This window comes from Diadema antillarum, unplaced genomic scaffold (genome assembly GCF_040938485.1).
Source record: "Diadema antillarum isolate AM-2024a unplaced genomic scaffold, OU_Dant_1.0 seq00001813_RagTag, whole genome shotgun sequence".
In the NCBI taxonomy this organism is placed as follows: Eukaryota; Metazoa; Echinodermata; class Echinoidea; order Diadematoida; family Diadematidae; genus Diadema; species Diadema antillarum.
Window position 1 is genome coordinate 411,002 of NW_027272488.1, and position 144,179 is coordinate 555,180.

The 144,179-nt window shown below is 38.4% G+C and overlaps 3 protein-coding genes across 3 annotated transcripts in view; all 3 read right to left on the reverse strand.

The window, feature by feature from the left end:
* Window positions 1-7,515: 7,515 nt before the first annotated feature.
* Window positions 7,516-78,114, reverse strand: LOC139712502 (cGMP-specific 3',5'-cyclic phosphodiesterase-like). The gene is made up of 14 exons (XM_071624318.1): window positions 78,097-78,114; window positions 76,517-76,708; window positions 64,194-64,337; window positions 58,967-59,113; window positions 56,432-56,539; window positions 47,145-47,254; window positions 44,730-44,817; window positions 33,437-33,537; window positions 25,200-25,277; window positions 24,745-24,883; window positions 23,892-23,975; window positions 18,189-18,318; window positions 13,505-13,567; window positions 7,516-7,809 (listed from the first exon to the last, which is right to left on the reverse strand). The coding sequence occupies exons 1-13, from the start codon at window positions 78,112-78,114 to the stop codon at window positions 13,563-13,565; spliced, it is 1,344 nt and encodes a 447-aa protein (XP_071480419.1). The 3' UTR covers window positions 7,516-7,809; window positions 13,505-13,562.
* A 34,584-nt stretch (window positions 78,115-112,698) lies between these two features.
* On the reverse strand, window positions 112,699-118,509 carry LOC139712495 (uncharacterized). The gene is made up of 4 exons (XM_071624311.1): window positions 115,898-118,509; window positions 114,983-115,132; window positions 114,107-114,322; window positions 112,699-113,202 (listed from the first exon to the last, which is right to left on the reverse strand). Exons 1-4 carry the CDS (start codon window positions 118,467-118,469, stop codon window positions 112,895-112,897), a joined length of 3,246 nt encoding a protein of 1,081 aa, XP_071480412.1. The 5' UTR covers window positions 118,470-118,509; the 3' UTR covers window positions 112,699-112,894.
* A 16,772-nt stretch (window positions 118,510-135,281) lies between these two features.
* LOC139712504 (coiled-coil and C2 domain-containing protein 2A-like) overlaps window positions 135,282-144,179 on the reverse strand; it is a 45,841-nt gene continuing 36,943 nt past the window's right edge. The window contains 10 exon segments of the mRNA XM_071624319.1: window positions 135,282-135,470; window positions 136,021-136,192; window positions 136,930-136,988; window positions 137,762-137,884; window positions 138,685-138,936; window positions 139,582-139,671; window positions 140,459-140,656; window positions 142,034-142,189; window positions 142,800-142,995; window positions 143,405-143,508. Of these exon segments, the coding sequence (XP_071480420.1) occupies window positions 135,282-135,470; window positions 136,021-136,192; window positions 136,930-136,988; window positions 137,762-137,884; window positions 138,685-138,936; window positions 139,582-139,671; window positions 140,459-140,656; window positions 142,034-142,189; window positions 142,800-142,995; window positions 143,405-143,508 (1,539 nt within the window).

Below are 144,179 nucleotides of genomic sequence, written 5' to 3' on the forward strand. Positions count from 1 at the left end.
TTTCTTTTATGATTGCATTCTTCGGGTTACACCACAGACATGCTTGGTTGTGTAAACAGGTGGGGATGTCTAATAACTTCCATACAGTGTATCATCTCAGTGCCAAGTTAGTGAGTTATTGATGTAAAGGTTTGGTGATGGTCAAGTAACGTGGCATTCTGTGGCTTCCCAGTGGTTGAAGGTCACCTTAGTAAAGTCTCAACCATCGAGATTGCTAAATTTTGGTAGAATATATCTTTATGTATTTCTGTTAGAGACAGTATTTATTTATCCTTTTGAATGGGGGAGGGGGGTGGATGGTTTGGGATATGCGGAACTTTTTTTTTCTTTATGGCCAATTGCTTCAATTCTTTTTGTCGAAAGATGTAACTCTATCCTCTATATGGAGCCCGCCCAAATCTCCGTTGAAATTTGTGTGAAGGTGGTTTCGCTGTATGAAATGGACAGTTACATTGCTCTGATGATAATAGTGATAAGATCACTTTTAAGATTAAGCCATCAAACATCATTAGCCACCTGTGCAGTCATGAACAGTACAGTCAACTCTAGCTCTGTGTATTATGGGTCCCAGGGGTAACCTTTATTCCGGCTTGATTGTCAATTATACACTTGTGTGTGTGTTTTCCAAAGTTAACTGAAAGTACCAAATAATCTCCCATTTCCCTTCCCCACCTCCACCAAACCCCCATATTTTCACTCCATACTTACAGGTATCCTCCAACAGTTATTAGTCGTGGGGTACCTTAGTAAAAAAATGTCACATTGCCACTGTCGAGTGAATGCCATGATATTTTGTACCAGTCAGTGTTCTCTTACGGGAGGCTACATCAAACCAGTGTTTTCCGTGCTGCCCAACGATGGTGCGGAGCGAATGTCATGGACCAGTAGACCACGTCTATTTCAGATAAGGGTGATGAGTGCTGCATGTAAAAACCGATACACACTGTGGGTTGGAAGTTACCAAATACCATCTCCAGTGGCCTGGTGGACAACGGCACTGATAGGCAAGCAGGGAATGGACCCATTGAAGTGCATTACAGAGAAATGGAATATCAAAATGTATGAAGACTCAGAATATCTTACCTCGGGAGTTTTCCCCCATTCCTGTGTTTTGTTTTGGTTTCATTGAAATGTCTCACCTCCAGTAATACTGGAATCACATTGTTATTTTGTTCTCCTTCAACAAGTCTCCTCTGTTTGTGGTCCAAGCTGGTATTCTGTGAGACTAGTGATATCAAAGAATGGATGAGATAATCCTTGATTGTACAATGAACATATATGGGTGAATATACTGCCTGAATGGGATTGTCTTTAAAAAGTGCATGTAGAAACCCAAAAACAGTTGTTTGTATTGAAGAGCAGTTCAGTGGGTGCTTTTTCTGTGCCGACTTCACACATTACTGCTCTTGAAGTACTCGACAGGGCTATTCCAAGGCTGTAAGAGACATGGCATATCCTGTTGCAATAGAGTAGTTTTCATGTTTCAAGCTAAAACTTTTTTTTCAGGAAAAAAACAAGAGACAAGTATGGGTGAGCATGTGATTCAGGTATCTACAATTGTAGGATTTAACTAGTTTTTTCTTTTCTTTTCTTTTCGGTAGTAGCAATGTCCTGTTTTTATGGACATTTCTATCAGAGACACTTCATGCCTACCCAAGCATGTGTACACATTATGTCGTACTTGTGACATACACTTCCAAGGTCATATGAAAATAAATATGTATGTATGAGCCTGCTGTTACGTGATATTTAAATTTGACTTCTTTTGTATTTTTTTTTCCTCCTTCTGTTACATTCTAAGTATCTTGAAGAGCATGTTATAATTTATCTGATTCAATCAAATGTCATTTTGTATTATCAAAAATTGTTCTCTCTCTCTCCGTTATTCTCCATGTGCCCAAACCCTTGTGGGAAGACATAAATCAATTCTCTCTCATTTATCAGAGAGTCCAGTGTAAGACCTATGTTTGAATGCAGTGCTCATCTGCCTATCTCGTAAAGAAAATAAAACCATCAAAATTCTTATAAAATGCTGTAGCCTTCGTTGATGATTACTTGTGTTTCGATTTTACAGTTGATAGATTTTTTTTTCTTCATGCTGTTCTGCTTGAAGACACCATGAAGCATGTTAGGGCTAATTTCGACCCGGCGATCTGTGCTGTGCCAGCGACCCGACTGTTTAGCATAATCCAATTCAGGTTGCAAAATTATCTATATATCTTCATACCCTTAACTGTTTGGCTATATAACAAAATTTTGATCAAATGAATAGAATATGACCGCCGGTCCCGAGGACTTCGTTGTTACAGGAGAGCACTGTTCTCACTTCAAGACCATGCACATGCACATATACACACACAAATCAACACAAAACAGGCAGACGGGTTTCTTACGTGATGATCCCTAACAAAGACTAATGCCTCTTGTTTTGTCTTCTAAAATGACCACTTCATTCAGTATTCCTCAATGATCACCCATCTACACTGATTGCTTTAGTTAGCACACAGTATCAACCACACATATCGTGCCATACAGAGAAGAAGAAGAATATGACAAATAAGAGAAGAAGTGATCGCTCTGACCTCATGAATCAGATACTCTTTCATGATAATTCATATCAACATCCCCCTCTCCTTCTCTGGTTGCCTCCCATAATTTCCCCAAATTTTACAACTACAAGGTGTATACCAATACAGCATAGTGTAGGACCAAGGAGGTTTGAGAGATGGAATTACAACTGACTATAATTATCCAATCAGCTTTCAGTTTTCTATGGATGGACAAAAGAATTCCACAGGTGCATTTGTGCCTTTGATGTTCGATGCTTGAAGCCGCCATCTTTCTGAGCAATCTAAAGATTCATTTTTAACGCTAACATAATATCGGGTATATGCTGCTCGTTTATATATCAAATGCAATGAAATTTCACCTGATAAAGCATATAAAACAAGTCAATTCCGTTCGAAAATATGTGCAAAAGTGTAAATCTGAGCTGTATTTTGTGAAAGTATTTGAAATTTTACCCTCATGGAAAGCCGGTTTTATCACTTTTCTCCTTATTTCCGCCAAATGAAGCTAATATGGTATCATCTTCAAGTATAGTTCTTTATAAATTAATATGTCAGATTAGCATACAGACACGTACAGTCAAGTAATTTTGATATCTATTTCAGCAATATTTGAGCAATTTTTATTTGCGCACACACGTGCCTTTACCATTGTCTACCACCCATCGTTTGTAAATAGGGTTAGCGAAAAGTAATTACCATCACAAAGACATATCTTCCTTGGAAAGTGGCTGGTGATTATGCAATGAGACACGAGTCAATTGTCTTCGCATCTGAGCGGCAGATCCAGTTTGACACATACTTCAAATATTTTTGAGTGGCGGCTTCGAGCATGGGATCAAAGCAAATAAGACTTTTGTGACTCCATTTCTCGAACCTCCTTGGTAGGACCATATCAGTGTCAACACCCATGCATACAGGCACCCATCAGAAGCTGAGAACATAAGGACACAATAAAGAAGTTTGTCAAATGGAAACACAAACATTTGTATTGTCTGAACCATATGCTAAATCCAACATTCATAACATTCCGTTACAAATACAAGGGAATAGTGATTTTGTCAATCAAAACTCAGTCTGGTGTGTCAGACTTTTTTTTTAAATTCATTTTTATTTCAATGTGAACGATAGAACGAGATAACCATACAAAAACTCATCCATGTCTTGTGAGCTTAGCTCCAACCCTTAACAGCATGGCTGCCTTCTTCTTCTAGCATTAAATTATTGCAAAATAAAAATTACCTCACAAAGGATATTTTAAAAAAACCAACAAAATAAATTTAGTTTTCAAACAGCATTAACTTGGGATGAATTCCAGTCTCATATCTTGTTGACACAATGACAGAATAATAAATTTACCTTGCATTGCAACTACACCATGTGAGAATCATTTTACTCTTTAAACAACTTGATATGCTCTTAGATTTTACAGGCAATATGCTATGCTGAGAAAAGTATTATTAATGTACCGGTCATTAGATATGTATTGGGGTAGTAATAAAGATGTCACGGTATACTGCACATAGTAGACATGTACACATAATGATGACAAAATCAATCACACGGAATATCAGATACCTCCTACCTCCAAGGCAGAAAGATATAATGTTACGAGAGATTGCCACTATTTCCCAAATTCCTGCAAATGTGCATTATCACTAAAATGATTTATTCTAGAGGGGTGATTGTAATTCCTATATGGGTATCTGCTTTTGATGTTATTGTTTCTAAGTGCTGTAAAACAATGGTAGTACCATCAAAAGAAAATGAAAGCTTTCATGTTTTTTTTTTCTTTTAGTAGGAAAGACAGCCGTAAAAAGGAGTTCACTCTCAAAAGTACATACAAGCAGCCATGAAATATATGACATGGTAGAGTAAAGCAAACAAATCATATTAGAGTTTGTTACGCACTTCATCCTCTAAAGAGTTGGAAACCATTATACTGGCAGTATATTCAAAGCGACCAATAGTCAGTAAATCTACCTACAAATATACACTCTTTGAATTCTGGTTAGGCTGTAGTTTCAACTGTAGATATATACCAACCGTATTGCTATTGTATGATGTTCAAAAGATCATTCTAGATTTCTTGAAATTATTGCCATGCATAGCATTTTTCTGAATATTTCATCAGTGTTTCTTACAAAACAAAATATGCAATAAATCAAACATGAATTTCTTTTTTAAGTCATTGTCTATCTACAAAACCAAGATATGTACAGATATGGCTTTTACATGTACATATTCAGTAAATTACCAAGCAATTATATTGCATAAGAACTGAATCTTTCATAAATACAATTTTTTGTTAAAATTAAATAAGATAAACATCTGCATTCAAAATCAAGAAAGAAATATAACTTACAATTAAAGCTAACGAGTTGCATAAACATGAAAGTAACAATGTTGTCCTGGCATTTTTCTAATATATTGTATAACACAAATGCATGTAATAACAATACACATATAATATATTTTATAGATGTCCATATCTTATTTACACATAAAATATTATTTGATGTCACACATTTCTTTTAACTGCTAGACATGAATCCACCCTGATGAAAATGTAAATATTCTGAGGTTTAATGTCACAGCTCATAGCAGTTAGAAATAACAGCAAAAAGAATGGTAGTAGTAAGCAATAATGTCGTAACTCACACGTGCAATGTTAAAAAAGATTGCATTGTATTTGAGTGAAGTATGGATGTGTATACCAAAACGTAGCAATGCCAGCTTAAACATGGATAATGATATTTTTCAATCCCACACCAAAGGGAACAGAAACAAAAATTTTTTTAAGCTACGTCTGATACATGCTTAAATCTACAGCTAAAAGGAACTCTTTAGCAATATCCACAACGTAATTTTGCAATTTTACAAGCTCATTTCCTTTCCATCTTTTGAATAGATTTCCACTACGATCTGTTTTAGATAATCAGTAAAGTGTCTTAGCATCTGAAGTGACATAGAAATTAAAACATATATCCTTCTGTGTGTTCCAAGAAATGTCCATTAGTGGCCATCATTATCTTGTGAGCTAAAGCACTCGAAGATGTAGCAGTGCAATGGTGTATTATTAAAAGATTGTGAGATTGCATTGTATCAAGGTCCTTTTCCCTTAGTAGCTCACTCCCACAATTTCTTTTGTTTATTTTTTGTTCGGGCAGTTTTCATAAAACACTAGAAAACAAATCATAAAAACTCAAGTACGCTTGAGCCTTGCCTCAGAAAAAGCATGCCCATCAACACAACAAATAAACACAAAAGAAAAACTGAACTGTGTATGTCAGAGTACTGAATGCCTTACTGCTTACTATTAAGTAAATGAAAGAATATTCAGAAAGAGCATGCATCCTGTCAGATTGAAAGTACTTTAAATAGATGCCCCAGTGGCAAGCTTTTGGCATGAAATTAGGTGCTACACATATCCTCTTAAGCTGGCTGCAATAATTGAAGCACACACGCATCACAAGTACAACAAAATACGTACATATGGTAGTGTACGAAAAGCGTCGCAGTGACAAATGATCAGGTGCAAATGAGCAAGTGTACGCATTCACACACTACACTCAACTTACGAGTAAAATTCTCTGTAACATACCATAAACAAGATATACAACTCACAGTAAGAAGTAACCAAATTTGAAGAGACATATCACAGATGTAGTAAAAGCAAGGAACCCAGTAATTGCACATTTGCACAACAATACTTTGAATAAGATTTTTGTTTCGTTTTGCTTTTTCATCTGCTTTGGCATCAAACATTGTCTACTCTTCTCTAAAATACATACCTTACTTCACCCTCAAAACAAGCAAGTAAGAAAAAATGGCACGGATTAACTTCAAGGGCACAGGAAAAAATGCCTTCTGTCAATTTAGATCCCAAATATCCCTACACTCCACTGAGTTGACGACATCTTTTGAAGTACTGAAGGAGAAAGTCTTACATTAAAAAAAAACGGCATCAGTCATTTGAGTTGCAAACACGTGGGCATTGGATTTATGACAGTTGTAACCAACTATCAGCATTTGACTAGTAGCACATACTTTGGTTTTCATTCATCCAACTGTTTGCATGTGACCAATAGAACAGGGAGTCAAGTCCCCAAGAGGTAAAACCAGCAGGAATGTTTTGTGCACCTGTGTACCATACCTGAAAGTGTATTGTTGGAGATGTTTGCCTGTTTTGTACAAAAAAAAAAAATATCCTTCTAATCTCATATGTTAATTGCATAACAAGGCTTGGATTACAACACTACTTCAACTGTTTACTTTGGTCTTGTATCTGAAAGCAAAGGAACTTTATTACAATGCTCAGAAGGTATCGGAATTACTGGACCCTTTCTTTTTCTTGTATCTTGTGTTCAGAAATAGAATAACACACAAGACAGGGAAAAGAGCAGCAGTGGATTGGTATATTAATTATGAACATGAAATTACTGTTACATAACCGATTGTTTCAAAATACATGTTTTGTGTTTGCTGAGCTAGGAATTAAAGAAAAAAAAAAAAAAAAAAGACAACCAAAAAAAATCTGTGACTTGCTTGACATATTTGTCTCTTCTGAAGAGCATTCTCTTTGGTGTTAAAAATTCACAAATATGTTTTCATTACGATTAAATTCATTTGGAATACTTAGGAACATATCTCTGGAGAACATTTCATAATCAAGAAACAACAAAATACTCAAGTTATGGATCAGACAATATTTGAAAAACGGCATTGATCCAACATCACCAAAATCAGAATAAAGTTGTGTCTGTCTCGTAGGTTGTAGGAAGATCATTGTATGAACATAAAACTTATGCAAAAGGTATTACCCTGAATAAGGGAAGGATCTTGGAAACTTAACCTCTGCTGGTTGATTAATCTAGCATTGTAGTCATAATGGTTATATCAACCACCCTCCCCCCCCCCCCCCCCCAACTGGTCAGAGGTGGCTGGAAGTCAGATTAAGTTGTCGGTCAAATGACAGAGCAGAGGGAGCTTTTATTTTTGTTGGCTGCCAGGGCCTCTTTGTACTGCTGGCTCATCCGTGAGGCACGCTTCTTCAGGTCGGCACTTCCGAGATTGCTGCCCGACCCGCTCTTGCCCGTTAGTGACGCCCTGGAAGACCCCTCTGGTGGTGGTGGGAGATTGGCAGTGGTCTTTGTTTCCGTCCCTGGTGAGCTGTCCGCCATTTTTGTGTTGTTGTTGCTGCTGCTTGTTTCGAGGGGGAGATCAGTGAGGCTACGCCAATCTAAAAAGGAAATGAACATCCTATGTAAGAGTTGTGTAATAAAATGGGGGACATGAATATTGGGGAGAAAGGGTAGCAAAATCATGTGGGACTGGGTGGGAAATTGCAGCAAATGACTCAACAAATCATTCCACACAGATTTTATAACTTCCCCATTCAGTTCCAGTACATACACACCTTTAGAGAAACTTAAAGATTATACATTTCAGCAGGACTTACTCTTGTTTATGACTACACTGTAGTTTAATTGACAATTTACGACTGCTTCATATCACATTATCATTTTATGTCTCTTTAACAGCCCTTCAAATTTATGATTTCACTGGCTGAATCTCCCTTCCACAAAATCTACAGAAATTTAAACAAAGAATAAAATATAAACATTTCAATCGCATATGCTTCATGTCTAGAGACTACTGATTATTCAACACATTATTTTTTGTACCATTTATCGCAACCACAATATATATTTTTTAGAACATTTCATTACATTCCGAGACCGAAGACACTCTTTATCTTCAATAATAATAATAATACTCATAATAATAATAATAATAATACTACTACTACTACTAATAATAACAAAAATGATAATTATAATAATGATGATAAAAAAAACAATGATGATAATGATAATAATAATAATAATAATAATAATAATAATAATAATAATAATGATAATAATAATAATAATAATAATGATAATAATAATAATAATAATAATGATAATAATAATAATAATAATAATAGAGTGTTATTAATATGAATGCATGCATACTACACAAACACTTTTTGATAAAATGCATTTACAAAAATAATGCTGTGAAACATGAAGCTCAGACTTTTCAGCACGACGTCAAGCCATGCCAAATAAGGAAAGAATGGGGAAATTGCAAAGAGTGACTTCAATCTAATCACAAATAGCACTGTCTCCAGTTTGTTAATACATGTACCTGAGATGAGCATGATGCGAGACTCATGGCAGTGCAGTGCAGTGTCATACTCAACACAGGTATAAAGCTAATGATAACATTTAATTTTGCGAATAAAAAAAAAAAATAGAAGAAAAAAAATCAGTATTCAGATGCCTACTACCAACCAATATAACTTGTAGCTGAAGTTAGTGTCATGCAATGACATCCATCAGAAAGAAAATTGCCAGTAAAGAAGTGCCTGTGATACATTGCATTCAGAATGTTTGGAATGAAATATGAATTATAATGTTGGGGAGGGACATCACAAATAAAGATGCAAACTTCAATATCCTTCATGTTACCACACATTTCAGCATATTTCCCCCCCCCCCCCCCCCCGCCATATCATTTGTTTCTTTCAACGATCAGCAGCATTGCTGGTACTATGCTGTCCAAAAGCACACAAACACACATAAACAAACAAGAAAAAAACAAGCACTTATCAGCTCTAATAAACCATCAAGTTAATTTAAAATTAATCCATGCATTTGCCATTGCATACAGTGTAATTGCTTAAATGACATGATTATGTCATATGAAAATAGAAATCAAAATGAAAACATGAAAATAGTTTTTTTTTTTTCCCTCTCTCTCTCTCTCTCTCTCACAAGTTCTCTGTCACCAGTTCCACTATGAAAACACTTCAGAGGGTCAAATCTGCCATAGTGGGACTGTCAAATTTCATAGGCTGAAATGGAATCAGTGATGCATCCAAGAGTTGTTGCAGTGTCAAGGGCCAAGGCGTGCATGAAATAGTGGGTAATTCCTCGTCCACTGAAAGACTGGATGCACATTATCCACTGACTCGTGCTTTATAACCCCCACAAAATAGATTAACATTGATGGCAGAGTCACTGGGTGTTTGTGCTGACGACCGCACATCACTGGAGCTCATCGATAAAGATATTTATGAAATGTGTCTGATCGACTGAAAGAATGACAAGAAACAAAGAGACATCACTTTTCAAATCTTCTCAGGACTTGAAGGCCACTCGACTGAGCACTACAACCTGGACATCTAACATCACGGTCCAAATTTCATGAAGGTAGTTTAAATCAAATCCCATCAATTAAATTCAGTCCATGGATGAAAACGGGTGTGGAAACGGGCATACCGTGGTACCCTGTTAATGTGTCTGTCTTTGCATATTCATTATAACATATCTCTTGGCATATGCAATGTGTCATGCATATTTGTGTATAGGAAATTTGTGTCATCCACAGACTAAATTTGAACCATCTTTGTGAATTCTGGTAGTCAGGATATGTTATGCCCTGTTCAGACTTCCTTGCTGCTATATCAGAATTTCACCCTCATCTTTCTATTGTATTGTCTTTGTCTGTCTGTCTGTCTGTCTGTCTGTCTGCTGTCAGTGCATTTGTCTGTTTGTCTCCGTCTCTAGCCCACCTAATGCACTGTTCTTCAGTGATCTTATGAGGCAAAATTGCTTCAGTGCATACCATTTTGTGATACAGAAACAAACTGATTGATTTTTCACACCTGTACATATGATTAAATTCACCTTCACCTAATTCGCACAAATGACATAGAGTCACATCAGCCTGAAGGAGAACTTCTCTTAGCTTCACCATTTAACATCTTAAGCTTTGTGCTGTCATAATAAATGGGAATGAGTATGAGTCCCCTTGAACCACTTTTCTATGAAATCTCAGCTCAGATCTTTAATTTGGCTTGAGATGAGCAAGAGCAATATTCCACAAGCATTATTTCCTCGTAGATTTAGGCCACAAATTTACACAAACGAAAGCCAGGAAACCTTGGTCGTTATAGCTTGCAATGATACACACACTGAATGGAAAATGTATTGAATGTTTCTGAATTGAAAGGATAATTCAAGGGACAAATGATATCACTTTAAAACTGAATGTTACCAAAGCCTCCCCTGGATCCATATAACATATATGGTATATATATCAAAGCTCATGGCATAAGCATGGATATCAATTAGCACATGAATAATATTGACCTGATTTTTTTTTTTTTCACAAACATACTAAATGAACACAGATCTAATCACAACAGTTACAACATTGCAACAAATTATCTCATTTCCACTATCTGTCAATGGCATTTATGTCTAATCACCTTTTCTCTTTTTTTCTTCTTTTTTTTTTTGGGGGGGGGGGGGGGGTTTGCATTCTCTTTTTGTTCTAAATAAAGAACAAATCGGCAAAGATTTTCTCAGGGACACTGGATAAAGTTGTGTGCAATGTGTGCAAAGTTTAAGGGATGCTTGTGACTACAGTGTGACTACAGGGATAATTATGAATACTAGCTGTTGTACGGCAGCTGTTTGTATGGGGGGGGGGGAGGGTTACTGGTTCTTTTGCCTTTGATAAATAGGTTATGGGGTGTGGCATACTTGCAGTACTTGTTTTAGCAGTCCCTTGACAGCTGTCTCAAAATTCATCTGGACCACAAAATCTAAGAGATGCAACCAAGTATGTATCACTGTTTCAGAGGTCTACGGAGCATGGAACAAAATATACACACTCAAGTGCTGCTCTGTTTTATACAAGCAGTCCGGGCTAGGTATCAAAGCCCGCTGCAATAGTGCTCTGAGTCTGCTCAGTGCATGGTTAACATATGAAAGGTAAGACAGTCTTTACAGTAAATCACTAATCTTGAATACTGAGCCCAGATCTCACCTAAACAAGGCATTTATTAGGTTATCATGGCAAAATAGAGAAAGACAGGGAGGGAAGGATAGATAGATGGATAGATAGATGGATAGATATACTAGATAGATATACTAGATAGATAGATAGATAGATAGATAGATAGATAGATACAGATATAGATAGATTGATAGATAGATAGATAGACAGATAGACAGATAGATAGATAGAAAGATAAATAGATAGATAGATAGATAGATAGATAGATAGATAGAAAGATAGATAGACAGATAGATAGATAGACTAGACAGAAATCAATAGATAGACAGATATAGAGATGGATGGATCAATATATAAATTAGATGGATTAAAAAACAGATATAAAGATAGATAAATCAATACGAAGATAATAAGATAAAGAGATAAACGGATAGACAGAAAATATATCCCGTATATCTTTATATCCTTTATAGCCTTATATTTCATGTAGCTAAGATACTCAAAGAATTGCATATACATGTAGGTCCTTTTTTTTTTTATCAGGCAAACATTATATTGTGATCCAAAATTGATTACTGAAGTTTCATGCCCCAATTCCTGCTTAAGATCTCTGAAGCTTCTCAGATGAGGGGTTTTCCACTTCAGTGTGGCAGGCCAGTGGTGTAATATAGTAGCAAAAAGTCAATATAACACTGACAATTCAAATATGCATATATGTGCAGCACGAGATGCGGGTGTGGTATGGGGGGGGGGGGGGGGGGGGAGGGTGGGGATTTACTTGAGTAAAGAGGTAACATGAGGTATCACAATGGTGTGCCATTACAGCAGTGTCACTTCACCGTTCATTCAACAATATGACCACAAGAGGGAAGTGGTAACACCGAACATCAGTCTTGAGTGTGCTTCTGGGAGAAACTGTAACTGACTAAATGAGAATGCACTACGCTCAGTTCTTCTCTCTCTGTCAGTGAATTACAGGATAACGACAAAACTACGCCTTCTCCTCACGCCTCTTTTTTATCTAGCTCTACTTACCTGGAAGCTCTTAAAGTGAAAACATATCAGCTTAGAATTCATTCACATTCGATAAAAATATAGGATTATGTTTGGATGAGTAGAAGTGTGAACACACAGCAATGCTTCACATAAGTTTTCCTGTGGCTATTTGATACAAAAATGAATAGAGTGCAAATAGGTAAACAGGGGTGGGGGTGCATGAATAATGCAAGAGCATTATTAAGTTACTAGAGGACATTTGTGAGAGAAATGGACAGAGAGAGAGAGAGAGAGAAACCAACAGACAGATACAGATTGAGAAGGTGAGAGAAAAGAAAAGAGTAGGAAAGAGATGAAATGACAAAAGAGAACAGAAGAGGTATTATTGTAGATGCCTCTGTGAGTAAGCAAGAACTATGGGTCAATTCACTTAAACAAGCATTCTCATGAACGTCACTTAGCAAAAAAAAAAAAAAAAAAAAAAAAACCTCACTGTGATAAAAGAATGGCTAAACAAATTTGCTACTTCGCGACTTCCTGCTACTCTCGTACCTTACACTCACATGTAACAAGATTTACTTCGGTATGCTCGAATGAAAGCGTATGAATTGTGTGGGAAGGGGAAACAAGCACTTCATTCCGTGTAGTTGTCACTATTTTTCTTTTTTCAAGATGACACTGGAACCAGTCAAAACATCAGGTATTGTACAGAAAGCAACTACAATGGAATTCTATGAGTGAGTGTACATAACAGCAAACAAACCAACCAAAAACAAACAAATGAGGAAGAAATTAAAAGAAGGCAAATAAAAGTTCAAGAGAGAGGAGCAAACACTCATTTGGGGAGGGGAATGTATTTGGCTCCGGACATTTCTGCTATTCAGGTGGGTTTGTCAGACTTTGCAGACACAAGCTCAGTGTTTTTGATATTGCAAGAAATCAGGTTATGTTTTTCTGTCTTTCTTCTTAATGCAATCAAGGGAAGCATATTGGGAGGGTGGGGTGGGGGAAGAATACAGAGTGGGCAGGCGTGGAAGGGGGCTGCACAAACTTCAAACCGAGAACACGTTCTGCCTGACACTTACGGAAATTATCTGCGTCTGTGGGTGCACGTGTAAGCAGATTCCGGCGCGGATGGGAAAGCTAGTCTGCTCCGAGTGAAGGGATGTGTGAGGACGCCAGAAGTATGGGGACGGGTGTGTATGGGATGGTTGTTAGAATGAACAGAACACAAATATATATATATATAAATATAGTTACCAAAATAGTTTGTTTGTTTATTTTTGAAGTGAGAGGAAAGAGCAGTTGAAGACTGAGATAAAAGAAAAATGACTATGGAACCATTCACACTCAAGAGATAAGAGTTGTTTCAGAGATATGTCGAGGCCCCACTGAAAGATATACTCTGTTTGTCACTGCGCAGGTGCATTTTGATTTGTGATTCTGTTTCTGCCCCTGCACTCTGGTCTGTTACAGCAGCTTTGTATACAGACTGCCCAGTCTGTGGCTAGTTCTTGACTGGATTGAGTCCCCATTCTCCATGGAGGAATTATGAAATGTGACCTTCAAATACGATTCTGCCAATTCACATTAGAATACTCTCATTTGAGCAAAGCTCGTTCTTATTTCTCAAGTGTGAATGGGGTCAGAGACAAGACTGATGTACAAGTATGTGAAATTCAAAAAGATGAGCAGTAGTTTCAGGTTCAGAAATTAAAGAATAGTTTTGTACATGAAGATGGATGAAAGATGTTCTTGCACTAGGAAAACATTTGACTGGTGACGTCTCTGTTTATAAATGAATGAAACCGTACCTGAGATAGTGACAGACAGAGTAGTGGAGATTGGACAGATGTGAAATGAATGCAATGCCATAAAATGGAACACTAAGACTTGAGAGCATAGGCATGATGAGGTCAGTGAAATAAATTGCATTTTTGGAATCAATTATGGTTAAGACCTTTTGTCTTTCCTCTGAATGATCTTGTTTGGTTCCACACTAGTCCATGGAACAAAACGAGTTGCACTCTTTCGGCCACTGAATTCTACTTTGGTAAGTGCCTATAAGACCTGAAGTTATGCTTTGATCAGCCAAGGGGTACTACACACCAGGGATCATATGACTAAAGCTGTTGAACTATACATGTACCAGGGGTCTGGTGCCATAAAATACCCAGTGTGATAGCACCCTACTATAACACCATGGAAATTGGCAGATACCCTCAAGGTTTATCAGCTGCTGTTGTAGAAATTGCTACTTTAATCATTATTGTCACGACATCAAAAAATTGCATGCAGCATACCACTATCTAATTTTTTTTTCCTACTGTAAAAGTAGACATTTTTGTTATGTGGAAAATTTTGCACATTTCGTGTGACATCAAACTAGCACAAAAATAAAAGCACACAATTTGTTTTGCTTGTTACACGTGATAACATCTTATATTCTGATTCCACAAATTGAACAATATGTGAACTTCATCTTAGCGCAAAAAAGAAGAAGAAATTACTTGCAAGAAAATTTCCACTTGTACAGTTATTGTCTTTCTATCTACCAAGCACCAAATTGATACACGAGGGCTAATTCACACAACAAACATAGTTAGCATTAATGAGCCATGTTTGAACTCAATGAAAGAGGAGAATTGTACTTTAAAAACCCATATCCAGGTATGTGAATGCAAATGAAGAATGAAGACAACTAAGAGATCAAAACTCACTCCCGTGTTCACCATATTATTTGATGTTGTTAAAATTTTCTCCAACAAAATTATGATAAAATTTGGCATTCATGATTTGAAAATCAAAATCTCAGTCTGTAGGCTGTGTCTGTAATGGAACATGAAGCCCTAGAATGTTAGTCTATGTATGGTACCATGTCAACACTAATTTCTACAAACTAACACTTACTTTTCACTCCCACACTGTTTGAAGAAATAGAGAGGTCATAACATTATGATATCTCCTACATGTAGAAGACACACATCATTAAATGCAAGCACAGCAAAGCATCTACCTAGCACAATGATTTGTGAAATACACTTACTGTTGTTTGCAAAGTATTTCCAGTTATATCAAGAAGGCAAACTAAGGCGGTATGGTTATATTACTAGTAGACATACATTGTAACACCACCAACATGTTTATTTGTACAATGTACATAGGGAAAAAAAAAAAAACTTTCATCAAATAAAGCTAGAACAAACATGAAGACAATACTTCCAGGGCTGCCAACGATCAAACATAAAAAAAACACAGAGGTTTCAACAAGCTATTACTATCAGGGAGATTCTCAAAATATACATGCATCTTCATAGGAATTAACAATTCTTGAATCTGGGTAGCTTCTATATCTTTTTGTTTTTTGTTTTTTTTTGAGTGTTTAGAATTAGTTTATTTTTGTCAGAGAGCCTACAGGAACTTGACAGCGCTGTATTTTTTATTCACGTTCTCTTATGTTATATTGATAGTGTATTTTAATACACAACACAACTGAATGCTGTTGTGTGTGTTTTTTTTTTTTTAATAGAGGTTTCAAGTTGAGGTCCTCCATTAAAGTAACTAATTCCCAACACCATTCTGATATTCCTACAGATTTTACACATGACCTGGAGATCACCTTATAACAGGAGCTCTCATGACACTTAGACAGCATATTTTTAGACTCTGCAACTGGTTTGCAAATTTGGAAGAACAAATATTTGCTCACAGGTGCAGTATGGCATGAAGACTTTATTAGATTCATTGTTTGTTTGCTTTTTTGTTTTGTTGGAACTGGATTCTTTATGCTCTTCATGTTTGTACAACAGCCTAATTTCAAGTCGTGAGAAAAAAAAATGCCTTAATCTTTAATCGTGAAATCCTGGCATATACATCTCCACATCATAATTGCGCAATTTACTCTGCAAACTAATGTAATTTCAAGGAAATCTGCAAAAACAGAAGTTATTATTGTTCCTATAAAAAAAAATATGGCGGGGAAAAGTCATTAAGTTCCTATTTTCAGTATAGCCTTGTCTTTGACTAAGAATAAACAAGAACACATGAAGAACACAGCACAGAAAACGTGATTACACGTACACACAGACATTACCAACAAATCAAGAACAAATGCAAGGATCACGCTTGTTATGGTTTTCCATGAGATTAGGGAAAAAATGAAATAAGTATGTGTGAAATGAGAACAAAGAGAAAGAGTTCATCAAAATTCAGAAAACAATCTTAAAGAATTCCAAACATGGCTGTGTATGCATGTCTGTATAATGTGGATGACCGTGTATGGCTTTATGCTGAAATTCATCTGGACGGAATGTGAATACCCATGAAGGTGTATATTTAACATGGAGTGAAACAATATAAACAACTGTAAAAACCTTGATAAAGCTCTAGGTTATTGTGCTAAATAAAGGGGATAATCAGTACTGAAAAAGCAAGCAAAGTCACATTTCTCTATTAAAGTTTCTAAGATTCATTTTTTAAGAGGAGTTTTGTATCTTCTATGCATGGATTTTGTCTCGACCATTTCTCCACATTAAACACTTTTGAAAGATTTCCTTCAGCATCTACCTTTCTACTTCCTTGTTTAAAAAAACAAACAAAAAGAAACATTACAATATATTTTCCCTCTAAAGTCTCTTGTAAGCCTACTTCCTATAAATGTTGTATATGCTCCTGCCTCCCAAGTTTCCCTTTCTGCAATGTCTAGATTTCTCAATGCATCTCTTTTGCATGTGCTTACATTCCCACAATCCACTGATCCTACATTACAATGAAATATGATTTGAAGGGTAATGCCATTCTATCCATCCATGACCAATAAGTACAACCATAAATCATATGTTTCAGTCCTACCAGCAAGGCCATTTACCCACACTCTCATCTTATTTCTTCTTGTGTGTGTGTGTGTGTGTGTGTGTGTGTGTGTTTTAAGTGCATTATCATCAGAATTCATGCCAATTTCTATAATAAACTTACCAGTAGTATCTTATAACTTTTGTTGTTTTTTTCTTTGTAGCACTGACCACACAACTACTTTTATCAAATGTACCACTGCCCTACGGTTTCAGCACATACATTTAGTGATGGGTGATTATACACATCAGTATAGCACACTACGACATTACTACATACTGCATTGTGTGGGTATATATATTATGCATAATATCTCAAGTGATAAATGATATTCACAGCACATATTATGGAATAAAGTGAACGGATGGATATGTTCATATCTACAGCAGAAGTGGAATCACTGATCTAATGAAGCACGACAAAAATTTGCCGCTGCTGCTCCCGACATGAAATACGTGCACCGCACTGGATATTAGTGTTTTTGGCACACAGGTATGGAGGTCAGTGATGACTTGTGCAAGATAGCACAGTGGGTTTTTGTTGTCTACACTGGGGTTGATCTGCCACCGCTGGATGCTACTGGAAATGGAAATTATGGCATGGGTCATTTACTCCTTGCTGTGCTTGTACTCTACAATTTAACAGGGCACTGGGATCTACAAAGTTACTCGCTGCATTCAGTTTCAAACTATACTAGCTATCTTTTGGAAGAACTGAACTGACATAGACCAGTACTCACTTTATGTATCTAAAGAAAGTAATTAATGTGGCAAGCGAGTGCAGGTTTCAGTTATTTCGTCGAATGTGAAGCATTTCACTACGGCCAGCTTAGTTTGTGTGTGTGGGCAGTTGTGGGTGTGTTCATGTTTGTTCGTTTATTTGCAAAGACTGTGTCACATTTCATACTCCACCTCTAACCTTTATCAACCTGTTGCTGCCGATGCAATTTGGCCTGCTCGTAGCGGTCCGCCAGACTCTTCCATTCCTGACGGTTATGTTCGACCCTGTCCAGCAACGGCCCGAGGGCCGGCTCAAATGCGGCAAAGTTCTGGGAGGACGGTTTTCATATGAGCACATAGCCGCAGTGGTACAAGACAGGCAAAATTCAACTCATATCATGTCAGGATTTGGTTTATCTTTTAAATGTTGAATTTCCTTCCTTTTGTTCACCTTTTTTTTTTCTTCTTCTTTTTTTTTTTTTCTAATAACTGAGACTGCATTTCACAATACAAATAGACTTTTTTTGGTAAAATTACTTTAAGAATGCATGAGAAAGAAACATGCCATCAATGCACAATGAAATGCCATTGAAAATTTTCTGTACCAAGTCATTCATTTAGAGGAGTATGTCAAACGCAGAAGTCAGTGAACAATGTTTTCCTGCAGGGTGCAAGAAAGGTATTCTGTTTCCCCTGACTCTCTGTCTCTACCTCTTTCTTTTCCCAAGACTTGGCATAATACCAGGGTCTGCCTAAAATGATTCTTATGATATTTGATACTTAATTGTCCTCACCACAGAGAATATAACATTCCTACTTAGGAACAGAGTCACACTACCAAGCTTCATACTAGATGAAAATGGTGTATTTCTTGGAAATTGATGGGGTTCCCTATTCACGGTCACTGTCAAAATCCTTTCATTCTTAAATGCTTTGGGCCAATGGTCAACTCATTCCACTGCATCTTAATGAACCATTCTTTGTATAGCGTGTTTTCAGATTAACAAGAAGACAATATGTTTAAGCACACAAAGTATAGATGCTTAAACCACATCAGAGCCAAACCCACTGTGACAGATGAGATACAATCACATGGAAATCACAGAAAACAAGAAAGCGATCCACATGCTCGTTCTTCTTGCCTTTGTTTCAATGATAGGAAGACTACAGAAAGCTCCCAAAGTGCACGAGCCTGCAAAGCATTCCGTTAGTACAGCAGACAAGATCAGTTTTGAAGTGGAGTAATGAATGCAAACAGAGGACAACACACAAGAGACAGGACAGGACAGGACACTTGAAGACATAACACGGATACCCTCACAGGACATCAGACGCGTTATGCATCACATGAAATGTGTCGTCCTGTGCCGACTTGGGTATATTTGCTGTTGGGACTGGCCCCTACGTATGTATGAGCTTTGTGAAGTGTTTTATCTACACTCAAACATCTGAGGCATATCAGAGAAATAAAAAGAAAGAGATGAGACATATGAAACATATCAGCTTTTAGCATGTTTTCACATTTTTGCCTGGATGTGATGAATAGAGAAAAGTCAAATTAAGGACCACGACAGTTAAATGGTTGTAATGACTGCTTTACCTAAAAACACACAAACAAAACAAATGAGCAAACAAACTTCAACCACAATGGAAACAATGACATTTCAAGATGAAATGATTTTACATTAAAAAAAGAAAAGTAAAAGTAGAAAAACAAACTCAACTTAATAACAGATAAAGTACACGACAGAACAGTCACATCATAAATAGTGGAACAACAAGAAAAATGATAAGCAATGATGTTTGCTGTGAACAAAATTAACAAAAAAGATAAGATTTAGTTGCATTTTATTATATATATTTTTGGCTAACCATCTGGATCTTTTCCCTCGGACAAAGCTTTCCAGTTTTCACGGTTGCGCTGCGTTCCTGCTTCAAGTGGTTTGAGCTCTGGCCACAGATCAGCAAACATCTGGGATTTTTTTATTTTTAAAATTTTGAAGGGAAGGGTAAAGGTGAGGGTATAGGATTGGAAAGAGCAAAGCCAGAGCAAGCAAAGGAAAGGGGCAGGAAAAGTGTGACAGAAAGAAGCGGAAAGAGAAAGCATACACATTTGGTGTGAAAACAATTGACAGAGCAACAGAAAAATCAAAAGTGCAAATGCATTCGGGGTATTTCAGAATACAGTTATATATTTAGGCAGAGGGTCACAGCAGTTAATTATCACAGCAAGAATAAGGGGAGCAAACACGACATGCAGAGAAAAATAAGCATTGATTCCAGAATATTACCAAAATGTATTTGTATGTGATCAGTCATTAGTATAATAAGTATAGCATTTTGACAAAAGTATGTATTCAGTGTAATACACCATTTGAAAGTAATAGTAGCACAATTTCATCGCAGATTTGGTAAGTTTTGTGGTGTTAATACACATGTGAGAAAAGTGTTAGACATAACATAAAAGGTAAAAGGGTACACATATTAAAAACAATATACCAAAGGATTGAGAAGGGGCTGACATTGAAGGTGAAATTTTGTACAAAATGTTGATTGTCATCGTATCAACATATCATTTTTATATCATTGAGGTGCATGCATTTAAAATCACAATTACAATGAATTTGTACAGAATTTTTTGAACAGTTAGTATGTGTTATTAGAGTTTAAGTGTAGGTGATTGTATGGCCAGATCGTCACATTGAAAATGATGTTACATTGCACATCAATACATACAGGACAATCACTCAACATCACATTCACAAGCACATCAAAACATGCATTCATGAAATTTGACAATAGTTAGGCCACGCAACAGATTTGACCCCACAGCACGAGAAGACGTTAACAATGAGAGTAAAATGGAAACAGTTAGTCATGAAGTGACCGGTGAAAGGATTTGACGGACATCAAACCAAAGAGCAGAGAGGATGGGGAATGGAGGTAGTAGCAGAAATCACAGGTGACAAATATGGTGACCGGTGCCGTGAATGATCGATGGAAGCAGGGGATAGAATGAAAACAAAAACATTGAGGTGGATTTAACAACAACACAATAATACTTGTTAGAATTAAGTACAGAATCCTCACTGAGCACCTCTGCCTAAACACAAAAAGTTATAAATAAACAATATATAAAATGTATTTAAAAGCATATATAATGGCTAAATATTGTACCAGCTACAAGCAGCAATACATGTCTCAGAATCATATCTTCTCTCACATCATATATGTAATTTATATCATGCTATATACAATGGACTTTCATGGAAGTGATAAGGTGTCCAAATCAACAAGAGTGTGGTGGTGGGAAACATGAATGGCATACCACAATATTTGATTTTAAAAAGATATACTGTAAAGCACAAAATAATTGCGGCATGGAATTTTCGCTAATAGGAGCCGACGGCCTTTTTCGAGGCATAAAATTTTCACAAATTGTCACCGGCATTCAATGCATATAGTGCAAACAAGAACTTTCATGTGCATCTTAATTTCACGAATCTTGGTTCTCACGAAATTCACAAAATTAAAATGCACATGAACATTTCTGGTTTTGCAGTAATGTAAATAAATACTATTGTGAGAAAACATTGCTGCATTGCACAGAGTAACAAGTCAGCTACTTTCAAACTACCTGTATACAGTTAATACTGTGATTACAGCAGGGGCTAAGCCATTCTATTGTTATTCTAAAAATCAAATTTTTACTATAAAATCAATTGACACAAGCATTGACATGAGAGGAGAGATTTCTTCACACTCACATTTTCAAATTCATGGTTTTTCACTTTTTATGAAGTTTGATATATTTTGGGTCTCTCCACACATTACATATTTCATTTTAAATTCTACGGTACACTAGCATTTAGCAAGGTAACGTCAACACATTATATTCTCTACTGAACTGCTGCAACACAAATATAAGGTTATGAAACATATCAATGACTTATGGTAAATTAACTTAACATTCATATTAAGTATTTTCTTGAGAGCAAAGTGTGAGATTGGCATTGTGAGGTTGATAAACATCTGACAATTTAACAAATATTACTTGTTTCATGATACAATTTATTCTGTCTCTATATAGCTTTGACCACTCTCATGTTCACAAGAAATCGGTGAGATTATCACTATGTAACATAAATTGCCAAGTACTTATCACAATCTTCTCAATAATATACATGTGGATGGGACAACTCACAAGATGAATGCATGCACAATGCAGTGGAGCAACGATGCCAAATATGACACATGGTGCAGCCTTATACAATGGTCTCAAAATAATTTGTCACTTTTGTTTTGTTTTCTTCTTTTTTTGAACGTGCAGGTGCCAGCAACTAAACATTGCACCCCATCCAGACCCCCCTCACAATTTTCATGCTTTCATGCATATTGAACACTTTTCATGATGTACATTTTCTCAAATAAAGTCTTCAAAAAATCATATTGACGTATTGGCTCTGATGGGATATAAAGGTTTTTTTTAAAAAACATGTCTGTTTGCTCCCCTTCTGGTTGACATAAAACACATATCTTGGCTCAAATGCGGCCACCAAGTTTGGAATTTGTATCAGACGTACTTCACTGACAAACTGACCATGGTTCATTAAGCGCTTTTCATACATAATAATTAATTACTTAAACAGTACAGGCACGTCTCTTACGGACAAGTTTTCTCAGCATTCAAAGAAAAGAAAAGATAAATGCACAATATTAGACGTTGCTGACATTTCCATTAATCCACAATTTTGACTCCAAGATATAGGGTTTAATCGATAAAAGCACTGCCATTCTTTAATATACAGCTTAATGGCTAGATATATGTATCCCGTTGACAGATGTAATCACTCATAAATGTATTACACTTTTGACAGGTTTTGTGGTCTGTTGGCTGCCAGTATGACATCGAGTCATATCAATGGAAATACATGTAACCATGCAGTAACGCTCTCCAAATATTTGACGATGTCCACGGTTTGGTTGTTAAGTTATTCCAAGCCAAAACCCATGCCTGTAAATGGGAATTTGTACATATAGCAATATCTATAATAACAAGGAGTTCTACTATCTAAGTTTCTTTCAATTCTTTACATCAGTTTCTTTGTAGTTTTGAGCATTGTCAGCAAACTTATACTCAAGCTGAGGAGACTTGTCCATAAAGCATTACCTTAGGAATCAGTTCGTAATTAAAAATGTATGTGGACACAAACCTGCTTCAATTATCAAAATCAAGTTGGGCATGTTAAAAAAGTTCAGAATGCGGGAAATCATGAACTTGTTACATATGAAATGCAGTTGAAACAATACATGTATCACATGATACGCTTCAAGAATGGCGATAGAGACGGATCACATCTAGAGACATGTGAGAGTTAATAAGATTGATACTGGAAAAGGTTGGCTGGAGTAATCAATGTGTAATGAAGAAAGACGAAACAACAGATCGATCGTTAACAAGAAGGTATGGGTGGACAACCACCCTAGGTCCAACCTGCTTCATTACTGGGGCCATAGAGAGCAGGTCAATAAAAGAACATCAGCTACATGTCATGGAAACATTGATCTGTTTTGAAGGCATAGCTCGTCTTGGCCACTGCTTCAAATAAAACATAATGTATAAATATCTTCAATATAAAAGCACTCTGCCATAAATGTTATTTACAGTGTAGTTGTTGTGTTTTAATTTTGCAGCAATTGATTTGCATTCATCAGGCTGCAGAGCATGGCAGTATCATCATGCTTATATTCACCTGGCAATGTACACTTTCTTATTTGCTGGAAAATGGTTGTCAACTTTTGACAAGCCCATGGAAAGGCGAGATGGGTTGTGGGTATTCAAAAGAAGAAGAAAAAAAAGGGGGAATGAGATTTGGGAGAGGAAAAGGAACGAAGCTCTCACCTTGTAGACCGGCATACAGATGCCATCGATAAAGCCCACCTGCATCTTGGGGAGCTCGTCTTTCTTCTTGCGGTCCATCATTGCCTGGGGACAGGTCAATCAGATGGGGTACATTTTATGCCATTTGCCTCGTCTATGCTCCTTGGCGGCTCTCTACCGCAGACGTGTCCCTCACTGAGAAAACACCTTTTAAAGATCATCCCACGTATCTGGATCATACCCTGACATTTTCAAGACAAACATATTTCCTTCCGAGTCTTCTAGCCGTACATGTATAGTTTATCAAATAGCACATGCTATTCATGCAGTACACACCTAGCTCTCAGAAACAATAGTTTCAAAGTGGATTATATGCCCCAATATATGCTTTACATAAATATCACAAAATGATGCTTGCATTTGGTTAGAATTGTCTAATTAATGATTATGTTTTCCACTTGCCTGTACTAGAAGTTTCAAATGTTTAGTGAAATACTCAAAAGGAATACAGACTCTGTCACTGAGATCTATCTGAGGTTTACCATACATGACTCCCTTCTTGTACAGATAAATGTCCTGCTGACTAGACTGAACCACTTATCTAAAATCATTTTCCATATGCAGGAATTCAGAATGCCACTCGTTGGCACCAATAGACCAGTAATGAGATCAAATTCACTCCCCCCCCCCCCCCCCCCATATATCCCCTCTCTCCCTCTCCCTCACTTCCCCATCTACATGTACCAACACTCTCTAGCTCCCTCACCCCCCCCCATCTACCCCCCTCTCTCTCCCTGTCCCTCACCCCCCTCCCCCCCCCCCCCCCCACCCCTCCCAGCAATGCCCTTTCTCTGCCACCCCATCCCCTCCTCACCATCGGCTCCTCTTTGAGCTGCTCTCGCTCCATGTCGCCCTGCTCAAAGAACTCGCTGAAGACCAGCTCAGCCACTCTCTGCTGGATGCTCCAGGGCTTGGCAATCGCCGACACATCGCAGGCTGTCATCAGCATACCCCTGGAGGGGATGAAGGGGGGATGGGTGGGGAGAAATGCACAGACATGACTCTCTGCATTCATGGACACGATGAAAATTCCACTGAATGTGATATCAAATGAGGCAGGTGAATCCATAGGGTGCAGAATGAGCATTAGCACTAGCTGTGTGATGACGGAGAATCAGAGAGCTGACATTTTCAAACTGGGCTTAATTTTTTTTCTCTCATTTTTCCTGGCTCTTCACACATGCACACTGTGTTTACTGCCCACCAAAACATCTGGACAGACACCCAAACAAAAGCTTCTACAAGCCAATACATCCTCTCCGAGGTTACCTCAACAAATCTCTCTTCTCCTCAGCCTCCCATGTATTCTCCCCTTTCTCCACAAGCTTGAAGAAGTCACTCCTCTTCCTGCAAATAAAAAGGGAAGGAAATAATTCAACCTGAAACAAAGAAGCATCCACGAGAAAAAGAGAGAGAGATAGAACAGGAAGCAATGCTTGCCTCCCAATTGATCCATCAACACTTTCAGTCATTCTCAATATCTTTGAATAGCATCAATGAATATATTGAATTCTGTTCAGATTCAAATAAGAATGGCACAAATTTAATGAAAAAGGTAAACATGTTAATGTATTTAAATTATTTACAGGGCATTCAGCAGATGCATTAGTCTGTGTCCAACAAGAAGAGGCATCTCATACATCATTTAAGGCTACTTCATTCAATAGGCTCCAAAAATTCTAATCAGATTTTAACGAAGCTACATTATAAAGTCTTTGATAGGAGTGACAATTTATAAGGACCATTGCTGTATTCTGTGAGGTTTAGCATAGAATTAGTCCTCATTAGTAACTTTAGATTGGAATGTAACTTAAACATGACTTTATTCATTTTGCTTGCTACTGTTTTTCAAAGAATGCCACCAAATACAAGAACAGCCTGTATTCATGTGGGTTTCACCACAAATGTGTATGTGTACAGTAGCTATAGATAATACATCAGCTGGCTTTTAATACCAAAGTAGGAGATAGAAAATACAGCATTTCAGACTGGACACTGCAAACATTATCTGCAGCTCACATGAATTGCCTCCATTATGGGCATGAATGATTTGAACATTCTTTCAACAAATTGTAACTACTGAAAAACGAGGAATGTTCAAGTGCATTTTAATTTCACGAATTTTGCGAGCGCCAAGATTCGCGAAATTAAAATGCACGTGAAATTTCTTGTCTACACTATATGCATTGAACGCCAGTGGCAATTTGCGAAAATTTCATGCCACGAAAAAGGCCGTCGGCTCCAATTCGCGAAAATTTCATGCCGAGAATATATCATGTTTTACAGTATTCTGCAGCAACATTCATTCGCTCCCTAGTGTCATCACATGTGAAAATACTGCACATTTCAGTGAAAAACAAATCTGAGAAGGTTGTGCATATACTCAGAAATTAATTGAGATACAAGGACAAACAAAAATACTGCAACAACAGATATTTCTATCGCAGAGTATAATTTGTTATGGTAACTAAAAGATACTCATTTTCTACATACAAGTACCAAGTACTTGCAGAGCATTGGAATGATATATTAACAAACATTTGTCTCTTTTTAAATGTATGTATTGTACAAAAAGTAGACTCACTAAAAGGATATGTGCAGAGATTCTGATCTGTAAGGGTGAAGGGTTCTTTCGTTTTTTTTTTAAATCTTTCTTATGTATATGTGTGTATGTTGTTTGTGTGTGTCTATGTCACTGTAATGTGTGTGTAAATGTGTATAATTCATGCTATCAACACATACATTATGCAAATCATGCTCTTGTCACAGCGTCTTTCATCCCATAAATTGTCAAATGAAATTGTTCAAACTAAATCTCACACTTTTGCTTTTAAACAATTCTGGTACTTTCCTATCCAAAAAATAAAAGAGCACAAAACTTCAAAATGATGTAAATTATTAATCAAGTAAAAGTGACAGTAAAAGAAATGAGAGCTGGGGCAAACAGATGGATGGAGGACCTGAGGTGATAACACTTTTGGAAGTAAAATTTGTTCAAGTGTGACAGTAGACTGAGAGGGTTCTGTGCACTATATCTTGCTGCAAAGCATTACCGGTACATGGGAGGGGTGATTGTTCCTTCAAGGAGGTATAATTGTAAAAGTAAGACGGTTCAGACTCATCAGAAATGCACAGCAATTTCATCAGAATTCAGTACTTCCTATTTCTTGTCCCTTGGGCAATGAACAAAGGAATTCTTTTGCACTGCACTAAGAAAGGATTTTTCTCTTCTTTTTTAATTTCACTCTCTCCTTGACACACTGAAAGGCACCATAATACCCCTAAATCCCTTAGGACTCTGTGGGAATGCAGGGATTGCTGCAGAGGACTGCAAGTAGCGATAACTCCTCCACTTCTTCCTGTAAAGTCACAGGCATGTGGTTTTATGCAGACACTGGCTCAAGTTACAAAAACCCTCTGCTGCTCTCACTTGCATGTCCCCCGCACGGGACGCAGTGATGTCAGCATCATCCACCCATCTCACTCAATTGTACGCACCACTAGACACGCCAACTAGCCAGCCACAGATAAATCAGGGACGGCCGGCGTGACTCCCTTCAGAGTCAAAGGAAGTTGATCCATCGGGTGAGCATGAATATCGAAGGCAGACAAGCTGCAGCTACAAACTTGAAAAAAAAAAAAAAAACTCTGACTTTCTCCTTTTACCTTAATGCAAAAAGTCCCTATCTACTAATTGATTAGGTCAGCCCTTTCTCTTCTCAAACAGTGGCTGGTCTTTGTTCTTCATATTTGTTATGTGCTTGTAAAAATATCTGTAAATAAACTGTATTATACTGTAAATAACACAGTCTGCAAGAATCTTCAGCGTACTGAAGGAGGCAGACATAAACAGAAGAAGAACAGATCTGAGAGGGATTTTGAAATGGCAGCATTTTGTAGGCAGGGGTTATCCTACACGCCGGAAAACTTGAAAAGAAGGTGCACAACACTCACAGTTAACAAGAACTCTGTTAGCAGATATCCCCTATAGTGGCATAGCAAGGTGCTCTCAGGCAGAGAAGAAACAGACCGGTAACATGACATATAACATTGACGGTTTTGAAGTTGTGTAGACTTGCGACAGGCATACATACATGTATGCAAATTCACCGAGAGAAACTAAACCATACCACAACATCATAAAACCTCCACAACCTCATGTCTGGATTGAAAAGGCTGCTAAGCTTTGGTTGAGGAAGATTACTGGGAGTAAGACAACTCCAAGAGTAATTGTGCCCTATCATCATTGCCCCCATCTGAAAATGACCCTGACCCTTGGCCAAAATATTCAGTATGGCTGTTTGATTATAGTTTGATTACACCTACTTGGTACATATGGCATTGATTAGATACAGTGCCACATTAAGAGGCATGGAGGTTCTTGCTATCATTAAACTTGTCACACATCTTGATTAGTCCATGGAAGAAGTGGGATAGAGGCTGAACAAAAGGAGATTCAAACATTCAATGGACAAATGTAGTCATCATCTTTTGACACAATAATGTTGAAATCAAATAATATATTTTGTATTTGTATCTATTTACTCACACTCGGGGGATGGATAGCCCTATGACATATTTTTTTGTTCTGAAAACTCTAATCACTTCTAAGCGACTAGTTGGATTATGCAATTAGTTCAATATCGTCGCTGGGGTGACAAGACCTTGTATCTGCAATTTTGGTGAAAATGACTTTTTTGGATTAATGGTCAGATAATCACTTCAGTGATGTCCTGTCCAAATCCTAGATGTCTTACCCCAAAAATGAAGCCACCACGGCATGTCAAAGGAATGTCTATCCCATCGGATACAGTACTTTGGCTGCCATGTTTTTTTGCTCTCCCGAACATTTGACATTTTGTAGATACGAGGTCTTGTCGCCCCAGCGACGATATGTAAATGTTTGTAGTAGAAAGGGATACTCTCCAGTGTGCAAAATAACTATTATTTTCCAACAGCCTGTCCTGCAAATAGCACCCCAAAGTCGGACTTGGAAAGGAAAACAGGCCTAAACAAAACAAACCAAATTCTGGTGACACAATAATGTCAGGCAGGGCCTCACACTGGCATACTTCAAGATCTGGACAGAATGTAAACAAGACACACCATTACACAGTATCAGCAACGAACTGTGTAGAAGCTAGCCTCGAGCAAAGAGTTCTGGGTATTATAACAAATGTCCAAATACACATTTTTTTTCTTTCTTTGCAATTTGGGTTACGAGAAAAATGCCAATTAAGGGATTCATATATGTGTTCAAAAATTATTTAACCTTTTGAAAAGCTTTATATTATTTCATGGCGGAAAATATTCTTGTTTTGCTTGCCCTAGTACATTATCCTCTCATTGGCTGAACATCGATGTACCAGCACATGCACACACGACACTCACCTCAGTGTGAAGTATATGGTGCCCTTCAGAGGAAGTACGTTTTTCCATTTTGGCAGACTTTAGGATTTTAGTACCGAGACCAGAGTGATGGGGTACATTTTAGATTATTTAGAATCCACAATAAATGATGATGCCATATATCTCAGAATATTTCAGCAAGAGAAATACATGACAGTGCATATTAACTCTTTATGTGTCACGTTCGCACGTCCGACTCAGTCAACGGCGTGTCAACTTCGCATATTCTGCTCAACAAACAAAGCCGCCAAAACCGATCGATACATCGCTAATCACTGCTAATCCCGAGGCGCAATGATAGCGTTTCTCGTGCTTTTGTTCCTCTCATATACGGCTTGCATTCTATGTGGTGATTGACTATCAAGCGGTATTCCCAACTAGATTTGCTCGTACATTCTAAGTTTCTGTCACGGTCTTATGTGCAAAATTCGTGCCTTTACAGTAATGTAGCAACTGGTCATTCAAAAGAAAAATTGAAAATAGATTCGTCATACAATTTATATCAAAACAAAGCTTGGCATTCCTCTTTAACTTTGCCTGCTATTATGCCCATCTTAACAGAAATTTGTAGAAGTTATACAAATTGGACAAACAGAATTCTTATTCAAAGCATGACTATTTTCCCGTCTCAGAATAAAGTGGCACATAGGGGGTTTCCATCATGGCACATAAAGAGTTAAACCACAAAGTTGTAAATCAGCGCATAAAAACACAATATGCCAAACATCAGTATGTCTGTGTATTGCATGGAAAATTCCACATCCACTCTGTTTTGTGCTTTCGACAGGATTTGGAACATGTGACAATAAACACTAATGGAAAATGAATTTGAGGAAAAAATGCATACGTGTAAAAAGTACAGCAGGAAGTGAACAGACTTAAATTATTTGTTATCATATTACCATCATATAATATGTCTTCCCACTTCGAAATACAGAAACTCAAATGATATGAAGGAGGTTGATTTGTGATGCTGTCAGAAATATTTCCAGCCTTAAAGAGTGGATAGCCACATGGTATTACTTGTAGCTTGTGGCGAGCTGTGGAAGGTGACATATGAGCATCTTGATAGAAGGGTAAACAAAATAATCAACAGAACCGGCAAGCAGAAATACATCTGAGTGTCACATGCAGACACGGTGCGGAGCGCCAGGTTTTTGCTACGACACACACAGCCAAAACGATCGCCGCGGCATGCTGTGACTTGTGTTTGCTTCTTCTTGCAGATTGTCTATTTGGCAACCATCTATCCAGGAACTGGTGTAATTTTGTTGATTTAGTTACCACATTTGCATTGCGGAAAAATGATGGTTGCCTGTGTGTCCTTTGAATACTTGCCTGACCGATATCTGGTTGCCCAAGGCAATTGGGCAAGTGGGTTTATAGTGCCCTGCTATTAGTCATAGACCTGACTGGAACAGAAATTATACAACAGCAAAGCCACCAGGACTTACAGTCAATACCTTCTCTCTCTCTCTCTCTCTCTCTTGTTTAGTCTCGTTTGTCTATCAACCAGCTGTCCTGATATTTAAGAGAACCTCTAAAACACTGATGTAAAAAAAGGAATTACATACTGTATAGAAAGTATATTATTTTCTTATTTGCCTATCATTTTCTTTAGCTCATTTCGCACATTTCTATTCTTTTCCTCACTTCTATAGGCAAATTCAATCTGTAGGCTTCACAGTTTAATCCTCATTTCTCCTTGAAAGTCACCTTCCCCATACTCCACTCCACTCTACTGCCAGATCTTCCTCCGGCAAGGACATGATATGTTGCTTATAACACCATCTCATCTGATGTAGACATTTCCCACATTAGAAACAAATCTCGGTGTCAGCCGCAACTGATCCTGGCGAAGTTGCCATTCAGCTCCATGGCAACCGCATCTCCCCGCACACCTCTCTTCCGCCGAAAAATCCCCACAAAGGCACATTGTAAAATTAATGAATAACTAACTAGAGCTGCGTGCGACAAGATCATCTCAGCATCTGCTGGAGTTTGTCATTACACACATGCTGACTGGATCAGTGGGGGGGGGGGGGGGGGGGTAATGGCATCTTGCTCAGACTCCATAAAGTCCAAGTGGATGTGCCCTTCAGCTTCCTCTATTCAGCCATAAAACAGCCTTCTTACTGCATCAGATGCTAACTACTCCTGCTTTGAATCATTTACACCTTGTGGCACAGCAAGAGTGAAGCAGTAAACACAAAAGATGCAGAGCAAGCACGCTGAGACGCGAACAAAGGATCTTTAAATATGGTATATTTTCCACGACTGTTTTTTTTTTCTCTTGAAAGCACAGATCTGACATGCATGCACAAACACAAAAAAAAACTACAATACAGACAGACAGACAGACACACACACACACACACACACACACACACACACACTATCACTCATAACACATGGCTTAAAAACTTTCTCTTGCATTCACCGTGAAGAAAGAATACTTTACCCTGCCCACTTCCAAAAACACTTTACAAAGGAATAGGGCAAAGCTGAAGGAAAATGTTTGTTTGGTTGGTTTTTTTTTGCTCTCACTCTCATTTTCTCGATGAACGACTAAGAGTTGTAATAACTCCCACTTGGAAAATGCATGGTCATTCCAAAATTATTGCCACTAGAAGGGATACAAAATAATGTGGGGCTGTGCATACTCCAAAGCAATTAGAGAGAAAGATATGCTTGAACGTACGTTTTCCTCAGTAAAACACTCCTGAGAAAATATCAAATGTCTTCAAATGCTTTGCTGTTCAGACGATCTTCACTCGAACGAAATGAGGAAACAAGAGACATGAGTTGGCCCACGGTAAGATTATGTTTTTTTGTTTTGTTTTTGATGTGGTGATTGCTGAATGAGATGATGGGCCCTTGAAATCGAGAGGATTTGGCTCATGTTGGATGAATGAAGCATCCATCATCTTCTGGTCAGGTGTCTGACGAGAAGAGATAATTAGATTTGCCTTCTGAGATGTTGAGTGTCTTCACAGTTGTGAGAATGAATGGGAAAAGGACATGTTGGAAGTTGTGAAGCGCTTTCCCAGAACCACCTTGGAGATGCTAAAAGTACACATGTCCTACAGCAGTGCTCAATATCAATCAAACCGTGAGCATAGGTCTCTCATTTGACATCCTCAAAAGGAGATGAGCAAAGTATGCCAATGTGTGGACATATGTTACACACTACAGTAACAGACTTCTGGCAAAACATGTGCCATCAAACTTGGGCTTTATCACTATCAACAGTCATGACGACAAAAACAAACTAAAAAACAAACAAACAAACAAACAAACAAACAAACAAACAAACAAACAAACAAAGCCTGAAAGAGCCTCAAACTGCAGCACATAATTATCTCAGTACCAGTAATCATACAGCATATGATAATGAACATACAACCCAACTGATATAACCTTCATACATAGCAGTCTCAAATGCAAGTAAAAGTAAAAACTATGTTTTGATTATTCTTCTATTGTTCTAGGACTCTTTGATCACAAACCATTTTCACATTCTTTATGCAATAAGCAAACAAAGAATGAATTTAAGGAAAAAAATCTAAAAGGACATGTAGTATTGGTGTTACCATCTACCTATTGGTATGAATTATTATCTGATTTTGGTATGAGAAGTAAATACCTCTAGGGATTTTGACATGTGGTTAGGTCTTTTCCCTCCTGTGGAATATGGCAAGGTTTGAAATGATTGTTTCTCCTTCCAATGTTTTAATCTTTTCAAAGCATTGAGACAGAAGAAGTTATGGATCATCTTTTCAGATGAAATATGGGAGTAAACAACTCCAATTATCCAAAATTTCATGAGTTTCCCACCTAACTGCATGAGGATGCTACAAAAATTTGAAACACATACTACAGTTGTACACATTACTTGCAGAAAACATACAGTATCTACCGTATCAGCACTGTCAAAATCCTCCTGCCTCACATATTTGTTTTCAAAGGTTGCCCTCCTACAGCAAAGTTTTTCTGTTCTTTCAACACCCAAGCAGCATGCCATAACTGCCCCCCCCCCCCCCATCCCCTTCCCAAACCATAAGAAGGATGGAAGTAGTATTGGAAAGCCAACTCACTTGAAGTAGATGGCTAAATCTGTTGACAGGATGGCGCTCTCAAGGATCCTGATGGCCTCGCGATAGTCCTCCGGCGACAGAAACTCAAAGATGTTGTTGCCCTGGACAGATTTTATCAATGGAGAGAAGGACATACTGACATCAATACAAAATAAGGAAACTAGAAACAAAAACATACAAATACATTGCATTCAAGCCCATACATTACAATGTAAGGCCAAGCGATTTCAAATGACAGCTTCTCGAAGAGACGACATTGCCCTGGGCAGATTTTATCATGGCAGAGAAGAGGAGGGACGCATACATCAATTTCACCAAGACACACAAACAGACCCAAATGAGAATGAAAAATTAGAACAAGTATGAATGTAACTTGTCAAGTCCTGTTCATTCAAATATAAGGCTAAATTATTTCTGGGGCAAATAGCTACATAAATCTTGATATGACCATTCTTGCTCATTTGATTTCAAGACACTCATTAATCAAAAAAGATGCTCCTTTTTTTTTTTTTTTGCATTTGGTACCAGAAACCTAGCATGCAGACAAATCTGCTGAAGATGTTAACAGAGTCAGCATATCAAATGAAAGAGAAGGGTTTGGAACACAAATAGGCTGCTACAGGGTATCTTCCATAATGTGACAACCATGTTTAATGAGAATGTGTGAAAGAAACATCTGTGGGTCTTGTGGGATTCATTTCAGTACACATATTACTTCATTTAGGCTTATAGGGCTCCAATGTAATACATCCTCAACTGGACAGTCATACATTCCAGCATAAAGCTAATGAGTGTGTGTTTGCTTGATTTACCATGACTTACATGTACGTATACAAATCACTATTAGCTCTAATATGCCTACACACATTATATCAACCAAAATATGCTATAGCAGCATCCCTACATTTTCCATTTTGGGTTTTTTCCCTTCAACATTGTAATTTAAAGTTGTCCGTCCGTCCGTCCGTCCTATCACACATTGTCAAGATTGTTAGGTCAACTATCTCAATCAAAACATCAATGTTTCAAAATAATTATAGCATTTTTAATTCCTTGATTAGCTACATCCTAATATCATAGCATAGGTGTTGAGATCACCACTCCTCGTTACTTTCAGTAATATCTATTCATCTCCACGCTATGTGGTTTCCAAGTATGCACGATTTCAGACTTTGACCTTGGCCTCTCTGCCTCATCAGTTTTTACCACATCTAATTAGGACTTTTCCATTCATGGAGGTGTTGCATTTGGTACAATAGAGCCCCATACTTTGGAAGTTGTTAATAATTAGTGAAATACCAAATGAGACCTTGCCATTGACATCCAGCCTTCATCACAGTCCTTCCACACTGATTACTTCATTAATTTGTTACACTTCAAGCTGGCATTGCATCTGACACATATCTGCCAAATCACTGCATATTTAAGATAATACAGACGGACAAACTGCTAAACAAACAACATAGGAATATAGTAAATCAAAAAGATTTTCAAAGTACTTGGAAAAATGTCATAAAATATAAAACAAAAATGATAACTCAATATATTTCTCTCCACATATTGCTCATTGTACTACTATAAATGCAAATTGATGATCAACTCTTTGGAAGAATTTGTTAGGAAGATATACTGTAAAACATGATATTTTCGCAGAATGAAATTTTTGCGAATTGGAGCCGACGGCCTTCTCTGCGGCATTAAATTTTTGCAAGTTGCCTCTCACATTCAGTGCGTATAGTATACACAAGAACTTTTACGGCATTTTAATTTTGCGAATCTTGGCCCTCACAAACTTCGCGAAACTAAAATGCACGCGAACATTCCTCGTTTTACAGTATTCTGTGTTATTGATTTTCTTTTTGGGGGTTCTCCTACTATAACACAAGCCTACCTAACCCACACACACACACACACACATTCATTCATACATACCCACATGTACAATCTTACACACATTGATCTCTTGGGTATACCATTCTTTGCTCATTCTATCTCGTGTATCCCACATGTTGATATCCTGTGTAGCCCCCCCCCCCCCCCCCCCCCCACACAGCTTGATGGAATAAAACCATTGATTGTGCAATATGATACCTTGCACCCTACAAAGCAGCCTGTGTAATGAGATGCATGTATGTGCACACACACACAAAACACACACACACACACACACACATATTATCCTCCTAGGAGAGATCAGAGTGGGAGAAAGCACTTAAAGCATGGTTGACTCCATCAGACACGATATAAAGAAGATACAAAATGAAATGAAGGAAGACCCTCATGGAACAGATCCAGTTTTAGATGAGAGATTAATTCAGTTCACATCATGCTTAGATACTCAGGCATGAGCAAGAGCAAATAGCATTTACACAGGAAACATGCATCCAACACTTTCTTTTATTTGGTTTTCACAAACTGCGAAATTGGGAAGCTGGAAGGAAGTACTCTTACAGTATAATTATTCATCAGTGCTGTCATGAAGAGTTAATTTTGAGACCATTTACCATTATATCAGCGCACTCAAGTTTTGCTTCAAGGAACAGATTTTGTTTCTCTCAACATGGTTTCTAACAAAAACAAGAAGGATTTTGTAAGATCTCGATCTCTCTCTCATAAGAAAAAAAAAAATGGGTAAACGCAGCACGAAATCTTGAAGCCCATATTACAAAGAACAGGTGAAATGACTGAGTGCCATCAAGAAGATGGGGCACAGCTATCAAAGGTCAGCATGGGGAAGGAACGAGGACTTGAGCACAAACAACAGACTGAAGAGGAATCGGTGACCCACAGAATGGTGTCAATTGAGCTCCCGACTGTTGAGTTAGGTTGCAACTGAAGGGCTCCCAAGACAGCACCAATTCTGCAGAAAACACACACTTACGACACCCTCCTTCCATGAAATCAGTCAATGTGTCACAAACACCAAGTGGGGGGATGATGAGTGGAGGAGAAAGTAAGGGAAGAGAGGAGCGGAAGAAAATGAGAGAGAAAAGTAGAGCACACACCACACACGCATGGCTTTTAGAGACAGACATGGCGGCAGGTGGTTATGATGACGATGACGATGACAATGATGATAATGATAGTAACTAGAAATGTCGCTACTGCAGAGACTGGTTATACCCCCGCCAAACAACATTTCATAAGCTTTGGTCAAAACAACATTTCATAAGCTTTGGTCAAAAAACTGAGGAAGTAGTTAAATCCGCAAGATCTTTCCTTGATCTTCTGCCATTAATATGCCGTTACCATGGCAACGTACTTTCGGGTACTGTCGAAAAATGCGTCTTGCACATCTACAACCAAAGGCACACATCTGTACCAAGTTTCATTGAAATTGGGCAAAAACTGAGGAAGTAGTTTGCAACACAAAATTTTCCATCATTTTGGCTCATAATATGTGAGCTGTTACCATGGCAACATACTTTTTGTCACTGTCAAGAAATGTGTCATGCTGACCTAAATCCTAAGACAAACATTCAATATGAATTCCATGAGAATTGGAAAAACACTGATGAAGCAGTTTTGCCATGAAGCATTTGCCCTATATTTTACCAATAACATGCCGTTACCATGGCAACGCACTTTTTGCCACTGCGGAAATATGTGTCTTGCACATTAACATATTCAGATGAACATCTGTACCTAATTTCATAAAAATTGATCAAAAACTGTGGGAGGAGTTCGTGACGCAAGATTTGTACCCATTTTTGCCCATAATATGCCGTTACCATGGCAACGTACTTTTGGGTACTGTCAAAAAACACGTCTTGCACATCTACAACCCAAGGCACACATCTGTGCCAAGTTTTATGGGAATCGGTTGAAAACTGAGGAAGTAGTTCGCGACGCAAGATTTGCAACGGACCGACCGCCCGACCGACCGCCCCACCGCCCCACCGACCGCCCCATCGCCCGACCGTCCGCTGATTCCTATATACCCCCTTCAAACTTCGTTTGGCGGGGGTATAATAACAAAAATAATAATAACAATAAGAATTATAATTACTATAACAATAATAACAATGATAATAATAAAAGTAATAATAATAATAACAATAATGATACTAATAATTATAAGAGGAAGAGGAAGAAGAAGAAGACGACGAAGAAGAAAGCAAGGAACAATAACAACAACAACAACAATGCTGGCGTCTCTTAAATCAGTACAGCTTCTTCATCACTGGCACCTCACTTCAAGAGGGCCCTGTCACTTTTGATATCTTGCTGGGTATAGCAAGCAATATGACACAAAACACATGACAACAGACATCTTAGTGACAGAGAGTGGGAAAGAGTGTGAGACACAATGTAACTGCAGTATCTAAAATCAAACAAACAAGTAGACGTATTGCCATAATGGATTAATCTAACATATATGTAGCAATAACAGTATCTCGAAAGACTTTTAGAAACTCAATTAATCAATCTGAGAGTAGAATTGTTTAAAAGCACAAAAGAGAAACGCACTGACACATCTCAATCATGGGAAGACACACACGTATAAATCAATACAAATGCGATAGGTGAGCGTACATGCAATGTGGTAGCGTCTTAATGTTTGGTAGGATGGGATGGTAGGATGGGGAGATGTCACAAATTGATGGGGGGGGGGGGGGAATAGTGAGAAATCTGAGCAGAACGGAGCTGCAGACAGATGGGACGGATGAATATATACATCCGGCAACTCTATCGAGAACAGGGGATTACCGCGATGACGATAGAGGGGATAAGACTTTGCTGCCTATGGATGATTTCAGCATCAGCGGCAGTCTCCCTCATCCACAAGAACTCGCAGACTGAAATCTGCCGATGGCACCACTTCTGTCATCAGCAAGACCTCAGAGACGTCGCCATTACATAAACAATCATCATTACACCTCATCTTTCTAACCCAGGATAATCTCTGTCTCTCTCTGTCTCTCTCTCTCTTTCTTAGTCCCATTCCTTTTTTCCTCTCTCCCTCTTATGATTGCTTTTCACAAGCACAGGTCATGGCTTCCACATCATTTATTTATAATGCTTAAATGAGAATTAACTTCCCTATTACATTGCTTGGCTTAAATCTATAGTTCTCTACTTTTTTTTTTTTTTAGATTTAACCCTAATCTCCAGAGAGCTTTCCCCTTAAGCAGTTATCAAAGCAAAACTATACAGACAATAATTGAGAATGTTGTCAATGGGGATGATGATGCAGATGGCGATGCAGATGGTAAGATAAAGAGAAATCAAATATTATATACATTTTTAAGATAAAAGCACAGCAACTATGGAACTCTAGCTCATCAACACATCGTAGCATTGAAGTAAAAGTTTGGTAATCTTTCACAAATGGGATAACTGTTTGCAAGTCAAGCAGTTATACATGCCACAGTGATTTTCACTACTTCCTGATGTAATTTAAAAAAAAATGCAATAACTACATTCATTTTTAATAATTACTATCAAACAGCACAAAATGCTTGTGATTCTTTAATGGCACATCCATACATCACATGGTCAAAGACTGGATACAGTCCATACTTTTCTGATATGAAATGTGACTTCAAAACTTCACAATGGTGAATGTAGAGGCATCTCTGTGAGCAAATCGTTTCTCAAGTTAATGAGAATGAGCAGTCCTGAGTGATCCGATGGGGAGGGCTTCAGGGAAACAGAAAGAGGCAGAGGAGCCGCAGGGGAGGGGGAGGGGGGATGTATAGGAGGAGGGGTCACGAAAAGGAAACATAGAGATGGGGGCGGGATGAGAGCAAGAGAAGACTACTTGGGCGCTCATGGATGACCTTATTGAATTATTGCACGACAATTTGGGGCTAAATTGAATTTGCGCAAATTTACACTTTTAAAGCCCAGGGGTAACACGGAGTCCACTGGCAATCAGGAGTGCATGGGATGGACTGCGTAAAGCGACATCAGCTGCGTGACCAGATCACCCTGGCTTTGATGTCTTACTCTGCACACTCAGCGTAGGAGCATGCTCAGTATACGGATCGTGCATGAAGACCAGATAGGAGGAATTCCATGTACCAGAAATGATATTGGCTTTACTGACTTTATACTATGGGATTTGCAGAGTAACAAAAGATTGTCATAGAAACAAGCTAACTCAATGATGGATAATTCATGGTAACAACAAATTTACCTCACATGGTGGCCATAAACCTGTCAGGCTAATTACACAAGTGGTTAAGTTTCAGGACCACAAGCACTGTAATTATCAAAATGAAATCCTCAGATGATAGAGGAGGGCAATTCACAGGTAGTTCAACCCTTGGCAGATAGCCAAATCAAATAGCCAAAGATACATGTAGCATGTTACTTTTCTTCCTGCATGTGGGTACGACGGGCTAAAACAAGAACATTTAAATACCGGAACTAACATCATTAAAAAAATACTGTACAATATTACTGATGATTTTTTTTTTTTTAAAGCACACAGTATCATGATCTGCTTGATGAAATTCCTAAATATGACAGCAGAGCTACTAATAAGACAAACACACATCCATCATGAGCCACAAAGCGTGAATAAAGTCAACTAGCCTTACTTAATTCAAGAATGGTATTTGTGTTATAAGGTGACAAAACTGACGAATCTATAGACAGACTTGAAAAAAAAAAAAAAGTCTGCATTTTCTCTTAATGGCCAAGAAATCAATCTTGAAGCACCAGTTTGGTGCTGTTCTTTGCAGATTTGAACCGACAGTTTGGTGTCAAAGCAAAGCCATTAGAATCTGCCTCAAGTCCTGAACCACAAACACCTTTGGTGTGGAATATTGATAACAGTCGAGGCAAATGTGCAAATGAGGCAAGGGGCCCAAATCAGGCCTCTATCAACCATGGTCTGCTGGGAAGTTAATGCGGCTTGACATTCACTCAAAACAGCCGGAAGGCAAAGAAAATATGAAGGGTTATAATCCTCAGAGTGAGTTTGCGGGGATATGTCGGGAATCCAATAGCCCTCTGGCAGGCATAACCCTTTACATTGCGATCAATGAAACTTTTTGTGTATTTACAATGCCAATGGAATGTAAATACTTACTTCTTTCTCTCTGCTGTAAATGTGTCATGGGGGGAGGGTGACCTGAGAAAGGTATACATGCTGTAAACTTTTACACTTATAAGGGGTTTATATATATGCTCCTACAACTGTTCAATCATTTCTGAAAAAGGGTGACTATGAATTATGCTTTTAATAGCATGAGTCATTTCAGCTTTGGAGTATGTGAGTTTTTAATAACTGCACACACGCATGAAAACATCATGTCTAGATCTATATGCACTTCTGTTTTAACCACATAACATTTCAACTACGATCAAGGACACATGCTATCTCAGGTTTGCTTTCATTTGCTCTCTCTATCCCTCTGTCTCCCCCTCTCCATGAACTCTTAAACAGATTATTGTTTCTTCTTTTCAAACAAAACTGGCTGATAAATGTATGTGTCCCCAAAAACAACAACAACAACAACAACAACAACAACAACAAACAAACAAACAAACAAACAAACAAAAACTGAACTACAACAAACAAAAAAAACCAGGCCAGAAACAAATGATCCTCCTGACTGGTTCCCATCTTTTGGAAGAGTGTAAACCATGACAAAGCATCACTGCTACTTTTTTTATACCATTTTGACAAAAGACACGTTCTTTTGTCATAGTCCAAACTCTTTCATTAATTTTTTACTTTGCGAGATGAGAAAGTTCTGGCAGATCATTATGAAGTAGCACATGTTTATACACAAATTCACCAAAATAAAAGGGAAAAAGGGGGGGGGGGGTTTGATCCAATAGCCATCGAATTGCATTTTGGGTCTTGCCATCAGGCTCTCCGAATCTATCATTAGCAATTCCACACTCTACTTCGTTTCCCTCTCTTCCTCCTTCCCTCTACCTCTCTCTCACTTTCTACCCAGAGCTTGACAGCAGGCACCAAATGAAGTAATGGCTATACACGTTACTTTTTGTGTACTCTTACTGATCATAACCTTGTGATAGTTTTAATGCATAACAACAGTTTATAGCGTATACACCTAAGTAGGCTTTATATGCAAATCATGTTCTTCTCCGGAAACCAAAGATAGCTCGGTCACAGTAATGGTTCACATTTTTGTATATATATATATTTTTTTTTTAATCACATAGGCATACCCAGCTTTTCTTATTTGGTACCATTACATCACCTGGTCTTATCTTCTGTCCATTCTCCGTTTCTTTTTCACAAACGCTGATTACTTGGGGCTTACAGCCAAACAAGCTAGCTTTCATGTAGGTCCCGTCATACTTCTCTTTGTTCAACCCCATTTTGATTTTGACAAGTTATCATTACAGTTGCTGTGTTATCAACATGTATATTGTTAGTTTTCTACATATTGTTTACAACGTAAAGGAACTTGTATTATTATTTCTGTTGTAATGTTCATAAATGAGAAGTATGAAAATTTTTAAAAAATGAATTGAATTGAATAAATTCATACGGCTAAAAAAAAAAAAGAAAGAAAGAATTTGGATGATAATCAGCACAGGCATGGACAGGACAGCAGGACACTATCTGCCACCTAAAGAAGCACAAGTGATGCACGTACTTTGATGTGGAGTTATTGGCATGCTGGGTGATAGGATAGAATGTATGATCATCATCAATGCTGAATGAGGACCATTACAGAAAAATCACTCCCTCAGGCATAATTTGCCTATTTTCAAACCATTTCAGGTGATTACTATAGCCATAATGTGAAGTATTCTTCTCACCAGAGGATGATCGAAGTAAATTATCTTAAGCACCACAATAGCTTGCTATAAGCACTTTCACATAATCGTACCTCAGCTAAGAAGACATTCCATGAGACAAAAATAATATCATATCTTAGCTGAATTCTCTCAACTTCCTTTCAAATTCCTCACAGCAAAGTACCCCTGAAGAATTCAAGTTTCAATAGCCACCCAAAAAAAGACAAAAAAGGAGGGGAAAAAAAACACGCAAGAAGTATTAAAACAAACAAGCACATGAAAAAACAAAACAAAAAACAAAAAACTCTTGCCATTTGTAGAAGAAATAATCAGCAGGGCATATTCCAACATCAATTTATCTACCTACAAAATACTTTATAAAATAATACATATTGACATCAGAATCTCTGCCATGTGTTACTCAGACTTTCCTCTGGTTAAGGAGGCAGTCATCCTACAGAGATGAAGCATAATCAGCGATTTTCTGCACAAACTGTTCACAAGGCTTTGCTTCCTTCCTATGGTTAATCAACCTGATTACCTTCTAGACACAGAATCTGGAGAGAAAAACAATGACGGGCAATCAAAGACAGACAGACAGACAGACAGACACAGATATAAACTCAAATACACACAAACGCACACATACACATATGCACACACATATACACACACACACACACACACATACACGTACACACACACACACACACACACACACACACACACACACACACACACACACACACACACACACACACACACACACACATGGCCTTGGAAACACAAACAGGCATTGCAGAGTGACTGAGACCTTGGCATACATTCATCAGTTTACTGCTGAATTCCACGCACCGATAGACAGGGGGATGGTACAAGTGGAATGGAATGCTTTCCCTCCAAGCATGATGCAGTGCAGCCGAGATGAAGGTGAGGCTACACATTTTTAGTCATGCTTTCAGTATCGTAATGAGGTAAATGAACCCTGAAATCATGCACTCAGTAGCTCCTTCCCACAAGGTTGTACTGCCTTATGCTTCACTGGCTCTTGAAGGCAGGCACAATGACATGGAAAAAGAAAATCAATATCCTAACTTTCCACCTGCGTTAGATATGCAAAAGGGTGTAAATCATTTGTAAATTGATTAAAAAGAGGTAACTTTATACATTTATTCAGGACTGCATTTTTTTTTCTTACTACTTCAGGATGTTCCCACACAAGGAGAAAAAAAAAAGCCCTTGATGAGAAATGGTAATCCTTCTCACAGGATCTGAATCTATTTGGGATTGGGGTGAAACCAGGCGGCAAATCTCAGAAATGGGCTAATCATCAGAGGGATGCAAATCTAGGGTGGCGCTGAGGGGCATTGCTTCGTGGGTTTGAAAAGTTGACCCTGATTACAAACCCCCAGGAGTAAGTTGCTGCAACATACATTTTTGACAGCACAGTCTCTACAGACAGGCCAGACTCTTAAACATTTACCATTTCCCCCAAAAAGATACGACCAGCATACAATTTAACAAAAGCATAGTTAAACTTGATCGTGTAGAATGTTATTCAAATCTTTCTTCCCCTATTCTTATAAGCTCACTCCCTGCAAACGGAGCAAAACATCAGCATGATGACATTGTCGCAATTTTCTACACATAAATCCCAACAAAACAGCTCTGGGCACACTTTGTAGAGGTCTCCAGCTTACAACACAATAAATACTATGTGAAAACTCCTCCACCTCCTTTTTCCACACTCCCTTTCCGTAAGTAAACAGGTAGCGAAATTGCAATTTCCTTTGACTTTTGGCGATGAAAACGGGAATACTGCTGGCAGAGACATGTGAGACATCATGTGACTGCCATGCCGGTGGCAAAATTCTTGATATCACTACTGCAATACACTAAAAAAAAAGGACAAAAAAGAAAAGAAAGATTGTTGAGAAAGTGATTAGCTTTTCATAGTTTTTTTTCTTGATGTACTACCAGCAGGTGGAATGTTTGTTTTTGTTTCCTATGGAAGTCCACTCAAAGTTCATTTCAAACGTTTGTTCTCTCATGAGACAAAAAAACAAACAGTCAGAGCACACACGTTCTTTACATATCTGCCAGTTTCCTTTCACCAGATTAGTGACAGCAATTGCAAAGATATCTTTTAAAATGGTTTGAAGGGGCCAGTAACACTATACTGCCAAAAGAGGGGGAGGGGGAGGGGTGATGGAATGACGTATTTGACAAGAAAGCCATTCTCTTCAGATGGTCACAAGCATGCTACTATACCTTAACATTTTGAGATGGAGAAAAGGAGCCTGGGAATTATGAATATTTCTTGGCATTTTTTTCATGCCACTCACTTGACAATATACAATATACAACAAAGATTATGCTTACTGAATCCAAAAAATAAAACAGTCTACAAAAGACACAGCAAAAACCACACACTTCAAGATACATGTAGCAACAGGATATCGTCTATGTGCAATAGCACTTTTTTCTCTCATTCTCCACATCATAGAACATTTGAAAACACAGACATATAGCATTACACAAGGCAACTTTCCAAACTCACCTCACTGTTCAAGATCATGATGCAGTGATCAAAGTGATGGTGCTCCATGGTTGAGGTGCCATACAACAGGGACAATGGGGAAGACGTCCTGTGAAAGAATGCAGCATATTATAAGTCTCTTGCTGAGAAGGAAGGACAATTCATCAACATGGGGAAAATTTCCATAGCAAAAATATCATATCATATGATTACACATACTGATGACATTCCTACTAAGAATCAATTCTGAAGGCTGGTTCAGATTACATCACATTACATAAACTCCACACAATGTGGAAAAAGGTACACTAAAATTTAAATGTCTAATTTTCTCATAAATCTTTTTTTTTTTTTTTAAAGCACATACTGAGAATACTTTGACTCTTATGTTAAAGGGATGGTATTGTATTGGTGGAGATGAGGATTGGGCTTTTAACTTTTTGCAAGATCCCAAGAAACCACTTATGAAATGGTACAGAGCATACCATTCTAAGAGGAATTCAAAGTTTATTTGATGAAAATCGGTTTTGCAATGGCTGAGATGTCCCAAAACAAAGTAAAACCAAGTGAGCCTCATAAAAGGTGGGTCCCACCTTTTATTAGGATTGCTGTTTTGGATATTTCATCCATTTCAAAACCAATTTTCATCAAATAAAAGTTGAATTCCTCTTGGAATTACATGCTCTTTTATATTTCATAGGTTTCTCATCATTTCACCCAAAAATGTTGGAAACCTAAAGTTAGGTCTCAACCAAAACTATACGATCCCTTTAATGAGAGAAATATTGAAACAAAATTTCTTAATTCAAAAGAAGCTCAGTGTACTGATATCTTTGGACAACGTTTCCTCAAGATTTCTCTCTTCAATTTCCAATGAAGACAGGTTCTACTTCTGCTTTGCAGAACCAGACAAGCTTGATAAAAAGGGATACACACATGTGGCAAAGTCATGATGCAGGAACCAATCTAAAGGGCCATTCATCAAGGTGGCTGGATATTGCCCGGACATTATGGCTCAATTTGTGATGATTGAAATGTTCATACAGACAGAAAAGGGTTCACGACGTTTGAGATCACTGTGTGTCTGTGTGTGTATCCGTGTGTGCATGTGTGTGCACAAATTCATCTTTCTTTTTACAGTTTTTGTTACTTCGATATGTATGCTGTCAATATGTATTTAGTATATTTCATTTCATTTCCTTTCATATATTTTCATATATTTTCATATTCAACAAAGAGTATCAGTGTGGACAAAACATAGAATGATAAAAGCAATACATAAATTTTACATGTACATTGAAATATAATATAAACATGATAAATTGAGAAGGCTACAGATTCATGATATTTACTGCATAATGTTTGAGTTGTTTTTTAATTTAATATTATTGCACGTGTGTAATTGGGTATAGTGTGTGTACACGCATGTTTAAGGTCAATTTTGCAGATGTCCCGTATTTAAGGTGAACTGCCTTGGTACAATTGTGCAACACAAGAGACATATAGGATGCACCTTGTACTTGCAAGGCAACTGCTTTGAACTTTTTTTCATGCTCTATCTGAAAGATGATGAGTTTTCTTACGATTCCATGCATAAATGGAAACAGTCTGCTTCCGTTACAATTCAACATAAACATGCCAATTAAGCCAACAAGTGCAAGAGTATTTGAAAAATCATGCATTCTGTAAAAATTTATTTTAAGCACAAACACTCTGGTTGAAATAAATAGAAATGTTAGAAGACTAAGTTCATTGTGCAACAAAAGGATTCGATAGTTCTGCATGAAATATCATACAAATACTTTCAAAAGGAAAATAATACTGCACAGTGCACAAATAGAAGACTTCAACAACTTTCTGTTTCCATTCATTGGCACAATTATCAACAACACTCACTTCAAGACACTTTGACATATTCAAGAAAATATTGGCTGCATTCATCTTGTCATATAAGAGAGTGTATAAATTGTGGGGGCTCCGTTTTATAATGCTCTTTCTTTCGACAATCTGCCACTTACACTAATTGCAGCCACCATGGCAAAAGGTATACATATTGGGATACCAATCAGCATAAAGCGCCTTTCTTGTTGGCCCGGCAGCTGCTATTATTGTATTGTAGAACAAATGAACATGTGCTGCAGGGGCTTCAGAAGCTGGGAACAATTCCTGTATTCTTGTTACACTTGAGAATTGGTATTGATCGGCATTTACATCTTCATTTAGTTGAATATTTTGCAACTTGCTTGTTTAACTACTTATTTTCACTGTGTGTAACTGTACTCATCTGCTTTTATTTTTTCCTTTTCTTTTTTGTCGGGGGGTGGAGGGGATAAGGAGAGTGAGGAATAGAAATAAACTGCACATTAATGTGAACCAGCTGTTTCTCTGTCTACATGTGAGAATGCACATCTCATGAATGTGAAATGGGAGACTCACTTGACTTGGAATGTGTTGTTGGTGCCTCGGTGATCCAGGTCATGACAGAGGCAGGCAACGATGAGGGCAAATATTTCCAGCTCTGTCATGACAGATCTCAGCTTCCCCGTCTAAAACATACAAACATACATGCAAACAAACAAACAAATTTAAAAATGCAAGTGGAACAACCCATCAGTTGCTGTTCATTACTCACAACGAGTAACTTTCATCTTATATAGGTATCAGCAAGTTGTAGTAGTAAGTTTCTGTCTACTACAACAAAGAATATATATTTTAAAGCTGCTGGACAAACACAGTTGATTGTATAAACAGGACACAGCTTGTCTCCTTAGACAAGATTCATACACTTAAGAGGCCGTCTGAAACAAACACACAAACAACAAAGTATTGATCAATAATTTATGGATAGATCAATACGATGCTGAGTTATTGTGAAAAATAACTGCCAAGACGGAGGCGTCGAAGATGTTTTGGGGCTTGGAGCTGACTGCTAACACGTCAGAGAGCTGGAATTGCAAATTGCAAAACCTGTGCAGTCTACAGATTCGCCAATACATTCCCCTCACTTTCATGCAAGACTGGTAAGATAACACAGTAACCTTTACTTGCTACTTGCACATGCAGAATTATTCATTGAACATGATAGCTTGTTTGCCTTCAAAATGCAGCTACTTCTCAGCCTGCATGTCTTTACATGTCACGTAGAACAGACTGCCTCAAAGTGTGGAGTCTTGAATCTATCCAAATATTTGTGTGCTGGTCCCTGTCAGAATGTACCAAACCATGTGACTCATAATACATCTATTCCTAGATCCTTTAAAATGGAGGATAAAGACATGTTACTGCCATGGCATGATTCACTAACGTGGAACCGCTTGTTCAAAAAATTGATCTCTTTTTTTTTTTCTTCTTCTTCTTCTTTTTTTTTTTTTTTTTTGGGGGGGGGGGGGGGAGGGATTCTTCTTATCTCCTTACCACTCTATCAAGCCCAGTGCAGCTTCATTAATAGTAAGGTAAACAGCAGTCAACAGTGTTCCCTTTATCTAGATATGGAACATAAGTTCAATGAGTAAGCCTACACAATGTTGATGCTACCTATCCAAGCTATCCAAGTCTGTAAACATGCCATCACCAATATGGGAGCAGTAGATGCGAGTTGTCCTACTCAGCTGATCAATACCTTTCACTGTTTAAAAATCAATTAATTGCTATATCATCCACTATGTGCATTCCACTTGACACGCTTCACGTTTGAGAAAGGGATGTTCTACTTTTACCAGTGCTTTTTAGCCATTAGTGGCTTTTCCTTGCACTTTTTCACCACTTGAAAAAGCAATGCAAACATTTGAATGAAAAAAAAAAACAGAAGTTAAAAACCCCTGTTTATCCCTAAATTGGACAAAAATATGAAATGAGAACACCTACAATGGTTTCATTTGCAAAAAGCTATTTGAAACTAAATGCATTATGCATACTCACACAGCGACATCACAGTCCTTTCAGTAGAAGGCTCACCTTAACTCTTGCTAAATTAACTCTTACTTTTGCACACCTCAAAGACCATAGATCCTGTGCATCATATGTAATTTCATTCCAAATGTCCACAGTCACGACGTGAGTCTCATGTGATACTTTCATAGAATTTTAATAACTGGTCTCATGTGATACTTTCATAGAATTTTGATAACTGGAGATGAATACCCATCAAATGTCATTAAATTATTTCTCCTCGATGTGAATGACTCAATGAACAAATCAAGGACAATACAACACAGCGTCAAAATTACATAGCTTTGATGTCTCAAAGACCTCATAGAGTATACCACGTCTCATGCATTTAAATGAAATCATGTGCAGAACATTCTGCGAACCAAGAAGAAAGAGCGGCAGTAAGAGGAAATCTTCATTTTCTGCACACCAAGAACGCCGGCAGCCGGCAAAGTCATCACATGCAGTGCTCAGGAAATAACTCAGACGTGATTTGCATAATGCATCATTACTCTTCCAATGCTAATCACAGTGCCTCATGAACAGTAATCTGTGTTTCAAACATGAGCTCCAACATTCTCCTTACAGCACTGAATCAATTGTTCATCACAAGTCTATGACTTTGGAGCTTAATATCAGTACATATCAAAAGTATTTCCATATATTGTATTTGAATTATTACTATATACCCATTTAATTCCTAGCAATTACGAGTAGTCTTTATTAACCCGCTGAGGACAGTTTGATTTTGCTACAACACGCATTTCCCATAGACGCTTGCCCGAGTATACTTGGGACTCATCCTCAACGGGTTAATGGACCTGTGCATATACATATTACATGAATATTGTCAAGTTGGACTGTCGCAATCAGGGAAGTAGCAGATTTCCCAGGTATTGCAGATCACATGCCAAGCTGTATCTGGAGCTGTGATCATTGTATTCATATTTGATAGTACACACGTCCCTTTTAATAAAAACTGTATCTGATTAAACTGCAAATCAATTACATTACTGCCATTAATCAGGGCATATCAGATCAGGTACAATGCTACACGACAAGCACCACCCTGGTACGACTCATTTATGGTGTCATTCTAAATTGACACATTCATTCTGTCCCACATGTCCCACATTTACATTGTATATTCATTTACATGTGCATGACAATCATCTTTTTTGTTGGAATAAAAAAGACGAATAAAGAATATCCATATCTGTAGAGTGTATTTGAATCGGTATCCGTCAAAGCTGCCCCTCCATAAACATATTGGCACTAATGGATAGTGTCGACTTCCAAGAAGCACAGACCTAGTAGTATGTGTGCATTAAAAACGCACGAGGACAGTAAGAGACTCCTATACCTGAACTTGCACAATGAAATGCTGTGGTTTACTATGTCATGTTTGGACTTTGGTAGATGTCATATGTTTTTTTCATGGGACGGAAAGATCAAAAGCTTTTGTCACTTCTCATCCCTGGGGATTTATATGTGAGTTGTGCCCTTGAGTTGGAAATTGCTGCCTGCCTCTCAAGTCACCTGTGCACTGACCAAAAGTTGAAACATGTCATGACATTTTCAACTTATTCGAAATGCACAAAATTAATTGTACTATTGCTGCATTCGGCAGTCTGTGCGTATTGATTCTACAGACGAGGTTCTGTGACGTCACACATCATTGACACTCACCCGCCTGAGTGGCAAAACCAAAAAACACTACACGACGCTGCAGACACGATATGTGTGCACTGTCACACGTACAAATTACTATGACACTGCAGTCCCACTCCTGTGTATATCTGTTGCGATCTGCACGATATTCTCGACATTTTTGGTGTGCTTTTAGTTCTGAGTCTTGATGCAGCGAGTCAATAGAGAATTTCAAACGCCGTGTTAGTTGGCACTAGTCTGAGCTGAGGATGCGCGCCATGACTTTGTTTGTATTTCCTTTTCATTTGGATGTATATGTGACCCGCTACAACAAAAGGATCCTAAAGTCGCTGACGGGTGAGCCGAGAAAATCGAGTTTTAAGTCAGATCACCAAAATTTGTCAAAACGTTCGGATTTCTGTTTTTACATCATTTTGTAGTCTAATTTATCTTCTATCATCTGCCGAAATTTCGAAGCTAAATGATCAAAGGAAGGGCCTGAAAACAGCATTTTTCTGGGCCATGCTTGGCTCGCCCGTCAGCGACTTTAGGATCCTTTTGTTGCAGCGGGTCACATATCTAGATAGATCTATACAGGTCTGAGGACAATTACCTTATAAACACCCCGTGTTTGTTTTTCTTCATCATTTGGATCACTGATATTCTGAGTCGTAACTTTGTCAACTGATGGCCCACAATGTAGTTTTGTATCCACGTAGATATCTTAAATCATATTTAACCAATCACACCAAAATCACAGGAAACACTTAGTGGCTTATTTCCAATCACGTAACTTTGAACCAAATCAGTAGTCAGGAAACATTGATATGGTCATTGACTTTCATGTTGTAGCTCAGAACAACTCGCTTTTGCAACTGATCACTGCCTACACAATCTTACACTGAAGTTACATCCATCTGATATAATGCAAAACTATAAATCAATGTACATGTACAATGATTAGGACAAGTTAAAAGAAGTCTGCTGAGAGATATGTGTGAGTGTGTGTGTGTGTATGTTTGTGTCTCCCTTTGTCTGTCAGTACTCTGTGTGTGTCCATGTGCACTATACCCTCCAGGAACTGTATTTCTCAACAAATTTCACCCAACGTGCCAAAACCATTAGTACATTGATTTCTGGTTTGCTCCCAGTTACTTGAAAGGTATGTTGCATGATATGTTAGCAGACTTCAGATTCCGATTGTGCAGGCAGCATACGCTGCAATCGCTTGCAAAGAATGACGTTTTATGGGCGACAAAATAGACGTTGACGTCGGAGTCAATACTCCCTATAAACCGATTTGTTACAAATTTATATGAATGGTAGGAAATATTTAAAGCTATTAACATTTCTTGTGATTTTGGTGCAATTCAAGATATCTACATGGATACAAAAGAACATTGATAGGCACTGCTGCTCACTTCCCTGGGAATTATCTGTTGCAACCTGGTATAAAAATCTGACTTTCTTGCCACTAACACACACTCACCATCTATTTGTGCAGCCATGAGCAACACACAATGCTTCACCATTTATATACTTTAAACTTTCAAAATACCGATGACAAGTCGATATCTGGCACATCTGCTTCACAGTTTCCAGGCTTCTCACAAGATCTAGGGTAAGCGATTGCACTATCTAGGTAGCTAGCAATACTCATACCGCGCACCCGCCTGCCTGGCTGGCCTGATAAATCGCACACAATGGGAAGTGGGACGTAATGCTTTACGTGCTTGCCCGCATACAGCAGTTTTTGCTTCATGGGTTAGTGATGTCATTGGAGCTTCTTATATATTAAAGATTCACTTTCACACCCTCTTACATAATATAATCTGAGGATCAAATGCTGATAAGATACAACTCTCTATTTAAATTGCTCTGGTGCACCTGGTATATTTCGTATAGAAATCTCCATCACATGCCTTCTGCATTTCCTGATATCCGAGATGTCCCACAGCAAGTACAGTTAAACTCGCCTAAGTCGACGTTGCATATGTCGAATAATTGCGCAAGTCGATGATTTTAAAAAGTCCCGATTTTTCCCCATTGACTTACGTGTATTAATTCACTCACAAGTCGAATTTTGTAAGTCGAATACTCGCCTAAGTCGATGAAATTCCAAGAACACTTTCACGGAAAAACCATTGAATTTACTGTGCCTAAGTCGAATAAGATTTTATTGTGTAATAAATCACTGTCAAATTCACGAGACGCCAGTTTTTGTTTACATAAGACCCATACTTCATGACGCTTCTCTCCCTATCTTTCCCCCCTCTCCTCTTTTGACTCTTGCTAACTTTGGATGGAATGTGATGTGGGAAAGTTGAGAGATTATGCAACCATTCCCTACCCGTCTAAATGTTGCAAATTCGCACAAATATTTTGGGTCTTTTGTTTTCTCACGCAGCCTCGCTGAAGGATCACTTTTCTCACTTGCTCCATGCTTGCCCCACTCGCAGTAAGGTATTCGCGATGATTTCACTAGTTATTTCTGCTTTAAACATACACACTCATATATTTAAATTATCATTTGCTAAATGATAATGAACAAATCCAGTTCTACTAAAACTAATGAATGTGTTTGTTTCTTTTTCTTAACAACGATTAAGTGAGGTTCAACATGCATTATTCAACTATTCTTATACTGTAAACGTGGAAATTTTCGCGGTACATTAATTTTCGCGGATTTCGCGCTACGCTCGGCTAGCGCGAATTCAAAAACGCGCGAATATATCTTCACAATTTTCTACGCACATTTTGAACGGGGTGAATTGTGTGTGCTTCATCGATGATACTGCTACGTAGTACAATGTACAGGCATGTTTACGCTACTAGTATGGTTGGGTGTTCATAATACCGGACACCTAACGTTTTTCTATCAATAGAAACGTGAAAAATCTCACAATTTGCCTGAAATTTTACTCACGTGTGGAGAAAATACTCCGGATTCACAAGCGCGCACTGAAAATGCAATCTGAGGTACGCGCTCTTAGATGGCGGCTTCGAACGCGTGGGGTGTCATTTTTTCCACACTCAGTTGCCCTGCTCATTTCAGCCGACCACCCTGATAATACGTATAAAGGGCACTTAAATGCGTTTTTTCGACAGGCCGCTGTTTTTTTTCTAGCCGTCATTTTTCCCCCAATAATATTTGAATATATTTTGAATCCTTCGATATTACTTTTGAAGGACTGTTTGATGAATTTGACTTGATTTTCATTAGGAAACTTTTCATCGTAATTGAAATAAATTAGATGAGTCGGTTTGTTTTTTCACATTCATTTCTCGTTTCTGCATCAACTCGTACGGTCGTAGCGCGCGGGCGACAAAATGTTTATGTCATGTGTATACATGTGCAACGTGTGTGCACGATCGTACAAGCGGCGGTGACAATTTTGCGGTCAAAATCGTCAAATTTATTACGGAAGGATACTCTACATCTAACAACGAGTCAGCAAAGGTAGGCCTAGTTATATGTAGTTACACGATAAACCTTATTCGATTTTGCTAAATTTCGGTAATTTAGAGGGAATACTTAGTTGTTTTCGCCACATTTTACTCGGTAGCGTAGCCCAGTGAAGAATCGAACACCGTTGCGCATAGTCCCATGCGTACATTTTCTTTCTGTATGCGCAATGCCATTATAATGCGCGGTCGGTCGTTATGGACCCGGTCGGTGGGTTGAACACCTACCATACTGTGCGAAGAGACGATACCCTAGATTGCTGTGTACTGTAGCAGGCATGTGTGCACCGCACGCATCGATGCTACAGTCCCCCGTGACTACGGTACTAGAGTCACAGCTGTACTACATATTTGAGTGCTTGTACTCGCAGTCGAGCCGCTCGCTACGTCGCTTGTCGTACGCTGGCATAGCAAGCTATGTAGCAGAGGCTTTGGATGAAAGCAGTGAATGTGTACTACAGTAAAGTAACCTGCTGCGGAGCGCAAATTTAAGAACCCGCGAATACGTTTTCGAGCCGCTCAGCGCGAAAAATTAATCGCGCGAAAATATTGACGTTTACAGTACGCTACTGTCACCCGGCGGGATCGTGATGATTTCATTAATTATTTCGGCTGTAATCATACACACTCATATTCAAATCATCATTTGCTAAATGATAATGAACAAATCCAGTTCTACTAAAACTAATAAATGCTTTTGTTTCTTTTTCTGAACACCGATTAAGTAGGTTCAACATGCATTATTCAACTCTTTTTACGCTACTGTCACCCGGCGGGATCGCGATGATTTCATTAATTATTTCGGCTTTAATCATACACACTCATATTTAAATCATCATTTGCTTAATGATAATATGAACAAATCCAGTTCTACTAAAACTAATAAATGCGTTTGTTTCTTTTTCTGAACACCGATTAAGCAGGTTAACATGCATTATTCAACTACTTTTACGATCTGTCACCCAGCGGGATCGCGATGATTTCATTAATTATTTCGGCTTTAATCATCCACACTCAGCTAACCAGCAAAAGAACTGGAAGTCGGAACTAAAATTGGAAAGTATATAATGATGAGTTGCACACGCATTTCAATTGTCCATTTTTGGTCACAAGTGTTGCTACATGAAAAGTTTTTGAATGTGCTATGTTTGTTTTTTTTTTTCGTTGCGCTCTGGTCTGACCTAATATCTTGCACGCGTATCTCGCGAAAAAGACAGACTTGCGGAAAACAACCATGAGATAGGCCGGTCGCACAGCAGCAAAGTAGCGCAAGAGAGAGCTCGCATGCGCAGCCTAAATGCGGACTTGCGATAATTGCGCCTTTGGAAATAAGCAACCACGAGGTTGCGATATCTTCCGTTGAGTAAGCTAAGTAGACACGATTTTTTGAGAGGTTCTTAAGAACACATGAGTGGCATATGATGCAAAATTATTTACATTGAAATGATTGTGTTGTCTATATTCTGTGGTAAAATGCTTCAATTCAAATTTTATATCAAAATCAAAGCACTATCTCGATCTAAAAGTAATCATACATTCGGGTTATTAGATGACTGACACTTCGATCATGCACGCAATTAATGCCAATCACATCACCAGCAGCGCTCGTGTCACACCTATAGTACATGTATGTGTACACAAAGTCACCGAGGCACCTTACACCACTGCAAGTCGATAGCCATACACACAAGTACACGTGCACCGCACATGAAGGATGCAATAGACACAATATCTGCGTGGAGTCTATTACAAAAACAGTCTTAATACGCGAAACCACAAATCTGACAAACTATTTTTCCTTTGTTGATAAGAGAAATCAAATACCATTTTAACAAACACCTTGAAAAAATGATTTTCCCTGACTTTCCAGAAGAAATAGATGGATTCCCTGACTTTCCCTGACTTTTTGCTTCTGGAAAAAGTATTTTTAAATTCCCTGACTTTCAAGAAATTCCCTGATGCGTACGAGCCCTGGGTATGGATGAAGCTGCTGAGTTTTCAAAGCGGAAAGTAGGGGGAAAGTTACGGGCACAGGTAAATCAGAATTAAACCTCTACACGCATTTCAAGCCACGGTATGGTAAACTGGAATCAATCACTGCTCAAATATCGTTCATATTCACTTCCCCAAGGTTTAACAAGGGTGTAAAGTAATCGGACCTGTGCCAATACTAATGCACTGTCCATGCAAAGTTAGCCGCGGCCCTGCCAGGTGACCCGTGCTGTGGCACACCGCTCCAGCTCTCGGTTCCAGAGTAGACAACATACATGTACATTATACATATGTACGTGTGGTGAAACTGTAAGTCAATTTTTTTCGACTAACGCACAAGTCGAAAATCGCCTAAGTCGGTGTGTTTTGCTCAGTCCCGAGAAGATCAACTTGTGCGAGTTTAACTGTATCACAAAAGACTCATAGTCTGACATCACAATTCAAATTCATGTGCATCTGCCTGTTCTTTTGCATTTCAGCTTCCTCAATATGAGCTGAATGTTATACCTGCATATTTTGTCAACTTCAAATATTAACCCATTCATCAGTGAATAAGAACTGCAATAAAAAAAAAAAAAAAACCTCTGAACATTGACCTATGACATTTGATACACAAATCCTAAAGCTACAGTGCATTAGATTACTGGATGGTAAGGTGTATAAAGCAAGCAGGGTTGACATAGACTCACCATGATGATAGAAAACATAGTCTGAGCCACATTGAACGCATGTCGCCAATTGTGATAGATCACTGGTCTGTAGTTCTTGCGGACACTCAGAGTCCACCTGCAGAGTACCTGTATGGAGGAAAAGACATGGAAATTAAATCACTTAACTGTAAAAGCTGGGGGGGGGGTTTGTGCACAGGTATTTTTGAAAATACTACAGTCACACAAATTATTGTAAGATGTTGCTTTCATGATTTGACACCGAGGATATCATGAGAGCACTAATGCCTGTCCGCTTGCAATATTTTAGCGTGTTGTTTAATTTATGGCCCAACAGTGATTCATGATATTCAAGAAAGTTATACTCTCATGAAAATAACAGCTTTTACAGAAATCCTTTGTGGTTGCCAGCGCACGTGTCACACATGGAATGAAATCTAGTGTGATTCATGTTAAACCTCAAAATATACTGTAAAGCAAGAAATATTTGCGGCATGAACTTTTGGGGAAATGGAGCTGAAGGCCAATTTCTTGCCATGAAAGTTTTGCAAATTACTACTAGCATCCAATGCATAATGTGGACAAGAACTTTGGTGTACTTTTAAATTTTGTGAATTTTGGTTCTCGCAAAATTGCAAAATTAAAATGCATGTGAACATTTCTGTTTTGACAGTAGTCAGAATGAGATCAGATAGAGAAGAAACAGCCTGGCTAAAATGTTAGTGTGAAGAATGTGTGTGTGTGCTATATGAAGAGTAGCACACAGTCACGCACACAGGCTTTCAAGCGGGATAACGTAAAAAAGTAGGAATAAAGTAGGAACAAAATCTCTAAAAAAGTAGAAAAAGTAGGACATGAGAGGGGAAAAAGTAGGGCATTAAAGAAAAAAAAGTAGGAATAAGTCAGGACATGTACAGGCTTTTTGGCGTAGTTTTCGTCGATACTCACCAGAATTCTTGATGTTACATGTAAATCTTAATTTGTACTCATGGATCACAACCCTGCTGCCTCAGCCTCACTTTTGCTCCTGGGAGAGCCTGGTAATTTTGAGCGATGATCAGAGCTGGTTGAGCACTGCTCCAAGTCCTAGGCTGCAATATCAGTGGGATCAATCACATCTGCACAGGAGCAAAAGCTGAGGCTGGCAGCAGTCTTGTGGTTGATTGGTGTGTGATATCCCTCTTTCATGCTGAAGAGGCTCTCCCCACCAGTAAGAATCTGCAACTAGAGTCTACTCATCATTTCTGAATATAAATTATTCAAGTAGCCTTGCACATTTTTTTTTGCGGGGTTTTTCACCAAAAAAGTAGGAAAAAGTAGGAAAAAGCAGGATTTTGAGCAAAAAAGTAGGAAAAGTAGGGACAGCAGTAAAAAAGTAGGAAAAAGTAGGAAAAGTAGGGCCACTTGAAAGCCTGCCGGCACATACACACACACATTCTTTGTATGTCATGTCAACTGAATTACTGGGCATTTAAAAAAATCTAGTTAAAAAAACAATACTAAATGGCAAAATAATACAATACCTGACAATAAAATATATATATTTTTTTAAAGATTATTTATGAAATACACTATCCATAATTTATTCATTGCCATCGAATACTCAAGAATACAGCATGGAAGTCTGGACAGCACCTATTTTTGTTTTTGTTTTTGGTCTTTTTTTGTAAATTCAGTATTATTGTGGGGTATACCCTGCATGGGTATTAAATGATGAATGACTCCACATCCTGACATCTACAGTGTTCACTTAGTTAATGAAAACATGCAACTACTGTAATTTGATGAAACAAGTGCCTCTTATAGTAAATGTGTGCTGTAATTACATTTGAAAACAATGTTGATGAAGTACTTACGGGCTTGAGTGGTTGTTTAACAAATAAATTGTCTTAACTAGGTCTCCTATATGCTGTCATTAACCTACATCAATGAGAAATGGTTTTCTACTTAAGTGCATCTAAAGTAATAAGTGACTTCTTTGAAAGAAAAATTTTCCTCAGCACCGTAACAGGCTAACTTTCTTCCAGAAATTTAATTTGTGCATTTGATAGTGGAGTATATAGAAATTCAAAGGTCTAAAAGTCTGAAGCTGAGCAATACCTATGCATGTTACAAAATTCACATGATTGTAGCAAATACAGACAAATCTAAGCACTATAAATTTCCTTACATTTTGCTATGCACAGAAAAGTGAAAAAGGAAGAATGAGAACTACAACGTGTATTATACAAAATGTATTGAATATATTTCCAAGGGGTTTAAGACTGGTACATAAATGATCACACATAGAATTCACAGATGGCTTCACTACTCGTATATGAAAAAATGTATGATATGAAATCACTCATCACATCATCGTGCAAAATCCCTGTGTGTGTGTGTGTGTGTGTGTGTATGGTGTGCACGTGCAAACTGTGTCCATGTGAATGGCTGTCAGGCTTCGCATTTGTGAAGTATCTGATAACGTGCTAATGAGGTGTCTACGCTTATAAAACTGGGAGGAGCTATTGATGGCGGCACGTTGTGTGTGTTCATCTGTTGAGTAAGGACTCTCACCTCATATGGGATGTGGAACCGCTCAATGAGGTCACACTCGATGAACATCCTCAGCGTGGCCTGGACTGTCTGGTCCTCAGACAGGTCAAAATCGTTGAAGCTGAACTCGTAAAGCTTCAGATTCCTTGCCGACGGCACTCGCAATTTCTGTGGAAAAGCAAACCCGTTTGCATCAGCTATCAACACCTTTTAAGCAGTCCCCACTCGAGATGAAAACTGAAGATTTAATGATGCATGGTACATCTTCGCCTTGACTGCCTCGTACATGATGTAATATAAGTCTAAGTTCATGAAGTTTCCCCACGAATCCGCAGTTTGATGTTAGCACATTTACATGCTTATGACAATTATGGCTTTTGGTTAACTGCACACTGCATTAACCCAAGAAAACTCGCTCAGTAAATGCAGGTAGAGCAAAGTGTAGTTGTTCTCCAATCATGCACGAAATAAAACTAGAAATACAATGGAAGAGCAGGTGTGTCCTCCTCTTTCCCAAGTTTACACTCCATGGGTACAGACAGTGCCATTCCACATGCACTGCCCTGATGCATCAAACTTAATGACAAATGTTTGAATACGTAATTCAACTTTTCATTTGTACCTGGTGACCTCTAAAATGGTGGAGAATTAATTTAGAATATTTATATCATTCAATAATAAATCCCTCTCCCAACATTTACCTTCTATCAACAGGTAGGATATTAACACATCTAAGGCTGGAATAGGAAAGCCTGGCAAATTTACCTAATTTTGGGGGTTAGTTTTGTTTTGTTTTTTACAGTTGTGAATATCAGATTAACCATCTTTATCATACTTAGAGCAAACATACAGGATATGGTTTGATATAAATCATGTAATCCAAGTCAAAAGATTTGTTCAAAAATCAGAAGAGTCATCTGACTTTATAAGAAGGGGCAAAAGAACATTTGCAAAGACAGCTTTAAGTCTTAATAAAAAGGGCAATGTTATTACAACAGATATCTTCTATTCCCCCAGAAAATAGAAAGAACATCATGTCCTATTTCCAAAGCAGGATTATAGTTTAATACACAGAGCCATTTCATCACAATATATCAGAAATAAGCACAATGACTACTCCAGAAGAAAACATAATATAATACAGTATGTCATACTATCTCTTTTGTCCTTCTTCTTTTGAAAGGAATGAGGCTTATGTAGCAGTGGTCATGTTCAGATAAATTCCATGTTTTATAACAATAACTGTGTGCAACATCTTAAAGAACAGAGAGAATACAACATAACATGAAACATCTATCAATATACGAGAAGAATACAATCTCTTCTTAGTCACATCACACTGACATTCCAAACAGATTTCTCTCTGCCTCTTCCTTTCAGACTCCAAACTACATCTGTGAGACATCTAGGACCCCTGGTGATACATGGCTCAAAAAAACCGCAAAAATTCCCTTGCGTGCAGTTTGTGTCTGCGGCCGCTGAAGAGCAGGCGTGTTTGTGCATGCGGTGGCCATGCACGTCTGTCAAATAAGAGGGGATTAATCAACAGGATCTCTCACTGTCAGTGCCAATACTCTGAACTGACAAGACATACAGTCAATCTAGCCGTGGCTTGTTCCTCCCATCTTGCATGGAGCTAGCTATGCTCTGCCGGAAATATAGCACCATGGTTATCTCTAGGCTTTGCGCTTTTCTGGGGAGGTTTTTTTTTTTTCCTACTCTTTCCCGCAAATTGTCATTCTTCATCTCCAGCTATCGCTCCTCCTCTGTGTCCTCTGTGGCAAAAGAAATCTTAATCCAGGAGGGGGGGGGGGGGGTCCCACAGGGAATATTGCTTTGTCAATAACAGAGAAAAGGTCAGTACTCATAGACAATGTACATGGACTGGGGCTTAATAAGGATATACCAGAGGCAAACCCGATCAGGCACATAGATAGTTGTCCTAATGCAGCCAGGGCTCAGGAGCTATGCACCCCCAGGAAATGATTGATTCCACAATTGAATTCAATTCCTCTGGATTAATTTGGCAGAGCCAACCGCAGTGGGTTAGGGTTCCATAAAAATTACACAAGGAGGGGGGGGGGGGGGGAAATTGACTGGGACTGAGGTTGGTAAGTTTCCAAAACAACCAAAGGATATCTGCACCAGCAACATGCTAGATACATGTATGAAAGCTGTATGAAAGAAGATCTGAGAATACTACTGTATTCCTTTGGATCTTGCACATTACATCTGGTAAGCATCTGTACACATTTTTTTAACCTCAAATTTATCTGAATTGTATCAGTTCTGTGAAATTTGGCATATACTTAGCTCTGTAAACTATAGGTAAAATACATAGTTTCAAAATTCTTACAAGGAGCCTATCAAAATAAACACACTTCTTCTTTTCTGTTCATGTGAAACAGAAAGAACCTGTCACGAATTTTGTTTTCAAAATGTTTGTAAATATTTGGTAATGTGACACCATATTTTAAGAGAACAGTAAGAAAACCAGGGAAACTTACAAGTGATTGTGCCAATTTATGCGAGCAGCAAATCATCAAGCCCAGAGAAACAGCATACAATTACCGAAACATGCTGAGATAATGTACACTGATAGATATCACCTTACATCAGAGTATCTTGATAAGATTCTTGGAGCATTTTTTCCAAGGACAAAAGAACAAAAGGGTAATGTTGGTGTTACATAATAATAATAATACATTACATTTGTGATGCGCTTAACACAATGTTTCCAACATGGTAGTATTTGTTTTTAAATCCTACTGACTATCAACTGCACTCACTTGGCAAGATGTACATTGTACAAAGTATCTTTCTAATTATAAAACGGAAGGCAATATTGAATAATACGAAAGGGAAAAACAAGACTTGTATGAAAATGGACAATCTGACAACAAGAAATTTGTTGTAACAAGGGACACACATTCTACACCCAATATCCTTGTTTTTTTCCATTGTTTGTCTGAGTGGGTAGATGTGCTGAACAAATAATGCAATAGGCAAATATATCGTAAGCTTTCCTGTTCAAATTGGTTGAGAAGGGTGCATGCATGTCCATTTTCATCACACCTCTTTCAGCTGCCTATTCACAAAATGCAATCTATCTCATACATGCGATACGACAGATTTAGTGCCTCGGAAGATTAATTGAGAGTTATTGCTCTGTTTGGGTGGAGGAGCCTTCTCTTGGGAGTAATTTTCAGTGGATCTGGGCACTAACTCAACACACTTGCATCACCAAAACAGTACTCTTCCACACAAACATGTCATACGAGAATGCACTCGAGAATCATGAATATCACTGATATCCTAAAAAAGGGTTACAGTATTTTGCTCATGGTTAGAGGTCAAAAATAAGAACATTCCAAGGTTTCTTGGTTTTATATTTCATACGTTTGTTGAAGGTGCCTATAGACTCAGGTGCCACAGCTTTATTCTTGCAACATAACTTTCTTTGTCTTTCTTTCTTTTTTTGATGGACTTTAAATCCTCTTCTGAAACTTGCAGTCTTCATGTTGAGTGCTTGTGCTTTTTCTTTCTTTTTCTTTTTTGCAAATACCAAAAGAAAACAAGTTTTGCAAAACTGAATAGCAGGATTTGTGATGTGAAATTACCCTAAGTGAACATTCCATTTGAATTGCATCCCTGAAAGTGAAGATGGAGCCTGAAAAGCAATACTGGGTATATTCTTTCGAAACCAGAGTTGAATCAATAGCATGAAATTCCCTACTCTGGGTTTGGGGGCAAAAATTTATGAGTGTCATGCAGTCTCCCAAAATGCCAGCCAAGTGACAACTTTGGATCAATATGTGTCAATCAGTTTCCCCCAAACTTTGGGCACACAGGGGATCTTGTGTCACAGATGGGGTCTTGTTATTGATCAGCACAAACAGACAAGCAACTGTCACCCCTATCATAGTTTTTCCTCATTTGCAGAAAAGATGTAGAAAACTAGAAGATGGATCTGCATTTGTATAGATGGTATGTTTCCTTGATATTGTAGTATTTTACTTCTCCGTTTCTTCAAAAAAAAATTCATATTCTAAAGTTTAAAAAAAAACAATGATATTTACATATATATATATATCTTTTTGCTTCATTTCAATAAATGTCAGTGAAAGTGATTATGTTTTATAAAGAGAAGTGTGATTATTAACCAGGAAAGAGTATAAAGTTGAGTGATTCAAATACATGTACACTTGCAGATCAGAGTGTATTGCCTACGTCACACCAAGGAGGTTCAAGAGATTGAGTCACCAGCAACAACCTTATTTCCTTTGAACTCACGTTTGATGCCGCCACTTTAAAATATTTGAGGTACGTGCCTAACAGGAGCTGCTCTTCAGACAGGAAGAAAATTGATTCATGTCTCACTGCATAATGACCTGCTACTCTTTAAGGAAGATACATCTTTAGGATTATGATTACTTTTCGCAATCCCTGCTCATAAAAGATGAGTGGTAGATGTTTGGTACATTTTAGTATAGACACAGGAATGCAGGAACAAAAATTGAACAAAGAATGATGAAATACTAAATAACTCAACCTGACATGTCTTGATACTAATCTGATATTTATTATTATTATTATTTTATTATCATTATTATTATTATTATTATTATCATTATTATTATTATTATTATTATGATGATGATGATGATTATTATTATTATTATTATCATAATCTTATTATCATTATCATTGTTATCATTATTATTATTATTATTATCATTTTATTATCAGTAGTAGTAGTAGTAGTAGTAGTAGTAGCAGTAGCAGTACTGGTATTATCATTATCATTAACCCTGTATGCAATGAAATGTCAATAGAGAGAAAGTCATACCACTTGATTTCATCTGTCTTGGGTCACTGACAATATCATGCTTCCTTCAATGGTGATTCAAAAGCCTTTCAGAGTTAAATATCTGTTTCTCATCTGAACACTTATTGAAGGCAATCATCTTCTCCCCTATTAGCCTCATGCATGCATCCTTCAATCTTGGGTTTCTGAGCTATGATCAGCACCGATGCAAAGGAGAAAGCTGTATTTCATAACTAAACAGCTGCAAAGCCAATAATTATGCCCTACCTATATCATACTCTTTCCTACACTTGGCTTAAGTGTCTTCTTGCACATTAGAAAGGCATGTAATAAGACCTTGCCCTGTATTGAATATGATTGCCATTATTCATATCGCATGTCATCAAGGATGATAGAGAAAGTGATGAATCAAAAACCAACCTTGAGCTTCGTGACTTCTTCAGGCTGTGCGGTGGCATGGTACGAGAGGACATCCAGCGCAACCTGCTGTTTGGCCATCAGCCGCATGGCGTTCTCGTACATCTGTGTGTTGTGGATCCCCAGGCCACAGAAGATGGCAAAGGCCTGTTGGGAAGGAGCAGACAGAGCATTCATGCGCCTTTGGCAGATTGGATCCTGGTAGCAAAGCATAGCACCAACTGTCTTCCCGACTGATATGTGTAAATGTTTATCAGGAGGGAGGTGTAGGCATGTGCCCTATCAATAGACATTCACCATAACATGATTTGATTTGACATGTCAACATCACCTGGCTTCTATACAGTATAAATCAAAGCACCTTGAGCATTCATAACAATGAGAGAATGCACAACCCATAGTATCACTTTCTATATCATAGTACATTTGTCAATAGTTGACGATAATAACAAAGATGATGGTGATGATGAAGATAATAGCTATGATAAGATAAGAAAAATAACAGTAAGAATAATGATAATGATAAAATTGATAACAATATAAATAAGAATAATGATAATAAAACAGTAATTATAAAGATCTCGTCCCATGTTGTATTCGATCGCCAAGAATTGACAAACAATTAAATCAAATTCCTTTGCTACACAAAAGGTATACATCAAATATATTATGCCTTGCTCAAATTTGTGCAAACATAAAGGCCTATGCTTTTCCAAAGACCACTATGTAAATCCACTAATAGTGATTTGGCAGTTAAATGTCTTTTTTTTTCACTATTTTGAACACGCAGAAAAAAAAAAGAAACCCAAAATATGGCTCCACCACCAGTTGAGGGAAGGAAACAAATTAGTTAAAAACAAGAGACACACACAGCGATAGAGAAAAAAGAATGAACATATAAAAGAGAGAGTATGAGTCCATCAGAAATCCTAGAAGTGCCATTCTTATTGCAAACTTTTAAATTTGGGTTGCACTCAGGGTCGCATCTTTTTGATTCACCATTCTCAATATAGAAACTAGAAATGTCGCTACAGCGACTGGTTATACCCCCGCCAAACAACATTTCATAAGCTTTGGTCAAAACAACATTTCATAAGCTTTGGTCAAAAAACTGAGGAAGTAGTTAAATCCGCAAGATCCTTCCTTGATCTTCTGCCATTAATATGCCGTTATCATGGCAACGTACCTTTGGGTACTGTCAAAAAATGCGTCTTGCACATCTACAACCAAAGGCACACATCTGTACCAAGTTTCATGGAAATTGGGCAAAAATTGAGGAAGTAGTTTGCAACACAAAATTTTCCATCATTTTGGCTCATAATATGTGAGCTGTTACCATGGCAACATACTTTTTGTCACTGTCAAGAAATGTGTCATGCTGACCTATATCCTAAGACAAACATTCAATATGAATTCCATGAGAATTGGAAGAACACTGATGAAGCAGTTTTGCCATTAAGCATTTTGCCCTATATTTTACCAATAACATGCCGTTACCATGGCAACGCACTTTTTGCCACTGCGGAAATATGTGTCTTGCACATTAACATATTCAGATGAACATCTGTACCTAATTTCATAAAAATTGATCAAAAACTGTGGGAGGAGTTCGCGACGCAAGATTTGTACCCATTTTTGCCCATAATATGCCGTTACCATGGCAACGTACTTTTGGGTACTGTCAAAAAATACGTCTTGCACATCTACAACCCAAGGCACACATCTGTGCCAAGTTTTATGGGAATCGGTTGAAAACTGAGGAAGTAGTTCGCGACGCAAGATTTGCAACGGACCGACAGCCCGCCCGACCGCCCGACCGTCCGCTGATTCCTATATACCCCCTTCAAACTTCGTTTGGCGGGGGTATAAAAAAAACCTTTTGGGGTTGCAATTATTTGCAAAAAACTGACCCACTCATGTTATAAATGGCATGCTTACTAATCTATGTTTCAAGGCCAATTCAATATACCTCAGCGCGCCACAACATGGTAAAAAGAGCAAGGACCAACATGCGCAGTGCAGTGTGAGATATAAAATCTCGAAATTTTTTACAGTCACCGTTCTCACTGCACAATCTAAAACAAAAAACAAAAAAAAAATCAGCAAAATTGTGCAATTTGGAGCACAGCCTAAATTGAGTGAAAAATCAGGGTATTTCTGTTCTCACTGTAAAAATTTCAATATTTGGGTGGTGACCTGAAAAAAACAAAAACACATTATTCTGAGTGCAATGACAACAGCACTAGATGTTCAATTTCTGTACGTTCGTGTGACCTTTTCCTGTGGATAAAGCTTTTAAATTTCCTCTTGTCCAATTCTTTCTCAGTCCTATAGTCCTTAAATCTGTAGGGAAAATGTAAACATTTATATTGGCATCATTCAAAACCTGGGCCTCATTTCATAAAAAGTTACTATGAGAGCAACTCTAGTGGGAATAGAAAGTGTCATGGTAACGACAAGATACCTGCTTCCTGATTGGATGCTGCCACCCAAAGTTGCTATTCTAGCAAAAGTGGTTATCCAATCATCTTTTATGAAAAAAGGTTTTGATACATTTTCCTGTACAAGTGTTGTTTCTTGCTTTTCTAGAGCCCAATAAAAATAAGAACCGTCATAGATACCACTAAAGACATAGATGTGTTCCATTATAACAACAGGAAGAGAAGTTTCTGATTTACAAGAAATTGAATTGCTTCCATTATGGAGCTTTAATCATCAGATCTATTCTGGTGCAATTGTGTTGATGATGTCATAATACCATAGTGATGATATTTGCAGCTTAGGTAAATACCCATGTGTGCAATGGTTAAATGTCATACGAGGAATAATGATAAGATAATATGGGGGGGGGGGGAGAGAAGGGAGATTCATATATGGGGAAAACCAATACAGACAGAAAGTATTTGTGATGAAAACCAGTGATGCAACAGTATTATCCAAGTGGGGATAGCAATAATAGTGATAATAATACTTAGATTTATATAGTGCACAATAATCTAGAAGATTCTCTTACGCACTTTGAATAACTTGGGCTCCTACATCAGGAAACAAGAAAGTTATCAAAGATTTTACAAATTGCTTAAAGTGAAAACTAAGTTTCGGTAAGTGCTCGAGAACCCGTCTAGCACCATTCCATTTTTGCTTGCAATATACCGAAAGAGTCCACTAAGAAACTTACCAGGCTGACGCGGTTTGCCGGAATGATGAGTCGTTTTGGAGTATTTTGAGAAAAATAATAATAGTAGGAAAACCGACTTTTATTCCAGAAGGCTCCAGACTAACTCGGTCTCGGGAAAAATTCGACCCTACTTCAGACAATTCACACGCAGTAAGTGATCGCCACATTATACTGGCCACTGCATAATACCAAATGAGGCCTAACTGAATGGACAGGAAAGTGCGTGCTAACCAAGTGCTAACGTAGTCCTGTACAAAACAAAACAAAAATGACAGCGCGCGGTCCTCAGTTGCTGAGACGCGCGGTCTTTGGAGTTTTTGTTGTTGTTTATCAAGCGCCTTTCGGCGCACACTAATTTTGCATGCGCGCAAAAGAGGTTTTTGATGCGCGCGTTGTAACAACTCGGACCATTACTGCGAGTAGCCAGAACACGAAGCGCTAGTTTATGCAGGCCGCTCCCATAGGACAATCAGAGGGACAACCATTATAACTCATCCCGCCGTCAAAGCGAAGCCGAGTTATCCCCGAGTCCGAGTTTAGCCTGACCCCGTTCGGGTAAGTTCTGAGACTGAACCTTTTTGGTTAATATTTCGCATTTTCGTCGTTACCCATCGAATATCTTGTAATAACATCGTTATCCTGCACATTTCCTAAGCATACGTTCACATTTAGGAGCGAAATTTGACAACTTTTGCAGGCGTACCAGAACTTTGTTTGGGCTTTAATGTCTGCCTCAGCTGTAAGTCTGGCTGGCACACCGATTCCCAAATATAGGCATTGCAACAGCAAAAGAATGATCTCCATACGAACAGGAGGATGAAAGGGGCATCAAATGCTCATCAGAAGAGCTGAGCTGAGATTTCTTGTAGGTGTGTGTGGAAACGCGAGTATGGGGGAGGGCAGGGAAAAGGGAGAGAAAGTAAAGGGTTTTACAGAGGTAAAGTTTGAGAGAGTCTGAGTGAGTTCAAGAAACCTATTACTTTCATTCTGCATGATACATAACGGACATGGTGCACGCACAGACATACAACATTACAGGATGTATCTGTCGGAGACAAAGTTAACAAGGAAAAGGATGGAATGGAAGTAAAGTGTGGCAGCACTGCAGAGTAACTAAGTAGCCAGAAGAAGTATTGCAGGTGATTTGATTAGCTGAAGGTAATAGGGAGAGGGGAGGGAGTACAGACAGACAGATAAACAGACAGATGGATAGGCAAGATGCCACAGACATAACATATACAGACAAGGAAAAAGAAACGGTGACACTACCATGTAGAGGTGTGCCTCCGCGACTCCTTTACACAAGGAAATTTGAAGCATGAGACAGCCCGCCGGGGTTGATTGATTCCCTCTGCTTTGGAAAATTGGTTCCCGAATTTAATCACGGCCTGCCCATTCAATGAGTTACATCATTTCTGCTGTGCATGCTTCTGTCCTTATCGCCACGGCCTGGCCCATCGACAGGTTACAGCCGTTATCACAAGGGAAGTGTCCTCTGACAACCCTCATCCAAACAAAGATTTCATAAAGAGTATGAAAGATGCTATCAGGTCTGCAAATGCTCCTTTCGTAACTCTCAGAATGCGCAAAAAAAAATTGACCGCGTTTCTGATGACCGTGATACACTATCACCTGAAAAGATGCCTGACAATTTGTTTCATGTCATCTCAGGACATAAACACCTGGTACCACGAATCATATTCTCGACTCAATGAACAGCACTATATGAGGGACATACCAGTATCAATGGTGTGAAATTCTGCATGGTCCTGTCAATTCATTCCATGTAGCCTTCCCAATAACACATATTTGCCTTGTCTGGGAATAAAAAGTAAGCATTACAGTTGCAAAGAGCAGCCATTAATAATCAAAAACCCAGGGGAACTTGACGCTTACCACAAGTTCTTCATTAGACAAACTCAATTTTGGAATTCTTCAAGTGTGTCTAAGTAACCAAATTGCAATAAGCACCTCACAGAGGGTCCTCATCAACAATATTCTTTCTTCATCTATGAGGGTATGTACTCACAGTAAAATTCACCTAAAACCACTTCTGGCTAAGGAAAACAGAATGGAGAAATCAACAATAATTAGGCCTCAAAGGCTCTACCCAGGGGCCCCTAAAAAAGCCACATGTTACAGCACAACATCTTGCATTCCCCTCCCCCAAGGACAAATTCTGGCAAATCTGGCCAAACTTAAAGACAATTGACTTTTACGACAATGAAGAAGAAATCCTTTTCCATGGTATGACCAGCAGGGAATGCAATGCAGCCACTGATAAGACTATAATTCACAACTCTTATCCTGAGCCTGTCTACGTATTTTCATACAGCACCAGTAAGGAACACTACTTCTACATCTACCAAAGATGTCTGAACACAATGGATCGCATATAAATGTACACAATCAGTCGCTAGCATTCGGGTCTGTGCGCTATGTGCAGATGAATGAGGTGATCTCACACACATGCACGCAACACGCAAGTCACATTTTCGCAGTTTACTTGTGCACTTCCTGTAATGCAAATTTACTGTGGGCATGGGCACAGCACATGTGGTAAATCATATTTAATTTTCCCCTTTTATCATGATTAAAGTATTCTCACTTCACAATAGAAATGCATTTTCAGCACTTACAATCGATATTTCTTTTCCCAACATGTAGCTGTTACTAAGAAAACCTACAACACTATTGTAGTTTTGAGATAGATACAGTTTTCTGTGTTTTTCGTATATGTGATCAAATAGAGCTTATACTGTGCACTGGCACAGCGTTGTCAACTCTTTGTTAAGGAAATTAAATAGTGCTGCCGCTGTTTGAGTATTTATAGTTAAGATGTAATAGCAAGAATTACCAGTGTCTTGCCCACTGGGGCTCTGGTAATGGGCCTCTTTATTCCCATTTGCAACAGAACATAATCTGATTAACTTTGTAGTTCCCTATCTTTGAGATGACACCTGCAATGTATTTTAAAAGTAAAATCTAGGCTTGTCTTTAAATAAAATGAGTGTTCACCATTACTACTGAATACCTCCCCCACCATGCTGTCAAAAAGGGACTGGATGCTACCAAAACTGCCACTGCCATGCATGAAAAACATTTTTTCTCTCTGAGATATTTGTAATGTAACTTGGAGGTAACCTACTTGTTAATCTGGAAAAGATAGTATAAAACGACTCAGTTTTGTTCCTTGGGTCTTGTGTCACACACATACTGACTAAAAAAAACTTTGTATCCCTTGCCCTATTAGACAGTTTCAGGCAAGTTGGTTACAATCTGCCCAAAATTCTCACAGAAATGTAAGAACATGTACAGACTATGGGGAGCAAAAACCAGAGAAAGGTCAAACAACTATCTCACTTCAGCCTTTGGCTTGGGGGATTTCATATCAGGGTCAGAAGGTAGACATCCATACACTTGGGTTAAAAATGATGAATGCAGGTGGATCAATGTCAGAATGCAGGTGGATCAACGTCTTGAAGTATACAGTCATATTCCAGGACAAGGATCCTTATCCCTCTGTCTAATGGTCCAAAGATGTTTTGACTGTAACAATCATGGCATTCCAAGAATGGATGCACTGTATTCCTGTTAAACCCTATGAATATACCAGTAATCAAAATCTACCACACTGGGTACATATATTAAAACAACAGAATGAATGTCATGCAAAGGAAATGAAAGGGAAAGAGAGCCACGAGGAAAGAAATGAAATATATTCGCTCATTAAGAGAGATTGCAACTGTTATTCACAAGTTTGTATCAAGCCATAGATATTTGCTAATCATGTACATACAACTCTTATTTGTGCACCAGCACTTACAATGGTAAAGAAGTAAGAAAATATACTAGAAGAAGTTAAACAGACAATATGCAAGGACTCATAACCTGGCAACTTATCTTGGAGAAAATCAGAAGCAAAGGGAAGATAATTCTAACGTAAAGATATGAAAGACAAGGAGATAGAGAAAAAAAATTAAAACACAAAAAAGAAAAAGGATAAAAATGAGGAATACACAGATACATAACAGAAGTTGGTACACAACTTTGAGCTCTGAATAAGAATTTGTGCTTCTAATTTAAGAATTTCATATCACTGCTATGACAGCATGACTACCATGGCAGAATAAATAATGTACATAAAACCTTAGTTTCAATGTCGAAGTTGTTCCACTTAAAACAAAAATAGCTCCTCTCTCTCTCTCCTAAAACTTTCCTAAAATGGAATTATTGTACATTGAAAGCTCCTTTATACACAGGCTGCAGGCAGAGTTGCCATGTTCATAGCTAGCAGAGTGCCGTCACATATGGCAGTTATTGTCTTCAAAATATCGCACACTGAGATCCTACAGCAAGGGAATGATATACGACACAAGGAGTAAAGACAATATCACGACTGGTACTTCATCTCATCTTATATGATACACCAAGCCTCCTCCTTTTCTATAATCTTATCTCCTCATATCTCTGTATCATTGGCAATATCCCACAGTGTCAATAGATCTACAACAACATGATTGTTTCGGGCCAAATACCAACAACAACAAAAAAAAGAAAAAAAGAGTTGAATCACATGCAGCAATGGTAGAATAATGAAAATGTCTCTTCCACCATATTTCTTTTAACAAAATTAGGTAAGTAGGCCTACATTATCAGACTTGATATGATCATCATAATGTATTATGAGTCAACAATCCCATGACTTTGGGGGGGGGGGGGTCAAAGGAGATGGGGAATTTGTTGTGCTTCTTTCAACTCTCTTCAATATCACATTTAACCATGCTGAAGTGGCTACGAGCAAGTACAAATTTTCCCAGTAAATGATAAAAAAAATAACATAATGTCCAAATACATGTCAAAATTCCTTAATTGCACCTTTATATCTATAATAGCAATTATTCAAGTCTTCCCTGTATTATCAAAAGGCCTTAGATTAGTATCATGTCAAATCACATACAGGTCTGATTTTTAATGACAAAACAAACACGCACTTTAAAGGTGCATGGTCCCCGTGTTTTAGTCAAATGCATACGCGTGCGCACGGCGCAAGTTTCCTACAGAGACCTACGCTATCGAACCCTCTCTTTGGCGCTTACGCTTAGGCCCACTTTCCTGAGTCCGAAGAAGTCCGATTCACTGTAGTCAGTGGTCCGATCACAGTTTGGCTCATGATTTGGCTGAGGGGGATGACAGCTTTAGCAAACTTCTTTTGTGATGTCATAATAACAAGCACATATGCACGCACCCTGGCATTACTACAGACTGCGCGATGCGCAGAGAAGACAACAAAGGCAACGTTACTTAGCAACACCTATGCACTTTACTCTTGATGACAGCTCTACTTCGGTAATCTTCGTACCAATGCTAACGGTGATCGGCAGTATCATCAACAGCGCCATCTACACTACCGGGACTATGCCCCTTTAACTATTAGGCAGGGATTGACACAAACTTTTTTGTCTGGTGGCTTTAAATCTGAAATGTTGGCGGCCCAAGAAAGATATGTAATGGCCTGAAATAAAAGCAAAAGTAACAATCCATTCTGAATCTTAGTTGTCCGATTGGGCCACCAAAAAAAAAAAAAAAATGGTGTCCGGGCACCAATTTCTGGTGGCCCCAGGCCAATGGGCCATCACTACTGTCCAGCCCTACATATATCAATTTCATTATTGAGCTCACTCTACGCAATATGAATTTCAGCATGTCTTTGTGTAAAAAAATAATGAATTAAAAAAAGTTTACAATCTGGTGTGTTTCATATCTTATGAAGAAAGCCATCAAGGAATAATATGCAGTTTGAGTTTGGTTTGCCATGTATCTACAGCAAACCATTGTCCGAGTTATCTAAAGCAGTATTGTCAGCATTGTTAATCTTACACTATACTTAAAGTGATGATGCATAATGCATTATTTTCTTTTCTTAATAACAGACAAGTAATACATCAAACGAATTAAAACAGAACTACAAACTCTTTATGGTCTATGATACGTAAACTTGAAAGGCAGGCATCCCAGGGCATCCATTTGCAGAGGATTCAGTTAAAAAAGAAGAAGAAAGAAATGTGTTTGAGGGGCAGTAAACGTTAGCATTGGAATGCTTTGAACTGCATCAAAAGTACAACTGATATTTTTCCTACATTCCAACAGCATTTAGATGATGAATTCAAATTCTCTGTCATCAACATCCCTTTTCTTTTGACTTAACCCCCCCCCCAAAAAAAAAAAAATAATAATAATAAAAAGAAAAAAAGAAAAAATAATAATCCTCTTGACGTACTCTCTTTTTTAACTTGGCCACAATAAAATTTTTAGGGATATCAAACTAGTACCTTTTTTAAGTCTGCATCACATGCACAACAAAGTCAGCTTGTGCATATAAGCATTATGAACAAGGAAGAACTATGCATTGTCATCGTCAATGCATTCATAATTGCTACTGAACTTGGCAGTGCAAGTATAAGACAAATCTCTAGCAAGATTAACAACTCAACACAAACACACTGACAACATACCAGATTTGTAATTTGGTACGAAGTCAAAAATGTTACTTGATAATTCTCCTAGCAATGTGCAGATACAAGTTGTAAAAGCTACTGAGTATATGTTCATATCTAATGCAGATCTTCTCTCATTCCCCCCCCCCCCAAAAAAAAAAAAATGAAAAGCTTTGAGAGAGAAAAAAAGAAGAAGAAAGAAAAGCTGCTTGACATCAAGTAACATCAGTACTGCCGTGATGCAATTATGAGCGAGCAAGTGGATTGGCTGCGGCTTTCCTAGTTGTGGGGCTTGGACACATTAGGAGTAATTGACCCACATTGCCAAGGCAGCAATGTAGATCTGCATCCACTCAGACAGCATGATACCCAAGATAGAGAAAATTACTCTCTGCAAACACATTATCTGTATTTCATAATACAACTGCACCCAGGCCATATGCACAAGTTTTTCTGTGTTAACAAAGTCACAGGCACATGCAAGCAAGTGCACACACACACATACAAAGGAATGGGGTTCAAACTGCAGAACTCTCAATCTGAGCAATGACAAACTGATCAATGCTGTTTGTGGTTGTTTTTTCAAGTATGCAGATGAAAATCATGATTAATGATGTAAAACATAGCATCTTTTAAATCATAGTCATATTACAAGTTTTACACCTAAATAACAATAATTCAGTGCTTCATCATTCCATTAATGCACCAATAGAATATCCTGTCTCAGTTAAGATTCATCAGATTCATGTTTAACTTGTTGAACTTACTTTAAAAGAGCACTCAATTACTTACATACATCAAGATCAATCATGTAGACATTGGTGCATATTTTGCATGCTAACTTTGGGTTTTGGAAGATGGGTGCTAATTCTATTCACAAATGGGCAACACATATGACACTTTAAAGAGTCATAGGAAAGTCAACTTCTGTTTTTGTTTTGCTTTGTGTTTTTCAAATATATGAAGCTTTGAAAGTGGCAGTTCTGCTTCATTTTCCAAAATCTATCTACGATCACGAACTTAAACCAACTGTGAAGCTGCTATTGGCACTTCATAAACCCAATCAGCAGCTCTTATCAAAACTTTGCACAATCTCCAAAGATATATAATATCAAATATTTTGTTTATGATCCAAGATTGCCAATGTACCATACAGCTTCACATGGCATAGTTATGAGAGCAGAGCACTAAGGGGGTGAGGCTACTCACAGGGTAGACAAAGAGGTAGATACATATGTTCTGTTGGATCTCTCTCTCCTTTTTTTTTCCTTTATGGCATTTGGTGTTGATGTCATATATTCCTACTTAAGAGGTCACCACACATTGGGTTAGAGCCATTGGCACACCGAGGATGTGGCGGGCACGCAGGAGAATGGTGGAATTAAGCGAGGCATAATGCGGAAACTGCGAGGCCACTAACATTAAGAAACATTATTTGGCTGTCAATGGCAGGGGGCTCAATGGCTCTACGTTAATGGGCCATAATGACCTGACATTAGCATGGTATCACGAGAGAAGAATGGGCTTTTAAACTCTTTACCGACAAGCTCCAATAGGTGGAAATACCATTATAGACTGACAATTATTCTGCATAGCTTTATCTCCCATAGAGTTTGCCATTGGGCAAGTTACCACTTTACCCTCAAAAGTCTATCCTACGTGCCTTTTATACACCTGAGCACAGCAACTGCTACATGCATGACCACCAAGGCGTCTACTCCATTTTAGAAAATGAATGTAATATATGAAATATAACACAATAAAGGTATTAAAATCATGTTCGTGCATTACTCTTTGCAACCAATGGATAAAACAGACCTGCTGTGATCAACCTTGCTTTGTTCTGCTGACTGGAGGAGGCATGCTAAGCTTCCTACAAAATTTACTTGTGCATTCAGGGTTTTGTTTTTTTGCATGAGCATCAATGTACGTATGTGTGCAGACTTCTAGTATAGCTTCACATCTTTACACTGCTTTTCATCACTTTTAAGGGCATAACACTCGACACAGAATGGTTAAAGCCACAAGACAGAAAGTCAACACAAAAATTATGGGCAATTTCCGGTGCTTTCTAGCACCATCACATAATGACCCTTGCCAAAAATGAAAGGCACGAGTGTGGAATTTCAAAGTAAGCGTGCCGTGTCTTTAATTTATAAGTTTAAAGGGCAGAGTTTTAAGTTTTAAACGATTAAAGCTCACATGAGTTGCAAAAAAAAAACAAAAAAAGAGGAAATTTAAAGATATCATGTACAAACTTTATGGCAAGTTTTGAGATGGTGACACAATCAACTCACTGTTTCAATGAAATAATGACTGTTTCTTGAAAAGAGGCAAAACTTTACCATTTCATAACTTCCCTAATTTCTATTTGATTTTGATTAAACTTTGTGAGTTTGTGAAACTTTGTTCTTCCTTTTACGATGAACTTTTTTTAACTAGTTCAGAATTCCCCTTTAAGACTTTGTCAGTCCCCTTCAAGCAGTTGAAGTATATGAAAGGCTACGACAAGTTAAAAAGTGTTCCGGTACCTATCATGATTTGAATGTTTCTGCATAGCCATTCTTTGGCTATATCTCATCTCAGGAGAAGAGAGGACTAACAACAGTAAGGACGAAACCACTCAATACATCAGGTAAAGATCCACCTACCTCAAAGAGGTTTTCATCTTGCTCGGTGAAGGTCTGCTTGTTGCCCTTGTTCAACATCTGGGCCACCCCGATGATCTTCTGCTCGCTGTTGTAGATTGGCTGGCAGAGCACAGATCGAATCTTGAGGTCAGCCTCGACCTCACATGTGGCTTTGAACTGTTTCTGAATGGCAAAGTCGCTGATGTTGATCGTCTGTAGAGAGCACAAAAGCAACAAAAAATATATTATAAAAGGTAATTGGCACACAAAAGTTATATTCTAAGAACAACAGTGTACAGATTTTAATGTACGGGCATCGGTCAGTATCAAAGATGACATATCACAGTAAAAACAAAACAAAAACAAAAACAAAAACACAAATGATATATAGATATTATATAGCAATTCTTCCTAATCTCCCTAACATAATTATTTGGCAAAACAGAAATAGGAATGCTAACTTCATGATGTGCATAAACCATCCTAGTTTGCAATATACTCAATGGTCAATCACTCCCCACCCGTCATACAATATACAAATTGTAGTGGCAACCATAGGGCATTTTTACATGTCATTAACATCTCATTGGCACCATGAGTTACATCTCTGCATTATAGTTTGCATAGGTCTCTAATTTGAGCATCATGTTAATGAAAGAAACATGATGCTGAGACTGTAATAAACGTTTGAGAAGGTCCTTACTCTGTTGTGACCCTGGCTTCTTTATTAATCATTATAGTCACAGATTGCCTTCATGGTTGCCCTCCCCCAACCCTATTCCTCCACAACTCAAATTTGTTTGCCACAGAGTGTGATATCAAAATTACAATATTTGTTGAGGGCAGAATCCATCAATCAAACTCGGAACCAATATACTGCAACCCTACCATTACCCAACACCAGCAGGGCCGTATTTCTTTATGGACCAGCTATTCAGCTACTATCCAAAACGCAATAAAGCTTAAGTGATAAACATGGGGTGGAAGTGAGACGAGCAAATCTAGCAACCAAGTTGGGAGTAATTAATGGCATACGTCACATAGGGACGAGTGACAGTGATAGGGTCCAGGCATGGCAGAACAACCTGGCAGTCAGAGATACGAGATGTACTCAATCTCAGCGGTGATAGGAGGGTGGCCACAAGCCACAAGAGGACATAAAAGGCATGTTTACATACACCCAACGTCAAATAATTTTTGAAAAATTGATTTTTGCAATGCCATGCAAAAATCAATCATTCTTGTGGTGTGAACATTAAAAAAAAAAAAAAAATTGTCAACTTTCACAATCAGCATTGTAATGCAAAACTCACTCCAAATATATATTTTTTTAAATTCTCATGGTAATTTGCATCACCTGGGCCCCATTTCATAAAAAGCTGATATGATGGGAACACTTGCTGGAATGGCAATTGCCATGGTAATGACAAGAATCCAGCTTCCTGATTGGCTGTGGCTATTGGAAGTTGCTATTCCTGCAAGAGCTGCTATCCTAACATCTTTCACGAAATGGGTTCCTGGTGTGTGTGAAAGATACACAAAGATGTTTTAATTTTTTTTTTTAAATCTCATAATGCAACACTCCCAAGAGGTCTGCACACTCGGGTGTCCGCGGTCATGCTGCGGTCATTGTGGTCATTGTTAAGGCAGGCACAGTCTGAGATTCAAAGTGCTTTACTTGCAGCCAAGTGATTTTGGGGGGGGGAGCTGTGTGTGGGCAGTGGCAATAAATTCAATTTTTATTTTGTGATGCAAACAAAACTAATAACTCCTGTGTGTGAATGCAGCTAAAGATATATTTGACAACAGGAATAGTGAGAAGGTAAATACGCTTTGGTGGAAAGAAGAGAGATTAGTGGGACAGGAGGTACATTGACAATAGAATTGCAGTGATTGTAAGAAAAGTGTGGATGTGGATGTGTGTGTGTGTGTGTGTGTGTGTGTGTGTGTTTGTGTTGATGTATATGTGTTGTGTCTATTAAATGCTGCCTAGCACACAAATTAAGGAGCTATATCATTATATCGTCACTACCAGTATGTATTGAGCAAGATCAGCGTACTAATGCTGATGCAAACAAAATATGGCTTATTCATTTGCCAAGGACTGTTCAGTGGCCTTCAATGTAGGCCATAAAAATGGCTTACCCTTTCACTGCAATCTCTTGTCAACTGATCTCTTCATAACTCATACTTCTCATGTGAACATCCGTGTTCAGGATATTATATAACAATCCAAAAGAAAAAGAAAGCAAGCTAATATCGTCTGCATCGAGTTTCATTACTAGCATTCATGGTGACGTATTGCAATCGTAAGCTGGTTGTTTTCACAAGGGCAGAATTGTGGTTTGGGTAAATGACTGGATGTCACTGTACACAGAGGGATGTTTCCCATGAAACATAATAGAGGTAGCATCAATAAAGACACAAATCAATCAGTCAGCTTGCAATAACAACTGTCAAACGATACATCCTTATCGTCTTGATTACCGAATGAAAGTTCACTGTCATTATCTCTGTTGCTTTGAATATAAAAAAAAAGTGGGGATGCCAACAGAGGGGGCAACATCACACATAGTAAATAAACAGAGATGAGAAACAACGATGGCAGAACAATTAATTCAGACAACAAAAAAAAAAATTGGGGAACAAAACCGACAAAAAGATCCACTACAGCAGAAGCAGACACACAGGCAGGGTAGAAAAGGAGACACCATTTAACCCTGAACCCTATGAGACAACTTGTAAAATATATGGTATGTTTACATCTCAAACAGCCCATGTAAAAAAACAGGCTAGATTACTGGGTAAGCTACAGAATTATTCTCAATCAGATAAATCAGACTAGAAATGTCGCTACAGCGACTGGTTATACCTCCAGCCAAACAACATTTCATAAGCTTTGGTCAGAAAACTGAGGAAGTAGTTAAATCCGCAAGATCTTTCCTTGATCTTCTGCCATTAATATGCCGTTACCATGGCAACGTACTTTCGGGTACTGTCGAAAAATGCGTCTTGCACATCTACAACCAAAGGCACACATCTGTACCAAATTTCATGGAAATTGGGCAAAAACTGAGGAAGTAGTTTGCAACACAAAATTTTCCATTATTTTGGCTCATATGTGAGCTGTTACCATGGCAACATACTTTTTGTCACTGTCAAGAAATGTGTCATGCTGACCTATATCCTAAGACAAACATTCAATATGAATTCCATGAGAATTGGAGGAACACTGATGAAGCAGTTTTGCCATGAAGCATTTTGCCCTATATTTTACCAATAACATGCCATTACCATGGCAACGCACTTTTTGCCACTGCGGAAATATGTGTCTTGCACATTAACATATTCAGATGAACATCTGTACCTAATTTCATAAAAATTGATCAAAAACTGTGGGAGGAGTTCGCGACGCAAGATTTGTACCCATTTTTGCCCATAATATGCCGTTACCATGGCAACGTACTTTTGGGTACTGTCAAAAAATACGTCTTGCACATCTACAACCCAAGGCACACATCTGTGCCAAGTTTTATGGGAATCAGTTGAAAACAGAGGAAGTAGTTCGCGACGCAAGATTTGCAACGGACCGACCGCCCGACCGCCCGACCGCCCGACCGCCCGACCGACCGACCGTCCGCTGATTCCTATATACCCCCTTCAAACTTCGTTTGGCGGGGGTATAATAAATTTAAAAAAAAATATCAGTCAAGATGAAAACATGATGGATTATCAAAACAGGAAATAAAGGCATCAGAAGAACTGATTTACGGAGAGTTCAGAAAAGTGAAGGCAAGCAATATAATTGAAAGCACTCATACTTCGGACAAGGATAACAATTTGACAGCAGAAAACTGACGGAAGAGGTTTTCTTGAGGGAAGAAAGACTGCTCTTTTTTTGGGGGGGGGAGAGGGGGTGTCGACACTAAAGTCAATTATAAAAATACATAAAGAATTTACTTTTAATCTCCTTCATCAAATCAATCACAAGAAAACACAAAGTCAAACAGTGCCGGAATAAGTAGACAGTACATAAATGTCTCCCAAATATTGAATGAATGGGCCTTTTAAACATGAACACACTAAAACAATGTTAGACCTCTACACCCAACCCTTTCATAAACACTTTCAAGATCCAGGCATAACAATCACAAACATTGCTAAACATCAGGGCTAATGTGCACAGGAGGTGTCGAGGAAAACTGCACAGTAATATGAGGCTGTAATTGCGGGCATCCAAAAATGACCTGCCACTTTCTTCCACTGAATGGAGGAAATAAGCTGTCGCTGGAGGCACCTCATGTCAACACTCAACTCATTAGTCATGCCCATAAATTGGTAGCCTGTGCTCCACCTTGGTGGGGAGAGAGAGGGGGGCAGTCACAGAAGTCAAAGGCTCAGAGTCAAGCTGGACAAACAAAACCGCACTTTCAGTTTTAGAGCGTGAAATTACAGGAAGATCAAAAGATTCTTCGCAAAGCGCGTCTGCTACGCAATCTACACAATTTCCTCTCACTGCCATTCTTACAACCTAAGATTTGTGAAATCTGAAGGGCTAAAACTTTCTAGCATGCAACCAATCCTCTGTGTTTGGACACATATCGCCTTTCATATAAACACCAACAAGTTTTATTCCTTTGTATCAAGAAAGGAAAGGTGCATTGTACAGCTTCGCAGAAGAAAATCAAAATGGCACATTGATTCAAATGACAAAGTCATAGTTAGGATGCTGTTAAAACTGAGAGTAGTTCGATCCACAACATTTTGTATGATTTTCAAGAAAATTTGCAGTTGCCATGGTAACGCACTATGTGCTCCTGACGAAAAAGGTGTTTTCAACATCTACCTATGATAGCAGTCACACATGCCATATTTGGGGTTAATTGCTCAAAAATTGAGGGTGCTACATTATAGGTTAATCCACACATTTTTTTATGATTTGTATAAAACTGCTGTTGCCATGGCAACAGATTTCTAAACACTAACAAACAGGTTGTCTTGACCAACTATACATTACATTGATCCCATGTACCAAATTTCAGCTGAATTGCTTTACAACAGAGAATAGTTTGATCCGCAACATTTTGTGACTTTTACAAAAATTTGCCATTGCCATCACAATGCATCACGGGATACTGACGAAAAAGGTGTCTTCCACATCTACCTATGATAGTGGTCAAACATGTCAAATTTTAAGTCAATTATTCAAAAAATGAGAGTAGTTCAAGCCACAACATTTTGCATTATTTTTTAAAATTGTTGTTACCATGGTATTGCATAACTCCATACTGAAGAAAGAGGTGTCTTGCACATCTACCCATAACAGCAGTCACACATGCCAAATTTGAGGTCAATTGCTCTAAAAATGAAAGAGTAGTTTGAGCCACAAGATTTTGCACCGACTGCCCAGCCATCCGACCTCAGGAGTGATTCCTATATACCCCCATACACACTGTGTGTGGGTGGGGGTATAATAAATTTTAGTAAAATTTTGATGAAATTACTTCAAACAGCTCAAGGGACACTAATTGAGAAACAACAGTATAGTCTTTGGCCAAAACTATCCCTTTTTTTTCTCTCAATTTCCCTGAAAACGTAATCACCTAATCATCCCTGTTAAACTCCATCCTTGACAACTTGAGACGAAAATTTGATTAGCTCCCCTTTACAGCTGTTTTATGATAAAAAGAAAAGAAAATAGTCTTGACGAACAATAAACCTGAAAGCATGACTCCAGTACCCCTCATACTAATAGATTTTCACAAAGCTGCTGAGGGTAAATCAGTTGATGCGTGTGAAATGGATTCTAAGTAACCTTGCAGAAAATTACATTTAAATCACATCACATTTTCCGAAGGTTCCCTCAGAAGTGATCCCTTAGTAAGCCACTTTGTTTCCTTCTCTCACTTAATCTGAAATGTACAAATACATGACAAAAGCTTGGACCTCAAATGCATGATCCCACACCTATGTATTTAGGCCACTCACATCTCAATCAAGAACATGATATCCCCTTTCCAATTTCAATTACTGGCATTTAAGTAGCTGAAGAGTGGATGTGCAGCCACCAGCATATGCCCCAGATGAAATCCATTATGGAGTGGCTTCAATGATGGAAATCGCCTCCCTGTCCTCCCTCCCTCACACCAATAAGATGCCCAGCACTCAAATTGCCCCCTCAAGGTCCCAGTAATGAGTTTTTATTACTTAACACTTTAATCTGTCATCAAGGATAAGCAGGCTAATCTGGCTTGTTAGCATTGCATGATTGGAAAGGCTGGTCACTTGTGTGCTACAAGCATCTCGTTCATTCCCGGCTGGCGGACGGGATGACACGGTTTTAGTGGGAGGGCGGAGAGACTGAGGCAAGTATGACAGACAGATGTGGACAGGGGTGACTACAGAAAGAGAGAGAGAGAGAGAGAGCATATGGAATAAACAGATGACCTGAGAGTATGTTTTAGTTGAGTGTATGTGATACACAATGAGTATATGTATGTTTGTTTGTTTGTTTGTTTGTTTGTGTGTGTGTGTGTGTGTGTATGTGTACGTGTGTGTGTGTATGTGTGCATGTGTGTGTGTGTGTGTTATGTGTGTGTATGTGTGCATGATTGCGGTAAAGAGATGGAGGGAAAGAAGGAAAAGACAGGAAGGTACAGAAACAGGACAAATCGATGCAATAAGAGTAGAGAGACAATCTCATGATCTGCCACAAACAAACCGGAACTAAAATTGCCAATCTACCTTATTCATAGCACTAATTTAGCTTATCGCTAAAGGTTGACAGAAGATTTGTAAAGATTCCATTACATATGGGATTTATTTGGCTCCCCTCCCCATACCAGGGAATTGTGCTCCACGGGGCCTGCAGTTGGAGAATGGTGCCCATTTGGACAAATATCCATTCTATCACCCTAGAGATAGCACCTGCCAAGTTTGGTAAAAATGCGTGTTAAGAAGAAGATGAAAATGCAAAATTTAGGCCCAAATTTGGACCCCCCCCCCCTTCCCCGGGCACCTGGGGGGGGGGGGGGGGGGCACCCCTGGATCTACTAAGAACAAACTTTGAGCTACAGTCATCAATGTACTTGCTTATAACATTAACTCAGTTCTATCACTTCTGGTTCTAGAGGAGAAGATTTTTACCGATTCTTTCAGTTGGAGGGTCTAGGGCCCCCAATTTGGGCATGCTGCCCATTTGAACAAATTGAGATCCTATCCCCCTAAGGATGCTACCTGCTAAGTTCGGTGAAAATCTGTCATGGGGTTTTCAAGAAGATGAAAATGTAAAAAGTTTATGCATGACGCATGCCGGATGCCAAAACAATGAGTAATCGCAATAGCTCACTTGAGTCTTTGGGTCAGGTGAGCAAAAGATGGCATGAAGAAAGTTGGCTATAGAATGGACCAAAAGAGAAAGCAATGAGTAGATGCAGTCTTCTTAATAATGAACACTGAGGTTTACTTAAACAAATGTGAGGTGAACGGAAAGGACTGCTAGAAATATGTTTTATATTGAATCCGGCCTATGGATACTTTATAATGTCATATCTCGATGCATCGATTCACTCAAACATTGGACATTCATACAACTGTACATGCACCAGGAGAAATACGCCAGAAAGCTTAAAGGCCCATGGTCCCTGTGATTTAGTCAAATGCATACGCGGACGCACGGTGCAAGTTTCCTATAGAGACCTATGCTATCGACTCCTCTTTAGCGCTTATGCTGTGACCCATTTCCCCGAGTTCGAAGAAGTCCGATCCACTGTAGTCAGTGGTCCGATCACAGTTCGGCTCATGATTTCGGCTGAGGGGGATGACAGCTTTAGCAAACTTCTTTTGTGATGTCATAATAAGAAGCACATATGCACGCACCCTGGCATTACTACAGACTGCGTGATGCGCAGAGAAGACAACGAAGGCAACGTTACTTAGCAACACCTACGCGCTTTACTCTTGATGACAGCTCAACTTCGGCAATCTTCGTATCAATGCTAACGGTGATCGGCAGTATCATCAACAGCGCCCTCTACACTACCAGGACTATGCGCCTTTAACCCGTTGAGGACGGACTGATTTTGCTACAACACACATTTCCCATAGACACCTGCCCGAGTATACTCGGGACTCGTCCTCAACGGGTTAAAGATTTATCAACTAAGTTTCCTGGACCTTGAATTGTAACATTTGTATCAATCTATCTAAATACCCATTATACTTATTCCTGACAGTAGCTCCATCATTGTACACTCAAAACCACTTAAACCATGCAGTGCCATTAACAAACAACGGGAAAAAGACAAGATACCATTAGATGACGCAGATTGTTGCCATGGAGGAATGTATCATCTCACATGAAGAGCAATCTAGACCTGACGAACTCCTAGTTACTTCTTCAAGTTCTATGCATACATCTAAACATTGAGCACAGATGCTGACACACAACCAAAAACAAACAGAGTGTGCCACAATGGCACATCTCATGAACCCCGCTAGTATACTGCCACATACTCAAACGGGAACTTGTACGCTAGGAACATATTCCGAGACCGCAGACCCCAAACTGTGATGTCTATTCACGAATTCTTCAGCATGGCTTGCCTGGAAAATTAATGAGGGAAAAAAAATGATAACCAAAAGACAAAAGGAGAAAAACAATTGCAACACAATGTCTCATGCGTCACTATAAATCTTGATTCTGTTGTGCAGTAGCAACTAATGAAATCAGTCTTATCGGACGTATACCCCAAAGATTAGATGTTTCACGTGTATTTGTAATGTCATGGTCATTTGAAGATTTATTACAGGCAATCTTATGCCCAATGGGAATTTAACATCAGCATGATGTGGCAGAGAAGAAAATAAATGTTACATACATGCACCTCTGCTGCTTCCTGCTTCTATTTCCTTATTTCGGCATTACAGATATATTCTATTCCAATGCTATGTGATATTGGGGAAAAAAGTCTTCCTAGCCAATGACATCTGCATTGTAGTGCATTTATTTGTAAGAAATGAGCAATCTGTTTCAGAAAAAATATAGGCCTAGCAGGTGTGCGTGAAAGTCACGGGTCCACTATTCTTCTTATGACATCTGCTCAAAAATGCACCCTGCTACGATAAGACATACACTGTCATCATCCAAGTAGAACACATGAAGCCATGCATGAAAATGCATTCACCATTCCAAAAGCAGCAACATTCTAGAACCATCTCTTGCGCATCTGCAAAACTCGGCAAAGGAGGCCCTGAGTATAATACCAGACAGAACTGGGGTGACTTCATTGAGCATTAGTATGATCCGACTAAAACATGATACATACTCTATTGTCTTGATCGACTCCACATCCTCATCCATCAGTGCGAACCCCTTCAAGAAGCTGATTTCCTGCTTGAAAGAGAAGAGGGGAAAGAGAGGGGGAACAGATGAGAACCTGTGCGAACACTCCTGTGAAAAAAAATGGAAATATCACAGTTCATGCATGATTCTAGACTGACATGGACAGATACATACATTACACAAAGGGGGACAGGTTTAAAGGTCTCAACATGTAATTATCAAACCCACGTTGAAGAGTGCTTGTAATTCAACATACGCCTACAACTGTAGTCAACTGTCAAGTATACTTTGATATGAGCTTATAATGACTTTACATACTTACAGTCTGCAATACTTTGTTATTGCAGTGGGTGGAAAAGAAATACAATATACACATGTCATTATGCTACTTAGAATTAGAATAACAAAATGCATTACACTCCTTGTCCCCCTTCAAGTATTCTGTTTTCCAATCAATGGACCCTGGTAGATTCCCATCAACATGGAATTGCAGACCATAATAAAGGCATAATTTACCATTTGCAGTGAAACAAAACCCCTGCATTGTTGCTTCAAGATAGTTCTAAAATGTGAGTTAGGGATAGAAACAACAAACGCAAAAATTTAAATCCGCATTATCCATGTTAAGTATTGTTAAATACACAAAATGTGAACATTAGTTATAATAAAAATGTTGGCAGACTAAACCATCTACGGTTATGGTTTATTGAGAAAAATACTGATATCTCCTTATATTTTAGGATGTATTGCAAAAATTCTATATGGTAGGATGTTTTGTGATACAACAGATCTACACATATGCATCAAATGTGATATCTTGAAAATTTTTCAAATCACTGCTCCAAAAAGTAAACTAGACCTTAAACAAAACATGGCAATCCATATACTAATACATAAGTATATGTGTTCAAACCCGAGTATTTCAGCAAAAGGGGAGAGAAAAATTAAAAGAAAAGTATGTTTCAGAAACAGTGATGTACCAGTTTAATGAAAAACTCAGCCCTCAAGGCACCATTATTATCTGCATGGTCTCACAGTCACAGAACAGCTCATGGGATACCTATTGTGTTATGTGAATTACAATTCATGCACAAATGAGTCAATCTTTCATCTTTTTTTTTTTTTGTACACTCCCCTCTTTCCCACTTTGATACTTCTGAAATGGGAGGAACCTCAAAATGATAAGCATTATATCTTTGCTTCAAAATGAACCCAACACCGAAAGATCTGACACTAACTTCACGTTCAACCATGCAGACACATCTGTGTTGACTCTAAATACTTGCATAAACAGTCCCTTGATAGACTTCCATCCACAGTGTGCTGATATTATTACGAGGAATTTTCAATCTCAGAATGCCTTGACAAAGTCACTTCATGCAGGAGAGGGAAGGAGGGAAGTTGATTTGATTTCAACAAATATTTTTCTCTAGGCAATAAATCCTCTTTGCTTTGTTAGAAGTAAAAGCTGGGAGGTTTCAGATCTCAATAGAAACAAAAAAAAAAACCAACCCAAGAACAACAATTCTTAAGCAAATAAGTGAGATGCAATGGAAACACTGTTTTAGCCACAATGATTTCAATGGTTTTTGACTTTGTACACATGGGGATTTGTCCATACATTATTCATGGCATGTTTTTTCCTGTTGTGTTGAAATACAACATTTAATGCCACACTGAAGTATTTGAAAAAGCAATTGTTAAATATTAAGCTTTACACTAGAAACAATTTTGCAAATGCCAGATCACTTCAAAGGTAACAAGAAAGTAAAGCTTCTGAGTCACATAATTGATATGTTGGGTTAGAAAAAAAAACAACTGAAATTTTGAAAACACCCTACAAGTAAAAAATGATTTAAAAAAACCTTTAGACTCTTGCATATTTATATGCCCAGGAAGCCAGATTCCACATTAAGATATGCTATTCCTCACCTAAATCCAAATAGCTGACACTCTCAACATCTCTGACAAACATCATTATCATCATACCAGTTTTTAACCAGGTCTAACCCCGATAACGGGGGTGCCCGGAATTACCTCACAACTCTCACAGCAATAGCTCTCATGCCTTCTCATCATATCTGACAACAAATTCAGTCAATGTAAATCATCAAAACTACTTCATCTATTCTCTCCTTTTATTCTTTCTCCTTCACTACCAGCATCAGTGAACTGTTACAGTATTAAATGTGTTTTGTCCAGTAGTTTAGAATAAATGCCTCAAAACTTGGTTGTTACCAAAACACAGAAAAAAAAAGGCAGCATGTTCACCTGTGATGCAAAATTATCAAATGATCGCTAGTATTGAACAGGTTCAGAAATATGTCCAAGACATGACGAGTGTCGACATAAAAAGGAAGAAATCAATATTCAGCTGAAAACAGCCACTGTAATGGTTTCACCTTGTTTGGCAGCTGATGCTTCCAGTTTGTAAACAATCAATCTCGCATATGTTCCCTGCGTGAGCCAGAATCGAAAACTACATACAACCTACTGACTCTTACGTCCAACAAAGTGATTGTCACTCATTCAATTGACCACGTTTGCTGGTCACACTCTCCCATCCCGTTATCAAAACAAGAGTACCAGAGCAGAAAATGCAACAATGGCCGGCATTAGGCATAATCCAATAACTGGCGTGAATGCGCTAGGCTACAGCTTTCCTGCCCAAAACATGCTTAGACAACACAGGTGCAACACCTGTGGCAAGTGTCAGGATTGGATTCGCAAATTGGTATGTAAAGCAAAGGGAGAAAACGTTAAGTTAAAAAAAAAAAAGAAGAAGAATGCAACCCCACCCCCTCTTCATTTAATCTTGCAACTGTCAATCTTAGTGCTGTTGAGGTTGTCTTGTTTTTTTTATTCTTCAGCATCCCCCCCCCCCCCACCCCTTCCAGGCTAAACGAGAAAATCAAAATCATGCTGGACTTCTCTTTATTAAATCTTCAAAATGAAGGCAGGAAAGAGATGTGTGAGAGGTAAAGCTCCCTTAAACTGCTTACACAAATTTTTCTCCTCAAATGTGTTACGGACATGCAGCAGCCCATGATTTGCCACAAGGCTTATATCCCTTACAAACCTTATCCCTGTAACTATTATGAAAAAAAGGCAGTAGTATCCAGGCCTACCAGTACCCCAAAGCACACAATCATTTCTTTATGCTGAAAGCATAGAAAATTAAATATTCAAACAGATTAGCTTGCCTTGATACAAGAGGACAATGACTTTATTAGTTGCACATATTTCTATCTTCCTTTACATTTGTCTAATAAACTGTAGACAAAACAAAACAATTTCATGACACTCCTGGGATACCAATGAGTGTTTCAGGGGAAGAGAAACTAAGAATATTTTCAGGCGAAGTAAACAGGCCAATAACAGAACCTGTTGCTAGGTGGCTTATAATTCCTCATTCTATTCTCTGATACATCTGTGAAGAAAATTATTGACACTGTCATTATTGATAGGAGACAAACAACATATTCTTGGAACCCATTATGCTTTGGTCTCACACACACACACACACACACACACACACACAACCACACACACAACTCATCCGGAAAGTTCTCATTGTCAAAGCATTGTATGAATACGATATTGCATCCCCACTGTATTTGTTCATGGGATGTAACTGAGAATTTTCAGTTCAAATGTGCAAGGATTTCATGGCCATCATATACTTCACAAAAAAAAGAAAAATGCTCATTGGTTGACAATGGGGTCCCTTGGCTTCAGAGCATAATTGGGAAGTTCAATTTCACCAGATATTGGCACGTTCACACATCCAATGCAGCTCACTTCCTTTGAACAAGATTTATGGGGGCAAGCTAATTGCAACCTACGAAGTCGTACATTGATACAGTAGGTATATGAATTTCAGGTTTGATTTTTTGTTTGAAGAATTCATAAACATTTATTGATGCTGGGTACATATTAAATATTTCATACCCTACCTTTGATATTGGAATTCCATTCTATATTTAGCCTTAACCAATATAAGCGGCTTTCATTTCATAGTTTCAGCAAAATATTACTTTTTATTCATTCCTTTTGTGAGCCACTTCCTGAAAACCAGAAAACACCTATGTTTGTTCCATCTTTTGATACCACCCCTATCTCAGGACTGCACTAAATTTCTACCCCCCCCCTCTTTTTTTTTGCAGGCTTTTCACATTTTTTTTTCTGCCTTGGAGACCCCCCCCCCCCCCCTTAATCAAGAACATTGCTTAAGGCATCCCATTCCCATTTCAGGTGAGCTCTTATCCCAACTTCCTATCTCAAGACAGACACCCATCCCCAACCTCCCCACTTCATCTTTACATAAACTGTCATCACAACACCGTAAGAGATTTTTTTTTTTCTGTGTTAAGAACATGTTTTTAAGCAGGATCTTAGAACTTATTAGACATTTAAGAAATTAAACAAAACACAAATTAACAATCTCATGAAATAAATATTTGTTAATTTGTAAGAGAAAAAAACCAACAACCCCCTTTCAAAAGAAATCTGCGGGTGGGAAGTCAAATACACCACTTTTTTTTTTTTTGACAAATCTCCCGAATTTTGCTGCACATAAGGTATCCTTTTGCCAGAGATTCACAGAACACACTTGTGGTCCATTTGACCCCTGAGTGGAGTTGGGAGCTTGATAAATATACTGTCTAATGTGTTTGGTTTACACAAAACAATAAGACACTGCTTCTCCACCAATTTCAGTATTTTACTGCACAATAAAACCAACACCTCAGAGAATTTTGCTATAATTCCTCCTTTCATTCTATCTTTTCTTCCTCTTGGGTGGAGGTGGTGGTGGTGATGGCGGTTAAAACTTAAGCAAACTTGAAATACAAAGGAGCATAATAGTGCTATATCAACTTAACATTTTGTCATCATGTGAGACACAACAGTGCACTAACCAAAAAAGAAAGGGGGAGGAAGAAAAAAAAGATATGCATGGATGAATGCCACTTTGGGAGGATGAGGGTTGGGGTTTATAAATAGCCTTGGGATAGGTTGGGGTCACGACCCTGAAACACCACAGTTTGCACCTTCTTGAACAGCCACAGATGTGTGTATGTCAGACAGGTTGTATGGCTACAGAGACTACACCTAACCCAAACATAATGCTACATATCCAGTTTTGCAAGTGTATCATGGAGTTTCATGCATATTTCAACTCAACTTTTTTTTCTATCTCTACAGACAAAAGTGTCTACCTTGTTTAAAGGGTTGGGTGGTGTTTTTTTTTTTCTGTTCAACTCATAGAGAATGAAAAACGAGAGCATCTCTTGGGAAGAAAGAAATCAATGCTGCTTGGTATAAAAGCACAAAACAACAAAGGGGAATCCAAATAGTAGGATATGTCGACTTTATCTTGACTGACCAACAATCCAACAGAGACCTGGAGACTCAATGGAGTACATACATGCTGGATTGGAAACAAAGGGGAGGCTTTGTGAAGTTGCCACAGTTTTCTCTAAGTACATTTGCAAAGCCTGCATTGCTCACTCAAGTTTCTCAGTTATCTACATAATTCTCTTACATAAAACTTTCAGTATCATAAGTGCAACTAACATATTGTTTATTACATCAATTGCATTGACGTGAACATCACTGAAATTGTTATGCCGTAACCCACTACATAAGTGATCAAAACATCAGTTTGACTAAGGATTCAACTTCATGTGTATAACCCCCCCCCCCCAAAAAAAAAGAGTAAAGAAATCGACCTTTATCAATCATGCACATATCCATAATCATGAAGTGCTACCTCTTCATTAAAACTCTTTTATCTTTTTTTAAATGTTTTAAAGAAGACAATGAATTTGTCATTCTATTGCTTCTTATACTGGAGTTAAGATTCACTGTTATAGAATTCACATCATATTGTAACTTCACATCTACTGTAGAAAAGACTGTGGCATAATTGTGCCATATGAAAAAAAAAAAATATATATATATATGCGTTTGAAAAAAAAAACTATGAAAAATCAGTGAAAACAGAGACAGCAGTTGGGAAATCACACAGCAAGGGTCTGAACTTGGGAACAGTAAAAAATGGGGGATGGGGAATATACTAAACTCATTAAGACAAGGTAAAGCCTGATGGAATGGGAGCAACGGATTACCTTGACTGGTTCCCGCAAGTTTAGAGTTAATCTCCTCAACTGTAGGCAGGCATACAGCAGGGGAGAGAAAGCCAAGAGGTGGACAGACATACACACCAACAGATCCATAGAGGGTGAGGGCAATGTGGAATACCCTTTGCCCTCTGCTTTAAAGTCACACAACTTGGAAATCTTCTTATTCTAACAGGATCATTGTTCAATCTGTCTCCTGTCTCATTCTTAATATAGCTGCCTTCAAATCCACTCAAATCATCTTTGCAAAGGTGGTTTTGTAGTGATAACAGCAACACTCAAACAGACTGATAAATACAGGGTACACTTTTATGGGGAAAACTGAAAAACAAGTAATTCTTTTTTTTTTCTCTTTTGCTTATCAAATCTTGTCAAACTCAATGATAAAGACATGCATACATTTTGACAAAATGATGCAGGGCACTCTCACAATTTATGATAACACATATTATTTGATTAAATGGGTCATTTAAACACTGCTCGGCCACCAAGAACTTCAAGAAAATTGGGTATCATTTTGTGAAATAATAACAGAGCTATTTCATTCCTTTGGAAAGAGAAAGAATTGGTTATGTCAGGGGGGGAGTAGTAAAAAACAAAACACTGAAACAAGGTAAGGGTGTGAGGTATAGAACCAGCTTTGAAAAAGAGACATAATACTCAATGAAGCATTCAAGTATAATATTTCAAGGTTTACAACTGATAGACACTGCAAACCAAGAAAAGATTAACAGAGGTAGTATAAAGAGGAGAATAAATGTTATACACAAATTTATACTGTGTTTGATGTGTCAGCATCCATACGTTAATTTGGAACACAGACATTCATGAAGTCGATATCAATAACTGCGATGACGAGAAATGATTTAACATTTAAATCCCTTGCCTGTGTGATATTCAGGGCCTAAAGTATGAGAGTGCTGGGTGACATTCTGGCTACAGCATCTTGTTGGGATGTTGCATTCAGGTCGCTTTTGATATTGACCTTGAATAATTAGTTTCTATGTCAACACTAATTGCTTATTGTATATGGAGGAATTCATTTTCACTTGAAGATTCATTTAAAGCTTTTGTTTATTAGGAAATTACTTTCAATTATTCATGGTGTGTGTCAACTGTAAGGCAGTTACAAATTGGAACTTGGACATAGCACATATTGAAAAAAACAATAAAACAGACTGATTCATCTTTATAAAAGATAAATTTTTAATGCAAAAATTAACCTATGGATATGCAAATATATAGGTAGTCATCATACACAATACATTATTCTTACTAACTCCAAAACAATACAACATACGTCAAGAGATTAAAACCCAAAAAACAGGATGGTTAATTGAAAATTGCAGTCTCACGGCAGGTCATCACACTACATGCTTCAAGTAGACAGGGGGGAAAAAGAATTGATTAGTATGAGCTTGATGCATGCGGGTGGTTATGATGGACTATACATTTTTCTTGTGCACACAGAAAGAAACAAAGCAAGATTAAGCAATGAGGTGCCCTCTATCATAAAAAGGCGGTGAAGAACTGGGTGAAACTGTATCCATGTGGTGGAGCACACACACACGCACACCATCACACTATAAACAGACTTTTTCATTCCGAAGCGTTGTCGTTATTGTGTTACCTTGATGTCATTCGTTGGCGCATCAAAAACTGGAATACAACGCTATTGAATGTCGCTTTCCTCCTGCCATTCTCAGCTGGCTGGGCAAGCTCTAGCGCAATGAAGAAAAATAAAAATAGCAGTGCAGGAAGAAAAAAACAAAACAAACAAACAGACTGACATGAGATGAAAAATGCGCAATGACAAGTGAAAGAAGTGAAAATGATAATAGCCTAACACACAAACAAAAGAGATCAGATGAGGATTAATGTAGAGAGGTGCACAGAAAGCATTGTTGGAAATAGGAATGGAAGAGAAAAAGAGCAGTGCAAGCTTGAAGATTTAAGACATCTTGCATTTTGTGGAGTTCTTGTAAAGTGTTTTTCCCTTTGCCTGTTCCTTACCCACACCACCAGTACACATACTATGCGATAAAATGGAATTGAGCCATTCACACTTAATACCGGCAGGGGCAAAGGCCTCTGCCGACACAATTTTCAAGAGTCATCATTTGGTTTCACATCTATTTTTAGTATTTGGCTGGCAATTGACATTTTCCTGGGCTACACAGGTCGCTACGTTTAGCATCACAAATGTGGGTGATAAGCTATCAGCTTTGAAACCAGTGAAGATTGCGTGAGGCTTTCTCTCAGCAAATTTGTCAACAGCGCAAGAGTTCGTCGTATGAACCATCCCCTAAAAGTGATAGCCAGTAGCATAACGTTTGACGGGCACAGTTCCTACAGAAGGGAGCTTTTTACTATCTATATGTTTACTGACGAACTGAGCATGCGCAACATGCCAGAGCTCTATGCTTTTACCCTTTATGCGTCCACACACGGAGCTTTAAAACTTGCCAAGTTTTTCATCAGCATTCAGAAATCGATCCAAACTTGACCTTACTAAACATTAGCAAGCCTACTCAAGTGAAGTAATGTGCTTCTGTCTAACAGAAGGGTCATGGTAACACAATAGGGATTATTTTTATTCAAATTTGTTTGTCATAAAATTTCTTTCTTCTTTAGAAAGATATTTTAGAGTAATATAGGATTTATCCGTGATATCTGTCCAACATGCTACTTTCTTTTTTTTCTACACTTCACCTATCAAATTTGTTTACCCACGGTATCTAATTCATTCATAGCGCATACAAATTTGTCATTCTATTATTAGAATTTTTTTTAATGATTTGAGTATAGTTTTACATTATCACTTCCATTTTGCTATTATGTTTAAGTTTGGGTAATATTCTTATTACCATTTTCCCTTTAAGCGTTTATCTCTGTTTGTTTTTCCTTCACTCAACTGTTGATGTTTTGTTTTTGTTGTGTATGTTTGGTAGTTTGTTTTTTGATGGACCCCATGGGAGCACCAGTCGCTTTTGGGTTATTTTTTTTTTTCATGATGTCTCATGGTGTAGAGCATGTCTCTCTGAACAGTGCAGACATTTTCATTCTAAATTACATTGAGGGTCACATTCCAAGCAGTATTTCTATTAATAGTGCCATTCTCATTGCAATCAAAATAACACAAATAACACATCCCGACCCAGATTTCAAAATTTTTACAGTGTGAATAGAAATAACATTATTATTAATTTTTTTTTTTTTGGTGGGATTTGGGGTCGCGATCTAAACTGTGCAAACTAGTGCATTTTTTTTTTGTGGTGTGTAAAAAAAAAGGAAGTTGTGCAGTGAGAATTGTGACTACAAAAAATTTCGAGATTTTACATCCCACAATGGCACCGCACGTGTCGCTCCTAGCTATTTTTACCATGCCGTGGCACACCACAGTATACTGAATTGGTCTTGAGACACAGACTAGTATGCATACTATTCATAGCATGCGCAGGTCAGCTCTTCGCAAATAATCTTGACCCAGAAAGCTTTGTTTTTCTTTACAGTGAGAATGCTGAATAAAAAAGACACGACCCTGATCGAGACCCAAAATTTCGACATTTTTGCTATAAGAGCAGCACTAATCAGATCAAACATTGATCTGAAAACTGCGGTGTTTATACTAAAATCCAAAACATCCGCACCGTGGGCACTTAAAAAAAGTGAGATACTCTTGTTAGAATTCCTACAATTGAAACGGAAGTACTAGTATGCATTAAAATCATATGATGAAAGCCTTTAAAAAAAAAAATGCTGAGCAAAATGTAATGTGCCTGGTTTATGAGAAGCTGGCACTAATAATGTGTTCCACTGCAGTTCACATATCTTATGACATTAAACGTATGACCCACATCTGGGATCTTGCCACATCAAAGTTTTAAACGGCATATTCGGTTACCCACTCAAGAATCATGCACGTGAGTTACATTCTAGTTGCACATAACTGGCCACAAACATAATACGTGCAACACTTCTGGGGCAAAGATTTATTGTTCAGTAAATGTCACCAGTGAGACAATCATGAAATAAACATGTCTCCTCCACTTCATTGAAAATTTATATGCATTACAGTGTCATCTACAAAGCATTGTGAGAAGTGGGTCCAATTGCTTGTGAGGACGAAAGCCGACTTCAAGCTCCTGATTTGTATATCAAGAAGGCTGACCTAGCAGCAAGGGCCATCATAAATCATTTCATAATCAAAGAATTTTCATGTTGAATTGATGTGTGCAGTTTGAAATTAAAAACAAGAACAGTGAGAAGGAGGCGAGGATGGGGGCAGTAGGAGGCCTCCACCAGAACAACTGTTCTCTCCTCCAGAGATGGAACACAAGGCAACATGTTTGCTCACTGTGTTCTTCTCTCACTAAATTCTATCACGCAGGATGAGGACAGGCATGTGATAAGAGGGGATGGCCTGATCACCTCCCCCTTGCTGGGCAAGTCCACATGACGTCAATGGGTAGGGGATGCCAGGGTTGTCCTAAACTCAATTGGCCATTCGTCAATGTATTTTAGACGCCCTCTTTATGCTCCCTGTCCCGTTTTCTCTCCCCCCCCCCCCTCCCTCTCCCTCTCCGTTTCATTTTCATTCTCTTTCTTTTTCTCACTCATTCTGTTTTTCTGTTTGAAGACACCAATGTATTTAGCCTAATGTCTGATCAGACACTTTTCTTTCCCACTGGGGGATTCTAGTCAACAACCAAAAAGGTGAAATACACACAACTAAAAAGTTCACAACCTGCACAGTTTCTCAGAGTCTAAATTCCACAATGGTAGCACTGCTGAAGGTAGAATGCCTTCACATCAAAGACCAGAAACACACTAATCAATTCATGTGTTGACATTTAATTCGTTGCTCATGGCAATGTCACGTTTCAGTGGAAAATAATTCAAGTTAATTGCAACCACAAAACCCTTTATCACAATGCAAAGTATGCCTTTAAACAATGACAGCAGCACAAGTATTAAGCCCTTATAGACAGTCAAGTACATCTGAATCAATTTTCTGTATGAGGTAGTATCATCCTAATCATATCCTTATCATAAATCTGATCAGGATATGAAATTTTGAAATATCTGATTAAGATAAGATACATATTTATTAAGCAATTTCACTGCTTTTCAGTGATCACTCATGCATTCATTCTCCTATTCAACATGTAAAAAGGAGATCAAGTCATTGATTCTATTACACATTTGTTTAGCTGCACTGACTTGTGATACTGAACTAGCTTCAATACGTCATGATTACACTCTTCGACAAAAGAACACTAAATTGTCTGTCAGTGGGGGAGAGCGAGATTATAAATCACTGAGCTTTTTATCTCCTATCAAAGGTGCAATATGACAGCATGGGTGTAATTGGAGGCTTACGGTGAGAAAGATGATAAAGAAAAGAGAGTAAGACTACTCAAATTTTCAAGATTACCACCTCCGCCTCATGACAACTCTTTCTTAGAAAGGATTAAATGCAAATCAAACAAGTAAAAAATATATATTTTGAATTTGAGAGACAGATAAAAAATTTCAATTCGTGTCCCCTCGCCACTTTTTTATAATTTTCTATGCTACAATGCCATATATTCTACAGCTTCTAGTCGCCACCAAATTATAGGAAGCCCAGCTTAGAAAAAACGGAGAGGTTGTCTGTAAAAGAGGAAGAGGTAGAGCTAGACAATCTGGCCAGCAAGACATATACCTGACCTAGCTGAAGGAGATTTGATGAGATATAGATTCCCCACTAAACCTCTCCAGGGGAGATGCTTATCTGACAAAACGAAGAAGCTTAAAAATCTGGAGGAGCTCCCAAGAACCCAGCTTAAGTTGCTATCAATCACACAGGCTAGTTGCCTTACCCTTTGGACTGGAGCCATCCATCTAAGCTAAGCACAAAATATTTTCTTGCGTATGTTATCTTTGCCTACTTTCTTCTTAGCCTATTTTCTTTCTAAACATGTTTTGGAAGGTAAAGTTTTTCCATTTCATGTTTTGTTGGGTCTTCTAACAAATACAATTTTTCTTTTGATTCACACATTCTTATTATTATTTAGTTGAAATTATCATATTGCAAGGGGTAATGATTTACAGTCAGTTGTGTCTGAATCAGATCTGACATTCATTCCTGTTCTATACACATCAATAATTTTCTTTCAAATAAACGAGAATTCCCTCACTGATTACAACGTAACTGAATATATGCGGAATTTCTCAATTTATTGCTTCTATTTCCTTTCCAAGCTGCCAAAAGTCTGATTATCACATGGATGTCCATGCATAAACACAAAATATGCTCATATTTGTTATTACTTAGTATATATACATATATATATATTGTCGCTGGGGCGACAAGACCTCCTATCTGAAATTTTGGTGAAAATTACTTTTTTTTTTGTTAATGGTCAGATATTCAGTTAAGTGATGTCCTGTTCAAATCCTACCTGTCTTACCACAAAAATTAAGCCACCATGGCATGTCAAAGGAAAGGCTCTCCCATTTGATACAGTGCTTTGGCTGCCATGTTTTTTGCTCTCCTGAACATTTGACATTTTGCAGCAACGAGGTCTTGTCGCCCCAGCGACAATATACATTTTTCAATTAAGCATTGTTACTGTAAAAGTGAAAATTTTTGCGGTGTTGAAATTTTAGCGCAAGAAACTAGCGCAAAAATGAAAGTACGCAAATATTTTTGTTTGCCATCTGTCCCAGTTGTTGATGTCTTGATTCTGCGGAATTAAAGACATGCGAAACTCATCTTACCCAGCTGAGCGCGAAAAATTACTCAAGTGAAAATATCCACTTTTACAGTACTTTTTTACCCTAACTTGAGAGAAAAAAGGGAAAGATTGTGTGTTTTCATTAATTTTAGGACACAAATCTTGCTTTTCAAGAGAATTGCTCTCTAATACCTGACTTCAATCTCACACAAACTGATATCAGGTAAAGATAATAATAATAACGAAATAAAGATAATAACAGTATAACAACACTGCAAACTGAGGCATGCAGTTGCTGGGGCCCCTATTTTACATTTGGAACTCTGACATAGAAGAAAAAAAAAACCTTGCTGTCAACCTGCATCAAGACCTCATTACATGACGAGAGTGCTCTTCAAAGCATTTGAACACTTCTCCACATGAAAACTAGCAATTGCTGCAATGCACCATAACCATTCCCTTCTTATCATTCCTGAATGCTGAGCACAGCAAAGAAAATAGACTCTGAGTGTATGTGTGCGTGTTTGTGTGTGTGTGAGTATGTGTGTGTATGGGGTGTCATCTCTCCTTCTCTCTCTGTTTCTCTCTGGATGGTTTTCACGGTAGTGTGAGCAAACACCAGAAGGCCCCAAATGTGCATGTCAAAATGCTGCAAATCTCATTTTGACTCCACCGAGATCGTGGGTGAAACTGCCATTTGTCGGAGCTTTGTGTCAGTCTTAAAGAGATCTACGCAAGTGATAAACTTTCCCACAGAAAGAGATGGGGGTTCTGAATTCTGTGATATTTTCTGTTTCACTGGCAACCTACGGCAAATGCTATGCCTCTACAACTGAGAACATTCTTACAACAGGGTGCGCCATACGTCCTATTCCTCCGTCTTTTCTTATGTGCTTCCTTCTCTTTCATTTCGTTCGTCATCTCTCCTTCTTCACTCATTTCTAATTTGGCTTCTGCCTCTCCCTTCTTTTCTTCTTCTACTTTGTTTGATATTCCTTCCTCTTCTCTTCAATCTTTTCACTTCCTTACCTCCATTTTATTCCCTCCCTCTTCTTTTTCACATCTACCTTTTCTTTGCATCACTTTTGCCTTTTCTTTTTTTTCATCACTCTCCCTCACATTCTTATATTGAGAAGTGATATACTAAAACAGACAGAGAGAAAACAAAGAGAAAGAGTGCCTCTAGCACCCTTGGTGTATAAAAATCAAGGGATAAAACAAAAACTGTAGGTATCCATTTCCCTCCTAAGCCGCTCACAGGAAATACTAGGACTCCAGATAACAGTCAATACTACATTGAACATGATGTATGGGAGATGATAACTAAGCAAAGGAGTCTATTGATTTTCCTCACAAATCCTTCCCATCCCTCTAAACAAACTCGCTCTTAGTCATGTTCGTGAGTGACTCTTCATCTAGAATTTCTTGAGGCCTCTCGGCTAATGTAAAGGGCCTCACAAACATGGTCTGGGCGAAAAAGGAAAGCATTTAAGACAACTTGTAATGCATTTGTACTTTAAGTGTTTTCTAACTTTTATTGAAGGTGTCTGTTGTTTCATCTAATTTCAATAGAATAGAAGATCAGAACAATATGCCATGCATAGAAAAGACATTTCAAAGCTGATACACATTTTAAAGGCTTAATATGTTGGTAAAAATTTCAATGCTTGTATAGTGATTGATATCTAGTGACTGCTTAAATGCATTGATAGTCAATCCACATACAAGCAGGAATAGACCATTAAGATGTCAGGCTGTCATATTTTGCATTCAAATACTTCATCCCAGCTTAAAATTCATAAGCATGTGTCTTGTTGCCAGCATTCTAAGGGATCTGGTATTGATATTCAAAGAAATTGGACCGTTAGACAAAAGTTCAGGAGGAAGGGGCCCAACTGGGCTAGGTTCTCTGGGGCATGAAAACGTGATCTGATGCAACACGTTGAGTGCAGCTCCCAGCATGACTTGGCTATTAGCCTCACCATTTGGGAAGAAGCTTCATATCCCTGTACCCCTTCTCACGCTGGAAAGTTTAGTAGCAATTATTCCTCGACTACCTCTTCCTCATCCTCTTCATTCTCATCCATCTTCTTGTACTTCCCTTCCTTTCACTGTGGGTTTCCACTCTCATTTCGTTCTACATGCAAGGAATATTACACGAAGCTCCCAACAGTCTGAGAGGACAGTTTGCCAAAACAAGACCACGGACTTGCCATGGGATCACAAGAAACAAACCAAACTGATGAGAAATATTCACAACCCTACATTTTGATAAGAGCCTTATCAGGGGCGGATCCAGGAATTCCATAAAGAGGGGACACCTTTACAAAATTAAAGGGGGAAGGGTACGTGTGCCCCCCCCTTAATTTTAATTATTCTTATTATTTCTTTTGTCTTAACAAAAAAAAAAATGAGGAGCGCAGGCCCAGTGCACTCCCCCCTGGATCTGGCACTACCATATCAAGCTCTCAATGATGATAATAGTAGAAGCAAACAGCTTTCTTGTTTAATGTTGAGTAACAAAACCCTTACGGTCATTGACGCCCTTTAATTGGACAATTGGCACAATTCTTTTATTCCCAGGTAAAATGATTTACCGGTTCACGTAACTCAAGCAAGTCCACATATGGAAGGTACGTTGTATAAGAGAGATACAGTCCATGTTCTGAATGCATACTGGTGGGTGAATTGCTGTACGTCCCGTTAGCTTGTCTGGTACATCAGTAAACAATTTTCCATCGTGCAATTATGCAGTCATGAAAGCTCTCATTGTTTGCTCTTGAAATTGCAGCTATCTGCCTATGAACGCTCATAGCAGAAAGGAACAGGCAGGGGGATTCTCTATGGTGGCACTGTTTGTTTGTCTTTGATCACTTTCTCAGGTCCTCGCAAAATTGAGTGTTATGGATTTGGTGCCATGTGTATGAGGCAGAGAAAGATGAGGGAAGCCTGACAGCCTCCAGAGTTAGGAGACAGACACAGAGAGAGTAGTGACGTGATTGAAATGACAGATCAGGATGCATGAAGCAGAACAAACAACTGGCATCGTGCACCGGCTGCTCTGTAGAAGGAAAAATGGTGTCCAATGAATGACAATATTGAAGGAGAGCCAAAAATAAAACCAAAATTAACAAAATACACACACACATACAAACAAATAGAGTGTCTACTGCAATGTATTTATGAATGATTTTTTTTTCTTTTTTCTTTTTGCATACATTAACTGCTGACCACAGTGTTAAGACAAGTGAACATTGATGTTGATTGCTGTATGAAATGGCAAGTTAGACTAGAGATGGCTCTGCAGCTTAAAGATGAAATGATGAGGTTCCTACAGTGAACGTTCTGTCGCACATGATTGAGGAAACATACCGAATCTTCTGTGGTCTCCAGGATAAAGACGAGACAGCGTTGACATTTAAGCAAGCCCACAGCTTCCTTCATGATCTTGTGGACGACACTGTCGAGGGACGTCTGCTCCTCAAAGATGCTTTTGGCAAGCTGGAGCAGCATCTAGTGAATGAATGACAGATTGAACAAACAAAGATGAACAATGAACTTCATCAGAGAAACACTGTCGGTCATGAAATGCATTATCACACAAGGAAAGGAAGTAGAGCATAATGCTTGTACACTGTATCAACATATATGGCATAATGTCCTGCATCTGTGATACAATGTATGAATATTCACATGGGGCATTTACTTCAATTCAATTCAATTCAATTCACTTTATAGTTTATTTCCGTCCAACAAAAAGTGATAAATAATTCAAAGCATACATTTGATTTAATAATTTGTAAGAAGTTAAAGTCATAAAATATGATACAAATATATGAATGAATGAATTGAGAGAAAAATAACGCATACTTGCAAGGAAAACAAAGAAGTAAATATACCAATGGAAATGAGTGATCTCCTGAAAGCAAAGCCTGCAAGATGTGGATCACTTGATCAACAATATGCAAATAACATACTCATCCAAAATTTATCTACTATATGCTGATTTACACCAACTACGATTGTGTGGTTTTGACGAGGTTGGTTACTAGCAGGATGTGTATGCACAGCTAGAGCATACATGTATGTTTACTGATACATTTACTGATATGTATGATAATAGTACTAGATTTTAAACAGTAATGGTACTTGTTTTAAAGTACATAGTGAATACAATTGCCGAATATCAATGTTATGGCGCTGACTCTATTCACTAAGCCGTTTGTATCAGGAAAATATGGAAAAAAAAACACACAGTAAACGCATACACACACAGTTGGTCACACAACACACACACACCAAAAATGCACACGGAAAAAAAAAGATGCAATATTGTAGCAAGAATATAGCAACACATCAAAGAATAAGGAAAAAGGAGAAAGGAGCAAAGGAGAATGATGAGAGGTCTATGAACACACCACTCCATCATCAAGACTTAAATAAAGCAACAGAATAAGAACATTGAACATTGATACTATTTTGTCTACCAACCTTAACCAAGCCAATAAGATGGATTATTGTATGTATGCGCGGGCTTTACCACATACTCTCCTTCAAATAATATTTGCTGTTTTTTAAATGTCACGCTGCACAAAAACAGTGGGCCATAATACCTCTATATCTCACACTTGATCAACTCACCCACGTGTATTTATTACAGTAATTGTATTCTCAGGATGGCAACTTCTTGGTTATTACCAATGAAGTGCACAATTACATGAAGCATCTGTTAGAGATAAAGTTTATAATATACATACTTAAGACATGATTGGGGGAAATGAGCTTTGATTGATTTTCTGATTTGAATTTATTTCCAATTTGTATTCATGAAAAAAGAAACAAACAAATCTATTTTACAATGATTATTACAATACAATGACATTTTGCTTTCCACAAAGTAAATGCTAGTCAAATCATACATTCTAGCAACAAATGGTAATACAAAATAGAAATTAGAATGAAAGTGGGGGAACCAATTTAAAAGCAAAGCTTGCAATAACAGTCCCCTAAAGTTGGACGTGTGACAACATGTACAGAAATGGTTAAAGTTAAAAACCAAAGCACCACTTATGAGAAAGAGATAGGAACAGAAAGGAAGAAATACAGGGAGTGGACAAGACAAGTTGAGATAGGTGAGAAAGGGAGAGAAATGGAGAGAGGGGAGGAGACTGAGCAGAGAAATTCATGATTTAGAATATAATCTCTGGAGTAATCTATTCCTGAACTGCTGCTTAAAACAAGTGAGAGACAATATCATTGACAAAAGCCAAGTTGTGTGACCAACATTTTATCTAGCTGTCAAACATAGTTTGGATTCACAAACAGAACTTATACAGCATACCCTGAAAGAATTTGAAGACTTAAAATTGTAAACTTATTGTAAAGCACCCAACATTTTGATTTTTCTTCTCAAAAATCTTGCAATGTAGTGTATTTCATAAACCCCCAAATTATCCCACCAGTTAGACCAAAGACAGAATTAGATTCAGCCCCATCAACTGTCTGCAACATGATTGGATAGCTTTGCAATAGCTGCAATGGTCCATGAGAAATCGTACTTGGCTCTTCATCCCAAATTATTTTATAGTCTAGGGGGGAAAAAAATCTATCATCCTTCCTCCATCATGCAAGAGCATATATAACTGGATCAAAGAAAATTAAAAAAAAGTGAGTCATTGAACTCCTCTCCCATTACCTCATATCAACACTTGAAACCTCATTACATCAACACCCTTTTAGAATTCCATGCTCCTATTTAATACTATCATCAATCAACCTAATCCAATCAGCTACACTCAGTAAAATACTAGCCTCAGACTACTGCATTAAAGCAACACAAAATCAAACAAACAAATCAAACACTAAAATATTCTAGCCACAAGCTCCTAGAGGATGATTTTAAATGGAGTATGTGCTCAAATGAAAACAGACAATTTACGCAGACAGGGACTGGCACTCATTAGTGGCATCTGCGCAGCCATCCATTCAGGCATGCTGTCTTGACTCCAATGACCCGCCAGGACAGAAGCATGATAAATACAGAGTCGCACAAGCTCTACGTGACTGCGATTAAGCAGGAAAAATGCGTATCATTTCAATCAGCACATGCAACCCATTGCAAATTCCATCACTGGCATGGATAGCCAGCAGTGTTTTTTGTTTTTGTTGTTGCTGGGTTTTTGTTTTGTTTTTTTGTTTGTTTGTTGTTGTTGTTTTGTTTTTTTGTTGTTGTTGTTGTTGTTTGTTTTTTTTTTTTGGGGGGGGGGGGGCTAAACAGGCTGCTTATAGGCAAAAGAGTTTCCCTCATCAAAAATCATCTGGATAGATACAAACAGTTTGAAATAGCATAATCAATTTGCACAGAAATGAAGCAGCCTTGAAGCCAAATTGATTTAAATGCATGAACTGGCATTGGACTACATTTGTGGCATTCATAGGGTACCACTGCTGAATAGAACCTGACAGGAGTATAACGGGGTGAGAAATAGGAGTGAAATAAGGTAAGCAGGTAAGCGAAGGCACAGGCCCAAAAAGGGATGGAATTATAATTGCCTGAAAATTTCATAGGGAGTTGAGCATACATTGACTTTTGGGTCTTATGAATTCTGTGGGTGTCCAATTACACATCATGCATTCTATATGCAACACACAGCAGGCTGTAATATCATAAATCATTCAAGCATGGAGATAGAAGACCCTGGAAATTCCGATACTGTGAGGGTAATCAACCAACCATTGATCACAGCCACAGAGGGGATTGGACCTCTTCCCCCTACATAGACATGGCCAAAATGAGTTCAGGGAATGCAAATTGTTTTTCTTTGGTTAAGAGGAAGCAAAAGCGCTGTGGTGGTGCAATCACCTGTAAGTAGGCATGTGGGGCTAGAGTGGGGGCTAACTACAAAGTTACAATCAAGTTTAAGAACCAATTCTTACACCTGACCTCTTGTTCAATGTGTCATATGGTGCTGGTAAAGTTAACTTGGATCTGCAGTGGCACAGTGGATGAACCATAGATTCTAAATTATAAGGAACTTTGTTCCAGTACACTGGCAGCAGCAGTTGTTCTCTTTCCATGTCACTTTATTTTCTTTATCTGGCTCTTCAAAGTGAATTTAAAGCCATCACTCCAATTGTAGCTGGCCCAATAAAGGCACAAAAAAGGGTCCTACTAACACATCATCGCATATGCAGGGACTACACCTATTTGTCATATGTGACCATGCATTACAAAACCATTGAAAAGTTTCATGCCTGATTTGCCGTGAGGCCTAAAAATAGATGAAACTGATCAACCTAGTCAACCTTGAGTTTTTCTTATTTTCTGAAAGAGCAATACTTCTATATTATTCTAAAGTTTGGAATCATGAAATGAATTGGAAACTACATTTTTAGCCATTTTTTAGAATACTTTATGATATTGTAGGCCCTGTAGAGTAGTTGAGTAGATATGCCTGAGAGGCCCCTTTTCATTACTTAAGAATCCTTTACATACTCTTTACTTTCAACTCTAACACCTTTTAAAAGGACAACATTACTGCTTCAAAAGTTGTACTATATGGTAATGGACAGAATGTGTTAATAGAGCATGGTCAACTTCAGCTTAATCTGATAATCCCTTCAATGTTGCTGATATGGTGCTTTACATCCTATTCTTTTGTCCCATTCATTGCACAGCTAGCACGGCTTGGTAATAAGTGCTTGAATAGACCTTAAACTTCGGAGCCCTTTTTCTTGGTACACTGTATACAGTTTTCCAGAGTGTATGCTCTCTTTCCAATATTTAGATTTTAAAAAAATCCATTTTCACTTGAGTTATACACCATTTTAAAGCTAAAGGTCTGCTTTAAAAGAATCTGCCCTCAACTAGAATTCATATCTGGTGACTTTTTTTTTTTTTTTTTTTTGGATGCAGGGTCACATATATTGGTAAGGGGGTGGGTGTGTCTACCACAGAGAAGAAATAGTTTTTTTTTTCTTTTCTTTTTTTTACTCTCTACTAATTGGTCCATGTATAGCTTCTATGATACAGTATACATTTCAAACAATTGAAATATCTTATCAGTATGTGAACTAGCACAGTTCGATATACTGTACTTCCATGAACACAAAACACATCAGTTGTAGATGTTAACACATTTCAAATAATGAATAATCCAATGTTTTATTACTCGGAAACAAAAATATAATTATATTCTCAAAAGCACCTAAAGCAAGGATTAGATGCAGTAAGAGTGCAGGTGCTAAGGATGATTTAATACTAGGAAAAGGAAGAAAGTGAACCATACTTATGCCATAGCCTGGTGGCATGTTATTACAAGCTTTTCCTCTACCTCCAAATTGAGCTCCCCGTACTGTTGTAACGAGTGAGTGGTAAGAGGTCAAGCTGTGACACCCAACAACTACCCAATGGAAGCATCAGAACCCACTCATTAGGGTGTTTCAATTCTTGAACCTATGTACAGGGTGGCCCAGAAAGAACGGAACGCCTAAGATCTTTAATTTCAGCAATATCGTTGCAAATGTGTCATTATTTTGCATACTATTGGAAAGGTCATTCTTTTTCCAAGAGAATGTCACCAAGGTCTTTAATTTCAGTTAATGCGTTACGATTTTAGGACCATTTTTGTCAACCCTTGCAATTTTCAAAATGTGATCATTTTGCACTCTCAGAGACACCGAAATCAGCGAGAATTCGGCTTGCCATAAAAGCAGTAACGTTCACAATGTGTGGAATGTGGTTGTCATACCATTGTGAATGAGACGACCTGACGACAATAACACTGTCCGCCCCACATTCCGCACATTGCGAACGCTACTGGTTCTACAGTAAGCCGAATTCTCACTGGTTTCTGTATCTCTGAGAGTGCAAAATGATCACATTTTGAAAATTTCAAGGGTTGACAAAAATGGGCCTAAAATCGTAATGCATTAACTGAAATTAAAGAGCTTGGTGTCATTCTATTGAAAAAAGAATGGCCTTTCTAATAGTATGCAACATGATGACATATTTGCAACGATATTGCTGAAATTAAAGATCTTAGGCTTTCCGTTCTTTTTGGGCCACCCTGTATACGGATAACACTTCCTGGGAAGTGGCAGGCATTGAAACATGAGGTCAGTTGAGTAAATTCTACGCATCACGCGAAAAATAATAGCACACATTTTTTTTTTTTTTGCACGATATACGTTCCAGTAATCAATGTCCTGATTCAGCAGAATCCAAAAAACATGCAAATTCATCTGGCCCAGCAAAGTGCGAAAAATTACTCACATGAAAATATCCACTTTTAGAGTCCTACCCACTTAATGTCTGTATGTTTGATTTAACGTAACAATCAAGGATTCACAAAACACAACTCAGTCAACATATCCAAAACACATTAAACACCATAACTTAGAGGTTTCAGAAGTGAAAATCAAGGTTTAGAAGTTAAAGTTGAAATCAAGAAAATGAACTCATCATGTATTTGTAAGTATATACAAAATGCATGTCATATGTGAGCAAATATTAAATCAATTTGTATTCATACAAAGATATTGTCACTTTGTTACTGAACCTGTAGTAAACTGAACTACAGAAGAAAAAAACCAAACCAAACTGATATCAGTCAAAATGGCTATGTCTATTACAACTCTCCCCTGTACTTTCATTACGAGGAGAATAACCTTGAAAATTTCACACATCTATTCTAAATTTCCTGTGCTACTGTGCACTGTTTGTACGTCATGTCAACAAACTTAATCTAGCAGTTACAGGATTCTTATTAGATATCACACTGAAGCAGATCATTTAAATTAACCCACACCATCTCCACTCTGAGTAATTGCCCTAATTGCTCCAACCTGAAAGATTTCTATGTGGCCTGAACCTGAAAGTAACCTTGCAGTTCTGATGTGTTCCATCGGCAGTGCCAACAAATATCTGTATGTGTAACTCCAAGGTTCATAGTATGCACTTAATTTCCGTGGCTTGTGTGAGAATGACGCTAATAAAAGAAACCTTGAATTTACAATAAAAATTTGTTCACACTCTGCGGAGCCCTCACTGCATCAATCCAGGGTGCATTAAGGAAAGGGGGAACTTATAGAAAACATGCAATCAGCTGGGTCTGTTGCATAAAAAGATGCGATCGAACCTTAGTCAAAAATTCAAATGCAAATCAGATATTGGCCAGTCAGAATCGACTATTACAAGGGATATGTTTGATTTTCTGATGTATATTTGATCTCAACTTTTATGCAACAGGGCCCTGTTAACAGAAACCATCATAATGCACATTTCTTCCTTTCTCTATGTCACCACTGTTTCAGTCTAATTCCAGCTTTTCATCACCTCTTCTTCTTCTTTTTTTTTTTCTACTTGTTCAGCTCCCTCTTCTCTGCTTCCCTAATATTTCACCTCACTCCTTTTAGTATATAAAGCAGTAAGTATGAAACAGATACACATACATTTGTATTGTACACACTCAAAATGGTGATCACTGATATCAGCACCAAGGAATGTTTGATAAAGCAATTTTTGGTGAAAGCATGCTGAGAAACAGTCTCTCTGGAACCGAGTCATGTCATCTGCACTTCCCATAGTCGATAATCCCAATTATGCTGCATCTATACTCCATTTTGGACAGATTTTAAAGGCACACCATAGCTGTTGGAAGAACAAACTACTACACAGAGACTGTTACTGGATTATGCACAATACTGGGAAAATCTATATATGGGTCATTCCATGAAGTTGGGTACACAAAGTGTGACATGAGGCTCAAAATTTCAAAACTAATGCAGAGCTTAGTTATTGTCATCTCAAGAAACATAGATACATGGAGTATATCAAACAAACTATTAGAAGTTTGAATCTTGCAGCGTAGCCACTACACATCATCACACATTCAAGATAACGCCCACTTGTTTCACATGTAACAGGGACACCAACCTTCCAATTTGATCTGAAGAAAATCTGCTTTTTCTCTTAGTTTGCCACAAGATATTTATAAATCAAGAAATATTTGGAAAGTATGTTGTGACTCTTTCCACACCAGCAACAGCAAAAAATACCAATCGAAAGTTAAAAATTTTAAAAATCCTACAACATTTTCTTATTAGAAAGGTCTGCAGACAGTTTTAGGGGTCAATTTTGAAATTCAATCTTAATGTAAATATATCTTTGAAATGCTGCACAACTAATACTGGAAACAGGGTGAAGTATAAGAGGACATGCTAATGCCTAAATAGGATCAGAAAGTGAAAAGGTTAACAAATACAAAAAGACTCTATTTTCCCAAAACCTTGTTTGAGGTTTCACATGTAACGATTACACAAAGATTCCGGTGTCCTGTTACATGTGAAACACTGAAACATAGTCCTTTTTGTTAATATTCTTTGAAATGAAGCATGAATAATTCAGGAAATATGGTGAGCCATAGGGGGACATGCTAATGTTTATAAGATCAGAAAATAAATATGCAAAATGACATACAAAAATGACTACTTTGCCCAAAACTTCATTTACGGTTTCACATGTAACAATTACACAGATTTTCTGGTGTCCTGTTACATGTGAAACACTAAAATAGTGTCCTATTTGTTAATATTCTTTTAAATGTAGCATGAATAATAAAGGAAATAGAGTGAAGCATAAGAGGACAGGTTGATGTTTAAATAAGATCGGAGAGTAAAGATGCGGACATACAGAAAATGACTATTTGCCCAAACTTCATTTTAAGGTTTCACAGGTAACAATTACACAGAGATTATGGTGTCCTGTTACATGTGAAACAATAAATTTGTCTCTCGATTTATAAGACTTTCAACATTTTTAAATTTCAAGTAATGACTGAGAATAATTATATAAAGATATATATAAGAATTTTATTCTTATAATTATAATGTATTTGTCCCAAAGTTTATTTGGTGGTTTCACATGTAACAAAGACACCAAGATACCGGTGTCCCGTTACATGTGAAACACTAAAATAGTGTCCTATTTGTTAATATTCTTTTAAATGTAGCATGAATAATAAAGGAAATAGAGTGAAGCATAAGAGGACAGGTTAATGTTTAAATAAGATCGGAGAGTAAAGATGCGGACACATATACAAAATGACTATTTGCCCAAACTTCATTTTAAGGTTTCACATGTAACAATTACACAAAGATTCTGGTGTCCTGTTACATGTGAAACAATAAATTTGTCTTTCGATTTATCAGACTTTCAACATTTTTAAATTTCAAGTAATGACTGAGAATAATTATATAAAGATATATATAAGAATTTTATTCTTATAATCATAATGTATTTGTCCCAAAGTTTATTTGGTGGTTTCACATGTAACAAAGACACCAAGATACCGGCGTCCTGTTACACGTGAAACATCAAATTGCTAGTTTTACTCAAATAATGCATGTATCTCATTATTTTTGTTTGATTTTCTTCAAGAACAGCTTTTAATTGAACAAAAATAAGCAATCACATGGATAATTTTAATTAATTACAATCGTTTACCCTTCTTTGAAAGATTATCTTTCCTCCTACACAATGTACAGATTACAGAAAACTTGATGCATGTAGTCTGGGTAGGCTCAAATTTAATGTGCATGCCTATCACAATGACATATTGAACGACAGAATTATAATTTTATTCATTAATTCAAAATGAAATTCCCAATATCTTCAGATTTTGTTACAACTCATATTCACATTTTCTTGCATGTTACCTTACTAATATTTTTGGCACTCCAGTTCTTGTATTGGTTTATCAATGCGTTTTCAAGTTACAGTGACTTTTATATTTACATCCATATTCTTGCATGTACATTATATTGATACTATTTTATTACAATACTTTTAATTTTAGTCACATAGTGCCTGCATTTTGCTTTTGTTCAAGTTTTGAAGTTATTACAGGAATTCTAACTTTGAATTTCTTTGCCATCACCGTTGTGATGAACACTACATTTTTTAATACAGGGGAATCTTGTTATAAAGAACAGTAGAACACTGATCTGACGAACTCCACTACTACAATGTAATCTTTCTTGTCCCACTTCTTTGTATTCTTTTGTGTTACTAGTAGAACATATTTACAATATAACACACTAATTTATATGGTCTTAAGGACCTCACTATAATGAAGTTCCCTATACTCATAATACTTATGTATAATAGCCCTGATACTATCAAGGATTCAATACAGCAATCTAACTTTGATGGTCCCAAGAAATTTAAGAATCTTGTTCTCGGTTCCCCTGTATTGTTAACTTGTGTCATTCTATTTAGTATTAAAGTAATGTCACATAAAAACTTGATTTCTGATTAGCATACAAATATCAATTCTATTAAATGAATTAAAAATTAAGTTCCTAAACCATGAATTATAACAATATCTTGTTGATTTAAGATTTTCCTGTTTCTCATGAGTTGTCAACAGTTTTTTATATGAGCATGTGTGTTTGTTTTTCAATCAATGTTTTGATTCAGAATTCAAACTTCATTTTTCACATGAAAAATTCCAAATAACCCATACTTTCATTTGCATTTTGTTCTAGTTGAGGCCACATGCTACTAGCTCCTCAGCTGATGACTGCAGCGCAGTCCTGCACGTCTACACTAGTGCTGTAGTAAAAAGGTTAACAAAGCAGTAACCAAACCGTCTTTGGTCAAAATGGTTTGGGTTTGGATAACTGTTTTGATTCTCATTATGTTCTGAAAATATTATTACAAATAGAATTACGAGTAAAATTATCACTATAAATATTACCTGCAAAATAATGAAGGAATATGTACAACCTGTATAAAAATTTGTACATTATATGACCGAAACACAACCATATTTTTGAAGTAGGTTAACTGGGTTTTAAAATAACCGAATACTACAGCACTAAGACTCTACACTGAATGATGTGCAGGAGATCCTGGCCAGTAGTGCCTCATAACATAAAAGGATCGAAACAGCTTCGGCATTTGCTAATTTTAATATCTTTCATGGGAAGAATGAAAAAAGGTAAACATACAATGGAATGAGATACGGAAGGTGAATTTTCACCATTAAACATTGTATTTTATTCCTTACATATACTCTTCCAATAAAACATTTTAGAAAATTTGAAGAATGCCAAAGCTGTCCTGAGGCTGTTTTAATTCACATATACATGTTCCTGTTCTAAAATGCAGCATCCTGTCCTACTAATCCTATTCTTCAAGATTGATGAATGTGTCGATTCTAGTTGCCAGTGAACGAAAAGTGTTTTCTTCAAATCCAAGATGTCTTGAGGACACAGGAATTGGTGGAGAGGGGAAGATGGCAAAGATCCCAGTTCTCCGAATCCAGTCTTGCTCCGGTTTGTCTGGCCAAGAGTACTTGTTATCACCCTTATTGAGTAAGAAGTTGATATGTGCATCTTCTCCTTTCAGCTCCAGGACTTCTCCGACCCACCACGTCTTACCATATACAACGGCAACAAAATCCCCAGTTTGAAGGTCCTGAGTTTGGCGATAAGCTGTATATATGAATAAAGATAAAATATCTAAAATTATAAAGTAACAATGCTTTTGCAAAATAGAAGAAAACTGTCACCAATAGACAATTCTCAGATAACCAGTACTGCACGTAACATAATCAGTAAAAGGATCTCCAGTGATCTTTAATATGAAAGAAGACATACATCCTCCTGCATTCAGACATAGTTATTCTGAAAGAGAATTTTGATCCACAGAAAAACTCATTTGAACAGAATTGAACTGGTATGTCTCTCCATAAATCTTGTAACAGCCTCCCTAAATATGCATAAAGTGGAGGTGTGATTAACTTGTTGGGAAAAAAATATCCCTTCACATGTACATAATATATTGCATGTGCAATTGGGTATATTAACTTTAAACATAAATAACACAGACATTTTGGGACTAGAATTGGGTGCAGGTGAGCATGTGTCCCACGTGTGTGTTCATGCTGACTCCATGCTGTAAGTGCACGTGGATACATACGCATTGCAGTGGGTGAGGTCACTGAGGTGTTTAAGTGCACATCAGTATTTTGGTGTGGGTGGACTTAAGCGTTAAAAATGGGGACATTTGCAGGTGTGTGTTCATTTGTGAGGTATGTATAAATGTGTGTGTGTGCGCATGTGTTTGGGTTCATGCTGGTGGGGTTCCAATCCATGTGCGCTATGATTGTTAAAACCTAAATTGCCAAGAACATCAATACATGTGCAGGGACCAATTTCAATGATTAGAACAAGTAAAATCTTAAGTACATTTGTTAACATTATACCACTTGCCATTTTTTTCCTTTGTATATCAGAAAATTTGAAATGATTTCTATGCTTCAGTGCATGATAGTAAATTATTTGAATCTTGAATTGAACTTTGAAAGTTGAGATGTAAAAAATAATTTTTACAAACCTGTAACATGAACCCGAGTGCCAGCAGTAGATGGCGAGTGAGAAGTAGGGAGTTCCATGTGAAGCTGTGTGTCACACGTTGACGAGTGAGAGGTTTGGTCTTCAACATGAAGCTCAGTACCAGTAGACAGCAAGTTAGAAGTTGGGACTTCAACGGGAAGCTGTCTGTCAGACGTAGAAGGCGGGTGGGAAGTTGGAACACCTATGACCACGTTATCTGTGAAAGTTGAAGATTATACATAAAAAAGACCTTAATGGTAGACAATGACTTTTGCATGAAATTTGTCAGAATTAGTGGGAACACTACAGTATTCAAGCAGACAATATTGTGAAACCTCTGTGCAACTTTATTTATGGAGTTAAGTTGAAAACTATGATTCAAATTATTTTGGTATATTTATTATAAGGCCTTACATTTATTCTAGACTTAGTCTACCTTTTACAGACCTGTTTGATCGATTGATCATGTTCATGGTATATTTTATCACTAAAAATACAGCAAAAAGAAATAAGTGAATTCTTTACTATGACATTCGTATACCTACTGACATTATTATTTGGATTTTAAGTATTATATTACAGTCCCCGAACGATAAATGCACTGTTGTTGCTTGAATGCCGACTACACTACAACTGTTATCTTTTGAATTCTACACAACTTTTGATTTCGAAATTTCACAGATATTGCCCAAATACTAATATCTTTGGTTTCAAACAATGATTGGGGCATTTTGTGGGCTCTGCAAAAGGCATTGGCTACCTTAAATGTTTCATCCGAGGGACAAATAAACTGTTTTTCATATCGCCAAAATTAACTCCCTAATATAAAAAAGGGTTGAAGAAAACATAAACAGCGATATTACTGATTTGTACAAACCGGTAACATGCAGTTGTTTCACAGGTGAAGAGGAAGGGGAGGATTCGCTTTCCCAGTAATCATCTGCATCAGTCATGGAAGACGGGCCGTCAGCATCCAAGTCATCATCTGCAACAGTCATGGAAGACGGGTCTTCAGTATCACCTGTATCTGTAAAGAACACCTCACACTTACACAATTTTGCTGTTGTACCACTCTGTAACGAACAAAAACATTGGTCTATCCAAAGAAAAATATGTACAGATAGTGCGCACATATTTAACTCTGTAGTATAGAACAACATTTGGTCATCGTGGCAGCGTATGGCAAGACAATGGTGTAATGTGCAGCAGCAATTCATGAGTTATAAGTTTAAGAACATCTTTCAAAAACCCTGGACTTACAGAAATATATGTTAAAGGCATTGGTTAACAATGAATCCAGTTGAAAAAAATCTGAGCTACATGGTCCCACGTGCTACTAGTAAATCTGATATAGTGTAGAAATGAAGCCCTGCAAAAATTGCTGTGAAAATGATAATTTAAATACTACTGCAAAAATGTAAATTTGCAATGACTGTTTTACGATGCTCAAATTTCCCCATTGGCTATAGTGTTGAATAAACTGTTACTGAAATGGTTCATTCTTTATTCATAGAAATCTGGATAGTGAAGGCAGGATTTTCAAAACTTTTATATTCTTGGCCGTTTATTCATCCACTTGAACATTGTTACACTGCTTAGACATCGCAGTTGTACAATTTTTTAAATCGACCCACAATATTAACCACTGACTTTAAAACAACCAATGAATAAGATGGGTCTGTTTGAAAACTTTCTGCTTGGATCACAAATAACTAGCATTAGTCAATAATACTAAATGAATATATATATTGGCAACCTTCTAGGTAAATATTAAGGTTAATTTAGTTCTTACCATGAGATGTCTCAATCGTAGCAGCAAACAGCTTTTCACTTTTCCAGTCATCTACAGTCCCTCTGCTGTCACACTGCTGATTCCCGAGAACACAGCCTTTACAGAAACAAGACAGGTTCCTTGTCCACAGCCGTCCACTGCTTTCACCCTTTACACAGTGCAGTTGCCTGGTGCCCTTGATGGTCTGGACGTCCTTGTGATCTCTGTTGTGATTCATTTCCTCTACGAAGAACACTTTCCGTTGAAAGTGGAGACATTCGGCTTGGCTTGGTTGTATTGTCAATTCATCTTGGCAGAACTCATATACATCTTTTGCATTGTTCATTACTTTACGCCCAGAACTAATAGCTAATGAAGCTTGTCGTTTCACAACAGCCGTTTCCCCATCGCTCGGACCTTTCCCATGTCTGGCACCAAAATAGTGATGCTCTACTGGAACTTGGTAATGTTGCTGTGCAAGAGCAATGTCCTTGAATGGTCCTCTACTTTTGTATTGGGCTGCACATTGATCTGTAAATCTGATGATCTTGTCAATTTCCATGTTTTGCCGGAGATGCTGTACTGCCTGTGACATGAACTGGTGCACTGCATGATATGTATGTCGATTATCGCCTGTTATGAAGACGAGTGACTCCTGCATTGTCTCATCACATGTTGGACATCTGTGATAGCAAACAATAGGGTGGATTGTGACGTTTGTGTGATACCAATGTGCGCTTTGTATTTCGTCTTGGTACTTGCATACAAAGTTCTCTGCAAAGTCCAAGACCATGACGACCCAGTTGTTTGGCATGTCCTTGGTAAGTGTAGCAAACTGCTGAGATTGCCAAGACGCACTATGCAGATGCTTACTGATAGTGACCGTCTCCCCTTCAAGTTCCTCCAGACATTGAGATACTGTCCCGTCGTTGGTGACAATCTGTTGCTTGGTGATCGTCTTCCCATTCTCGTCCACTCTGACCCGAATCCATTTCTTCCATGTCATATGCTTAGGGCCGTGTTTTTCCACCAGCGGTCTCAGGTAAGATCTCAACAATTTGGGACCACATTCTTTGCATTTCCTCTCGGAGCAATGTCGCATGTACGTCTTCGCTCCTTCAGACTTGGGACACATTGTGACGCGATTCACTGAGTGAACGCCATCAAAGAAGGACTTCATTCCGTAACTGTGTGCTAAATTATTAATTGCTGTTGCCTTCAACTCAATATTTGTGCAGTATTCGCACAAACATGCCCTGAATTTGATTGATCCTTGGAGCTTTACATGATGTGGCCGGAGGCTGTAGAATGTTTTTGCACCTACTTTCATGTCTGGATTCTGTGATTTGAACTTCAAGAACAAAGCCGCCACTGACTGTTGAAGATATCGAATATTTTTCATGGTCTTCATGGATACCATTTTCTTATCAGGCAGGTCGATGGCTGATTCTTCGTAGAACGAGATGACTGCGCTTGCTACCTCTGGGGACAGCTTTCTCTTGTCGTGCATTTGCTTCTTCTTGCTTGCCGAGGAGATGATCTTGCGGCCCATCTGCAAGAGAGCCGATCCTTTTTTCTGAAGTCGGTACTTGCTCAAGATCTTTAGTGATGCAGCAATATTCCTTCTTTTTTCTAGGTCTTTCTTCTTCTTGCTCCTCTTTAGTCTGCCCATTTCCTCACTAATGCTTGATGTCAGGAGATTTTGGACTTCATGATGGGCATCCTCAAGGCCAGTGTGCATTCCTCTCTTCTTCAGTGCTGCACGCTTTTTTGGAGAGGACTTCTGAAATAGATCTATCATCGTAGAAACACACTTTTCTCGGTCTTGTGGCATAACTGCCCTTACTCTCTCCAAACTTTTTCTTCTAGCCGAAGAACTTCTCACGTCACATCCTGCAGATGAGAGTTTCTTGCGAGTGACTTCCAACTCCGCATGTTTCTGATCGAATGCCTCTGCAATTTCTTTCAAACGTTCCTCTTCTTTCTTTAGCTCTGCTTCTCGAGCCTTGAGCTTCTGCGATTCAATCCACATAAGCTTTTCTTTTTCTTTTTTCTGCTTGTATTTCTCTCGTCGCATTGCGTTGTATTGCTCATGTTCTTCTTTTGACATTGCTGCTCGTCTCTCTCGCTTCTTTCTTGCCTGTGCTTGTAATTTTTCTTTTTGCCTTTTGTCTTGAGCTCTGGTGCTAGGTGTTTGTTTCATTTTGTTTGATTGAAGCCGTAGTTGCTCCTCCTTTTTCTTTGCTCTCATTTTCCTCATTCGCAGAGCTGCAGTCGCATTACACCGCTTCTTTTGTTCTAGGAACTTTTCAGACTTTTCCTTCTCTTCAGTGGAGATATTTCTCTTCTTTAAGGTGGACTCCGCTAGGGACATTTCGATCCTCTGTAACTTGTTATATTCCGCAGCTTTTTTCAACAATTTTGTGTATTCTTGTGGGTTGTTGGCCTTCAACTTATGTCGCCACTTTGTTGTTCGGGAAGCAGCTTCATTACTGTTTACTAACTTTACTGTTGACTGTTTTTTTGAGGGCTTCCGGGCCTCCGAATCAATACTACATCGCAACCGAAGATGGAAAGGCTTTTTCTTAGCCATGTCTATCGGTGTTTAACCAGCCTGAACTTGAAGTAATCATAAGTTGGAAGGAGGGGGGGGGGGGGGCTGTAGGGGGGAAAAGACAACATTAAAATTAAAATAAAATTAAAACTGAAATGTAGTTCAAATATGATTTGCAGATTACAATATATATTCTGGCAACCTTCTAGGTAAATATGAACACTACATTTTTTAATACAGGGGAATCTTGTTATAAAGAACAGTAGAACACTGATCTTTATATCGAGTTTCCACTGTACCTCAAATTTATATTGGGTTGTATATTAATGGCATTATTTGAATTGTATTTTGAAGGGTGCCCTCTGCGATTAAATGGTCATTTTTAAACTTAGAAACACTAGCGAAGTAAACTTCATGTGCAAATTTTGCCGTTTGTAAGATAGACAGAGACTAGTGTCATATTAGTAGTAACTTGTATGGTTGAGGGCCCCTAGTTTCGGTAAACTAGCGATTGTCAGCCTCCTTAGTGAAATATTTTATTTTCTAAATGACCTAAAATTTAGCTCAGAATGTGCTATAAATCCTGCATATTGACATCGTGTTGTCACACTCTCGATGAGGTCATCCCATACGGAAATATCGTCGAGAATAGCGTGCGACGTTCTTCTGCATGCGCCTGTCCTTGTGGAACCTTGTTCTCAGCAAACTATCTCACCAATAAATTACGTTTGGTTTATGTGGTGATAACTCAATAAGGAAGTCTTATACTACAGCAAGAGGTCATACCAAGCCCCAAGGAGGTACTAGGCAAGCGTAGTACCTCCTTGGTCATACTAGTCTAGACTCGATACTACTAAAGGGCGCTGATGTCGTCGTTTACCACCAGACTTCCATGTGTAATCAACTACATGTATTTACTTACATAAAAAGACACGAGTGGGACTAAAGATGCAATATCATTACGAATTACTTTACTCGCGCCGATTGTGGTTTTTTTTTTAATGAAATATTCTTCGAGGCTCTGCCCACACAATTTCGTTAACTGTGGGTATAATCTACGAAATATCGATCATAAAGTGTAATATAAGTACGATACGATCATGTCAGAACATGAGAAAGATAGCTAGCCTACCTTGTCAAAAGCGACACGTCGTTTCCATCGTAACAGCTGCCCACGAAACACAAAAGCGGCTTGAGCTGTTCTAACCGGTCGTCTGCAAGCCGATCGCACTCGTCACATTCAAGTCGCATCATCCGGAAACCCGGGCAATGTGTCGTCAACTCGTGAGCGTACGTCATTTGCCGAATGGATCGTGGAGAATTGTTCCCATCGTAACTTTTTCCACGGACACGAAGAAAATATACAAGCACCTTATTCCTCCGTATTTTCCAAAAGCAGTCAAACGCGATTGTTTCTTTTCACAGTTTTAAAGATCCATTGACAACAAACATATATAAGACATTTCTTGCCATGTTTCTCTCGTATTTCTGCAGTTTTCCACTCGCAAATATTTAATCCTCATTACCATTTCGCGGACACGAAATGTTACGATAGTAACATGATCTCATAAGAGGTAATTTTCCAAGAAAAACCTCTTCATTGGGGAATTGTCTATTAGTGCCGACTATGAGAGTTAATAATGTGAATAAATACACAACTCATTTTTCTTTACTGTAAATTGTATTTATTTAATATTCAAACAACACAAACAATGTTTTGATGTCACAAAAGAAACACAAAAATTACAAAAAAATAACATTTTTAATCATCAAAAAACGGGATTTTCATAAAGTCTCAACTATGCCCTTTTGATAATATATTCTATCACTCCTCATTAATCAGACAATGTGGATATTAGATTAAAATAACTTTTGTTGGGACCTCTGAAAACAGATATATAACATGATGAACAGTACTGCCCATTGTGTACCCAACTTCATGGAATGACCCATATCGCTTTTTTTTTTTTCTTCCAATTTTAGCAGGGGGTACATTAGACTGATGGTATCTGTCTCTTCAAGGTGGGCCTCTTATCTGACGTTGGGACATGTGTGGTCAGCCCCACGCATGTCCCAACGTCAGATAAGAAGCCCATTGTGAAGAGACAGATACAATTGTACCATCAGTCTAGGGGTACATATGGAATTCTTGCCTGCATGTCACTCAGAGACTAGAGAAATACTCATAGGCCTTAATTTATAGGTCATGGTAAAACTGATGCTCACGTATGCACCAATGCCATTTTAACAAGAAAGAGACTGAGTAGCCATGCTACACTGTATGTCAATTTGACTGCAGAAGGACATAAACAAATTCACACTCAAACTTACCTACAAGTGTAGGTGTCCATGCACCAGCTGTGAATACAAATGTACACACATTGTACATTTGTGACTGAGTTATTCAGCTTAACAACAGCTCATTTATGCCTAGTATAGTACCTAACAGTGTTAGGGGTCCAAAGTATAGCTCGCTTTTTTTTATGATGTTGCATGAATAAGTTTTTCTTTTTTAGCAAACCTACTTGTTCTCTAGAACTGCTGGTACTTCCAGACGATGTCCTCTAATATCTCGCCTCGCAATATGAAAAACTCGGAGGACTGCTCTCGTCAGGCAGACTTGCCCGAACTCGTCCGCGTTGATTATGCATCCATCGGGATATAAGTCTCTGCACTTCGGTATTTCGCGGCAGCACAAACACTCCACTACGGTCGGCATCACCGGGCAGTTGCTGCTGCACAGGCACCACCTGTTGTTCCCCCTCCTATCGGGAACTGGAGCAGGATCAGGCGGAGGTTGAGCAGCAGCTCTGACATTGATTTCACTCTGCTCTCCCTCCATTGCTTCCAGCTCAGCCTCTGTGTAATCTGGATCAAGTCCATTTATAACACAGTGGTGCAGACATTCTTGCAAAAATAATCAAAATAGCAGGCAAAATACATGTTATTTCTTTCGTGCTAAGTCACTAAGACACATGCTAAGATGTAAAGGTTGGGCCTTCTGTTGTGAATGTGCTGTGTCAGGGCCTGAGGTGTACAGATATTCTCAGGCAACTTCACAACTTGTTTGTTTGGCCCAGCTTTGCAGAGTCGAAATGAGACATGGGCCAACTCTGTGAACTCATCCCTCAGTGCTGTGTAAAACTATTGTCTCTATAGACCGAGGCAAGATGTCAAGGTTGGATCTTCTGTTGTGAATATGCTGTCTCGATCAGGGCCTGAGGTGTACAGATATTCTCAGACAACTTCACAACTTGTTTGTTTGGCCCAACTTTGCAGAGTCGAAATGAGACATGGGCCAACTCTGTGAACTCATCCCTCAGTGCTGTGTAAAACTATTGTCTCTATAGACCGAGGCAAGATGTCAAGGTTGGACCTTCTGTTGTGAATATGCTGTCTCAGGGCCTCAGGTGTACAGATATTCTCAGGGCCTGAGGTATACAGATATTCTCAGACAACTTCACAACTTGCTTGTTTGACACAACTTTGCAGAGTCGAAATGAGACACGATCCAACTGTGTGAACTCGTCCTTCAGTGCTGTTTAAAACTGTTGCCTCGATAGACCGAGACGAAATGTTTTTTTTTTTTCTTCAACCTTGCTAAACATGTAGCAGAAAGAAATGGAAAATGTCTCTTGAGCATTATGGTATTGAGCATGAGCTGACTGGGTTGGTGTGCCCGCAGTGGCCGCGGCTTGGTGGTGCATTGTTGGCTTGAGGAAGGAGCTGGTGGTAGGGTTGGTGTCTTCATATACCTTTGGCAAGAAGCTGCTCTTGTGGCACATATCTGGTAAGGGATTGGTGCTGAAAGGCAAATCAGAGTTCAAAAATATACTTCAAGAAGGACTGCCATTATATGACAGCCTGAGAAGGATTACAGTCATTCAAGATACTGCCCATAAATCAAATTGACTAAGTACTCCTAAAATGTGTATAATGTAATTTCTGACTTTAAGTTCAGTGGCATCTTTGATTAGAACATTACATTTCTTTTATTGCTCAATTTTCATTAATGAAAATTTACAATTACCAATTACAATTTTGATTTATTAATCTCTGTTTGAGGGCTGTGACTGCAAGTTGAAAAAAGCTAGAATTACAAGTTACAGATGCAATCTTATATTTACTTTACCTGTTCCTGCTGGAGCATAATCTGGAAAGTTCTGACAGACCTTTTGGGAGCATAAGGCATCAGCTTTGTTGACTTCAAGGAGCCTGGAGATAGGATCTTTCACCATACCATTCCTATCCCTCTCGATGGTTTGCAGTTCCTCTTTCATTCCAGTTGCAATACTTTTGAAGAAGCAACGACCAACCTCCCTGTGTATATTTCGGCATTCACAATATAGCCATTCTCACTGTAACAAAGCAGGTACATGTATGTTTTGATGCCCCATTTTGAAAATATGCTGTGAAATGTGACCAGGTGTTGCTGCTTGTATTGAGTAGACTGCAGTGAGGAGATCAAGCATGTGTGCATGTGATGATTTGGGCTCTAGAACATTAAAGGGCCCCTCAAATCCAAATGCATGTTGATTTGTGTTGATTTATGATACCCTCAACATCACTTTTGTGGTGGAACAAATATCTAGAAACATTCCATATATTTTAAACGATTATTTTTCTTCTATTTTTCTTCAGATTAATTGGGAACACCCACAAAAATCCTTCCAAACCAATATTCCTCAGATGACCTCATCTGTCAATCATTGCTAAAGTACTGAAATGTTTAACAAAAGACATTGGAATGCACCTTCCCCTCGACTCAGCATAACTTGCATGTTCCCTCGCCGTGTCTTTTGTTAGTAACATTAATATCACAGAAACATGAAATGTTTCACCGCAAAAGTGATATTGAGGGTATCATAAATCAACACAAATCAACATGCTTTTGGATTTCAGGGGCCCTTTAACAGTTGTTACACCTGTGAACGTGCAGGTGTTCAGACCTATACCACTGATTCAAATGATGGAGAAGAGATGAGAGTTACATAACTTCCCTCAAGGTGTGGTCTCCATTTCTTCAGAGCTCACACTACAGCAAAGCATTCTTTGTCGGTCCTTCTGTAATTTTGTTTTGCTTTGGAAAGAGCACAGCTATAGGTGACGTTGTATGTATAGCAAAGGCAATGGTCCATGTCCCTGATGGCGTGTTCTGGGTGAGAATGGCGCCAGCCCCACCTCACGGGAATCTGTATGAACAGTATTGCAGTCTCATGAGGATAGCCTAGGATAAGCTCACTCATGAGGGTATTCTTGAGGGTGTGGAAGGCATGTAAACAATGGTCATCCCAGGTCATACCATTCAAGCTATTAAAATGTCCCTTGTGTTTGTATCAGACAATGCATTGCCATGGTAACCACACTTTTTACCCAAACCTTGTGGAACCAACTGTTACCATAGCACTCAAGCAACTGTGACAGTGGTCACATTTTGTTTGTATGATAATGTATAAATATTGTGCAAGACACCACATGTGTTCATGCCAGACACATTTTTTGACAATGGCAAAAAGTGTGTTGCAAAGGTACTTTCAGCACATTCTGAAAATTGAAAAAAAAAAATAATAATAATGCATTTGAAAATAAGGTTGGCAAAGTTCTTTCATGTGCTTTATACTAACAGTGTATGACACCATTCAAATCATCTGCATATTCATTTACAGACTGATTTCCTGAAAGTATGTAGACCTAGCTTCAGAATATTTCTCTTTAATTTCTTAAATGCATATCTTTGATGGATATGACAGACTGTGCCTGATGCTGGGGGAAAGCATGTTTCCATTTGCTGTAAGTTTTATACTCAGTGTCAACTCTGTATTGTACAGTAAACTAAAATTATTTTGTTTCCAATTCGACAAGTGCACAAACTTAGTATTAACGTCATTGCCCTCATGACATCACATACTATAAAGCAACACTAGGGGTGGGGGTATTAATCACCTTCAGTGATAATTCTAGTTAAAATCATAATTTACCATTTGCAGATGAAACGAAAACCCAGCATTAGTGCTTCAAAATAGTTCTAAAGTGAGTTAGGAATAGAAACAACCACTGTAAAAATTTTAATCAGTAAAATTGATTCTAAGTATTGTTAAATATACAAAATGTAAACAATAGTACCCATAATAAAAAATTTTCCAAACTAAACCGTATACCGCTACGGTTTATTGAGAAAAATGCTGACATCTCCTTATAACTTGGGCTTTATAACAAAACTTTCACATGGAAGGGTGTTTTGTGGTACCACAGACCTACACATATGCATGAAAGGCAATATCTTGAATATTTTGCAAATGACTGCTCCAAAGGTAAACTGGAACTTTAAGTCCTGATTATGCTTACCAAACACGTTTTTCATTGTGTTTGAAATGAAAAGTATAGAAGTCTTCAAACGTTTGTTCCCATGATTCACTGCTCATGAAATGGCCCCTAAATTCAAGGATGCAATCTCCTTTTTCAATAGAGCTTGTTGCAAACACGCCATATCCTGTTAGAATAAAAAATACAATCCTATTGGGTTACAAATGTGACAGACTGAATACGTACATTACTCTACAACACATACATTAACAATCCCTGACTCAAACACTTGAAGAAAAGGTGGGAAGGAAGAACTCAAAAATGATGTTTTGAATTTCAATTAACCAAGCCTAGAAACTGCTCGACCTGCTTGGTCGTGGTGGGGACTGATCATGTTCGAACTGCTTCCACATGGTCAGCTTTAAGGGAGATCTCTAACACATGCGTGAGATTTCGCACATGATCCTCAAAGGAAGCGCCAAGCACAATCACGTCATCTAGGAAGGCCAACACTATCTCCCAATTTAGCCCCCTAAGGATCAGATCCATGGCCCTCGATAAAGTGGCCTGGGCATTGCATAGGCCGAAACCCATGCAGACAAATTCATAGAGGCCATACTCTGTTATGAAGGTGGTCTTCTGGCGGTCCTGATCCCGGATGCGCATCTGCCAATAGGCCGAGTTTCCATCCAGTTTCGAGAACCATCTGCTGCCGGAAAGAGTGTCCAAGCACTCCTCTATGTTTGGGAGTGGATAGGTGTCCTTCCTGGTGACAGCGTTAAGTGCCCGGTAGTCTATGCACCAGCAGACACCCCCGTCCCTTTTACAAACCAGCACCGGGGCTGACGCCCATGCAGACTGGGATGGCTGGATCACTCCAGCACACTCCATTTTGTCCAAATGGGCTCTTTCCTCTGCTGCAAAGCTAAGAGGAGTTCTCTGCATACCCTGCTTGATTGGGTTAGCAGCTCCAGTATCGATTGGGTCTGCAATGGCTGTGAAATTGCCAAGGTCAAATTCAGCCCTGGCAAACACATTGCTATACTGTATTCTATAAGCAAGCGCTTAAGGTCCTTTTCCGGGTCCAAGGAGAGGGAACTCGAGGAACGTTGGAACTCGCTTGGTCAAGACAGTACAGGAATCATACTCTTAGCTATTGTGTGAGTATTGTACTTCAGTAGACCTTAGGTAGACTCCTATCACACTACAACTGCTAATGTCCTCGTACATTATGTAACAAAGGATAATTGTAGACCATATGGAGGCCCTAGTATTAGTCTACACACAAAGGTGTCAAAGCTCACATTCACAGTCAATATTCTCATTACAAGTAATACGTACAACCAATTATTAACGGAGATCAAAATAAGACTTTCTTCATCTTTCATTGGACACAATGCCAAGGTGACTTTGCGGATAGTTCTTGAAGCAGTTGGCAGGTGCACTCCATGAATACAGCTTGTGTCGTCCATGACGGCCTCGGTGGCATAGCATCGCAGTGCAATAAAAACTTGCAAGCTTTGTGGCAGTGACTCATTTCTTTGTGTTGCCTTTTGCAGTGGTCCTGTCAAATGGTCTATGATGTTCATACAACCATTTCTAGTGAACCTATAGAGCTTGAACATATGACTGTCAGGACATCAAGAGGGTGTGTTCGGTCTCTAAAAACATGCTCTCTCCTCTTCGAGCAGCAATGTTCATTGCTTCCAAAATTGCTGCCATGGCCACACTAAGGTAGACTTAACCAGAGAAATTTAGATTCAACCTTTGGTCAGCGAGCTAAGGTTAAATAACCTGAGTTTCTTAAAGATTAACTGGAGAAAAATTACTGTAAATCTTTATGCAATGGAAAAACCTTTTCACTGAACATAAAGCGCTTGCCTGTTGAGATGATATCCCTGGTTGCCATAGAAGATATGATATATACAAATTTACCACGCAGTGGGAATACAAGTCCAGTGCATATATAGGAATATCAAAATAAGTAGGTATTCAAATTTCGTTTGAAGTGATCCAGTGTTGATGATGATTTCAGAAGAGGAGGGAGCTTAAATTCCACTATTTCATTCCATTTACATTACCCAATAAATGGACACATCTAATAAGGAAAGTAGTGAAGGTGATAATTAAAGAGAATAAAGGAGAGCTCAGTGAGAATATATGACAACCCAAAAACCTAATTATACAAACTAAGCTTAAAAATCAAACTAAAAGTGGAAGGAAGTATAAACCAGAAGAGAACTCTACTGTCAACTTGTAAATTATCCTCTTTTGTCTTCTTCATCATTTCATCAAGATTTTGTGCCAGGTATTCAGGGCCACTGACATCTTGTTAGACTTCAAAATGATCTTTCTTTATACTTTTAAAATTTTCACTTCCTCTGCGACAAAGATATTAACTGAGTTCATTTAAGTCATACCTTCGCTTGCATGGAAAGCAACTGGCAAGTCTCAATCAAAAACTTCCTCTGCGACAAAGATATTAACTGAGTTCATTTAAGTCATACCTTCGCTTGCATGGAAAGCAACTGGCAAGTCTCAATCAAAAACTACTGACACATGTAACAGGGGGAATAAAATTTTGTAAACTCAGATGTCTGATGTGGGTATGAAGTCATGGCAGCTGCAGCATTCCCCTGGGCTTCCAATTTCTCCCTCGTTTGTGGCTACTGACTGGCATTAAAGTGGTTGTGGCAGCAGACACCTTATCTTATCCCGAACTTAAGTGCCTGGACAATATAGCATCGATCACAAGCATCGACTTGGATATCTTGTCGACCCTCAAAGAAGACTGTCAGTCTGACTTCACCCTTTCCATGCAGCTGAAGCCCCTCTTGCATGCTGCAGTTAAGAGGGGAAGGACAATTGGATATATCCACAGTGTGCAGCTAGTTTACAATACAGTAGGTATCTGTGCCCTTGTTCATCATTTTGGCCTACCACATGCTGTGCTGTTTTGTTGTGGGTAGACCAGTGATGTACAGTTTTGCTTCTTGCCACTCGTTCATCACGTTTTCCAGTTGGCACTTGTGCTGCCACAAGACTGTGGTGAAATGTCTGCACATGAAGTCAACTGCAGTGTTCACATAAGTTTCCAATTTTGCACAATTTGTGGCCACTGACCGGTGTTCAAGATGGTTGTGGCACCAGAAACCTCGTCTCATCGCAAACTTTCAAAGTGCCTTGATGATTTAGCGTCATAGCTCGTCAACCCTCAATGAAAACCGCCAGTCTGACTTCACCCTCTTTGTAGCTTCTCAAATGTAAACAAGCTACAGGGCGGTTGATTCAAACGCACTCCTTCAATAGACAAACAGTCACAACTAAGTGCAGTTCCAATCCGTTTAATCGTCGTTGGACGTAAATAAATCATATACAAATTCCACAGAAGAGCTCAATGTTTCTGCAAATTCATTGCATTGATCAGAACATTAATATGCATAAATGACATATAACTTTGGAACGTAAACGTTGAATATCATATGGAGTGTGAAAGTGGAATACAACGTGCTAGTTGGGTGTCATATTGAGTGGAGTGTGGAGTGGAGTAGTTCGCAATTTTTTGGCCTCTGTTATTCATTCACTACATCAACGTCCAGTCGTTAATGTTAATAGTGAAACTGCATGTAGACCTACAAAGTCTACATGGATTGTGATAATAGTTCATGACTATATGTTCAGTAATGCTTTTCACTAGAAATCGCTTCACTGGATAATACAACAAATCCACTGAAACAAAATCATACAAAGGTAAGTGACTTTACTTCTTGCTAAGTTTCTTCCTGAGTCCCTTTTTCCCCTTCTGAGACTTGTTTGTAGCCCTCTGTTTTTCAACAAAAAGTTTTATCATTCCCGTTGGTATATCTCAATCCAGTACCGAATAATCGTGTTGCGAAGTAGGTATTTGCTCGTTGAAACTTTCCCAGTGGCCGAAGCACTACCTTCGGTTTCATAGTCAGGAGGTGGTTTGGTGACAGGGGCTCAGGTGCATCAGGGGAGCATAAATCCATTCTCCCATTCCTGTACTCGATTTGGGCCTTCTCAGCGCAGTTGTCTTCTACAGCGAGCATGAATTCCTTGTAGTCTGCCAGAAATTTGGGATTCTTTCGGAATCTGGCACTAAGGTGGTTGCACCTTTTCACTACCATCTTCTGCCGGTTATATGGTAGCTTCACATGATCCTCTGATTTGAATGGAAGAGGCAATTCGTAGTGACCGTCTACCCGCTTCTCGATTCCCTCCTCCATCCTTTGGAGAAATTGCCGATCTTCTACAGAGAGAGGCTCCTGACCTCCACTCATGTCCTTGAAGTCTGCTTCTAGGGTCTGGATTATCTTTTGGGGACAGAGAACTTCCTTTGTCTTGGCAGGGAAGGCAAAGTTTGAGAATGTCTCAACACCGATTTTGTTGCATGCAGCACTTCTTGGACTCTCACCTTGGGTTTTGCACACTCGTCCGATGATGTCCCATCCAAGAAGAGACCTCTGTGCATATGGATCATCTTCTGCCCCTGTGACTACTTCCCGAGGTCGAATTGCCTGTGTACAATCATTGCTAATGAGTAGGGAGACTTCGGCAGTGTCGCTGTGTGGCATCATTTTGTCTGTGATGGGTTGGAGATGCAGCAATCTTTTAGCCACTTCTGGTTTCAGTATCTGTGAGTGTGAGATTGGCAGTGTTTCCTTTGTGAAGGCTACTGGTACCTGAACCATGTTGTCCTTCTTGTAATCCAAGACCTCTAGTCCTGAAATTTTCTTCTCACCTTTTGTCTCCCTTTCCACATTTGGGAAAACAATTTGCTCATGGCGATCCTCATCCAACTCATCATCAAACTCCTCGACTAGTGCCTGTTCAGCTTTAATAGTACGTGTAGCTAGTTCCTTTCTCCTTGCAAGAGCAAATTCCTCTTGCTCGAGAATCGGTTGATTTCTTTCAAATTCGGCCTTTTGCAGCCCTATTCAACATCTAGTTGCTCAGTTGCGGGTCCATGACATGACTTCAAGTCGCATTCAAGTACACAGGTTGTAATCTTCCTTCAACTAACAACTGGGTAGACGGATGTTTACGGGTCTCAATTTCAATTGCCCGGAACAATGTGTAATAAGAGTCGTGAATGTTGTACAATGTATAGTCCACCTCGGTTATGGAGTGTTGTCCACACATAAGTGTAGGCTAAAAAAGAGTAGGCATGGTTTGTGTCATCTTCCCAAACCTTCAGACCTTCCAGAAATGAGACATACTGTTTGGCACAGTGACCTGAAATTTTTCTGTATCTTTTGCACAGCGCAAATGGAAGGAATCCTGCCACATAATAAAGGATTTCCTCCTCGTGCCTTGAAAAATGTGGCACAATAGTGTCTTCTCTTGTGTGTTCTTGCTTAATTTTTGCGTTGACAATTGCCTTTAACAGGCATGACAAATGTTTCTTGGTGGGGGGGGGGGGGGGGGGGTGAATAAAGGCCTGCCCATCAGACTCTCACTATGAATGCCAAAAAGGGTTAACAGTACTGAAGAAATTAAACTAGACATGAAGTTCGATTTCTCTATTAAATACAATGGTGCAATTGCTGGTTGCTTGATATATGCTTAAGCTTACACATTTTAACCCTTTCTCTGCCATAGACATTGGAGAGTGTGTTTAATGACATTAGGTTTTAATTTCTGTTATGTCAGAACACACAGGGGGTCAATAATTCTGTACAGAATGGGATACAAGTTTTTAGTAATTGGCAGTGACCAAGTATCATTTAAATCTGCACACTCTTCTCCATGATTCACTGCATCATTTCTTTGAAAGCATAGCTTTCCTGTGGTCCTGTGTGTCGATTAACCTGAAATTTGTTGTATTTTTATTTTCATATCAATACTAGTGATGTATTGTTTTCATTGTTATTTTGTGAAAGAAGCATGGTGTCCTGCAATTAAAGCGTTTGATCGCAAAATGAGTTAATTCCATTCTTGTTAATATGAGACACTTGCAATTAAAGCTACAAAAAGAAATTTATATAGCATATCATCAGAGAATATTGGATATTTCTGTTCCTAACTTAAAGAATATTCCTTGTTATGTTTCAAGTGAGATGTCAGAGATATGTTTTTATTTTGCCCTATCTGATGATGGGCTTATGGCATTTAACCCGTTTTACAATCAAACTCTTCAATTTCTTAATAGTGATCTCTCAGGGTTGAAACTGTCAATATGAGTCAGGTTTGCTACATGTATAATAGATGCTCTGTCACAGAAATTATTTCTTGTCTCTTCTAATGAGAGATGATTCTCCAGAAATGTTGCCATTATGCTTCAAAATATGAGCATGTACAACTTTTGTACTTTCAGCGTAAAACACAGGAGCACACATTCATTTGAATAAGAGTAACATGGCAAATCATGTGATAAAGAACTGCAGAATTTGGTCCTGAAGGTCAAAGTTGTTTGGTTTTTTTACATTTTTTACCTTAGTGTGTGTCGTAACAAAAATTCTACTGTATTGCATTTTCACTATTAAGTTGAGTTTAATATATTATGCATGAGGTGTATATTTACCAAAGATTCAAGCATGAAATATCATTCTGTTGTGTTGATTTGCTGGCTGAATGATTACTTTCGTTTCCTCTGTCACAGTTTATGTAATACTGCAAAAGTTTTTGTTTTGTTCCAAGTGTATCAAGATTCATGGTTTCACGAGTGGAAAGTTCTACAGTGAATCGGGTACTTATTAAAGTAAAATAAAACAAAATACTGGTTGTGAATGATAGCACAAAATTACTTCCATGCTGCATACACAGCTGAGAATTTATTCACAAGGGTACAAATTTATTACAATGTACTTAATACTAGTATCTCTACATTTTTCACATTTTATATGAAGTATGGAATGTGTATTAAAATCTACAACATATCTTGTACAGAGATTTTACAAAAGTTTATTGTACATTGTATCAACAGAGTGATTATGCAATAAATTATTGAACATTTTTCACACAATCTACAGTGCTGGTGTATCTGTTTTTTTATTCATTTCATAAATAAAGTACTGGTTCGGCAAGATGAGTACAAACTGATAGATGGATTAATGAGCGTGTTTCTACTGAGAGCACCTCACATCCCTGGCATCGCCACGAATTTTGTCCAACGCAGCACCTCGTATTTTACGACCACTCGAGCTGTTTCTACTGAGCGATGAAATACGAGGTGATGCAAAGGTGACGTGCAAATGCGGCGATTCCGGAAGTCAGGTATTTTTAAGTCACAGATTTGGGTTACGCACGCATTGCCTGTTAATACGATCCGAACCCTGCCTGCTTTGCTACAACTGCGTCGGCTATTTTTTGATTAGCCATTTCTCTTCGTCTTCCCATCCAATATACCCCGAACAACCACTGACTGATGAGAAATCTTTGGAGATCGAGGGTCCAGTTGAGATTTTCTCAAGGCTGCGACATACTAATGTGGTACTCTCGCGATTCGAGACAATATAAAATGAAATAACGCGGTGTAAAATCAAGTAAGTGATGAGGGCTTAGTAATGCAATAAGTTAGGCGAACAATAGACGATGAATGCCACAATTCTCATGTAACGTAACGTATAGGGCCTATAACACATACACAAGCGAGTTGGTACAAACAAAGCATGATGCCAACACGGTCGCTGTATGTACACACGTATTTTGTACACATGTGTCGAAGGAGTGTGTGCGATGAACCGATTGAAAAGCGCGGGGAGAAATTCTAGACGTCCGATACACCACGAATTTCGCTACCCGGTGTGTTTCTACTGAGAATCGTCCTTCGCGTCACCACGCATCGACCACCTCAATAGATGGACGACGGAGCACCTCGCATCAGCCGGCATCGGCCACTACCCGATCTGTTTCTACTGAGGAAAAATTCGAGGTGTCACCAAGCATTGGCCGGTATCGGCCGGCATCGGCCGGTATCACCACACATCGGCTGGTATCACCTCGAATTTTCGTCACTCAGTAGAAACACGCTCTTTGTCCTAGATGCAGTTATTCAATGTGGTCATTTCACACATCTAAACCACAAAACAGGTGAATGATGCCAACCTCTCGTGGTTCACCCCAGGTGCCTAGACATACAATAGTTGGCAAAGAGGCAATGGCCAGGTACATTGTGCCAGTGGAAGGAGAAGATTTCATCAAAACCTACGTATATCAAAGGGAACCTCTGGAAGATTTTCAGACTTTTCCAGTTGAACAATTATAAATATTAGTAATATACTGAGTACAGAGTTTCAGAATTTATAGTGACTGGGATGAGGAATAATTATGTTTTCAAAGTTTATAACAACAATGATCAAGGATGATGACATGGCAGCCTCACCATAACAATGCATGAGTTTGGGCTCAAGGAAGCAGAACAAAAGAAGAAGGCATGCATACACAAAGATTCTACACAGATGAATTTAAGCGGTATTGTAATGGTATTACACATTTCTGAAATATGAGAGACTCCTATGCCATCAACACTGTTCAGTGTAATTTGTTTAAGATTTTCAGATTACTGGTTTCTCTGCTCAAGGGCCACAATAAATTCCACAAGTCTATACATGCAGCTGTTGATTTATGTGCTAACTGACGTGAAATTACGAAAATTGTCTGGCATACCTCTTCAACACACATTCTATATAAGAAGAGAATCTGTTCCAAAGGTACTATGTACATAGTAATGTCCCTGCTTCATAATGCAAAATAGCCCTAGACTTGTTCTTGAGTGCTAAGTTTTCTTATGAAGCAACTCTTTCAACTATGAGAAAGTCAAATGTCAAGTTTAGATAAAATTGCAGCATCAGAGTGCTTTTTCATATGGATCATGAACATTAGTGATAGGTATGACAAGAATGAAGCATATTGATGGTCATCTCCATATAATCATATTCCAGTAAATCATTGAATCCACTTGGCCCAAAGATATGGCTTGACTTTCACATTACGTATATGCAACCTAGGTCAAAATATATAAACTTGCTTTGAATATTCATCACAGTGCTGCAGAGGCAATATTTTAGCATCTCACTTTTGTTTGCATCAAACACTTTATACCTTTGTGGTCAACATATGCAGTTAGCCATATTTCAACTCCAAGTGGAATAACTTTTAACAAAGCCAGCAGGATTTACTGTGAAATGGTGACTAGAATCTCTTGACAAAGTAAGTTCGTAATTCAGCAGGGTTGTCCACAAAGGGTTATATTATTTTACAGCATCACAGCAAAATTTGTTCTGATATCCCAAAATTGATGACATGCTGAAAATAAGACATTTGCCAACAAGTGCAGAGTGTCCAAATGTACTGAAAAATGGTATAGAAAGATTTGTGTCCTTGGATTACAGCTCAGTCACTGTGGCCATCAAGTGGTCCACATTGAGGCTTAGATGGCCCTTGAGTACATCTAGAGTCCTACAGCTGCCAGAGTCCTCAGGTAGGTCATAAACCTTACAACACTTCATACTCTTGGCGTACATTTTGGGGCAATACATAAACACATACCATCAAGATTTTTGTTCTATCTTCTGTGTAAAATGCTAAGATTTCAAGTTCCAGCTGTGGGCCACCCTGCTTTTGGTTGCTTCTAGCTCCTTGCCCTGTATCTTATGTACAAAATAATCTCCATGTGTTCTCATCAGCTCAGCATTACAGACTTGAGAGAAAACAATGAGAGAGTGCATGTACCAGCAGGGGAGGTTTCTCCCAAAGGGGTGCACGATTTGAGGCTGGTAACATGCTAAAGTGGGATTAAGGAACACATGGCAATGAAAAGAACTGGACATGATGTCAATAGAAAGCATCAATTGAATACAATATCTGATGGGATAGCATCCCATACACATAGACTTCTCTGTCTGGTTGAAATAGCATGTACACAGAACAGCAGGACTTAGGACAATACATACAGGGAAAAGTACCTCCAGGCTCCCACATCTATTGCACCATACATTGTACATGAGCCTTTCATTAGGTTTACACTGAACACAGCACAAGCTCTCACACACAATTTGGATGCAAAATTTCAATACAGTCTTCAAGAGCATCCTCTATTACAGATGTGGATTGCTTGGGAACCTTGCTCTGATGTGATGAGATATTCTCATATTCTGATACGGTAAAAGTGGAAATTTTCGCGCATTTCGCACTAGAAACTAGCGCGAAAATAGAAGACCACAAATATTTTTGCCTGCCATATGTTCCAGAGATCCTGATACCCCGGAATTAAAAACATGCGAAAATCTTCTTACCCCGCTGAGCGCGAAAAAATTAGTTGCGCAAATATATCCACTTTTACAGTATTTTCCTCACAATACGAGGAATATGTTTTCTCTCTGTTTTCATGGCAGGCTTCCCCATTGCTGTACAGTCACTGTGAACAGCATCACTCTTTAAATTGGCAACAGACACCAGTCTGACCGTCATGTAACAACGCAAATCAAGTGTCCTACATCACAGCAAATTGTAGATCACCACAAGCCAGTCTGTGGTGGCACTGTTGATGTACTGTAGACCACCACCCTCACGAGGGCGGGCTACAGATCACCTCCGCTTGGTGACGGACGCCAGGTAGATCCAGACCGACAGGACGTGGTTTGGGTAAGGGTGGATGTGCACAGCCAGGGCAAACTCCACGTCGTTGGACTCGTTCTTGTGAACCCCTGTACTCTGGACCTTGTCCACAATCGTCTTGATCTCAGTGTAGGACATGTGCAGCGGAAAACCACACATCTGTGGAATAATGAATAAAAGAGGTAAATTTGTCAACAATTTCATTCACCTGAAATTGGATATGTTTGTTTGTTTTTAAACATACATTACATGTGGCTAGCAAAAGATTAGAAACCTGCCTTTTACCGTGACTATCATTATAACAAAGTCCCCGAGACTGCTGTATTCTTTTGTGATACTAAAATGTTGTCATAGTTGAACAAATAAAGTATGTGAAGCAGGGCTTAACACTAACTTGTTTGGGCCACTAAAATCTCTAAATTATATGACATTTTGGTAGTAAAAGAAATGTATTGGCCCCAATCAAAAGGAAACGTCACAATCCATTTTTAAACTTAGATACCCCATCAGGCCCCCAAAAGATAAAATTTTTGGACTTTGGTAGCCCAACATCAATGTTTATATAATGGCCCTGGGCATTCTACAATGTACCTAGACTGCACCTGTGTACAGTACATGCATGCTAATAATCCAACCACCACACAATACGATTCAGCTCCCTACCATGAACTAGCAATTTCAACCATGGACATTTCCTTTGCACACTCACATTGTACGAGTCTGTGATGCTCTTCAGGGTGGGGTTGTCGCTAGCGAGGAGGTCAGGAGCGTTCTCCAGCTTCTTCAAGATTTCGCGGAAGGTGTGGATCACGTGACGATTCCAGCGTGTGATGTGGCGGGGGCGCCAGTCCATGACGCAGTTGCGAAGCTTCTTCTCAATTCTGTGTAAGTAATGTACATTACATTCATGCTGTTAACACTTACGTATGATGCAGCACCACGTTACTCATATAAAGTCAGAGATTATAAAAGGAAGATAAATGTGTGTAAATATGCTTCAATATGGTGGTACAACCTTTGCAGTTTTCTAACTTTTTATTTCTCTTACTCTACATTTTCCTCGCAATGAAGTACATGTAGGCCAATTAAATCTTGTTTTAAAGCTTAGCATCAGATGAATTCATATCTGTCAAAAACCAAAAGTAGCCAAAATATTTTAAGCTGTTACTAAATATGAACTCAAAGCAAATACTGGAATGATGTACGTCTGAAATTTCTTTATTCTCCTGGTGTTTAATTAGATGAAGCAATACTTCCCGTTCATGGAAAATTTTGATGAAAGCTAAATGCGCTTGTAATCTAAGGAACCTTTTCACCTCTGTATAAGTCACACTTGATTAACATAATCCATGAACTTATTTCAGATTTATTTTTTTTTTTATTATTTTCTTTCTGACAGTGTTGCATTTTTTTCAAAATTTTGAAATGTAAATTTTGCAGGAAGAGGTCTGACTCAAGAGAAAATTGTAACATATAAGAATTGCCTAACCCATTGAGGATGAGTTCCGAGTATACTCTGGCAGGTGTCTATGGGAAATGCGTGTTGTACATGTAGCAAAATCAAACCGTCCCCAACGGGTTGAAGAGCCACAAGTAGGCAAGAAAGGCAAATGCTTACTTGTTCTGCAGGTCGATGACATTATCTCGGTTGGTTTCTGGATAATCTATCGAACTTGGCTGTAGGAGGAAGAAAAAGATGTATTAGCAGTTAAAGTTAATATTCATTACAAATTACCAGATTTAAGTGAATCTTACTGTGTGGGCCTGCACATTTATTGTTGCACCTGCTTCATTCAAGCTAGTATCCCACAGGTGTGAAATAAGTATGGTTTGGATGTTGTATCATTACACGGAATAAATGGCATGTATCCTTCACATCAAATTACTTAATAACATCGTAATATCATGTAAATAAGAAATGGCATATCTTCATATAACCTTGAAGTAAACCAAGCAAGCAAACAAACAAACAAAATCGTAGACGGCATCATTGGTTTCATGTATCTGAAAATCCACCATAACACAAGTTGGGATTCCATGCTATTTGTAGTTTTCTTTACAGTATAGGTAGTCCTCTGGCATGATAGAATTTGCTGTCATAATGCAAACTATTTTTACTGTTTACCATTTAATTATGCATTACCAAAGCCCTTAACCACCATGTTAGCAGTGAGCTTTTTGAAATGCTCCCTCAATCATAGCGACATAACCACAAAATTAAAAAACACAAAATTCATTTTACCCCGCCAATCACGAAAAAAATCACTTGCACAAAATTTCCACTATTACAGTATAAAGTTAATCTAGGGATTTGAATATTGACAACCATAGAAGTCCAGCCTGTCACTTGCATAAATGCTTCGAGAATATCATCCCATTTGATGTTTCTAGTGAAACTGAACGACAACAGTTCCTGATGAAATTCAATGACCCTTCCTGGATATCCTTACTTGTATGCTAGAGAGACCAGGGATGGGGAAGTCTTTAGTAAAGAGAGGCTTCCAGTGGGCTGCCTGGCTGAGGTCAAAGGACATACGACTTGTCTCTTCCTGGAGCTGGATATTGGCCCAGATCTACAACGTTGGGTGGGAGACAACATGGAGAGCATAATGTGCACAGTCCTCAATCATCTTGAAATCTTTTCACTCTCTCTGCAACCTCCTCCTTTCATCCACATACACATGTACCTAAATGTATTCATCTAAATTTATTGACATTTTCTTTTTCTCTGTAATGTAACTTGCTGCGCTCATTGCCTACAAAAACAAAGCCTACAATGAACTAATCTCTGTGAGGAATATCCCTGTCTCAGATGCTACAGGTAACAGAATACGTTGTAGCATTCAGAATTAGCATCGAAGGATTCACTCCATGTTTCTAGAAAACAAATAATGCCTCTGGCGACACTTTGCGGTGGAGGCATAAAAATAAAACAAAAGAGTCTAATACAAACTGGTCAAACCATGCACAAAGAACTCACATGCTTCACTTCCAATATTTCGTGCTACTGTGTTCAGAGATTTCTATTACACTGCACACTGTTAGTCTGTTCAATCAAACCTTTCATACCGAAGTTTAATGGCCATCGGTGCAAGATGTCTAAGCATTACCTATCAAGTTTGATATAATATCATCCTTGCATCCATATTTTACTCTATCACCCTTCCTTTTGTCTAGGGCAGTGGCATTGCTGCGGGCTAGTGGGTTTGCCCATCTTATACTGCAGCCACTGTGTGAGGGAATTATTACTCTAAGGAAATACGTTTGGAAGTGTATGGTCATACACTCGCTTCAGTTGTATCTTAATGTCCATACCCTTGCTATCTTAATGCCTTGTAGTCAATTCCCCATAGAGAGTAAAAAAGGAGCTCACGTTTTCCTCGTTGACTAAGCAGTCGATGGCCTTGAGGGGGCAGAAGCTGTCGGAGGTCTGGTAGTGCTCCCCAGTGGACGGATTCCAGATCCAGAAGTGATCCTCGCTCTCCTTGGACAGGACGTAGGCCGTGGGGCCCTCGGGAATTGCCCGGCCCAGGATCAACCACGCCTTCTTGTTCATATGCAGGAAGTAGTTGATGAGGAGGACCGCATGCTCCTCCTCGTCACCCTGCAACATCCGCAGGAATTGCTGTTGTCATTGGGGGAAAGAAGTTGCCATGGCAACATATGAAAAGTGCATCATTACAAAAGCCCAAGCTGCCACAGATATGTGTGAGCATGACATATGTGAAATCATTCTCATATCATAAACATCCCCAATGAAATCAGAACTGTTATGCTATATAATGATGTCTTTGAATGAGACTTTCAGTATCATTCTTTGAATGACATCGATATGAATTATTCATCTTTTACTTTATCAAGACAGTCTATCTTGACTGAACAGGAGGTAGAACAATCGATAGTAGAGCTCTTAAGCACAACATTTCTTCTTTTCTGGTATCTTCTACAATATAATCGTATGGGCTAAATTGTCAAGTGTAATAAGTCCACCATCAACAGAATTCAATAGTAATACTCTAAAATTTGACTATAAATATTCCATGCATTCTGCAGTCTTTAGAAGATTGCAGCTGCCAATTTCATCGTAAATGCATATTGTTTGTTACCATAGAAAGCATACATTAATGGCTCAAACATCTGAACAGACAGAAGTCATGTGAGGCTGAGATTATTTTACCCGTTAGGCAGAAATATGACGAGTTGAAATGAAGAGACTACAACATAAGATTGTCCCCTGTGATCTCCACTCAGTTAATTTCAGTGCACTTACATCACACGTTGCCCAGATATTGCACACGCCTGGAAACATGACACTGTCCGAAACAGAAGGCACGAGGGAGACAAACCGAGCCACTCTCTCCTGCAAAAATACAATTTATCACAAAGGAAAACAAAAAGAAAGAAATATGGAATCAATCACATTAAATCATTGACTCTACTTACTGTGTGTAGAGGACACTAGATTATTCTCTACAATTATAATGTGATGTGCAAAAATTAGCAGTTATCTCAAGATATAGTAATCTTTATATTGGAGAAAACATATCACTAAATTAAGTCCTGACAATTGTCACGAACTTTGGAAAGATCATTTAAAAAAAATCTACATTGCAAGGATGTTAAAACAGAGAGTGATATGTTGCTGTTACAAAGTTAGTCTCCACTAAAAGCTTTTTAATTCATTAAAAAAAATGCACCTCATGACATGGGTCTAGGGCAATTACCCCCTGAGCAATTATCCCGGACCCTTCCTCCGACTCTTCCCCTGACCTTAAACCCTAATCCTAATCCTAATCCTGAACCTAAATCTTACCCCAACCCAAACCCTAACCCTAAACCTAACCCTAATCATTACTCTAACTTATTACTAACCAGTATTTAGCTGGGGGTAATTGCCCTCTGGGTAATTACCCTAATACGCATGACATATCAAAATAAGGGCATCTTTCAAGCACTTTAAATAAGGAGTATATGAAAAGAAATATGACAATCATTGATGTATAGATTTGGACTCAGGAAATACATGTCAATGTGTAGTTTTCCAAGTATATCACAAGTGTGTATCGGTCAGGAAATGTTTGGGATTCTTTAGCTTTTTCACTACCAACAGGTTCACCGATATTCAAGCATACTAGGAGGAGACTAACCGATATTTTCCTCTGGCTGTCTCCTTCAAGGAGAACAGCTGGGGGAGCTAGAGCCTTGAAGTAGCGGGTGATGAAGACCGAGTTGCCATTCATGTCGATGACGGTGGACGTGATCTGCCTCTTTGGGAACTTCTTGGAGACCTGGAGCTGAAGCAGCTCGGCCTGGTTCAGAAGGGCGTCATCTTCAAGTGTCTCAAACTGAGGCAGAAATGGGGGGAAAGAAGGCAAGCAAGAGACAGACAGACAGACAGACAGACAGACAGACAGACAAACAAACAAACAAACAGACAGACAGAGCAAGAAAGATGAGTTAAGAATATGATGACTTTTCTGGCGTGGTAGAATATCGGTAATATATTGTAGGTCTAAACATTTAAATCATGTTATATCATCAAGTGTACTGGGAGGCATCACCTCACCTTTCATTTTTCCATACATTTTCATAATTAGCGTTATCACCTGACTGGTGGACTGATGAATCTAAACAGTGACATGGACTCTCACAAACCACAGGATTAAAACCATGGTCTCTGCATCCCATAAAGAGGTTCACATGGTGTACTCTGCCAAGTTTGGGATTGCAACTGGAGTTGCCATCAAAGTGGGGACAGACACCTATACTTAGTTCATTTGGTACCAGGAGGGCAATATTGAGTGTAATTACATTCCAAAAGAGTCTTTTGTTGCTGGGGTGACATGATCTTGTATCTCAAATTTTGGTGAAAATCACTTTTTTTTACTACAGAATTGTCAGGTAATTTGTCTAGAGATGTCCTGTCCACAACTTAAAGGACAAGTTCACCTTCATATACATGTGGATTGAGTGAAGGCAACAATGTTAGTAGAACACATCAGTGAAAGTTTGGGGAAAATCCGACAATCCGTTCAAAAGTTATGAATTTTTAAAATATCTGTGCAATCACTGCTGGAGGAGAAGACTACTACAGTGTATGATGTCACATGCGTACAACGATATAAGGAAAATAAAAAGAGAATTTCACAAAACTTGACTTTTTGAATAAAGTGAACATTTCCTCGACTTGTTACTGACTTATGTTAGGGGTAATATCATTCCCCCTGACTTCTGAAAGAGAGAAGTCGAGTTTTCTTTTATTATGTGAGAAAAGTGAGAATATCTTGAATTTTCTTTATACTTTCTTTATATAGTTGTACTCATATGACATCACAAGCTATAGTAGTCTTCTCATCCAGCCCTGACTGAGCAGAAACTTTAAAAATTCATAACTTTTGAACGGATTGTCCGATTTTCCTCAAACTCTCATTGATGTGTTCTACTAATATTGCTGCACTCACTTAACCTACATGTCTATGAAGGTGAACTTGTCCTTTAACTGTCTTACCCTGAAAAATGGAGCCATCACAGCATGTCAAAGGAAAGCTAATCCTATTTGATTTCAGCGTTGCTTTGGCTACCATGTTTTTCACTCTCCTGAACATTTGACACATTCGACATACAAGGTTTTCTCGGCCCCACAACACCTTTTACTTTTTTATCTGATAATTTGCAAATCACAGTTAGGAATAAATGCTATGACATGATACGACCAGACTCACTTTCTCTCTGAAGAACTCAGGGGCTGCAAGAGGAGGCTCTACAGTAATGAAGACTGACAGGAAGGTGGCATTGGCTGCGCCTCGACCAGCGCTCTCTCTGCTGCGCTCGTAGCCGAGGAGGGTTGAGGGCGCTTCAACGCGAATGGCACCGGACACCTGAAATGTGAAAATCAATCAATGTACTTTCCTGAGCATGTTTTGAACTGGATCTAATTTTAACCAATGGAAATCTGCAGTCATGTTGAGATGTGCCCATTTGATGAGGTGTTAAGGCAACATTACAGCAAGCAGATGTACAGTTTGTGTTCAGGAAGGCCCCTATGAATTCAATTTTTGATAGAAAATAGAATAAACCAAAAAATTTGACTTCCGAGTGGATAGGTTATTACAATGTGATTTATGAAGTCACAGGGTTTCTCAGGCAAAAACGCACTCATTGAAGACTAGTATGATTGGATGCGTGGTGGACAGAACTAACCAGTATTCAAGTCACAAGGCTACCAAAGCGACATTTCTTCTTTTGATAAAGTACGTGTACATGTATGTCCATCCATCCTATGGCCAAAGAACCATTCAAATAGATAAAAAGGCAATGTACAGTGCACTTTCATTTGCGGAGCAAAATTGCAAGGAGCATTTGCTAACACTTGCTGTTATGTTCAATACCATAATCCACATCAGACACATTGCAAGGCTTGCAGAAGAAGGGTAGTTACTTTAACACACAGACCCAATGTTCCCTTTAAGCACTTTGGAGTCTACTGACCTTGCCCTGGAAGTAGATGGTGGAGAAAGGGATGCTGAGGCTGCCCAGCCAGCGCTTCTCCAGCCGCTGGTGGACATTGGTGCCGCGGTCACGGTCATCCTGCAGCATGTCGATCACCACCTCGTCAAAGAGGTTCATGTAGATCTGATCTCGCACCGTCTGCAGGTTGCTGGATGAGTAGTCGTTGTTTGGCGCCCTGAGGTGACAAAGAGATTTCAACGAAGAACTCTTACACAAACTGTATATCTCACAAAGCACCCAAAGAAGATAACGGATACTGTACCGCAAGAAGGTGAAATTAAAGAGAGTTTTGAGAACAGAAGGGATACAAAAATACTTAGTGGCTTGGACATACACAAACAGAAACTTTATAATTGTAGACCAGACAAGAAAGTAATTAACCAAACAGAAAATGACAAGCTGCTTTAATGTTATATCTTGAGTGACTTCACCGAAATAGTCACACATCTTTTCATATCATATCTTTCACAATAATCATTACGACTCCACAGCCGTATGTCATTGCACAATTGAATTCTACTTCACTGACAATGGCTGTGTATCTATCAAGACATAAGGTTTCCAGAGAGTTATGTCAGACTTACTTAAATGGAAGAGCGAGTTCCTCATTCCAGTTCGGATTAGCGCCCTCTGCGACACACGTCTGCTTCGTGGTTTGCTGGAATACGACCTCCACAAAGGGACGCACCTGGAAGATACAGACATAGATGTAGACCCGATGGACAAGTGAAAGCGTGAGAACAGGACCTTGTGTCATATCATAGGCATTTTGACAGAGACAAAAACAACATTCATGATCGATATCAAATGGGAACAGATGTGAAAGCAAGCTGCAAGTATGGTATGGGGGGATATGGACTGATATGCATCATAATGTCACTGTTGTGGTATAGATGCCATGTATATGTCAGGAGGTCAAAGTGTGGAATTATAGAACATCAGTCCTGCAAATTAATGAAGACAGAACATAGATTCCCTTGATTATTTGGGGTCATTCCATGATATTTGTTCCTTTCAGAACAGGTACTGACGCCCTCAACAAACCCTTCATGAAAACCTTATTGAGACAACAACAGCAAGATAAACCCCGTTATCAGTGAAACCCCGTTATAACGAGTTAGGTTATAACGAGGAACCTCTTATAACGAGATGATCGCGTCAGTCCCGTTTTCCTTTGCGTGTAAACCTACGGCAGAACGAGTCGGTTATAACGAGTTCGGTTATAACGAGATTCCGGTTATAACGAGGACAATTTTGGTAAATCATGATAAAGAAAAACATAAGCAATTTGATCGGATATAACGAGGTTCCATTTCTTGACCAAATTGCCGTTTTCAAACATGCCACAAACGAAACATT

What these genes read in the sequence shown, in the direction of transcription:
- LOC139712502 (XM_071624318.1), bottom strand. An exon ending in CTATGTTTTCTATCATCATG is followed by an intron (nt 47,255 to 56,431) that starts GTGAGTCTATGT and finishes TGTATGTTTTAG; the next exon opens with ACGGGGAAGCTGAGATCTGT. An exon ending in AGCTCAAAGAGGAGCCGATG is followed by an intron (nt 23,976 to 24,744) that starts GTGAGGAGGGGA and finishes ACCTGTCCCCAG; the next exon opens with GCAATGATGGACCGCAAGAA.
- LOC139712495 (XM_071624311.1), bottom strand. Translation starts at nt 118,469, where the DNA reads ATGGCTAAGAAAAAGCCTTTCCATCTTCGGTTGCGATGTAGTATTGAT. An exon ending in TACGATTGAGACATCTCATG is followed by an intron (nt 115,133 to 115,897) that starts GTAAGAACTAAA and finishes TGTTCTTTACAG; the next exon opens with ATACAGGTGATACTGAAGAC. An exon ending in GAAACAACTGCATGTTACCG is followed by an intron (nt 114,323 to 114,982) that starts GTTTGTACAAAT and finishes CAACTTTCACAG; the next exon opens with ATAACGTGGTCATAGGTGTT.